The following is a 144179-nucleotide window of genomic DNA, read 5'->3' on the forward strand; positions in this document are numbered from 1 at the left end:
AAAAAGTGCAGCTATCACCAGAAAGAGCTCCACAGTGAGAGCTACCAGTTGAGAACGTGGACTTGAAGGATTTTTCTTGTGTCAGAAAGTAGCCAGTGTGCCTTTTCAAGCAGTGTCTGTTTGTTCATCAGGTTTGTAATTATACGGACCTTTCACGTAAAGCTTCTCCCATTTTATTTTTTCATTCCCTGAATTTGCAGGTAGGAATTCTACGCACTATGAGAAGGCTAAAGTCTAATCATCTCAGCTTTGAACTCCCCAGGGCCAAACTACTTTTGAGTATTCCAAAAGTTTGTACAAGGCATTTTTTATGGTATCTCTGTTTTAATTTACTTTAGCTCTACTTTTGCATATATCTATTTACTGATACATAGCGAGATACAGAGGTCATGAAAAGTGTGGCTTAAGTAATTATTTTTTTTTGACAGAAATGTAGTATAAACTGTGCTCATGTCGAATTTCTTTATGGAAGTTCTCGGCAATATGAATAATCTGGAATGCATTCAGTAGCACTGGTCTTGTCTACTATCATTCAGACCTTCCTGCTGGGCCCTTTCTGCCGCTCTCCAGTCTGTGATGTTCTCAAGTTGTAATTCCTGAGTGAAGCTATTCTGGCTATAGAAGAAGTATCAGATAAATGCTCTCTGGACTTTCCTTTGACTGTCAAACCCGAGTAATTTCAAAATAGGCCAGCAGAAAGAAGCTTGTAAAAGCTTCTACTATCTAAGCTGCATTCTGGTGTAATCAGTGAAAAACAAGCAGAATTTGGTAGCTAGCCTGTTGATGTATGTACTGCAAATGGTCTTTTCTCACACTGATTCCATAACTGGCCAGAGCTTGACTCCATGGGTTGACCTCAGAAGTCATGTGAAATGGTGATCTTCCGAATTGTAATCTTGTATTGGCAATTGATTCATGTAGCATATGCTATAAATAAACACGAAGAGAGAACATAATGATAATGTCACATACTCAAAGGTTAGAAATTCCCTAAGTATTCTTAGGTTCTTCAGAAAAGCATCAAAGCTTTGGTGATCTCTTAAGGAGAAGCTAGGTTGGTGAGTTTTGTGATTTGCAAGTTTTACTTTTTGAGAGGTTTCTAGCCTCCCATAGGACCCTAGGAAATTGCTTTTTAGTGACTGGTTTTAGAGCTAACAAATTCCATCTTGCTCATCTTGAAAGCCCCTTCTAAAAAGGAACTAAAAATGCTTTTTAGAGTTGAAGGGACTTTTTCCACTGTGGACCTTTAACTATTGACAACTGTCTTACGCTATCAGCAGGTTTCAGGGCAATCCAAAGGTTAGTGTGATTGTTTAGGCCAGGTCATAGCTGAATGGAATTCTTTGATCCTACTAAAGGTTCAAAACAGTTTTGTTTCTATCTTAAAATTCTGGTTCCAGTTTCAACTGAAGCCTTTTATGTTATAGTTATGATGCAAATGAGGCCAGAGACCCTCCTCACAACTAAATTAGGAGGACCGCACATGGGAACTGGAGAGACATTAACAGACTAGAAAGCAAAAATATTCCTATTAAAATGAAATACTGTTTCCTTGGAATTTTTCTTTTGGATAAGTGATGCGGGTCTCATCCTGTTTTATTATTTACCAAATATTTCTTAATCTGACTTTTAATCAAAATAAGGGGTTTCATTCTCTTATATGTTTCCCAAAGTGTACTTTTCTTTATATGTGATTCTCTACTTATTTGACTATAAGAAGACAAATTTGTTTTAAAACTGTAACATTTTCTTGTTTTTCACGTATGTGTGGACTGTTTGTTTCAGAGTTACTTTATTAATTTGCACATCAAATCTGAGTGACTTGAGTGAGATTTTGCAGGAAAAGAAGGAATTATGCTAACACATTATGGAATAAACTTTGAAAATCCTTTTTTGCACGTTCATCTAAAAAAAAAATAATTTTATCATTAAAACCAAAAAAAGCCCACCTGAAGCTTTGACCAGGCCAAGTCCCTAGATTAGGAATATATTTGCATGGACTGGTAAATTCAAACCATTCAGCGTCCAGTATGACTAAAAATAAATCAGGTCCTCTATAAATACCTTGTAGAGTGGAACAAGTTTGAAACTATGTCTGTCCATCCACATAGGTGCATTCTACATGGACCTGTTGGACCAAATCCAGAGGAGGGCCACGAAGGTGATCAGAGGGCTGGGGCACCTCTCCTACGAGGACAGGCTGAGAGAGTTGGGGTTGTTCAGCCTGGAGAAGAGAAGGCTCCAGGGAGACCTTATAGCAGCCTCCCAGTACCTGAAGGGGGCCTACAGGAAAGACAGGGAGGGACTCTTTATCAGGGAGTGTAGGGATAGGATGAGGGGTAACAGTTTTAAACTGAAAGAGGGGTGATTTAGATTGGATATTGGAAAGAAATTCTTTACTGAGTGGGTGGTGAGACACTAGAACAGGTTACCCAGGGAAGCTGTAGATGCCCCATCCCTGTATGTGTTGGATGGGGCTTTGAGCAACCTGGTGTAGTGGGAGGTATCGCTGCCCATGTCAGGGGGGTTCGAACTAGATGATCTTTATTAAGGTCCCTTACAACCCAAACTACTATAAGATTCTAAGAAAAGCAAAATGAAGAAGTGTGTCATTTTTTAAAAATCTGATCAGGTTTGTTTCTATTGGAAATGTACAGACTGAGATTGTTTAAATTGTGGTGTCGTTTTACTACATCTGTTTTGGACTGTCTTATTTGTGACCCTTGAAGAGATGTATGGGTAGCACTGATAGATACTCATTCTTACCACATGGGCCCCCAAAATATGTTTTTTCAGAGGCTTGGTGTCACACAAATGACAGAGTGACCATTTCCATTTAATCAACTTCTGAGCTGGGTTGCTCCTCACTTTATCTGAGCTAGGAGTTGTAACTGTATGGTAGTAACTGTATGGTAGAACCCCACCCCCAGCGTTTAAAGTGCCCCTTTACTTTGTGCGTGCTTCTAGTCCATTTCAGGACAGTTAATCCGTTTTATTATTGACCTAGTTAATAGTCAGTAGACTCAGCTGACTATTTACTTTACCCTCAAAAGTATAGACATTCTTAGAGCCTGGAACAAGAGACAGGATCTCTAAGAAGCTGCCAGGAGCACTTCTGTTTGTGTCAGAGATAGTTAACATGTTAACTGGTTGACTATGAAAAACTTCCAATCTGTTTGAGGACGATGATGCACATATGAATATAAACCTTCAATGAAAGTGATTTAACTTGCCTGTTTGTCTTTGCCCGGAAATAATTGCAATTAGTTACAGCTACTAACTCTGTAAGTTACTGTTCTTCAGCTGTTACTTCTGTCTGTTGCTGTTTAATTCATTATCTATGAAATTATTGTCCCGTGTGTCCAGGACTAGGATTCTGTTTGTCTCTACATCCGCAGGTTACACAGTCTCAGTCTTAAAACCAGAGTCCCCATCCCTGTCTTCAGCCATCGTACCCTTAAGGATGCTTAACTTTAGTTTTAACGCATACTGGCATAATTTGCAAATAGATGGTGTGTTCTAGCTGAAGGCAGAACAGCGTTTGTAGTACAGCTGCAGATACTGTGATGAACGCAGCCTGGCTCTATTTATTTAAAAACAAATAAACAAAAAACAACAGTAAACTACAACGTATCTCTCTTAAATAGGCAGTGAATATTGCATCCTCACAAGCCGTATAAAAGCCTGCAAGGTACGAGGGCTAGAATATCCTACAGCCCGCCTCTCGTTCTTTAAAAGCGCGTTTCATTCCAGCCGGGGCTGTTTAGAAAACAGCTGCTCTAAGCTGGAGGCAGATCTGAAAACTCTAAACAGGAAGCGTCCCTGCCGCTGCTGCCCATCCCTGACTTCTACCCAGGGTGAACCCCCGCGCTCTGCAAAAAGCGAGGAACAACGAGCAGCTGATTAATCCGCAGGCAGGAGCCTGCTGCGGGAGGATCAGGTTGCAGCCCTGCCTTTGTAGCTTTACTCCACACCCCTCCACCGGGAATCAGCCGGGGAGGTGCCCATTCAGCACTGATTCAGGAATTCTTTCTTCAGGAGCTGTTGCTAGGGGTTTGGTGAGTACTTTGCAACAGATTTTCAGTTTTACATGAGAGATCTTTTTTTTTTCTTTAGCTGGCAGAAAGGAGTATCCGCTGTGACTTTTTCTTTGGAATGTGGTATATGCGGTAGTCAGATGTTTAGATTCGAAGTTCAGCGGTGAGTGCTGTGAAAAGGGAGGCTTTTTTTCCTCTGTAAATTTGAAACAATGAATATACTTTTATGATTACTAATACAATTAATCTTTGGTTGTCAGAACGTCAGACTAACGCATTTTGAGCTCCAAGACAGTTCTTTGAAAGAAAGCCATCCCAAAGGTGAATGTGTTAATTTTGATCAATAGCTGGAGTTTGGAAAGAAGCTCTTGTTTTTTAAAACAATTTCTGTGCTACAGCAGCTCCGAGGGAGGCTTGATTAAGGCCGAGTGGTCTGCCAGGCTACTTCAGATCCTTCTAAGGCATGTAACATTTGAAGCAATTAATATTTTGGGAAGTCTGAGAACAATTTAGGAGAAGCAAATGAAGTTGATGCTACTGTAAGCCAATTTTACTATCAAGAAACTAAAAACACTTGAACAATGAGGAGGGTAGTGAATGAGGCTTACAATGGTGCTAATGTAACAAACACCACCCCCACCACCCCGAAAATATTGGGTTCCAATATTATTCCAAGTATTTTACTTGGAAGTATTGATGTAAATTTCATTTTCAGTAACTAATGAAAAACAGTGATACTAGCCTGTATTTAAAAAAAAAAAAAGCAGCTAAAATTTAAATAACTATGTTTTAGAAAAATCTAAATACAATTTAAATGAAGAAAAGGCACATAACAATGGGAAACGTGGAGATGGGAGAACAGGAACGATTCGGATGGGGGGAGTATGTGAAAGGTCAGTGTGACTCAGTGCTCTAGAAATTAATCATCAAAGTACTTCATGGAAAACATGTAAAGATATAAACCTTCCTTCCTGAATGTCTTATGGACGGAGGCAAAGACAGGAAATGCAGCTGTCCGTGTAGATATGACCAGCACAGGCATGCTTTAGGGATTGCTAGGCACCTACTCGGGTAAAATTGCCATCCCTTTGTAACCTTCTGCTTGTTCTTTAATTGTTTAATTCTCCTAGGAGAGAGTTTGTGATTCTGTGAAGGCAGCAAATATCCATATCCACAGTATATTCGTCTGGATTATGGCTTAAGCTGAATTTGAGAACTGTAATCAAGTTCAATTTGTATGTAATGCACGCAAGGTAAAGGAGGTAAAGATGATTAAAACACATTCTGCTCTGGCCTTTTTTCCTGTCAAATATGTCCCACATGAAAAGGTTTATTAAAAAGTAGTCATGTGGACAAATGCTTGATAAGTCCATTTCTTTGAAATTTTTATAACTTCTATGTAGGGAAAATCTCCAAGTGTGCTTTGAATTGACTTTCAGTAATCTTTATGTTTATCCTTACATTGCACAGTTTGCAATCCGGAGAGTTAATGCATTTCAGCTGTCCGGTGTAGTTATATGACCTTTAAAGTGCAGTCAGGCTTTTAGCGCAGTGCTCAGATTACTAATGAAAACTCAATTGTAACTCATCTAACGAATCTTCTAAATGTGGAATAACTGTAAGTTAAAGTTTATGATTTTCTTGACTCAGGACAGATAGAACAATTAATGACATTGAATTTATCCTTAATCTCATTGGAGAGTTAATTTTGAAAATCTAATGGTAAAAATTTACAAATTGGTGGGAACTATTTTAGGGTTTTGTGTCAGATCTAATGGGCAATGAGGGAGAGTGTACAAAAAGTTTCTGTCAGAGAGGAAATCTTAAGAATGCGGGGGGAAAGTAGTCACAGAATCACAGAATGGTAGGGTTTGGAAGGGACCTCTGGAGACCATCTAGTCCAACCCCCCTGCCAGAGCAGGTTCACCTAGATAGCCCAAGATGGTAGTGTCTCTAGGAAAAAAAAGCAAAGGTGTAAAAGAAAAAGCTTCCTAACAGGCTTTCAGAGAACATACGCAGAGCCTTTAGTGAGTTTGAAATCTCACCTCTAGCTAGACCAGACCCACAGTTAGAGAAGGAGAGTTACTGGATTCCAGATCTATCTTCAAGAACTGTTTATATGGTTCTCTAATTAACCTTCCAAGTTAAGTGCATAAACAGGGGCAGAGACTAGCACTTAGCTTGTCTGTTCTCCACTACAGGGCTACTGAAATCCTTTATGCTGTTCTTCCAACTCTGTGGATCTTGAGTTACTTTTAGGGCAGAGAACACAGATTGGTCTCGCGGATATATCGATGAGATTAGGATTGTTCCTGGAAACAAATATTAAGCCTCATCTGGAAAAAAGAGACCTTGACACAGTCTTTCACATTGTGGAAAGCTGCCTTAGCACCTATGTTTACTTTAAAAAGGTGATTCTGACAATAACTCTCTTCTACATTTTAAAATAAAGTTGTAGCTGTTTGAAGTGCTTCATAACTACCATGATTTTGTTGGTGTGCATTCAGTATGTTCTGAGATTGTCTGGCAGACAGAGTCAGAGCATGTGTACAGGAACAAGAAAAGAAATTTTAAAATTAAAAAAAAAAAAGAACATCAGCAGAGCTTAGGAGCCTCAAGAATTTAGTGACTCTCATATCTCACAATTTTGGATCAAAATGTTTAAAATCTAATTCCAGTACTTATTATTGCTCTTGGTTTAGGCTATGTTCTGAACAATCTTTTTTTTTTCTTTAAGAACTAGGAGAAGCTGGCAGTTTCTAAAGAAACCAAAGCTGGGAAGATGCTTTGGTAAAGGTTGAAGATGGGGTCTTCATATCTAAAGCTTTTTCTTCACATTGAAACCAGGGAGAACTGTCTTAAAAAACAGGAACAAATTACCTACTGCTGTGTGTTTCTTTTATGAAACTGGCTTTACTTTGCAATAGGAAAGGAGTGCCCCTGGGGACAGAATGAAGCAAAACCATATGGAGAATTGTATAATTCCTTTCCTCTCATAGTTATTTCACAGCAAAATAGACTTATTTTTAGTCCTTTTAATTTTCTCTCATAACCCCTTTCTTTGGTTTGCTTAATTATTTCCTGTTAATACAGCTGTTCGTTTTCCGTCTTTAGTATTGTTGCCATCTTCCCCGATGTGTGCCGTTCATAACCAAGTATACCTCCGAAGTTAACTGGTTAATTTCATTTACTGTTTAATGAAAAAATAAAACTACGCATTTGAACACGTTGGCCCAGGACGTTATCTGTACGCAAGAAAGTTCAACCTTCTTGTAGAAAACAGAGCATTCTAAAAGAACTGATTTTAAAGCAATTATATTGACAGTAGCAATTGCAGCAAGTAAATTAGAAATAGAAGTATTATATGAAGGAAATACTTAGCTGGTACAGTTTTTATGGACTTCACAGAAAGGCCTGCAGAAGTGCGTATTAGCATTTTCTGTAAACATCTACTTTGGATGAGAAGCAATCCTTTTCCTCTATGTTATTACAATCACTACCATAATGAGGTTCTAGACAAGGATTTATGCTTTCATCACTCAGAGAAAAGGTAGTGTAGAAAGATGAGGCTGAAGTTTTCTGTGCTCTGAGACTCATCTGATGAATGCTGTAGGTCCACAGAAGCTGGCACTGCCACCAGAATAAGCAGCACTACCTGTACCATGGTGAGAGATGAAGGAAATATGACCCTTTCTTTTCTGTGCCAGTGTTATTTTATGTTGTTTTTAAGTATTTGCAGGGTGATAATCTGAGGCAGTCATTCCCACCAATGGCAATTACAGCATTTCTAACCTGTGTGATGATCCAAAGCTCGTACACTGCAGTAAAAATTTATGTGGTGTCTCCAGCTGTCAGGGTAGATAGGATGAGCTAATCTTGCTTGACAAACCAAGGAAACTTGTATTTTGATCTTTGGTATGCGTGCAAAATGTGATGTATGTGATGGTGAGGTTACAAAAGGTTAATAGTCAGATATGGTCAAAATCAGTCATGAGAGGCATCAGTGTGGCAGGTAGTTTCCTCCTGCGCCTGCCTGTTATACTTTCAGTAACTTTCACTTCAGTGAAATCGAGTAGTTGTGTTTCCGTAGCGTGTACAAGGTGATATTATGCACAAGTGGATTGATAACAAATACACATCACTGAAATTACTCAGTCCATTAGAAAAGAAGGTTGTGGTTAAGTTAACTGACCTCTAACTATACATGAATATTTATCAATAAGTATATCTGAGATTTGAAAACATACACTATACCTTTCCTGTCTCAACTGCTAGGAAAAAAAGCACCAGGCTTTTTAATGCTAATGTTGGGGCTGCCGTGCTGTGTTCCTAAACCCGTTAACTAATATTGCTGCTTGTCTGTTTCGCTAGTCGCTTTTGTGCTGCAAGAGTAGTTATTATTAGGATGCTGAAGGCATTTTCTATTTGGAAATAGAATTATAAGACCTATATTTTTGCTACAAACAGGTAGTTTCTGTCCAAGTAGCACAGGTTTGAGTGTGGTGGGTTTCGTGTTTTGGTTTTTAAGAGGTATGAAATTATGTAAACTAGTAATTTGGTTTAGTCCACATTTAAAAATTATTTTGGAAGGAGCAAAAGACTATTTCCTTTCCTTGTTGAAAGCTATGTCACAACAAAAATAAGCTGTATATGTGAAGTAGACATTTACCTCAGAGTGGGATTTGGCATGTTGGATAGATGCAGTTGCCACATCTAAATAAATAACTGGCTTATTTCTTTATTTCTGTTTGATTCAGTCTCCTATGAGGTGAAAACCGAAGTTAAAATAATGTTCTCAGTATGTCCTTTATGATAAGCTCATAATGTTGGATCCTGTGCCACGTGTTTTATTTTGGGGTTTTTTTTCCCTATGGCTAATAGAAGTAGCTACAGAATCATTAGTTGTTCTCCATCAGGTATCCCTAGTAGTTATATGATTTGATGTAGGCAAGTCCAGTGTTCCTGTGAAAAGCGCAGCTATTATAAAAAATCACTCTTAATTTCAGAATTTATAATTCACCTGGCCTGTCGTACCAGGTGCTCTGCACAGCATGATCAGAAAGTTAGGAAAATGACTTGCAGGCTACTGTAGCCAAGGCATATTCTCACCATCTCTCTGCCTCCAAGAATATACCCAGTTCTCAGCTCTTGGGTGATGAGTATCATGGATGTGAGGCCCCACTGAGCCAGGTAAGGAGGAGATCCCAGTGGAGGAGGAAATTAGGGCCTGGAGCTGTGTCACAAGAGAAGCTGAGTGGAGATAGGATAGCAAAAACACCCAGTGCCAAGTGTGAGCTGACTAGGAGAAGGGAATAAATAGGTCCTGGGGCTAAGTTGGGAAAATTGTAAAACAGTTTTAAAGCACAAGTGAAAGGAGTTGACAAAGGAAAGACAAAAGGCAAGAGAGGTCAATAGTTATGTAGAAAGATAAGGGTGTTCTTGTGGTAGGTGTACTACTTTTGGTGTGGTTTTTTCAATTTCAAAACTTAACAAGGTTTTCTTGTCAACTTTTTATCAGTTGTGTTTGCAAATCAGCATTTACAACCTTAATAAAAACAGAACCAAAGCAGGAGTTTAAATCTGGAGCAGTGACATCAGGTCATAAAACTTTTCAGCATAAAAGCTAATGAAGACCTTTGCTTTTCTAAATGTCACTACTTTCCAATTTTCACTTCACTTCCCTTCCCAGTTTTCACTTAGGAATTTAAAAGGCTGGAATATTGCAGCAGCCAGTCATAACAAGGTGGAATTTTGAAGTTCTTGGAGGAATCCAACGGAGTCTCTGGTCTCGGGACTGAAACAGGCTGTTAGGGCTGCCACTGTACAGCACAGGAGGGAGAGACGTCGTGGGGGGGGAGGTTTAGATAGCTCGTGCTTTCAATCAGTAATGTTTGTGTGCTGACGATCCACAGTAAACTGCTGCTGATGATCCACAGTAAACAGAGATGATAGAATTCACTCTTGCTTCATTCTTCATACTTAATCCAGAGTAAATGGGAAAACACGATGCTTCAAACAGCTGCAAAATAGCACATATAATAAAATACTTTTTAAGGGAACTCACCCCCTCTGCCAGCTGGGAGACAATGCTACAGGTATGTCTAATTGCATCTCCGTCATACGATTCCTAGTAGGTAGTACAAGATATCGTAGGGCAAATATAATGCCTCTGAAGTACAGTAAACTGAAAAAGGTCTGCTTTTATATCAGAGGTGCTATAATCCTATCTAATTAGACCTTTTTATCTTTAATTTTAGGCTGTGCTAAATTCAACCCCTGACTATGCATGTCCTATCTCCAGCTATTCATTCCTCTATTTACTTATATCCGTTGCCTTTTTTTGTGTGTGTGTGCTTCCATTTCCTGGGCTGTCAGTGTGAATGAGTCACTTTTACAGTCATTACAATGTCACTTTATGCCATTTTCTAAAGCTGTCTGGTTTTGGCTACTACTGGAAATGCCAGCTTTTATTTTGGTTTTTCCAGTTAGCTAGCTAGAGATAAATAGCATGCTGAAGAAATGTTTGCTCTTAAACATTCTGGTAACTATAGAAATTGGTGTTGAAGAGACTGTTAAGTAAAAAAAAAAAAAAAAAAAAAAAATATATATAACACACACACACACAAAAGATCTGACTTCAGAGGCTGCAAGTTGCATGGAGAAGACACAGAGTTTTATATTTGTCTGTCTTTAGCCAAAAAAATCTTGCGACTTTTCTCATATTTCTGTCTTTAGGTGGTAGGAGAAAAAAGGCACAGGACCAGGTAATAGGGATCTGTTACTGGGAATGTCCTTGATTGCTTGCGGTCTGCTTTGTTTACCTATATTCCAGCTTGAGGGAAGCTGATGGCATTATTCACAACTTAAAGCATTTCATTAAACCGGTAAATAAATCAGTGCCAGTTATTACCCATAGACCTTTAATTTCCTTTCTCAAGTAACTTAGGTGTTGCCTATTACACATATGAAAATATCTCATTTAAAAGGTAGGTAGTTTGGGAACAGCAGAGTGCCAGTTTCTAACGAAATGTCTTAGGAATTTATGAGATTTGCATTAATGACACTTTGATGTAGAGAAAAGCCAGTGTTAATGCTGTACTGATTCTTGGCTGTCCTAAATTAGAACTCTTCTGGAGTAAGGGGCTATACTTACTCCCAGAGATTTTCAGAATTTGGCCTAAATAATCAGATCATTTAACATGAATTATTTAACATTTCAAAAAATTTCCTATCTTTCCCATGGCAGATAGTCCTTCACAAATGCACGCATTTGCATATTTTACTGAGCCAGATGTCACGGATTAAGTATTTTGAATTATGCTTTCCATATAAATAAAAAAAATAAAATAGAATGCATTAAAAAAGGAGATAAAATCAATGTTATAAGAGGCTTACAGCTTTAAAGTTGTTACCGGACAGCTGAACTTTAAATGAGAAAACTTGGACCCTTTTTTCCAGAGGGTTTGGGGTTTTTAATTGAAAAAGCAGTGCCAAGTTCACTTTGATCTTGGATTTCACTCTTCCTGTCAGAATTATAAGAAATAATTAAGCTACAGAAGGATTTAAGCATTTCAGTGCTAAAACCTTCACCCGCTTCGTTCCACCTCCATCCATACCTCACCCAGTGTTCTGAGAATGCATGGCCTTGGGGGAAGGTTAGCAAGAAGATAAAGGAGGTTGTGTTTGGTCGGCAGACTTTGCAGTAAGGCAGATATGCAGTTATACAGTGTAAATTTTTCCTCTTGGGAAATTGCCCAAGCATCAGTAAGCCCTACTTCTGACAAATACTCTTTTCAGGGAAACGTAGGAGTTGAGTGGAAGAATAGAAATACTGTACCCTGGTAAGAGTTTTGCTCTCTGTGCAAATGCACTGATTTATCCTCATAATCACACAGTGACGATTATATATGGTAGCTCATGAGATACAGAATTCTATTTTCAAATGAAAAAGAGAAACTTACTGAGGGTTTCCGTTTCTGGCTGATTGTTTCTTACATTTTTCTTCTACTTGGGAACAGGCTTTTGGGAATATTGGATGACTGAGTAAAAAGGGATTACTAAATTTTGTAATCTAAATGTAGACTCTACAGGTTCCTGGAAGAAGGAACCAAAGCCTCGACTTGAGTGTCCCAAAAGCAAATTCAAATACAATTTTCCTGAACTAAGTGAGAGTTTTGCTGTCATGTTTGGAAAAACCCAAATATAGAAAACAAAAGCCAAGGAGCAAACTTAGAATTAATCCATGGGCAAGGGAGGTTGTGGATAATTTGCACGTTCCTTTATGAAGGGTCACAACTGTGCCAATGATCACAAATTAGAACTTCTCAGGAAAACAATGTGCTCAGAAAATTACCCTTTCCCACGTCATTTCAAAGACTAAAATTGCAAGTGTATTTTGTAATTTTTCATTCCTATGAACTCGCAGAATCCAAGCAAAGTGTGAAAATTATTGCTATCTAACTATCAAGTTTGTATATTTGATGATATTTCTGTTTTTATTCAGCCTAGATGATGTCAAACTATCACCACATTTATTTACATTATAATGCTAAGTACTTATTCTGGGGCAGTTGTTTGAAATTTTTTACTATTTCTACCCATACATTTTTTTTTTTGGTTGTAGATTTATTTTAATTTTAGTTAATGTCAAACTAACATCATAACTCAAATGTCTTTCAAATCATAAAGACAATACCAGACAATTTCAGATTACCTTGTACGGAGTTATTTTGTTCCTCTTTTAAAGCATGACTGGAGGGGTGAATGAAAAGATTTGCTCTAACTATTTTTCTAACCTTTGGATAAAAAAGTAGAATTCTTCCAAGGCCACCATATACATGGAAGAAACTCTGGTATTAGGCCAAACGCATTGTTAGAGGTAGTCTGTTTCTGGAAATCATAGAATGGACTATGAAAGCTGAAAAGAAGCATTGTTGTCTCTATTCACTCTGTGCAGAAAGATAGCCAATAGAACTCCTTTCTAAGATGTTGTGTTGGTTTATTTTGGAGTTGTGTTATACTCTTATGTGGTATTATTTTGATACGTTTAAAGCTTTGCTTATTACATATGCGATTTATTTCTAGTGTCTGAAGTCTAAGACGCTATTTTTGCCAGGTAGTGTATAAAGAGATCTATTTCTGTGGATCTTTTGGTGTTCAACTTCATACACGTTCGTAGAAGCTGATCAAATTCAGGGCAAACTTCCTGAAGCTGTGACAGTAATGTCAAGGTTGCCCTTGGCCTGGAACAGTTACTTTGCTTTCAGTTTAAGTTATAGTATGTACTGTACTCAGGAAAAAAAAAAAAAAGGAGAGTGAATATCTGTTCTTTAATTGATTGGAAAACTGAAAATTACCTGAATAATGACAAGAAATGCTGAGAATATCCCAGAGAGAAAGCATGCTAATGCTTACGTCGAGTGCTATAACTCAAAAATAGTCAGAGGATGGCAATGAGCATTTCAGTAAAGACTCTTCCTTTCCTTTAATGGTGAAATAATTTAAAAAGTCAGTGATGAGATAACATTGGGAGGAGGATGATATTAGAAAATGGAAATAATTAACTAGCACATAATTATCATATATAAACAAGAGACTTTCAAACCGACAGACAAAAAAGTAAGGCAAATAAGAGCAGATGGGGTACACAAGTAAATGTAGACAGTAGCTTTAATGAGTGTAATTAAGTCTAAACGTCTGGCATGTTAGAATGAACTGATAATCCATAACACAGTGCCATGTTTTTTTCCCCCTGTGTTTTAGCAATATTGTAGGGATATCCTGTGATCAGTCAAGCGGCCTGTGAGTAGTTCCTCCAGAAAAGAGGTTGGGAAAAAATATTTTCCGTGTGGATTCAATATGGATTATTCACTCTGAATGGAGCAAACAAATCACTAGAAATTTGTTGCTGGGGAAAGGGGAAAAATAATACCTTATTAGGTTAAGTTTTAATATGTAAAATAGTATAGGAATGTAAAACTGGAGTTCTAGTTAGAAACATGAATAAGGACACTAATTCTGTTTTTTCAAAAAATACCTGAAAATGAGTGACGGTAGCTGTTACGTGTTTTCTCATTTTTCACAATGTTTCAGAATTTTTAAAAAGTTGGTTTCTATTCCAAGAGTAGTTATTACATCTTTAGCAGAAAGTAACAATTTCAGAATTTGTTCAGAAGTAAAAAATAACATTTGAGGAAATTTTGTTTAAAAACCATGATTAATAGCACAAAATGGGATCTGAATTATTTTGCCAAACTTTATCTGGATCAAGAATTTTACTACTCATGCCGCAAGTTAGGAAAACTGAGTATGCAGGAAAGAAAAATTCGTAAGTTGCCGAGAGAGAAATGAAAATTCTGGCTCTGATTTTGTGTTGAAGACATAACTGCACCTTCTGGCTCCGGCACAGTTCAGAGTAGCTGCGGCAAATTGGTGAATCTCTCTTTGTGCAGATTTTGCCTTTCCGAGATATCATTGCTTGCTACTGTTTTCCTAGATACTATAGCTATGATTTACTTCTAACTTTGTAGACAATGATATATCACTCGGAGAAAAATCTATCTGTTAAAAATTACTCCTATTTAGTTTAAGCAGTTTTCCAGAGGTACTCTCATATGTGCATGCATAATCTCATCTTTGGCAACTTGAACATGCCAGCTGCCATGGAATAAAAGTATTTTCTTTGTGTGAATTAGTGTAGTTGCATTGATTCTATGTGAAAAATAATAGCTCTGCACTTAAGCAAGGTATTCAATATTAAAGAGATCTACTAGATACAAAATACTTCTTAAAACATTGAAGCCCGTGGTGCACAGAGTTCACAGACTCCCGTGAAATGCAGCTTATACAAAACTCCAGGAACTTTGTACCTATACATTGACCAAATATTTGTTAAAAATAAAATCCCATGTTTGTGGCAATGAAACCAGGGTAAAGTAAAAAGAGTAAAACGAAGTAAAACTTATTCAGAAAGATTTGCCATGCCAGCTAACTATACATAATGTAAAACTGATCAGGACATTGAAAGTACAGTGTGTTAAATTTTATATCGTTATGTATTCTGGGAGGTGAATTTAGTTGGGGCTTGAAATAAAAATAATAGGAATGCCTCTAATCTGTGCTGGAGATAGGATAGGAGACTTGCAGCAAGCTGAGCACAACCATAAATCTTGTCTTGTTTTTCATTGTGCTTACAATATAATCATACTAACGTAAGTCCCATTATTTCCAAAGCTCCCAGTTTGTATATATACCCACATGGCTATGTACTACCCTGCTAAATGACTTTTGCAGAGCACTCAAGGAATTTAATTGAAGTGTATGTTGTCGTTTATATGTTATACAGGAAAAATGAAAGGAAGAAAGAAGGGATGTTCCTTACCTTTAACCTTTATCTTGCTGTTTGCCAGCATCACTGGGCATGCAACTACTGACTTAGATGACGGCGAAGACGAGGATGTTCTGGGTAAGAGGTTACAAAAACGATATCTCAAATAACAAATACCTCAAATAAAAAACCAAATGTCTCAAATAACAAAACCCACAAGTTAAAATACACCATAGATGTAATTCTTTACTTGAGAATTTTTCTGGGAAACTTTTGAAAGTAGAACTAAGATAAAAATGCACTGGTTTCTAACAACTGGGAGATGCTCAGAATTTTCCATTAAGCTCTAGCAAAATTGCCTTCTATAAAGGCTTCTGTTTCCCATGCTTTTTGGAACTGTGTTAGATATCAAGATTATTCCCTTAAAGCTCTGCTTTAGGACCCATGGAAAAGTTCAGTATTCACAGAAAAGAACATAAAGCTGGTAAGCTCAAGTTTTACCTCCCCATGTGAATGGAACAGAAACATGATGAATAACATTATAGACTGATGTTACTCCGTCCTGTGCTCAGCTCTCCTGAGTCACAGTTAATGTGCAAAGTTTGGTGTAACGTTGATGCGATTACTGCCCTAGTTGCTTTTCTGGGCCTTGAAGAAGCTCTTTGTATAGCCCAAGTGATTCGATATTGCTGGATAACTAAAAACTCACCAGTTAGAAAGAGATTTTTTGTTTTAAAAAAATAAAGTCAAAAGTGCAACTGTTGGAACTGGGGAGGTTCTCAACTTCTTACTGTTGTAAGATCATTTACTTTCAGTTCATTGAAATTAAGTAAGGTGGATCAAACTTCAATACTGGATATCATTGTGAAAGATATTTTAATTTCCTCCCAAACGATTTTGAGAAAGCATATGAGGGTAAAATACACTTTTTGGACTGTACTAAAATATTCTTCTTTCCTTTAAGAAAATGATTTACAATTGCGATCTCTTTCTTAAGCTGCAGAGAACTTTAGAGTGGAGACTTCTCCCATTTGACCAGTCTGATTTTGAAGCCTAACTGGGAATGCAGCTAAGGGGAACCTTTTTTTGTATGTTGGCACTCTACTTAAGCTGCCCATGTCTTGTCTGATTTCCTGCCAGATTATTTCTATCAGTCTTTTGCAGCAGTGTTCCTCGAGACAAAAATATTATTTGTGCGTAATCATGGATATACTACAAATGAAGCTAGTGCTTTAGGACCGTGTCTCAATTAGTCACTACAATTTTAAGATATGCACTGTACCGCATGAAGCATATGCTTAGCATGGTTGTGTAGTCAAGCCTGTTTCATACAGAATAAATTTGTTTCTCTTTAACCCTGAAGTACATAAATGCCCTTTGTGGTTGAGAGCAAAGTCACATTTATCTTCGCTCTTCCCTGCAACTCTTAGTTTTATAAATATCCTTAGCCTAAACTTGCAGTTTATGAAGGTCAAATTGTCTTGCTTGTTAAAATAACACACTTCAATAGAAGAAGAAATCTGCTGGATTATTTTTTTTCCTCTATTTACTTACTTTGTTTATGAAAGACAATAAGAAAATAATCCCAAGGAAATGAAATAGTCTTTTTATTGGGCTGATTATCACTGATTATTTTACAAGCAGTCATTTAAAATTATACAACCAGTAACTTATTGACTATGAGGAACAGTTCTGAACTTTTGGGTTTGTATTCCAAAGTAAAAAATAATCAAATGTGACGCCGAGAAATTAAACTAGACCCTGTTTTTGTGACTACTGAAGACTCAGTTGCAGTTTTAACAAAAAAATATTTTTGCAGTACTCTGTTTCTATAAAATGATTAGACTGTTGCTAATTAAAATTACATTTGTGGTTTCTTAAGAGTGAACTTCTGGTCTCAGGGAATTTAACTGTAGAAATTTTGTAGGCTGCAATTTCACTGATAGCATTCATTTTTTTTATTAGATAGTTATAAAACATTGATATATTTTACCCTAGAATTCAATAAATTTCAGGTATTAAAGGATAAAATGAGTTGTGTGCATCTATTATTCATAATGTCACACTTTTGGATCACATTGAGTACAGTGCTTTGTGAGTCTTGGGAGGGGGGTTGTCTATTAGTATTTAAATTACAGTAATAATTAACGTTGCAAGTTAAGTCCAATGGGATAAAAAGGATTCTCAGTTTGTTCTCATCTGGCAAAAGCTGTCATTTTTCCACCAATAAATAAGGATTATAACAAAAATAAAAGGTATGAAAATAACCAATTTATGTATATTGTTCAGTGATAATCCCTTATGTGGTTGGGAGCACTGTAGTTGATATTCCAAAGCCTGAAGAAAATGACTCACAAGTTGAACGTGCTTTTTATTCATAGGGGTAAGTTTATCAAGAATAAATGTGACTGCTTAAAGAAAGGGTAGGAAACACATGGGTAGGAAGAGCGCTGAAGAGTGTGTGGGTGGGAAGCTGTCAAACTGACAAAGATGGAGAGAGAAGAAACAGCTATTCATTAGTGACAAGGTGCTTAGTATTGATATCACTTATCAAAGAGAGACATTTACAAGAAAGCCTGGAAAGATGACAGTGTGTCTTTATAATCTAATAACCACAGAAAGTCATATAAGGTTAAGAACCCATAACCTAAGCAAATAAAACCAGAAAGTATTTATGTAAAAAGTCAGAAATATTCCTGACCAAGTTTTATTTTCCTAATTAGATTTATATAGTTCTGTTCTGAAAAGCAACTATGCAATAATACTGTTGTCTTTCATGTTTACTGTGTCATAGGTATAACACAGAAATCAGTTCACTTTCTAATTAAAAGAATGTATTTTTAACAACCAGCCCTGCAGATTATCCTTAGGAGTCTGAAAGTCATGTTGGAGTTTTGTATTATGCGACAGCCAGGGGAAAAAGTATTGTTTTCACTTGTATTCATGTAATAGGATTAGAGACATTATCCACCCCTTCAGGTTTTGTAATATTATATTGCTTACTAGTAAAGTGATGACACTGCTTTGCATTGATCATGTAAGGTCCACGCACTCAGGGCTGCAGCGTGACTAACTGCAGCCTAGTAGAGCTCTTGCAATGGAATTACTGCATGATAGTTCATAGCGGCTGTTCATGGGATAAACAGCCACGTCTTGAGTTGCAAAAGTTGCCATGTGAATGACAATAAAAGAGAATTGGCTGTGCTGTGTAAGAACAGTCCTGGCTGGTATCCTGTTTCTGACAGTTGCGGAAAGTAGGGAGACTGAAGGAGGAGAAGAAGGTAGAAACATAAAAGATCTGCACTAAATTTGTGCTCACTGTGAGCCATTTCATCACCATTGCTTTGCATTTACCAGAAATTACGGAGTGGAAAGATTGTTAAGACAGAGCAGTGGACGCTTGGTGCCTTCTGGTATGAGAACCTATGTAGCCGATGTAATGAAGTTATTAAATTAAGAATTCAAGGGGCAGGGGAGAAGGAGAGGGGAGAGGAAGTTTTGCTTTGCTTATTTTGTTTTCAGTATGTCAAGTAATCACTTTTGTGTGACAGTGAGCGCAGATGTAACCATTACTTAGTGTATTTCTAGCAAAACAAACTCAATTTTCTTGCTCTGGGGTAGTACAGTCCAATAATTCCATAGGTTTTCTAAATTTATTTGGATCAGATCCCTAAATTGGACGAGTAACAAATATCCAACAGGGCCTGATCCAATGTGAAAGATTAAACTAATTTTCTTTTTAAAATGACAAATGCAACATGCTATATGTACAAAGGAGAATCAATGCATTCATAAATATAAGGTGGAAAACTGTTGAAGCAGCTGTATAACAAGGTTGTATTTGCTGGAGAGCTGCAGAGCATTACAAAAATAATGCAAAGTTTTAGTAAAAAAAGGCAAGTAATTCTGTGATGTCTTAAAGAAAAAACCAGAGAATAATTATTCCACTCTATTTGGCACCAGTAATGGATCAGGTAGGTATTATGTTCAGCTCTGGGCAGCACACTGTAACAGTAATCCAGACCAATAGGAAAAGGTCCAAAGGAGAGTTGTGAGATGGTTAGAAAGCAAGGCCAATAAAAAGATTGGAAGAAGGGAGTTTATTTAGTGTAGAGATAATTAAGAGGAGACAAAAGCCTCTGAAAGAAAGACTGAATGATTTTAAATTATTCTGTCTGTGCACTGCAGGAGGTACAAAATGGTTTAATACGTAATAAATAATATTTAGGCTGTATATTACAAAAAAGGCCTGTCTTGTGAGAAGGCTAGTGAAGTCCTGGAACTCAGCTGCATCCGGTTGCTGGGAATCCTACTTTGCTGGAGTTTTTTAAGAACAATTTGGACATCTGTCAGAAAAGGTCTCAAGGTATTTATCCCATAGAAATATTCCAAAACTTGAATGAGAAACTCCATTAAAATTCCTTCCAGTTTTAACTTCCAATGTCTCTATTGAAGAATATTCACTGACGTTCCTGACAGACATCTTCCCTAAATGTCATATCCTGTCCTCTTCACACAGGACCTAAAATGTAGTAGGAGCAATTTGTTCCAATGTTCAAGAGCAGAGGAGGAGGCCTTATACTAAGAATTAGTTTTCTCAAGGTATATTCCACATGTAAAATGAGTACAGGCAGATTTGTATCCATGCAGATCTATGGGCCAAACATTGAAGCTTGCCTTCTCATCTGCTGCTCTCATCTGAGAAGGAAAGCTAATTTTATATCAGCTGTGTGAGTTAAGTGTTCCCAGGTGTAAAATAATGGTGAAGAATTCTTTCGCTGTTCCCAGACACAAATATGACTCAGTTCCCATGAATCCCTTGAGGCCTCTTTCTTCAGAATCACTTGGTTATTGTTCAAAGTTGGAGGCTTTGGCCCTTGGGCGTTTCACAGGGTACAGACTTTAGTCAAAGTATGATAACTCGCTAGAATTCCTAGGAAAATAAATGCCTGATTCCCAAAAATGTGACACAGATAGCCATTATGTGTTTGCAGCAGATGTCAGTACATCTGCCAGTGGTAACAGTGTCACTGTGACTGCAGAGGGAAGGCCTTAGGAGGTAAACAAAACAAAGATTTAGTTCTGTGGGTTTGATGGGAAGTAGGCTAGGAGTTGAGACCAGAAAGTTCCTAAGATAAACTCAACAAACCCATCATCTTTGTGTAGTTTTGCAACTGTGCTTGCACACTAGTTCTGTTTTGATAGCTTACAACATTGGCTTTGCATAATGTAGCAAGCCAAATGACTGACATAACCCCATGTCTGAAATTCCAGTAGTTAGGAAACCTAGTAAGTTTTCACAACCTCTTTTAAACTGAACTGGGTCACTGATGCAGGTCATGTAGGAGATCTCATTTCTTGTGTGCCAAGAAAATAACATGTTTTTAAACCAGCTGCCAGCCCTCACCCCAGCCACAGTTGAGTTGGATTGGTTTCTGTGGAGCTCTGAATGTTTCATTTTACCATTTCAGGAGTTATTCCAAAAGTTACTGAAAACTTTTATGTTTTGAAGGCATTTTTCCCTATTACTGAATAGGGGAATTCCCATCTTTCATTTTGCAAATGCAAGAGCCTCTGAACTTTTCAGAGTGGGCCTTTTTAAGTCCCTTCCAAAGGATTCCCAAGCCTGTTGGAGAACTTCAGACCTTTGAGGTCCAACTTGAAATCTCTTGTGACTTCTAAATCCTAATTCTTCATGGACTCAGTTTCCTTACCTGGGTCTTCCTGTCAAAAACAAAATTCAGAAATCTCTTTGGCAAGCTGAGCTCCATAGGAAGTTTACTGAATCTAACGCCTCTTAAAAATGTTTCTTTTAATTAATCTACATTTCCTGTTAGACAGTCTTCAATAATGTTTTCAAATCTATTTTCCTAACTTCAGAATCTGTAAATATAATTCCACTAATGAGGAGAGAGTCACAAACTATTTTAGAGACTGAATATTTAATGAAAATTTTAAAATTAGTTGTCTTAATCTGCATTTTAATACCAAATTGTCAATTTTTGGAAGATTTAATTGTGTGCTACAATTTCTGTGTTGATGGTAATAGCATAAAAAAGTGGTTAATTTTTCAAGGATTTAAATGCTATGAGTTAGAAGATTTTAGTGCTGAAAATTGTTTCTTTCCTGTAGGTTTAATAGTTATAAATGGCTCAAATGGAATAAAATTTGTAAAATTCCATTGACCTCAGTATTTATGAGGTTTTATCTCAGCTGTGCATTTTGTTTAACGATTACATAATAAGGCTAATTTTATATGTTAAAATTAGATATCCACAGAACTAGTAGGTAGAAGTTATAGCAATTTCCTTTTTACTATGTCATAAAATCTGATTTTTGTGGGTTCTTTTAATTAAAACCGGAAACTTAATCTAGTTAGTAGTAGGAAGCTGTGCAATTATCATGTAAACTCTTGTCCTCATCCTTTTTCCTCCTGTTTCCTGTGCCACTGCAAAGAGCACTGATAGATACTTTTGCATAAACTTGTTAAGAGACATCAATGTTCTGACTAGCTCTGGCGAATGAATGAAACATTTCAGGTCTGTTCTTCTGGCTGCTGTTTCAAGCACACAAGCTCTGTAAAGCTTTCAAAATCCTCTAGGGTAAAATAGTTCCTTGGGAGGGCAAAACAGGAAAAGATATTAAACCATGTATTGATAAGAAAACAGTATCACAAACTGAATTGTCAGTCAAAGTTTCCTTATAGAAACTGACAGTGTAAAACTTGGATAGTGTTCTTCACTTGATGAGAATTTTTACAAAACATTCCCTCGCCCAATAATGTATATTGAAAGACATAGAAATTTGAACAGATACAGTTTCTTCTCACCTTAACTTTCTAGTTATGTACTTCTTAGCTCTTGAAAGCTCTAATGCAAGAACAGTGAGACCAAGGAAAATAAGACATTATGATGACCTTTCAATTGTACTGGATGGGTTGAATCTGATAGGGAAACGGTGCCCTCTGCAGGGCTCGCTTGCTTAGTTCATCCCACCGTGTTTGCTATGTGATGCCTTTACGAGCTACGTCCAGGATTAGAAGTGTGTGGAAGAGCAGAGAAGGAATCCTCTTTCTGCCTTTTCTGTGCAGGGGTCGTCACTGTGGCTTTGTGACCTGATAGCGTTTTCTCGATGTATTTGTTGTTCAGAATTGTTCACTAGCTCCTGTGAAATAACTATGCCGCTACGCATAGCTACTTCAAGATTTACAACGAGGAGTTAAAGTTTAAAATATGAGCTGGTTTGGTTGAAAATTGAAACTACACATTTGGTTTGATTGAATGGAATTCACATTCCAATACAGATGATGATTTTCTTTTTACATCCATGTAAAAGGTGTGTTCAGAAGTTTACAGCCAGATGCTAGGCAGTGCGTCTCTAGTGGAAGACGCAAACAATCTCATTTTGAAGCTATGCTGTGCAGCGAAGCAAACTAACTTAACAGTTACTCTACTTCTTTATTACAGGGGCTGCTTTGCCACCACTGAAACTCGGACATTCAGTCTGTGCCATGAAAGCAGATGAAGGTCCATGCAAAGCAATCCACATGCGCTATTACTTCAATATTCAAAGCCGTGAGTGTGAAATATTTGAATATGGTGGGTGCCATGGCAATGAGAACAACTTTCTAACACTGGAAGAATGTCAGAAGAAGTGTTTGGTAACAGGTCAGTACCCATTCTCTTAACATCCTACCAGTTCTTCATTCGCATCTGTTAATTCTCATCCACAAACTGTACAAATTTTGGAAGCAGAGGTCCTCCTATTAATACACTAATGCAATGCCTCTAATTATGTTCCCAAGTTTTATGCTATGTTGTAGTCATCTGAATTATTTTACATTGCGCAAGCAAACATTCAGGATTTGGAAAGATAAGTGTGACTTTTTTTAGCGGACCTGTGGAATAGAGAGACCAATGCAAGAAAGCTTATTTTCTAGCTCAAGCCCTGTTTTGAATTAGTTCTTGAAGTGAAGTTGATTTTGAGGCTTGGCTAAGCTGGTGCGCAGCAAAGATGTTCGTTATTGCTTTCAGAGTCTCTAACCCAATTTTTGATCCCAGGTTTCTCCTTCACTGAGAAGCTGATACAAGCTGTCCGAACTCTTGGACGCCTGCTATGATTCAACATAATTAGAACTACAGTAATAAACAGTTCTCATTAAAAGTTGCAGTTAGAGCTGTTTGTCATAAGAGATGTGTTTTGTTGAAATCTCATCAATTAATCATTAAAAAGAGGAAAATGAGATCCAAAATATGATCTGCAGCAGAATACGCAGAAAGTGCCTCATGAATGCTGGTTTTGCTATTAAAAATGATCCTCATAATTAACTAAGGCTTTCAGCCTTGTGAAAGTAACCAATTCCTGTTCCTCATAGGAGTGTATGAAAGTTAGAAGATTCTTAAAATTGAAAGCTAATGCTAGTGGAGTTAGAAATTTGATAAGTTCCTAATTTTAGAGACTGAAGGAATTCAAGTCTTATTGACAGTTTCCTTTGTATACCTAATATGGATCTTGCTTTCATGGGAATTGGATGGAATTTGTCTGGCTGTGTAAACGGGAAGTGATAATGAGGGAGATGGTGGGGGGCGGGGGGGCAGGGATGGGCAGACACAATAGAAATTGAAAGAAAATTCCAGAATAAAGAGGTCCTCAAAGGTGCGTGATAACCTTCAGGCAGTATACCAACTATGTGGGCTTTTTTCCCAAGTGAATTCACATAGCGAATGTTCATTTATTTAGACTTTGAAGTAAGATAGAAGGATTCATTCTTAATAGAAGGTACTTTTCAGTCACTTATGCCCTGCCCAACAGCAAAATGTGTTGTTGTTACTGAGCTCAAGACAGTGATGCTGGGTAATCCTGCAGTCAAGAACAGTCTACAGGTTATTCTGAGTATGGGCAACACAATTGGATGAAAATTGTTAATCTCCTGCCTATTGGAGATGTGCCCTGGTAGCATCCTACCGTTACGCAGATCTTGGTAGGTGTCACTTTGTTTGTCCTATTTTCATAAAATACTACTTTTCAGCTATCCGTATTGGTAGCTGATGTTTCCTCGCCAGATGTGTTTGTGTAATAGAACAGTTTGTTTGACTACAAAGCAATGGACCAGCAACACGTGTTGTTATCCAGCATAGGCTTTGCTAATTTCTCAAGTCTGTAATTCAGTTCTTTGACTCAGACTTTTGTCCCTCTGTAACCAGTCCAGACACAGCAAGGGAAAGAATAAGTGAGTATATGTTTCTTAGGCGTTTCTAGTATGACAATTTTCAATGATATTTATGATTTACAGAGTAAAGCGGGGATCCTTTCTTAGCGACACAAAGTGAGTGAGAATGTTGTGGCTGAGTGGAACAAGGCCTCAATGGGACTGTAGGTATAAATAATAGCAAAATTTCATCTAATGTGTTGAACGTGAGCACAAAGTTTTGCTGTGGGAAAGTAACAGAAGAATAGCTAACAGAGAAAATCTCGTCCTTCCTAACAGGTATCCCTGGTCTTGATCCCTTTGATCTTTACAGTGAGGAGACTGCATTGCATTTTATTTACTCACTAGATACTAAGTCAAGGCATTATTTACCATTCATACCTATTTTCTAATCTGCTGGTGACACCATGTGTTTCTGTTATTGTACCTGGCACTACAGACAATCCACTCAAAAGAAAAGAAAAATAAACACAAATACAAACCTTAAATTTTAGTATGAAAGGACATTTCAGTTATTTTTCTCATCAGTTATGTTTTGCTTTCAAACAATTGCATGCTTATAAAACTATCAGGATGGAAAAAACACTAGGAAACTTCACTAACAACTTGTCAGAATGAAAACGATCAGATCACTCCATCCTTGAAGTGAACAACAGGGTTTTTCCTATGCATTTTACTCTAAGGATTAATTTGCAACTTATCTTTTGATGGCTTCTGGCAAGATCCACTAATGAGCCTCAAAGGCTGGATGTGGTCTAGGGAAGAAGTGTCAAGAATCAGTCACGGTCTTGCTCTGTTTTCAGGAGTCACATATGGGTAAATGTAGTGCTAATGATATTAAAATAAGATATATCTTGAAATTACATTCTTTGGAGGAAAAATTATATGGAAACCATAATTCCTTAGTTACTAAAAAATATAATCTAGTATTTTAAGTCAAAAAAGAAGTGACACAGAGAAAAGCATCTTCCTGAATATACACATCTTGCCCTAAATGCAAGCACACATGAAGTTGATGAAACTCTGCCCTATTTGGATCTGAATTGGGTCTTAAACCAACTCTTACTGAACTGGCTGAGAAGGGAAAGAACCCTTACATCAACAATTCTGTTTCTTTTCATGTTGAAGGAAGCCTGCATGGATGAATAAGGAACTCCTGGACAAGCTCAAAAGTAAAAAGGAGGCCTACAGAGGGTGGAAGCAAGGATGAGCTGACTGGGTGGAATACAGAGAAACTGTCCAAGTGGCCAGGAACCATATTAGGCAAGCTAAAGCCCAGACAGAATTAAATCTGGCTAGGGACATCAAGGATAACAAGAAAAACTTCTATAAGTCCATCAGGGATAAAGGCAGGACTAGGGAAGATGTGGGCCCTCTCTGGAAGGAAACAGGAGACCTGGTCACCCAGGATATGGAGAAGGCTGAGGTACTGAATGACTTTTTTTGCTTTGGTCTTCACCGGCAAGGGCTCTAACCACACCACCCAAGTTGCAGAAGGCAAAGGCAGGGTCTATGAGAATGAAGAACCACCCACTATAGCAGAAGATCAGGCTTGAGACCATCTGAGGAAACCTGAAGGTGCATAAGTCCATGGGACCTGATGAAATCCATCCGCAGGTCCTGAGGGAAATGGCAGATGAAGTTGCTAAGCCGCATTCCATTATATTTGAAAAGTCGTGGCAGTCTGGTGAAGTTCCCGCTGACTGGAAAAGGGGGAACATAGCTCCCGTTTTCAAAAAGGGAAAAAAGGAAGACCCGGGGAATTACAGACCAGTCAGTCTCACCTCTGAGCCAGGCAAGACTATGGAGCAGATCCTCCTGGAATCCCTGCTAAGGCACGTGGAAAATAAGGAAATCACAGCCAACATGGCTTCACCAAAGGCAAATCGTGCCTGACAAATTTGGTGGCCTTCTATGATGTTGCCACAGCATTGATAGATAAGGGGAGAGCAACCAATGTCATCTACCCGGACTTATGCAAAACGTTTGACACTGTCCTGCATGACATCCTGGTCTCTAAATTGGAAAGACATGGATTTGATGGATGGACCACTCGCTGGATAAGGAACTGGCTAGATGGCCGCACTCAAAGGGTTGCAGTCAATGTCTCAATGTCCACGTGGAAACCAGTGATGAGTGGCGTTCCTCAGGGGCCAATACTGGGACCAGTGCTGTTCAACATCTTTGGCAGCAACAAGGACAGTGGGATTGAGTGCATTCTCAGCAAGTTTGCTGATGACACCAAGCTGTGTGGTGTGGTCGACATGCTGGAGGGAAGGGATGTCATCCAGAGGGACCTGGACAGGCTTGAGAGGTGGGCCTGTGTGAACCTCATGAAGTTCAACCAGGCCAAGTGCAAGGTCCTGCACTTGGGTCGTGGCAACCCCAGGCACAAATACAGGCTGGCAGAGAATGGCTTGAGAGCAGACCTCAGGAGAAGGACTCGGGGGTGCTGGTGGACGAGAATCTCAACATGAGCAGGCAATGTGCACTTGCAGCCCAGAAAGCCAACCTCATCCTGGGCTGCATCAAAAGAAGTATGGCCAGCAGGTTGAGGGAGGTGATTCTGCCCCTCTACTCTGCTCTCATGAGACCCCACATGGAGTACTGTGTCCAGCTCTGGAGTCCTCAGCACAAGAAGGACATGGACCTGTTGGAACAGGTCCAGCGAAGGGCCATGAAGATGATCAGAGGGCTGGGGCACCTCTGCTATGAGGACAGGCTGAGAGGGTTGGGGTTGTTCAGCCTGGAGAAGAGAAGGCTTCGGGGAGACCTTATTGCAGCCTTCCAGTACCTAAAGGGGGCCTACAGGAAAGATGGGGAGGGACTCTCTATTAGGGAGTGTAATGATAGGACAAGGGGTAATGGTTTTAAACTGAAAGAGGGGAGATTTAGCTTAGATAGGAAGAAGAAATTCTTTACTCTATGGGTGGTGAGGCACTGGAACAGGTTGCCCAGGGAAGCTGCGGATGCCCCATCCCTGGAAGTGTTCCAGGCCAGGCTGGATGGGGCTTTGAGCAACCTGGTCAAGTGGGAGGTGTCCCTGCCCATGGCAGGGGGTTTGGAACTAGGTGCTCTTTAATGTGGCTTCTAACCTGAACCATTCTATGATTCTATGAAGTCTCAGATACTACTAGAAGAGCAGATTACTGTTTTGGTGCTCATGTACCTGTATTTGTTTCTTTAGAAATCAGTTAGGATAAAAGCTGTTTACAATATTGTTCTTTCTCCAGACTATACTATTTGTTTCACGGCTTCTTCATACCTGAGTTGAATTCTATCTTACTTTTTTATCTATTTTTTTTAAGTAACATGTTTAGATCTTCATAAGAAACTACAGGATAGGAGCAGATGGCAGCTTTTGGCAGAAAATCAAACAAGGCAGAAAACCATTACAGAGGAGTGGAAGGTCAGGGCTGTACTTAACCAGTGTACAAAACTAATATGAAAATTACATCTTGCTCCTTTTCTACCTCCCATATTTTGTTCTTGCATTGTCTACAAATTGTCCTATCAAAAGTCCTAGCTGTTCATCCGGCTCGGGAGCTGAACCCTACAATATTTAAAGGGAGCAAACGGCTTTGAGCTGGTTATAGCACAGCTTATAATTAGTAACACATTTCAGATTTCTTGTATCAAGGCCTCTATGTCTGGATCATTTTCTCCAACCAGAATATGCCAATTTTAGTGCTTGTTAGGAGAGAAGGTAGGGATGTAGTGCTTGAGGCTAAAAAGGCAGGAGATGGTCTTGCTTCCAACTTGGGCTGAAGGTTGCCACTCACCAAACTGGGTGTAAAAGACTTACATTTAGCATTTGCTAATCATCACCCTTGTAAAGGTTTATGGCTAAAGAAGCTGATGTCCTTCCTGTACTTAACCCAGCCTGGGCACTGTATTAATTAATATTAATTAATTAATTACTTTAATTAAGTGAGTAATATTAATTAAATATTACTTATTCTGTATGGTTATCTAGATGATGTATCCCTATCAGAATTGAATGATGATATTTTCATGAGCATTCAAGACAAATTTTAAGGGGTTAAAAAATATTCAAGTTGTGGCATTAATATTTTGCATAGTAATTGTATCTGACGAATGCCCATTCTAGACTTAAAATTCCTCCTTTGTCATATGGCTTTCATGAGTCATGAGTTTGTATCATGGATTTAACCAAATTTTTTTTTTTCCTGTGGACAATCAGCTTAAAAGTTTCTTTCCGTATTTATTAAATTTTCAGCACAGAAATTAACGAAACTTGCAGCTGAACTCCAGACTTAATACATGCATAGAAGTTTAAAAAATGAATGCTGGCAATGTCATTCTAAGAGAACAACCTTCCTTAAAAGGCATTTTCTTCACTTCTACAGTGTTTTGTTTAGAAAATTGTGATTAATCTGTTTCTAGTTACTGCTCCACAGAGTTCAACGAATACAATCTTTCAATATAAAAAATGGGAAGTTATTTTTCTTGATTAGCGTTCAGCGTCAGAAAGACCTGGGATCTAGGATGTGCAGATAGCTCTTCTTTTTCTGTCACAAGACTGGCTTTTGGTACTTCACATCTGGTATCTGGTTTTGGGTTTCAGCTGGACCCACATCATTTTTGCCATGCTTAGAGGAGGGTTGTTTGCAGGACTACAACTACCACCATCTCATCCAAAACATGAGTGATCCAAGAACCTGTGAGTGTTGAATCTGCTATGAGGAACCACAGCAATATACACTCATTATTTCTGTGTTCTCTGAATGAATAACAGCAGATAAAATGGTTTGGTGGCACACACAGTGTGCTGTCGACCATCAGTCATAAAACAAAGTGAACTAATAAATTAACCCAGTTTTGCCAACATAATTCATTAAAAAAAAAAAAAATCAGTATGTTCTGTTTGTTAAATCTGTCTCTGTGCAGTCTTGCAGTACATGGTTATATTCATCTTACTTAATGTTTCCAGTATTTATTACTGCAGGAAGATCACTATTCAGTACCTGTAGAAATCAGACTGAAAAGACAGCATGATTGACAGAAAAATTCTTAAAAATAAAGAAAAATCTAAGAGATGCTCAGGCAATTATCCCTGTGAAGAACATGGAGGTCACGACTGTTAAAAATAAGCTAAAAGGAAGTTATGTGATATATATACAAATTCAAAAGAAATAATGTAAATAGTCAAAGCATTTGATTTTCCAATATTAAGCAGAAACACAAGAATAAATGAGCCAACATGAGTGAATTGCCAGGCTCCTTAAATCAGAGCAACTTTTTAAAATTTTTGAATGAATAAGCCATCGAAGACAGAAATGAGTAATTCCCAGAACTGACTAAAGTCAGTATAAGAAAGTTCAGAGAGCCCAACTGTAGGTTGGCCACTCCAAGACTCTCTAAGACAGTGTTCAGATTCAAGATGCTTAGTTCTGACTGAAGTCCCCTAGAAATCAGCTGGGGTTATTTTTGTTGGTTGCTTGTGGCCAATACTCACCACTTCAGGGAACAAAAAAATACATTTAAGAGGAGTTTGCCTATATGCCTCATTGTTTACTGGATATGAATAGAATCACAAATGTCATCACTAGCACAAAGGTCCTAATTTTCAAGGCAGTGAATATATGTCTAAGGCTACTTAAGCTTCTGACGTGTGAAAATACCTACTGATAAAAGGTTCTGGACATGACAGCAATTCTGATGTCTGTTATTTACACAGCAGATCTACTTAGAAATACAGTTTGTTTACAAAGAAGACATTAACTCAGCTGTGGATTTGCCTTTTTGACTGAAACCAGAAGCAAAAAGACACTGTTGACATGGTAGTAAGATTAAAATATTCTAGGCCTGTATAAATTTACAAGAAATTCTTCCTGTTCTGTGCCAGAAGAGTAGAGATCATATGCTAAAGTATGTGTGCTGATTTTGGCCTGAAGGGGACAGCTGAGTGAAATTAGTGAAATGGCCTGATGTGAGTCTCCGTGGTTGAGGTCATGGATTTGAATGCTCAAGGCACAGCCTCCTACTAGTAGGAAGCACTGGAAAGACGTTCAAACAAATGGTATGTCACTCTAAAGTGCGTGTCATGTCTTTTAAACAATATTTTTTTAAGGATGCCAGCTGCATTGTCCCAGAGGTGGAAGGAAAATGTATCATGACGGGATTTCTACCTGGTAGATTTACTTCAAAGATATAACACATGTTTCCAGAAGAAAAACTGTAGTAAGATTATGGCACACAAGGGCAGTACAGCTAATGCTAAAAGCTTATTAGTCATCAGCAGCACTTCTTAAAATAGGAGCCACAAAAGGTGTATCACTAGATGAAGGATGATGAGAAACACTGGCTCTGGAATATGAGTGGAGAATAAACTGCTAATTTTCCTTTCCACTTTGGACTGTGAAGAGATTTTTATAAATAGTAGTGGTGGGGGACCTTATTAAGAATTACAATTTACAGAAAAGGTGAGGATACAGATGGCTCAAGTATCTTCTGTTACTGCTTCCATAACAAGGAAGGGCACAGCAGGAACTCTGCTTTCCAGCAGGAATGGTTTTCAGTGTGAGGTTTTGCTGGTAGGTACCTCCAAGCTGAGAGAGGGCATAGCATCCCTGTAGCCCCCACCCTCGCCAGCTGGGCAGAGCAGCTGTATCTCAGACACAAAATCAGAGAGAGGCCGTAGTGACATCCTTTACATGTATGACTCAGAGGCCTTCTGGGAAACAGGGCATGAGAGACGAATGCATGTGATTTAAATTCAGATTGAAATCTAGACTTCCCTTTGAATTCCCTTTCATTTCATCTTTTAAAGAAGGCTAGACCATGGGTTGCACCGAGGCTTTATGAGCAGGACTCTGGAAGACAACTATCCACTGAAGCAGGAAGAGCCATTAGCAGTAGAAGGTAGTTGTGATGTGCGTCTGCTACTGAACTGCTACTCTTGGCACGTACTGTAGGGAATTCTGCTTAAGGGGGGGCGGTGGTAGCTAGGTAAGATGGAAGGGTCAGGAAAATGTGTTGCTTTATTATAGTATATTCAACTGCCTGACAGAGCAAAAATGTAAAATAAAATTTGCTTTCCAGTAGACAACTTCAAGTAAGGCGTTAGCCGTACCACTTTATCCCTTCTCTCGGATGCAAGAGGTCGGTAGGCAAAGGAGAGTTTTAGAGAAACTGGCATTTTATAATGCTATTAAGAAAAGCACAAATACAAAACAAGAATTATGAAGCAATGCAAATTAAGATGAATTAGGTAAAGTCCAGAAGGTACTATTTCATGTGCCTTGCAAATATCTCTGTAACAGAAAATATATAAGCTATCTTTTGCCACTTGTCTCTCTCTCAGCTGCCAAAAAATTTTCAGCCTTTATTATTCGTTGGCTGAGCCGGTCTCCCCTTGGACTCCTTTGTAGTTTTATGATTAGGCAGTCTCCTAGAAGGGGAAGAAGGTTTGTTTTCAATCACTGAAAAGGAATGTGGGGTTGAATTCAGATATCCGGCTTCTTGAGCAAGTACACCAAAACCCAAGCTTCTACATTAAAAATGACAGTAGCAACTTCTTCACTGCTGATCAGGCACTAAAAGAACAGTGCAAACAAGTTTGTCTTCTATACTACCCTGAAGATGGCTGGAGCTACTTGTCTGAATGGGCTTTAATATCATAAACAGCGTAACGAACACTTTACTCAGACACTACATAGCGGAGCAAAGGGAATTAGATAGCATGAGAGAGGTCTTTATTGCTAACTAGATCGGCTCCGAAGCTATTATCAGAATCAGTAACTACAGCAGTTGGGTTAAGTAAGTTTGCTAATTACTCCTCTTTTGGAGGAATGAGGTTACATAATACAGGATTCTGGTTCCAGTAACATGAAGAGGAATTTCTCTATTCCATTCAATATTGGCATGATTTAGTTCCAGTACTTTCCGTATCCTCAAGTTTCCAACATAGCAGGTCTTCTCATACAAAGGAAATGATACTTCAGTCCTTCAGAGCAAGCTTTTGTGATACTTCTTTAATAAAGAAAAGAAAGAAGAGGAAGACATGATATATTCTTCCTCCTCAGTGCTCATAGTTACTGCTAAGCACCCTGGTATCGCAGGTGAGACTTAACAAGTCTGCTTTTGCTAAATATTCTTCTTTTTATCTATGTTGCAGAATTGCCTTGGAAGATGATGTTCGCAAAAATTAAGAAAGGTAATTATGTTTACATAATAACCTAAGATTCTTATACAATGATAAGGGATTTAGCTTCCTTTGATAAATTCTTTATGTATGGTTCCAAGCTATCTCCTAATAAAAACAAGACTATCAGTCTGGAGTTCTTATTCCTAATCTTCTTCTTCTGTATTCCTCAAAGACTTTGAGGGCAGTTATGGTCACTGAAGATAGTAGCTGCAATCTCTTCTCCCCAGAATAAACACATCATGACACTTTTTTTCTCTTTCTTCAATAAAGAGAAAAGATTCAAGCAGGGATTGAAGCATTATATAATTAGCCAGGATGTGAAACTCTTATTGCGTGTTTTGAGACCAATCTAAATGCTTCCTCCACTGTTAGCAAAAACAGGGAAGAAATCACTCTGAAACAGAGTTTATCAAGCACCGCGTGTGTAGGAACACACAGAGGTTAGGGCAGATCCCCTTATTACTCATTAAGCAAGGGGGCAAATTTCCCACTCCTGAAGGGGCAGACTGTTTGCAGAAATTTAAATGCCTGATACCCAAACTTCCTAAACAGCCACCGCTTAAGCACTTGTCTGAAACACTGTTGGTCTATTGAGGTAACCTCTATTCCTAACAAGGATATTTAAATTTGACACTTGCAATGGTACTTGTGAAGATCTATTCCACCCCACCCTTTCTTTCCACGTTAGAGACTTATCTGGATTGGGCCCAGAGCTGGTAGCCAGAGTTCCCCAAATGCAGACTTGAGTAAATTTCATCACAAGTCAGTTCCTCCTTCTCTGCTTACCCTCCTTCCCTTGCTTCCTCTTGAATTGGTGTGCCTTTAACTCCTCACAGAAATACCAATATTTGCACATGCATTTTGAAACAGATTAATTAAAATCATTTATCTTTGCAGAATAGTATTCTGGAATATTTTCATACTGAGATGATAGTTTTCTTTTCCTGTTGTCTACTGTCTTTTCCATTATTAATGCATTAAAAAGAAAAAAAATTCGTGGTTCTATGCTATGGAAGTTATTGAAGTTGATTTTCCGCAGATGCTGCAGACATTTGGCACTAATTCCTTTAAGGTCTGACCCTAATTCCCTGCTTTTAATGACAAAACAGAACATATCCTGTTAAATTCATCTTGTGGCTATCTTCAGCATCGTTACATGTTTACTGTTGTTTCCAGTAATGTAGTCTTGAATATTGAGTCTCTGGAGAAAGGCATGGCATTTAGAAGTGTAATACTAGTTTGTATAGTTGGGATTATATTGCCTTCATGACCTCTCTCTTCAAACGTGACTATAAAAGTTAGCTGTAAACTCAATTTATTTGGACATAATTTCCTTTTTCTGCAAGAACCATTTTAATATAAGGATTTTCTAAACGAAGAGCAGCTGTTTTTAAGAATCAGTCATAATCCAGTTGTCTACATACCCTTATTATTATCTGCCTTATTTTCTCAGTTAATATCTATCCAGTAATCTTTTTCTGTTATTTCACAATATTATCCAATGCTTGATGAAAGAATTGTTTCTGTAGCTTGTATTGTCTGTGAGCTCCTAATAGATGGAATAGGTACTACTCTGGCAGATTGTCGCCTGCTACCTGCCTACATAACTGTCTCATTTCCATTCTCAGCTGACAGCACATCATATGCCTTGCCCGTGCCTTTCATATCTGTTGGTCTATGTGAACTTAATTTTCTAAATCTGTGAACATCAATAGGTGCTGCATTTGAAGGGCAAGAAACATGAAATATCTGAACTTTATTGCTTTCTGGCAGAGAATGCAATTCGTAGTGAAAAATCAAAATTAAGCCATGCAGGAGTGCTTAAAATAGTTGATCCTGTTTCTTTTTGCAAGAACATTTTCATGGTTTTAATCTTCCATTTTGCTGTTCATGAAGCTTTATAACAATTGAAGTACAAGATATTGACAACTATTTCTTGAAAAAACACTAAGTAAGAGCTATTATAATGTTTTATATAAATATATGCTGTGCATCAATTGAGTTTAATATTCTTGTTCTAGCATTGACTTTTAATAGATACTTAGCTCAAATAGATGTAATATGATTAACTTCCTTACAACTCCATAATCTACTCCAAAAATGTTAGGGACTTCAACTTAATTGCTCTATAGTAATTTTTATTAAAATGGCAGCCCTCTGCGCACTGTTTTAGTTTCAATATTCTATTAAGTTTCATAGGAAAGGAAGGCCATTTTATGTCACATCTGATATGATTGGCTCACACGATGGCTAAATACACTTTTCTCTGCAAGTCAGCTCAGTCAAGAATCACATCAAAGTATCTAGCGAGAATTTGAGAATACCTCCACATATATTTCATTATAGTTTCCGTGATTTTCTTTTAAGAATACAATTTTGAGAAAAAAATGAATATGGTGAGAAATTGACATTTGGGGATTATCGTATGGCTTATGCGTTTTTCTTCTCTGCCAGAAGCCATGATATCATGCCTTGATACTCAGTCAAATTACACAGTATTAATTTGTTAATTTTTCTTGGTTGATATTGTAGTTACTGATTGCAAACTAGGAACTGTGACTGAAAAATGATAGTTCAGAGTTACAGGTTTATTTTATAAACTTCCTCCAGCTCTATTATTGTCTTGGAATGTGTATTGATTTTTTTTTTCTCCCCCCACCCTGTTCATCATTCACCATTATTTGCAGAAAAGCCCAACTTCTGCTTTCATGAGAAAGACCCTGGAATCTGCCGAGGCTATTTTTCCAGGTATTTCTATAACAAAGAGAAGAAGATATGTGAAGTATTCAAGTACGGTGGGTGCCTAGGAAACCAGAACAACTTCAAGAATTTGGAAGAATGCCAGACTACCTGCCAAGGCAACTGTGAGTTGTTGTCCTCGTTATTCTTAATGTTATTCTTGTATAAATAATGTTGCGTTTTAAAGTACCTTGCATGGGAAAAAAAGACAACTTAGGTTATCCTGAGGTGGCAATAATTTAGATCTGAAATTAACGTTAATTATATATATTTTTAAATAAAAATACAAAAATGAAAAATACAAACTAAAAAAAAAATGGTAGGTACTATTAATTTTAATGACTATTACAGGACTCATCCTTTTTTACTTTTCTCATGAGAGTTAGTTGCCTATGTATATGTTAATTCTACAACTCCCTGCAAAATATATATTAAACCTGTCTGTGTAAGAAAGAACACTATATTAATTTTCCAAAATCTGCATACTATTTAATACATCTAAGTTGAAACAAATAGTGTGTGATCTGGAATTTGAAATAGAATTTTAGAGGCAATACAGACAGATGAACTAATTAAAATGATATCCATTTCAACTGAAGAGGGGATTTGGTCCACAATGAGTACCGTTTCCTGGCTGTACCTGGACATTAGAGCATCACATTTCTCCATTAAACTTGCCATTAGGGGGCAGATTTTATAAACACAATTTCTAGGGTAGAAAGCTGGGGAAATTTGGTTTGAAGTATATTGTAAAAATATTGGTACCTACATTGAAGAAGGCAGAGAGTTTACAGTAATAGAGATAATGACAGGGAATGAAGAAATGGACCTATTCTGGTTACAGCTATGTAAGTCTTTTTCTGTAATCTGAAATCTGACAGCTGCTTGGCTTTATAATATCATAAAATGTTAACACATATTTTTAACCTGTACATCTGAATATAGTCTTTTCAAACCAAGCCTTGTAATGAAAAGAGGTGCCAATGTAAGAATTTCTGGTTTTACCGTTTCCTTATTGTGCGTTGCTAGTTTCCCACCAAAAAATCATGGAAGCCTGTCCCTCATTTCTGAATGATTTGGCTGTGCAGCTTAGGCTACCAAAACAGCCTGGCCACAGATCATTCATCCACTTCCTCGCCTCACTAGTTCCTGTGAACTGTTCTATATCAGAATATAGTAACCTTCATAACTCCTCTCCCCTTCACAAAATGTTTACTTTTATTCATAGGACTAATACATTTTCCCAGACAGAGCCTCCAGACCCTTTTGTCTTGCTTGTCTCTAGTGGGCCTTTTTCCAGGACTGTTTCATAATCGGTCATTTTGGCAAGGGGAACTTGAGCTTATTCACATTTAGAAAAGGAAAGACCCACTATGGTTCCCTTTTTAAAGAATTTTTTTAAAAAAGATATACATATAGAGCTATGTGCTTTTCCCCTACCTTTGCTGAAACATTTCTTCCTGGGCTCTGATTCCACTTTTACCTTCTGGACTAAAAGTTGCAGAAGGCTTGCTTTTTTTCCTGACTTTATCCTGAAATAACACCTTTGTGTAAATTTCTATGAATACCCAAGAAGAAAGAGGATTAGGGGCCATTGCCATGGTTTAAATAGATCAGAGTTTTTACCTGAGTGATATTGAATCATTGATACCAATTGTTTTGTGTTGTTTTTCCTAGTTGTTTTCATTTTGTTTTTCTTTTAGCAAATTTGTTGCCAGTTGTTCCAGCTGAAGAGCATGCTAACACTGTGAACAGTAGCTCCCCAGAGAAAGAACCCAACCAGTTTCCTGGGATTTTTGGTAAGAATTTGGTTTTGCAGAAAAAGTTTTGCGTTTTTAATGCAGACACTCCTTGGCTTGTCCACTCATTTTCATGTTTATTTGAAAGTATGTTAATTGAAATACAGAAGCACAGGGAATTCGGTAACATTACAACTATTTTCATAGCCATTTTGTTGTCAGTAACACGTATTTTGAAAAAAGCTTAGAATTGCAAAGGTCAGAACGTCTGCTAGTAATATAAAAATAACCGTACCAAACCATGTTTGATTTAAATCTTACGTTGGTAAAATTGAAGAAGAAAAAGGAATCCATCCCAAAGTTACCTCAGTACATTAGTTTCCTATGCCTTTGGGACTTAAAGAAATGCTGCCTTTTAGTGGTATTAATACTGGCATGCAGCAAGGCAAATGGGTACCAGTCATAGCTTATTTTCAGGGCTTTGCTCTGTGTAGATAACCCCTTATTTACTGTTTCACTTCTTTTTCCTTTTAGTCAATTTGTTGCCAACTGCTCAAAATGAGAAGTCCAGCAATCTGAACAGTAGTTCCCCAAAGGAGGAGCGCAACCAGTTTCCCATTTTTTTTGGTAAGATTTTGCAGTTCTTAGCTCTCGGTCTTTTATTGCTTTTCGATTTCCACCCATTTTCCAACATATCTGAGACTAAAGAGTGGGCTTCTATCTATGTCAAATGTTGTGGTAAGCAGAGAAAGTCAAAACAAAGAAATATATTGGTACTTACAGATCTTCAATAAATATTAGAAAGTGGAAGACCGACAACATCTTGTACTCTTCTGAAAGCGTGTGCTTCCCGAAGGTCTGATAAATACAAAAAATTAAAGATTAAAAGCAGTGATGCAGAGTTCTTTTAGTCAAAATTAATATTTTTGTGGTGATCTAATTGGCAGCTGATTTAAAGCTCCTTTTACCTGTTAAAAATGGACCATATTTGGATTTTGGAATATGGCACAATATATTTATCGTAATACTTTTTTTTTTTCCCCCACTAAGGCTATATTAAACTCAGTTCTTGGTTTGAGTATAATCAAAGTGAGTGTGAATTAATTTTGTGTCTGCTTCCAAGGTATTTTTGCATTATGTATTATAATGGCGATGAGTATCTGGACCTTTGCTGTAGAGGGCTGGGTTTTAACAGTTTCTACAGCTGGAGGCTGTCCACTATAGATTGCTGGTACTTGCTCACACTGCAAAGGGAGATTGAATTTGAGGCATGTCATTTTTATGATCCACAGTTATGCAAGAGGAAACGAGAAACAGTTGGAAAAAGCCTGAACGTTCTTACCAAGCATTTCTGTTGGTTTTTTGCACTTACACTTACTTGTACTTTTGGGCACTGAGTGATGACTTATGAATTCATCAAGGTTTTTGTGTGTAATATGGTCTGTAAGATTATGGGCACATAGGGTAATATTCCTGTACTCTTTGCTTAGAATGATATGTCTAATAAAGCTTGAATGTTGTTGTATTCTTTTTTTTTTTTTTTTTGCCTGCACTATGATCCACATGCACTGTTGAGCTGAGGTAAGTTTCTGTGATAGTTGGATTGTTTGTCTACCACACAAAAAACATCAATGCACTCCGTTATTAAAATGATTGACAATAAAACAGTAAAGCTTTTGGCAACTTATTTCACTGAAAAATATTTGAATGATTTAAGGCCTGGTAGTAAGTCTAGGGACATAAGAGCATATAGGTTTCCTGAAGGGTTTTACTCATAATAAGAATCTCCAAATCACCAAAACAACTCATCTATCCAAGCAATGGGGCATGATTCACGATGTTTTCTCAAGAGACAACTGAAGGGTTGTCTCAGCAATAGTGAATTTTCTGGTGGAGCAGATTTTGGGAAGGAGAGGTGAGGGTAAGAGACAGAGAAGACTTGGAAGTGGGTGGAAGAAAGGGTCAGGGAACAAGTGTGGGTGGGAGTCAGTGTAGCTGATGGGTCAGGTAAGAAACAGGACCTTGGAAGGACCAGTGTGTTTCAGTGGAAAGTCTAAAGACCCCACAGGTTGTTCCCTGTTCCTATATTACCTATCTTGCACTACTCTGCCCCATAAAGCCACCTGCTGCCATTCTGTTTGCCAGCCTGTGTCTTTCAGACTGCTGGGATGGGCTAAAATCTGGTACTTTGTGCAATCCCACTATGGGGGGAGGAAAAAAACCTGACAGATGATTTCTCCACCGAGATGTGGAGAGCATAGCTTCCATTCTTGCTGTTAATAGAGGTAGAGGGGTAAACTGAAGTTGCAAGGTAGAGCCACCTCACACAGACATGCACTGTGACTCCCCATGGCCCTCAGTGAGGGACAAGAGTCTGGCTGTCCACATATGATGGACTGTTCAGGATGGAGTGGCTGATGCCTGTCTTCTCTAGTGCAGGCAAGTTAGCTGTTCTGCCACTGTAACATCTATTTTGCGCGTATATTGTTGTGGCTATGTATCTTCATTTTTTTAAATACATGACCACTATTAAAAAACAATCTTGCAAGGAGCTGTCTCTTATAGAATACCTTAGCTCACAACTGAAATGCTATTTCATCTTGATTTCAAGAAAAAATAGATATTAATGGTTGTATGTATAACAATGTAATGATATCAGATTAATAGATTTCCAACAAAGTTCTTGATCTTCAGAAAATTAAACTCTTCTATAGCCAAACAAAACAAACTTTTTTTTTTTTTCCTGCATATAAACATGAGACTTCTAGCACTGTCTCTCAACAATGAACTTTCTGCAGAGCATGAAGATCATTCTGGTCTTACTCTGCTGCAAGATCTAAAATAACTTTTATTCTGGGAAAGTTAAGAGAAAGTGAAGCCAAGAATCAAACCTTTAATTTTTAGATTATACAAAGTGATCTATGTAAGGGAATTATGAGTGCTATACTCTACATTTGCTAAGTGGCGTGCAGGATCAAAAGTCAGTTTTCAGCCCAGCACACAGAGAGAGTTCCTGTTATTACTTCTCAAAGTCAGGGCCGTATCTTTTCTGATATAAATTGACACAGTTCTATTCACTATATTGGATCTGCACCAGTTTATACCTATAGAGTACTGTCAAGTGAAGATGACTCATTATTTTTGTAATAGCTTGTCTACGTGAAGATTCTTTTATTTTCTCTTTGCTGCCACCAGGAAGGAGATACTGAAGCCTGCATGTATCAAAAATCTGGCAGTAAATCTGGAGTTTCATAAATGTCACACACCTGCGTCTAGCAAAAGAGAATGCAGGAAGCATTGTTTCTCATCCAGCTCACCAAGATAACGTCAAACTTCTTCTGTACTGTGATCAATTAACAATTCATTGTCACACAACCCCAGCTAAGCCTGAGGGATAAGGATTATTGTTGCAATGCAGGGTTGGGAATATTTTTTATAAATATGAGTCTACCTCTGAATATGCGCGTTTCAGAGATTCTGAAGTATGATCATGTCATCTGTTCACACCACAGAGCGGGTGTCTGGGTTTCAAGAAAAGGCTGTATTAAAACAATTTTATCTTAAACCATACACATTTAAAGATTGTTTAGGTAGCAGTGAAGGGTAGGATACAATGGTCTTTTTATAGGTAAGAACGATAGCCTTTTTTATCTACTGCTTATTCCACATAATTAGCTTACATATTTTTTTAGACACAAAATATCAAATATTGCAGTTTTTGGTCTTACTCTCTCACCAAAACAAAATCAGTCCAAACATCTGCGTCATCAAGAAAAAGTACAGAAAAACAGAAAGATAAGATAACAGGAAGACCTATGCTGTATTTTGCTGTTGTAAAGCCTGAAACCTATTTGAGGTGCTAGAGGCCAGAGTTCCAGTTCCCAGGCTCCACTGGAGATGGGTTCCGAGGTCTAATTTCCTTCAAAGGTTTTTGATGGAATTGCCACGTTTCTGAGGAGCAGAACTTTATATTTCATTGTATCAGCATTTTCCAGAAGAAAATTTTACACCTAGAAATGTTTGGCTAACTCAGGTTGGAAACTTTCATTTGTCCTTTGGCTGTATGAATTGTAAATTCTTTTTTCCCATACTTGTTTGTGACCTGACTTATGTTGCATATATTTGGCAAATAATATACATAGCAAATCCAAGTTTATCAGCTTGCTATTGGATATTTAAAACCTGTTTAAATCAGATATTTTGGAGAAACAGAATAACGGGAACACAAGGGTGAAGATGGAGTCTTAAGGTCTGTTGCTGTCAATTAAATAACCGGTTGATTTGTGTATCAATTACATCAAAGGCCATAGGATGGGCCATGTAGTTGCATGTATAAAAAAAGTTAGAAAGCATTTAATGACATTTATTAATTTTTAGGTTGATATGATCCACTTGATGTTAACATGTATTGACTTATGTATTGAGTAATGTAATGAGTAATCTTATTTGCACCATGAAAAACAAAATTGCTAAAATGTAATCTAAATTGAGGAAAAAAGTAGAGTTAAAAACAGCATTTCTGTCTCAAGTAGTCTCTCAATAAAGTTGATATCTGTAATTCATAGACCTTTAATGACCAGATTAGGGGAAAATAATTCTGATAGCGGGACACGTGTTACTATTTATTTTTACCGTCTTCAGTGTGTACCCCTTCCCCTCTGTATAGTTTTGTGGGTTGTAGGATTTTGTGGGATTTGCTTCTTTCTTTTTCTTTTTCTTTTTTCCTTCATAGAAAAAGCAGGAGATAAAACATTTCATCAACTTAGAAAAGTGAGGCTGTAAAACCCAAACATTTGAGAGAGAAACTCAAGAACAGGCATAATATTTAAACTTACTGTAACATCATATACATAAGTATGGCATTAGAAGCAGGGGCTGAACAGAGAAAACTTAGCTGGATCTAATGCTCCTGGTGACTGTGTTAACATACTCACAGGCTTATAGATGGTTCTGCCAATACAGATGTTGGGCTGGGCATGACCACCACGTAGTTTATGTTTACAGTATCTTAAAATTAAGAGGTCTTTTAGTGACCAGTGTATTAAAATCAATTCATAATTTTTATGATCCTCAGCAGATGAGAAATTATCATGTCATTTCATTTTTATTGTAATATACTGGGGGTTTTGGGGGAAAAAAAAAGGCTGTTACATGGCAAAATTACGAGGTTTTCTTCATGGGCTGGTTGCTTCTGTGAGTGTAAAGAACATGCAGATATTTTGAAGACGAACGGGAATAGTGTTTGGTATCTGGGGCATTTATCTAGCAATGATCTAGACAAAGAACAACATAATTTTTAGAAAGAGTACAAGTGGAATTCTTAACAGCATTTGGATGCCGCTCTGCCAGCTGCATTATACGTACATAGGTAGTCCTTATTCACCAGTTACCACATCAGTGGCCCCATGATTCCCCTAAAGCTTACAGTCATTGTGAGAACTCCTTCATGAGAGGACCCTGGAGCCTCTCTGGAAAATTCTACATACCAGATAAGTAATGTACATTACAAAGTATATCTTTAAATTGTGTTATATAATTAAAAAACCTATGCTGTTTGGCCCTTTCATCACTGGCAAGCCTTTCCGCTTTTTCTGAAATTATCAGGTTAAAATAGGTAAGCATTTTTTTTTTAATGTTGCTGAACATATGCTTTGAAAGCTAACACCCTCTCCAGATAAAGTGAGCTGAAATTACTTCTAGGCACAAGAGTTCTCAGTTAGACTGGTACCAAAAGCATTGCATTAGTTAATTTAACTACCATCTTCATTATAAATAAAACAGTAGATTTAATGTAAATTTTATCACACTGTGAGCTCTTACTCTGGATCCAGAGTGAACCTTACTCTTACAATAATGTTACAGTTATAAAAACAAATTAAGTAGTGCTCATTTTATAACCTGAAGCTAACTTAATCTATCTTGAAAAAACAACTCACGACTCAGTTTTTGCATTTCAGAATTCTTTTTGAATAGTACGATGTTGCTAATGCAGCTTCAAATATATTATTAATTTCATTTTGCTGTCTTAGCTTTCCATAAATCACCATTCTTTTTTTTTCCCAGCAATTTTTTATACTTTTTCACCTTGCCAGCTTTGCAGGTGTGTAATATATGTGTAAGATAAGTAAGATGTATCGTGGTTCATTTTGGATATTTTCTTGTCAGCCTCTTGAATTGCCCAATTTAATTCATAACTTCTTGCTTTCAGCAACTCATCCGCTTCCTGCTTTTGTGACAACAGGATGTCTTCAGCTCTGTTGTAACCCAAATTATCCCCTAAGATTTTTACTTGATTTCTTCTCTGAACCACTTCTACCTGGCTTCGTAACTTCAAGAAGCCATCTGACTAGCTTCACATTTCCATTTGTGCATTCATATCTGAGCTATCTCAATTCTGCTACTTTTTGAAGGAAAAGGGTGCTCCTTTGGGTCACTCGTAACTGATGATAAAATGGCTCCCGTTCAGTTTCTTCCATCCTCTGCACCAATTGTGTCAGTTCTCATTTTGTATGAGTCACTCCAGGGTGACAGATGATGGAGTTTCTCCAGGTTTGGGAATTCTGGCACGGATTTGCTTCCTCAACTTGCTCCAGAGCCCAGGTACTTCAGATACCTCAGGTTCATCTTCCAGTGTTTCAGTTGTCATACTCTCACTTGCAGCGACACTGAAGAAACAAACCACCAACCTACTCCTTGGAATGGTAAAAACCTAAGAGCAGCACTAAAGCACCAGCATCTCGGTCACTTTGTGCACTTTTTCTTCACATCTGATCCTTTGTTATTCTGCAATTTGCAACCTATTTCTTGATAATTGCTCAGTGTTTTTCAATAGACCAACTTCTATTGCTTAGGTGAAGCTTTATGTATTCATAACGCAAACCCAATATTAAGGTATTGACTCTTACATTAGAAATGCTGAGTACTTTTACCTTCTGTTTGATTTCAGAATGTCTAGCTGTACTTAGGAAAATTCACTTAATTAATTGTCATAAATATTGACAATATTTTAAAAGCTGTCCAAGTTTAATTTATTTCATTTCACTTGCTACAAATACTTCACTTGAAACTTCTCTAATTGAGTTTGAATACTATCTCCTATCACAGGAATGGCAATTTTATCAATAAATATATAGGAAACAAACCTTGCTTTTAGGTAAGCTTTTGCTGGCTTAAATCATAAAAGGAAGATGGTTATGTAAACTATCCTGGATTTTCAGGAGGGCAGAATTAAATTTGCCATTAAATTTCATATAAATTTCAAAATTCTGTGAGCTGTAAATTTCATATATAACATCAATATAACAGAAAACTGGTAAACTGCAGTGTTGTCTCTAACCTTGTTTTTCTTGGTCTTTCTAGAACCACCCCCTATCCCTTCTTTCTGCATGACCCCTATGGACAGAGGACTTTGTAGAGCCAAAGAGTTAAGATTTTTCTACAACTACTCAACTGGAAGATGTCAGCCATTTAGATACAGTGGTTGCGGTGGGAATGAAAATAATTTCACTTCCAGGAAGTCATGTTTGAGGATCTGCAAGAAAGGTATGGGAAGTGATACTGCCGCAGATTATCACAAGAGGTAAATATTACGCAGGCTGAAGCATTCTTGCAACTTCTGGTAGTCAGTATTGGCCTGATAAAATGCAATAGTTGAAAGTCTTAGAAAAGTGAAAATGGAAATCAGAAGAGAGACAGAGCTAGAGAGAGAAAGATGGACAATAAAATACAGTGTACAAGAACAGAAATAAGACAACTTGGCATTGGTCAGTCATATGAAGACTTTAGGTAAGACCATGTTCTTTTCTCTTTTTTTTAAAGAATATTTCTTGAAAACAAGTCTTGTCTCATTTCTGATAATATTGGATGTGTTAGTCATGCAGCATCTAATCTTACTTTCTTCGTTTTGCTTTAGGATTCGATAAAAAAAAAGGTGAAAGAAGATTAATAAAAATCAAGAAGAAAAGAAAGAAACAGCCAGTAAAGACTCTGGGCGAGGAAATCATCCCTGAAAAAATATGACTTTGATTTTTATGAAAACATGAAGTAAACTACTATTCACCTGTGAATGAAAGCCTTTCATGTACACCCTTTAAATATATTTACTGTACTGACTATTTCGATTACATATTATTAAGCTGCTTATATTTTTATTATGTATTCCTCATTCATGTTAATAAACGTTACCTTTCACTTTGATAAAGGGTGTTAAATTATAGTTTGATTGTATATAATTGTCAGAGCTGAAACAGGACAGAACAGACTGTGTGGGTGTATAACTCATAATGATTAAAAAGTAGACGAGATTCAAATTTACTTTGCTCCCTTATTCTTTTTTGAAATCTATTTTTGTGCTAAAGAAAGCATAATGCTTGTCAAACACTAGTCACTTGTCAAGCATGATTGTTTCCATCATAGATTAGAAGATAGGTCTATTGGGTTTGTCTTATTTTGAGTTATTTTAGGTTATGCAAGCCTAGATTTAGGTCCATCAAAGTGCATATAATGACACTGTTGTAAAATGAATGTGAGATCAGAATTAACCCACCAGAAACCGTAAAAGGAGTGTTCAAGTTGTAAATGTGTGAAGCAATTTGACAGATATTTGTGAAGATTTAAAAATATATTTAATTTTTATCCTTGCTACTGAACTAGACTCATGGCTAGCAAGTTAATTGTTTCCAGAAATATGTATTAAATTTTTACAAAAAACCAGAACAAATTCCTTTCATAGAAATAAGTACGGTTGCTTTAGGGATAACACTATGCTTACTCTTCCTGTTGACTTTGAGGGGTTTTTTGGTTGGGTTTTTGCGTTTGTTTTTTTTAAAGACTGACACGAAACAGTGCTATAGTTCCTGCCCTTCTCCAAGGCACCTCTCTGTTCTTGGGTAAATCTTTTATAATGAGAACGTTTCTAAAGGAAAGGAAAAAAAAAAAAGTAGTTGATTTCCTGTTATGTTTTTTAGAAGTACCTTGCTGCCTATGAAACAAAAGGTAGCAGGATATTTTTGAAACTCTTCCCTGTCTTCTTTGATGATGTAAATCTTTTTTGTTATGTATCACATGTTTTCTGTTTATGGTTAGAACTACTGAGGACAGTTACACTGCTGTTTGTGAGAGGTGGTGTGGAAATAAGTAGCTGAAATACATATGAGGCGCTCAGCCACTACAGCAAGCACAAGGACAGCAATGACAGAATAAGAAGTGATCTGTTGGACTAAGCTGCCTTTGCCTGTGCACTATGAATGGCATGTGTGATTTCAGAAAACTTAAGTCTTATACGCCTGATGAGCTTTGGACTAACTCCACGAAGAGGCTAAGCTTTACTGCTGAAAATGAAAGCATTTATACATTCTAAGTATCTGAGTGAGGGGGCAAATGAAAGTCACAGATTTTTATACAGAAACTCCATCCAAACTTCTTTTCTGATGCCTAAGTCCTTTCATGACTTTTAATCTGGGATCTGTCAAGTCTGATTTGAAAAATGCTCATGAAACTGAAATGCCCAACAGAAAATATTTATGTAGAGTCTTGCCATCTGAAATGTATAAACATCACAGACTTACAATGCAATAACTATATAAATCAGACAAGTGCATTTCTGACAGGAAATCTGTAAACTCCATAGGCTGCTGAAAACGAGTAATGTCAATTTTCTACACAGAATTAATTTGGTGTGTAGTTACCTGGCAGTTTCAGTTCCAGTTTGGTATCTTCCCATTCTAGTTCATTGACCTTACTCAAGTTTTATTGACCTTATTCTCCAGGTATTGTCTGTACTCCGCACACCAGGAGTCAAGTTTGTAGAATCGAGCTGCGCTGCGCAGGAGCAGAGCAGTAGGTTGAATACTTGGATCAGCTGGAATTTGTCATTGCAGACAAGCGGAGAGCCCATGGTTTAAACTGTTCCCAGGCTTTTCCACTTGTAGCATAGCAACTGCCTTAGCACAGTAGCGTACGTGGCCTCCGAAAGCAGGAGTTGCTTTAGACACACCAGGTACGGGAGAGGCGGGACTTGCCAGTGGGCTGAACACCCCACTAAGGCCACAGGTACCTGGCTTCTACACTCACACTAGCTTGCGTCTGCTTGGCTGGGAATGCAGGTGAGTGCACGGGTGTCTGTACCTTTTCCTGTATAAGTTTTATCATGAAGGCAGTAAAAACAGCTCATCTTCTATTCTTAGCCATAATAATTTCCCATGGATTGACAGTATTAAAACTTAGGTCGTTGCTAGATTGTGTGATGTACCTCGGAATGGAAACAGAACCGAGGTACGTGCAACATTAAACAAAAACATCTTCTAGAGCTTTCACGTAAAAGAGAATGAAGTTCGTTCTTTAGCAGCAGGAATGCAACATTTAGGTAACTCCAGTGTTATTGCTGGCAATGCTTCTGTAAGGAGGGTTTTTCCTCAGCATCAAGCCCAAATAAAGGTGATGGAGACGGAGCTGTTCCAGAGGCTGTGTCCTCTGCCCAGCTGTGACTGTAGCTCTACACCCGGTGGTGGTTTCAGTTGTGATGGGACTCCGATCCCTGGTGGTGGTTTCAGTTGTGATGGGACTCCGATCGGAGACTTGCAGGGATTGGGAGGAAGGGGAAGGTTCCATGGTGTTTCTTAAAGCAGTCCCACTAAGAACACTAACAAGGATTTGTAAACTCTGTAAGTTTTATTAGATCATAAATAAGAACGATGAACTTTCTGAAACAGAATATTGAGAACGAGACAACAGATATAAAAGATAGATAGGAAAGAATAAATGCATTTGTTTGTACACAGATTGCCTTGTGATCTCCCTGTGTCATTTCATGGCAATATTTCTCCTTCAGGCTCCGTCTTGGTCCAGTGATTTGTCCCTGGCTGCCTGTATTTAACACCTACAAAATCCACCCTGGAAGTCTAGGAAAAACCATCCTGTCTGTCCCTGCAGAAACCTGGCTGTGTGGCTGCTCCCCGTTCTTCTGAGTCTCTTGCTTGCTGAGCTCTCCTGCAAACTAACAGGGTCTCCTCACGGCGTGAGCTCAGTCGCTCCCCAGGACTGTGCAGTCTTCTCTTCTTCCAGAACTGCTGTAGCTAGGACAGGACTAACAGGTACTGTCCCATACTCTCCCACCCCCTACTTACATTATACTAAAGAAACTTCTCTTGCATTCATTTTGTAGTAACAGTGACTAAACAAGTGATCCATTGATGGATCTCTTACGCCATTGTTGAGACAGAAAAAGACTTTATAGTTAGAGCATCTCAACAGTACCTCTATTTCAACTCAGAAAACATTACAAAGTGATTCATCTTTTAGGCTCGTGACAAAGTGCAATGAGAATGAAGACTGGAATGTTGTAGACTGTATAAAACCTGGTGTGATTATAATCAGAGATTTGTTCTGAGAGTGCACGCTCTTCTTGGTGTGTGTACTAGGTTTGGCCACCATACCAGTTATCCAGCTGTCTTCCTGTCTTCTTTTTATATAGCTCTACAGTGCATTTATTTAATTTTTCTGATAAAAAAGTCCAAACTGCAGTGTGATCTGATCTGATCTTCATCAACTCCATGAGAAGTTTCTTTTGCGCCCTTCTCATTTGTTCACTTCTTTTCATTCCTGTATCTTGAATATCTGCAGAACAGCCAGATGCAAGACTAAGAAAAAAAGATCTATGCACTTCTCAAAGATAATTAAATTGTGAATGTAGAAGCAGGAATAATTAAGTCACAATGCAGGGAAAAGGGAACGCAGGGAATCATATGGCAGAATGGTGAAGAGGTGAAAAAATGAAGCTATGCTAAGGTGTTACAGCAGCTGTAGATTTCCAATTAACTAGAGCCCGTTCACCCAGTCATTTCATTCCAGAATCTTCCCTGGTTGCTTTGGAGGAAATATGCAGGGTGCTGTGAAATTTCTCGCGCTTTGTATGATGGGACCAACAAGCTGAAGCAATTTTACAGAGGTTGGATGACTTTCCAGGTATCGTCTGACCTACAGTAACTTGGTATGTGCCCTTAGTCTATAGAGATGATGAAGCAAAATGTCTTTGAGAAACAAAGTCTTCTCATTCATTCTCTTTTCCTCACATTTTTGCTGTTATGCCCTCCTTTTCTCCTTTTTATTTACTATCTCTTTTCTTTCAGTTCATTTAGAATCATAGAAAGGTTAGAGTTGGAAAGGCACTTAAAGATCACCTAGTTCCATCCCCCTTGCCATGGGCAGGGACACCTTCCACTAGACCAGGTTGGTCAAAGCCCCATCCTGCCTGGCCTTGAACACTTCCAGGGATGGGGCAATACTTTGAGGGATGGGGATTTGAGCCAGGATTTCTCCCAGCATCTCCAATCCGTCTACTGTTTCAAAGCCGATCGATTTATTTACATTTTGAGAAAGTCTCCGCTTTTCCGGCTTCTGCTTTTCAAACACCTTGGCGCGGACGTAAGGGTTACGTTCCGTAACTGGTCGCTTCCACCGGTATCGTATCTTGAGAAAGGACCGGCTGCCAGGAAAGTGGAATACGAATATCCGCGTCCCGCCCCCCGCTGCGCGCCAGGGGGCAGCACCGCGCCGCGCAACGCTCCGCGGGGCGCTGCTTCCCCACGGGCCGCCGCGCGGGGGCGCCGCTGGGGGCAACCGGTCGCCGCGGCAGCCAGTTTTGGGGTGGTTTAAACGCCTTTCAGCCGGGGGGGAAAAGGGTAGCTGAAGTAAGCGGGAGGAGGCGGGGGGCGGGTGTCCTTCCGCGTCTTTGAAGCGCAAGTTACGATAGCTGAGGTGTCTCAGTATCCCTGGAGAGCAGGAGCGAGAAAGCTCCAATGATAGATAAATAGGTAGAATATAAGAATCTTGAACTAAAATAAAAACCCAAACACCACGCCCCCCAACTCCACGGAATTTGACGTGCCAAATCAAACACGTCCCATGTAATAAATTTCTGCAGCTAATTCAGATGCCTGTCTTGAACGTCCGTGCTTGGCTGGAATGGATGGATTATTTTCTAGGTTACAGAGTGTAGCATACCATTTTGTAGTCTATGGCCTAGACCTAATCAGTCTAAACTAATGCAGCCAGGCTCACTTCGGATAAAATTCCACTACCTGAGGTGACATTGTTTATTTCAGAGAAGTTAATTTCCCTCACTGTTCAGGATCAGAGCTAATCCCCAGTTTCTATGCGTTTACATTGCCTAGAAGTTTAGAGTGCCAGTTCTTAGTTCTTCGCTGATTATAAAACTCAAACATTCTCCTGTTGATGTAAGATCCTAGAAGCACCAACACTCGCATGTGCCAAATGAGTATTAAAGTCATATGTCTGCTCTTTTAGTGACCCTAGAGTGTGATTTCTCAATTCATATTATCCAGTGGTCGTATGGATTTAAAGTATTCCTGCCCCTCTCTTCCCTCTTCTGATGTTTCTTGACCCTGGCATAGGGTTGTATGTTTTGGTTTTGGGTTTTTTTTGCTTAGTTTTGTGTTTCTTGCTGTTTTCATTTTTGAGGAGAAGATTTTCAATGGCCAGATGAATTCCCTCATCCAGTTCAGAACACGTTCCATGAATGTTTCTGCTGGTAAAGACTGCGTGAGCAACAGGTAGTGAGAAGCAAGCAGAATACTTCATTTTATTTCATAAGCAAATTAAATGGTTATGATTTTGATGAGCACTTAGAAAACCGTGATGTTTGGGAGGTCCTTATGGCCTCACATAAGGAGTACTGGTGTTAACAGTGTTAATAGTATTTGAGTTTAACGCTCCATGAACTCCACGTTTGTCCAGCATAGTACTGTCATGTGCACACAGCAACTGTCTGTTTCTTTGGAGAGCACTAATTCTGTCTATAGCGCAGGTATCAGTTGTACAAAGAACGAGTGATAAATCTATATCTATATATAAATATAGATATAGATATATATACAAAGAAATATTCTTATGTCCTGATACAAAATTTTTTGAAGACAGTCAAAGGACTGCCGTTAATTTTGGTTTGTCTTCAATTATGGCAGTTTTCAAACCGGGCAGCTCATACTTGTGCTTTCAAATCACTGGCGTTTAAAAAAATGCAGCCTAGAGTTCTGTGCAGCAATGGTAACATTCCTGCTGCCTTTTTATTCTACCCCTTGATATTCAAAGACTTATTTGCTTAAATACAGGTTGTTTGTTTTTTTTTCTTGTGTATAAAACAAAGTAGCACTGTAAATTATGTACTTGTAACTTATGTCCTTGTAAATTATGAATATGAAAATTTCATTCTGACCTTCGATGCAGTTCTACATTTGAGGAATAAAAGCATTTCTCTGTAGAGCTTTTCAGCACTTACAGTATGGGACATAGGGCAGACCCCGTGCAGAGGTGGGTCAGGGCAGCCCCGTTAAGGAGGAATGCAGCCATGGTGTATTATTTGTCTCGGAATAAAGGTCCCAACTGATTTCTTTCTCTGGGTCTAGTTCGAGAACGAATCTCACTGCGTCCACACGTAGGACCCGCGGTCTCCTCCTTTCCAAGAGAGCGGGTGAGTGTTTTCCGACCCGTCCGGGAGCTCCGGCTTTTACTCGGGGCGGACGAGCCGCAGCCGGCCCCGGGGCAAGGTGCGGGGACAGGAGCCGCGCTGTCGGGGAGCCGACGGCCACCGCCGGGGACGGGGGCAAGCTCCCGCCGGGAAACATCGGGGGAGCCCGGCTTCCCCGGGACACGCCGTCGGAGAAAGAAAAGTAAAGTTGGGGCCGGCGGCGGGCGGGGTCGGAGTGATGTCACAGGAAGCTCTGATGTTTCGCTGCCGCCGCCGCTCCGCGCTCTCACACGCCCGCGCCGTCTGACAGCCGCTGCCCGCAGCCGCGCTGCACGGGGCGGCGGGGGCTCCTCTGCGCTGCCTCTGCGGCCGCCAGGCTCGGGGAACTGGATTATACCCAGCGGGAGGATCAGCCTCTCCTAGCTCTCTTGTTTGGCCGGGGAGGGCGGGAGGGGAGGAAACGTCGCCTTTCTCCCTCGCTTTCTGAAGAGGGAAATCACACTGATTTATCTCCCGCAAAAAAAAAAAAAAAAATCCCAACTCGGTGTGGTGAGTACTGATCAGAACAGTCTCATTGTCTTACCTAAGAGCAATATTTCTTGCGCCATCTGAACGCATTTATAGTTAACGCGTGTGTGCATGCTCTTGCATTAAACTCAGCGTGTGATGTGTAATCTGCAGGGAGAAAGGGGTACGAGGGAAAGCGTCGTTTATTTTTAGTGAGCCGAACTGATTTTATAACTGGTGTTGTTATACTACATTCTTGAGGAAGCAATCAACGATAGATAGGTAGAGAGGGAGATAAAAATAACCCTAATCAGCACTTAAAGGATTCTGACTAAAACCTCTAATATTAGCTAACCGAATTTCTGTCTCTGCATCTGGAGAGAATTAGAGGCTCATTGGTTTGAAAAGGGTCCTTAAGACTAATTCAGTACAACTGGAGCTCTTTCAAGAGAGGCTGAATTAGATGATAAAGTGGTGTAGATTTTCTTATTGGCTATTCCTTTAATCTTATTGACGTTATTGTACCAGAAAGAGGCCATGCTTGAGTTATTTCATAAATAGGTTTTGTGTTGTAATTACACAACTAGAAAGATGAAGCTTATGTTTTGTTTGGACTTTCTGTTTGCTTGAGAAAAAGTTAGCTCGAGTTTGAAGCTTGTACGTGTGCCGGGGTGTTACTGTTTGAGATTTTTCCCACAGACACCGATCTGATTTATTGGAAGGTGATTGTCCACAATTTCATTTCCTTGCGAAGCTACTGAAGAGCGGGAAGGGTGTCATTCTATACCTTCCAGTATCAGTTGAGAGACAGTTAAGGCTCTTGCCACTTCTTCAGCTTGCCAAAACAGATGCCATATCCTCTGTTCTACAAATACAGTTGCATTACTTAGGTGGCTACGTCTCGTCATTTTCTTGTGTGTGTAAGCAATGGATGTGTAGAATACGGAAAAGAAATCTTGTTTCTGAAGGATAGTTAAAAAATAGCATAGGCTATAAATCACACTTGGATTTGATCTACAATGATTCATTTAGTTGTCCATACATTTTATAGGGGCTGAGGTTGAAATAATAATAACAACAATAGCTGAGGTTTGGTTTTTTTGCTCTTTACCTTAATAAACTTACGCTAGATACCTTGGGGATGGATTTTGCTGCTCTTAGAATTGTGCCAAGGCAGAATCTTTCCAGTTGTATTATGCATACTGGGGATCTTGTCATTCGTTTGCAGTAATAATGCATATAACAGTTTAAAGCCATTCAGGTCAGTGATGTGCTAAAAGCCTGACTGTTGTGCTCTGAATCTGAAGTGCTTTCGGTGGATTGAAAGGAGACAAATTAGGTCTGGATAAATATGAATAAGACCAGATCTGAATGCACGTGTTTTCTTTCAAAGTATACCTGCTGCCATACTGTCTGAAATTCTCAATTCACAATACGATCTGTATTTTCACGGTGTTTACTTTTGTAGTCTGCTTAAACTCTCATTGACTTCACTGCATATAGGAGCAATCCCAAAGTCTTTATCCAACTGAAAGTCTTCAGCACAAAAGGCACTTGGTGATACTAAATCAAACAAGGTGGCACTTCAGATAAAAAGTGTTCATGTTGTTGTGATGATCAGTGCAGTAGGAACAACCGTCTTCAGAAGCATTTCAGCTAAATGGTTTAGATTCTTATTTTATGCTCTTCTCGAGTAACTGGTCTAGGTCGTGGTGGGACTGCCCACATAGGAAGTGTCAGGCATATATGTGTTCGCAGGTTTGATGCCAGAATCTACATTATTTGCAGATTAAGCAAAGATAGTGGCAGGATAGCAATGTAGAACAGCGTGACTGCACTTTTTAGTTGACAACACCAAGTACCTGAATATATAACATGCATTGCAAGTCCAAGAATTGCATTATGTGTGTCCTGTCACCTTCAAATGTTACCGTACTCTGAATTCCTGATCAGCTGAGTCTTGCTCTGAATTAAGAAATGTAGTGTTTGTCCCTTTGAATAGGCTTTTCCTGGTACCACACAACTGTTGAAATCCTGGCCCACTGAGAGCCAGTGGGAATTTTTCCACTGACTGTCAAAGGGCAGGATATTCCTAAATGCAAGTATTTTTCATTGAAGGAATTATGCTTACATCACCCATTCTGTCACCTACGTTCTGTAGTCTGTTGGCAGCTGTTTTTTGATAACTTCTATAATTTTTTGAATGCTCAAGTTGAAAAACACAAATCTGCATGTCTCATTGGTGACTAACATCTTACCTGGCCTGTTCTGGGAATGCAGTGTTATTCTGTGGGCTGTCTGGGTATTACAATCCAGATGTAGACTAGGATACAGTTAAGAACAAAACTGGGGGAAGAAAGCACACTAATACATTTCCTTTGCCACCAGTATAATTACTAACTTAATTCTATATTCTGTGCATTCAAGTTAATCAGTTGCTTCCACTGGCATTCCTAGCATGTGCAAGAGATGGGTAGGATTGGGCCCACAAGAGTCCACGAGATCATACAAATGAAAGACTCGACCCAGTCCATGTTAATTTGGACGAAACTATTGCTATCAATATGTTTTTAATAATAACGGGTACACAGTGCTATTTACAAAGCCTATATCTAGTCGCTTCTATGGTAAATACGGAACGTAATGTAAGCTATTTATGAAAGCAATTGAAGTCTTTTCTCCAGCGAGAAGTCCAAGTCTACAGTTAGGAAAACAAAACAGAATTTCTCTTTTAAGAAGTTTTTCCCATCTGTTCCCAATGTGTTTACAGTGTTCTTGATCTGCTAGCAAAATTCTTTCTGTGCTTCTGATGAGCTGTCATTCCTATGGAGTGTATACACGATATTGGCATTACCTCAATGTTACGGTCACCTCGGTTCTAAAAGCATGTGTAGCTGTGTCATTGCGTTTCACATGTAGTAGTTTCCTCGGTTAAGCTTTACACTTATTGTAAACAGTCTCTTAGTTTCTCATGTAATTGTTCTGTTACTGGGAAGTACTGTCTTTGGTGTAGCAAATTGTCAGAGCTCTGGAATTAACTATATCCCTGATACCACTGTGTCAAGGAAGGAATGAATGCTTATATTACCAAAACAGATGTGAGTTGATAAAACGAGTAACTTTTAAGCAGTAAAATAAATCTGGAAGGGGGTTCGTGTATCTGTTTATGTGTATTAGACATACAATAATATATGATTTCTATGTCTATACGCACAACCCATGCGAGTCTATATCATGCTTTTATTCTTCCAAATGTATCAACTAAAGAGAGAACGCGTACGTTTTTAAAGAGACTTTCAAAGTAAATTAGTCTTTAACCTCATCCTTTGTTTAGAAAACTGTGTCATGAGTGTTAATATTTTAAATTGAATACATTTGAACGCTGTTTCCTTTTAATATTTAAAAGAAGATGGAGGAAGGTCTCCATGGGTGTTCATAACCCATTTTTTTTTCTTGTTTCTACTCACATTGGCAATTCTGATGCTTTCAGTGTAATATGCTTGCACAAAGAGCAGCAGAAATTAGCCTTTTATTTACCTATTATCTTAATGGAGAATTCCACAGCCAGTGCAGTACAATGTAAGATCTTCTTATTAATTTTTTTTTTCCATTAGAGCATTTGTTTTCTGCAATACTTTTTCTTTTTGTCCTATTTTAGAAGCTAGGCAAAGCTGTAAGGCTAAACTTTCGCATTTTCAAAGTTTTGTTTTCACAGTTATCTCTCATGCATATCTGTCTTAGTCTCCCATGCTTGTTTATACTGTTTACATTTTCCCAGCAAAGTCGTTCTTTTTCTGCCCTAGTTCTGTGCAAACACTTTCAATCATTGCTGCAGTATATGCTGTCCAAAAGGTCAGAAGTGATTTATTTAGAGTTGCTTTTCCTTGGAAAGACGCATTCGAAATGCCCTTCACTGCATTAAAAAAAGACTTTCCATGGGAGAGGCAATATACTCTCTTCAGCAGGTTCTCAACTGGGGTAAATTTGAATGTGTCTCTGAAGCTGTTACCTTTCAATATAGCATAGATGTCACCCGAGACTTTTCTGGCAGTTTGGGCCACTATTAAGATGTAGCTAACCATTGAGATACTAATTGAATTTTAGAAAATAAAAGAATATTGTATTTCTGGGTTTATGCCTGGATCATGCAGGCCTTATTTAAAAAATATCCCAAACAAAATTAATGACAGAGTTTTGTTTTGATGAAGCCTGTACCAGTTTGACTTCCCATATAAAACCAAGGACAAGCAACAAAATACAGTGATTAGTGATTTTTTGAAATTATTATTATGTTCAAAGCTGCTATCTCATATACTGTGGTAATACTGTCAGCTGTTTTAGGCTGAATGTCTTCGTAGTTCCTAAAAACTGTATCATCTTTTCATATTTTTGTTAATTTTGAGATTGAGACCTGCACAAACTTGACTCTTTTATGGGCATAAAGTGTCACACTGTGTATTACCATTTAGATTTTACCCTCACTTTTTTCCTCTCCCATTACAGGGGTAAAATCTTGGAAGTTAATTTTAATAAAATTTGTAGTATTTTAATACTGGCAATGTAGATAGAATTTCATTAAAGTAAAGCAAAAGATGTATTGAGAACATATTTGTTATACCGAAACTCATTTGTTTTAGGTTTTAAAAATATTTTTCGTATTAATATTATCAGAATGAATATAGTTTGCCTCCTGATGTTGTACTCTATGCTTCCTAGATAGAAATCTAAAAATATATATTTCAGAAATGAATAAGAGCCTTAGACATCAGACTTCTTTCCTCCATGGTTGCATCTATATAGTTATTTACTGCACTAAATGGAGAAAAACCCTTTTATTACCTTTTATTAAACCTTTTATTACTAGAAGGACGCATTTTTTGCAATCGTTGTCCTGAAATGTTCTGTGTAATGGGGTTATCTGCCCTTTTGTTTCTGTTAGTGAAATCCAGCAGGTGTCACTCTGGGGATTAAATAAGGAGTGTTTCACAGAAGGGGGTAAATTTGCTTGGAAGATGAGATACAGAATTTAGAAGTGTTTATTCTAATATAGTTTTCCTGGTTTTTTTAACCATGCATACCATTTTAATTTTTAAGTTTCTTTTTTTAATGACGTGATTTAATGGGTGTATTAAATCTTTCTCTGCATCCCTTTGAAGATGAAAAATGACACGGTAGTTAGTACTGGACTATACAATTAGAAGTTTTACTCACGGATGTCAATTCTGAAACATAAAGAGCTGGGAATCAGTTGAATATTGCCTTTATGATATTAAAAAATGCTTTTGTCATCTTCCCTGGGAACCAAAACTATTTTTTTTTGTCAATGGAAATTCTAGTTGCAGAAGTAATGTGTTTTCAGTTATGATGAATTCAAGGAGGTGTTCTGCAGTAGGCTGCTGCACGTGAACGTAACTATCGCAGCAGTCTGGGTGTTGTTTTCTGTTTGAATTAGCTAGAATTGACATGTTAGGTGGCTAAGTGTCCAAAGTTTCACAGTAAAAATATTTGAAGAAGAGAAACTTTTCCGCATTGCACTGAGTTGCTAGTACAAGAAAGTCAATGCTGTGTATTTTGGGGGGAAAAAAAGAAAAAGTCCTGTTTATTGTGCAGTGTTTCTTTAGGGAATGGTGTAACAATGTGTTTGTTGCATTCTGGTTGATTTTTACATAAGTGGCAAAAGTGAGAAAGTGATTTTTTTCATATTCTGTGGATTCCATATTGTGTTGAATCAGAGCATAATTGTTAAAAACTCGTGGGTTTTTAGAGAGGATTCTTGTTTTTCCCATACGGTCGTGATGCCACCTTCTGCTGAAACAAATACCTCAGCAAGGCAGCTTTGGAAGACAATCCACAAATACAAGTATCTTTTCAAACAGGAAGAAGTTGGTTTTTATAAATACATGCATGTATGCATAAATGTGTATATGTATGTATTTTAAATATATAATTGAAAAAAATAATCTCGTTATAGAACTTGTAACCTCAGGCCACTTTAAACAATCCAATTTCCTTTCTCTCGCTTCTTTCTCCTGTTTAAGCCCCCATCCTGTTCCGTTTTTTATTCTATTCAACTTCCTTTCCTGTGATGACTCTGAATGAGTCACTTTGCCAGGCATTAAGAATGTGGCTTGACAATATTTCCAAAAGCTTATCCTACACTGGCTCATGCAGATGAAATTAACCTCTGCCTTATCCTTCCTCTCCAAGAGAAATGTCTGTCTTCACACGTCTAGTTTCTTGGAAGGGGGGGGAGGTGTGACAATCCTTTCCATAAATGACTATATATTGAAATTCATAGTCATCTTCCTTGAAGAGGAACAACAGATGTGTGTACCGTAACACAGAGTATCAAGATCGGTAACCTTTTTTTAAATTGATTTAGTATTTAGTCACGAAAAAGTTAGTTTAAACAAGTTCAGAAAAGTCAAAATTAAGGCTCTTTCCTGAGTGCTATTCAAGTACCCTCTGCACGGCCACCATTCTGCATTCATTTTTTATTAAATGTGGTGTTTATTGTATCATAATACATTGAAGACCACCAGGATTGTGCTTTTTTTCTGTTTAGCTAGCAGCAATTGGAAAAAGCATATGCTTAACACGAAGTGGGCACTTAAACACGGAACTAAATCGTAGCTTTTCTTGTGGTTATGTGCGTGCCAGTGTAGTGTGGGTTTGGGGTATTTTTTGTTGTTTTTTTCCTTTTTTTTTTTCCTCCTCTGAGGAGGAAGGAGTTTCGGAAGGAGTAGGTAAAGGTGGATTTTTAAAAAATGTTTCTAATCTGTCAATTGTGTGTATGCATCAGGAAATAAAAGCCTTTCTGCTGCAAATAAACAGGGAAAATTACAGCCCTAGAGAAGAGTAACTTTGGAAACTGATACGGAAATGAGAATGAGAACTCCCATCAAGCTAAACTCTGCTATTGCGTTGTTCTCCTTACCCCACGGAGCTGGGGAACCTCATACTCCATCAGTTTCCACTGAGATCCGAAAGTTTATATCCTTTCTATCGTTTTCTGCCTGCTATGTCATAAGTGTAGTTAATATTGACACAAGTTACACACCAGTGAGCAAAGTAGAAATAGAAAATTTGTTCATTTCTATTTGCTATCACAATATAGGTTTTATATAAAACAGGAGTAATGGTTGTAATTGGAAGATCAAACAATTCTGTCTGGAGTACAATCGTTGAGTATTCATTTATATTAATTTAAATTTATATTTAGTTTCTCATACTGGAAATGCTTAATTTCTGACTAAAGGAGGTGGTTTTAGCAGTCTTCAAATCTTGACGATGTCATTCTTAGATTGATCCTAGAAGTCACAGTGTGGTCCTACAAGAGCCTTATGTCCCTCCACTCAGCATGCTGGATGCGCTGTCTCAGCATTTTCAGAGTTTCTAGGAAACTAGGTAGAAAAACATCATTCAGATCGTTTTAACCTTTTAGCATGAAGCTGCTGGGCCTAGGTCTTTTTTCTTTTCTTTTTCTTTTTTGTTTTTTCCCTCCCCCAGTTATTTCAGAAGAGATTATACAAGTCGTGTTTCTTCTCCAGAGAAGGTCCCTCTTCTAAAAACTATGCGTGCAATCCAAGGGTAGAATTCAGCCAATGTAGTTTAACTGGACACATTTTATTTAGGGCTACAGAAAGAAAATAGTCTGCTGACATGCTAAGCCTTTCCTAGAGTCACATTACAGTCCAGTGAAGGACATGGCAGTATTTCAGGGTTTGCTGGAAGGATGGCAAAATACTTGCACCATCTCTGCGGGGGCACTGGGGCACCAGAGCATGCCAGTGTATACTGCCACCCGTGAGATCATGTGTGTACAGTTAGGGTGAAGTCAGCACCAAAAGAGCCCGGATTCAAAGCAGATTTGAGGGACCAATTGCAGTAAGATTTCCAAGTCAGGTTAGACAAGGGGAGAAAAGATGATGTTGAAATACGTGTTGTCCAATGAAGACAGACTGGCACAATAGGCAGTTATCTGTGATAACTCAGCTTCCTCAGCGAATGCACATTTGCCAAACCGAAGTGTTCAAAAATAGCATTTACCGTGCAGGAATGTGGAACTTCTTAAGCCAGAGGTTTGGGGTTTTTTTTTATTTTATTTTAAAAATTTCTTTAGCCCTTCTGTTTCCTAGATTGCCAAGTTTTTGTATTTTTAAACATTTACAGTTTTTAAACAGGACAGTTGTCCAATTCCTCCTTCCTCGAGCACTAATTAAAAGTAAAACGATGAAGTCTGGTAGCAAGGAAGCAAGGAAGATAAAGTGATGGAAGGAATGACAGATGCACAAAGAAAAAAGAAATCTGAACCTCAACTCAAAATGTAGTTCCCATAGGAAAGTAAACTGTGAACAAATCAGTAAATGGAATGATGTCGCCTTTAGCATGACCTTCTAAATTGCAGGGACAAAGCTTAGTCAGGTATCCTGTGGTCAGTCAAAAGCCATTTCTTTACCTATATAACCACTTGGATAAACTGAAAGATTCCTTAAGATGGTGAGAAATCTGTATTTGGAGTTACGTTTATGACATAAGTTCACTGTAGGGTTGCTAAATTAATTGTCTATTCAGTATTTTAATTTGGCGACAAAAGCAGATGCTGGGTTTCAGTACATGACGTAGTTAAGATGCTACTTTAAGTAACTGCAGTGGTAAGTTAGCTCATTGTTTCTCACACAGAGTGAAGGCGAAACATCCAGTTGTCACATGTGGAAGATGCTTATTATCACATCTCCTCTTCATCTGTATAAGGGGAGGATTCCTTCTATTTCTGATACCATGCTAACTTTACATGTACTGTCTATAAGACTCTATGATCTCTCAGAATTTGAAACCATGATTTTCCTTTTTCATTCCCATTCTTGTCATTTGTTGCCCTTCATAGGTAAGATGATTCTCCTGTCTTCTCAGTGTTTACAAATCCTTCAGGCATTTATAGGTAAATATTTTTATTTGTCTTCGTCCAGTTATGGACAGATGTAGGGTTGTTTTGTAAGACTCCCCATCCAGTTAATAGCACATTCAAAACTTCTCTCAGTGTGCCAGGGTCTTTTTCTCACCTCTGTTATGTGCCGTGATTTGTGCACGTGCAGTCCCACATCACATTGGTTCCTTTGCTGCCATGCATCCGCTATTAAAAAAAATTGCTGAATGAGGGTAATAGAGAGGAACAATGGGCTATAACAGGATGTTCAAGACAGGGTCATTACAGTATATTTTCTTGTTCAGTCTTGTTATGAACAAGCTTCACGTTTACCAGCTTGCTTCATTTGTCAGCACCCTACTATTAGTGTTGTAAGGCTACGAACTGCCCATTTTCTAACAAAGTTCAATTTGATGAAATACAAATTTTATCTAATTGCTCAGTGGAGAGTTGATGTTCAATATTTATAATAAATGTATATATCTTGCAAGTATTCAGTATTTATTTTTCATCATTGGTAATGAGAAAAAGAGCCAGGACATTTTTCACTACCAAACTGCAAATTAGCTCTAGCGTACTTAGCAAAATAAAATCACAGAAGCTTATGATGGACTGTTGAATTTGAAAGTCTAGCTAGATAATTTAAAAAAAAAAGTTTACTTTTGAAGGTTGAAAAGAAAACAGCTTATTTGTATTGCTGCTTTTTGACGTACGGGGTATTTTTTCCGTAATTGCCAACACTTGGAATCGAAAGGGTCAGTTTGATGTAAAAGGTGAAGATAAGAAACAGGACCTAGTGGGCCTTGGAAGTAACTGTGGACTGTTTCTGTGATGTGTGATTAAAATAACAATTCTCTAGGTGAAAGGCACCCACTGTAGTTGCAGTTGCAAACACTCAAGAAGGTTTCCAGCTAATGTGAAATATGGAGTTCAAGCAAGAGGATTCAGTCAAATTTGGGAAGACGTGAATTTGGGATTGGGACCAAGGGAGTAGTGGAATAGACTAGAAAACAATCCACAGGGATTTGGGATGCCGATGAAAACTGCATATGTTTTCAGCATTGTATGAAAACATCTCAATCTTTTATAAAGACACATAATTTTCATAGGTGTGAAAATGGTCTCGTTTGTGTTTTTGGAATAAACACAGCCTCATTTGGAATACTGGGCTATACTTGTGTAATAGAGTCTAAGGAATGGAAAACTAAGGGTACTGTAGGTCAGTATTGAGGTTAGCAGAACTGTGAGGGGGAAGTCTGTCAGCAGAATATCCTACAGCATTTCTCAGTGTTGCCTTCTTTTGTATGCCAGGACAAAGCGGGGTGGGGGAATCGGCCACTACCGGAGTATACGTGAGAGTCTGGTTCTTGCAGAATATGAAACACATTAATGACATGAAGTGTCAGTGGATGAGGTGTGAATTAACGCTACTCATCAAAAGCTTTACCAAACTGTACAGCTTTTGTCCAGTTTGACGAATGACTCACTGGAACTGTTAGAGACCAACTGTTTTTCTTCAACTCTCCGACTCCATTTGTCTTTGGAGTCTTCAATCATACAAAATCCTTGAAGTCACAAGTAGTATACTTACCCAGTTCCACATACTTAGTGAAACTATATGGATAATATCCAGAGCACAAAACAAGGCCAAGGGTTTGCAAAACCAGCAACAATTTAAAGGGAGTTATAAACGAGGAAACATAAGCTAGTGACCAGCAAGAAAATATTGACAAAAAAGCACTTGTTGGAGAAAATGTCTTTTGTCCACTGGGTCCACCCTACTATCCTTTGGAAAAGTGAGAGATAGAAGGGGCTCAGTAATTACTTACCATGCCTAACGTTATTTGTGTCCATTTAACAAAGAATACTAATATATCGCTTGATATAGGAAGGAGAGTGTACACTGCTTAATGTAAAAATAAAGCAACTAATTAACGCCAATCAACAGTCTTTCTTCCACAGTAACTACAGCACAATAATTGTGTTCCTCCTAAAATACTACATGATCTTACGTGCACGTATGCAAGCAGGTTTTTTTAAACTGAAAAGGCTCCAAGAAATACATGTGGATTTCCAGAATCCATTTGTAACTTTTTAAAGCAAGTACTTAAATGCTTAGAGCACTGAACATGTCAAAAGGATTACATGTGATGATTTTTTTAGATCAACTGGGTTTTCCTAGAGGATGATCATTTGAAAGAGCACTGTGCTTCTTGGGTGTATGTCATGCCAGGAAAGGGACCACAAATGTAGTTAAAAATTATTTCTGTTGGGATTCCTATGGGGTAAGCTGCAACCAATGGCTGAAAATCTTTCTCTTGACTCTCTCAAGAGAGAGATTGTAAGCATACTCTAGTAAAAAACAAATTAGTTCCAGTCCCATAGAGGGGGATGAACTTGTCACAGACAGACAGTTGTTTCCTGACATTGGGCACTTGGTTAACAGCTTCCAGTGTTTGAAGATGTCACGGGTCGTATGGATTCTGTGTGTTTGTGGCCCTTTGGGCTTAACAGGAAGGTCACCAAGTTATCAAGCAACTGCTGTCTGTTTGAAGAGATTCAGCTGCCTTTCCTGCCCCGCTGTTAAAGAACCTCAACTTTCAAAGAGAAAACACTGCTGCTCCTGTGAATTTCCCAGTATATAGACCTTGTTTTCCAGCTAAAAACAGCAAAAAAAAAAAAAAATTAAGTGTAATTCTTTTCATTCTCATTTCCTTTGTGTTCCGTCTGATCCTATTGACCCTCTTTTCATCTAGCATAATCTCTGTGGAGCAGTCAAATATATCGTCATTTCTTGTGCTGTGCTCTGAGAGTCTTGGATTGCTGCCTTTCCAAAGCTGCCTGTATCCCCCCATCTTTAGAAGTATTCTCACTTCCCTGCAACCCTCTGGAAGAACTTACTGTGTTTTCCACATATAACCCGAAAATATATGTTGAAATAAAGCATAGGCTAATCCTTGCTCTCCAAACCTCCATGGATAATACAAAGGGTGTTCGAGCCAGAAACCTTCTTCCCCCAGTAGACCTTTTGACTTACTTTATCCCCATTGCTTGAGAGCACAGCGATCAGAAGACCTGTTTCTAACTTGCATCTCTTTCAAAGAAGTGCAAGATATATATGTGAAATCTGTAGTTATGTGATCATTTGCACAAATGTAATTACCTCTGTTTTTGTAGCCAGCGTTAAGGGATACTTCACACAAAATCAGAGTTGTTGGGGTGGGTTTTTTTTCCTTCCCAAATGTAGCAAGCATGTTATCATTGTTACTGATGGAAGATCCTTTTTCAGTCTTTAAATGAATTAACTATTTCCCTTGTTTTGTGTAAGGAAGGTAACCTTTGTAACATCCTGTTTTATTTACCAGCCATATCTGTAAGCTGCAGGAATCCTGTGTGTGAAGTGACCTTTATTAGAAAACCATTTAGTAACAAATTGAATAAAGCTGTGACTCCTTTCAGGTATTTGTTTTAAATAGCACCAATGAATACTTTTTTCAACTGGAAAATGGTGAAGTCATTCAAATGAAATCAGAGTCCTCTTGTGTCTTCCCCAAAATATAGGCTGTGCCACATTGTGCTTTGGTGAGGAATTTTATTCTGATCACTCTCTCTTTAAAGTTCACATGCCTCTGCAGTTCCTACTCTCTTGCTGGAGTTGGAATCAAAGGACCAAAATACTATGGAAAAAGGCTGCTCTTGCATTATTTCTGGCAGGCTTATAACCCGGGAGTGTCTAAAATATCATCAGAAAGCCTGTTCTCATGAGATTCCTGTCCAAATTTCGAGACCAAAAAATCTGGAACATTATCCAAAGTAGTTTAGAAACTTGTACTATCACAAAATTACAGCGGAGCTTGTGGCTGAGTTTTTTGGTTTTGTTTGGTTTGCTTTTGTTGTTTTTTTTTTTTTGGGGGGGTGGGTGGGTGGTGTTTTGGGGTTGGGTTTTTTTTTTGGTTGCAGTTCTTACCATGTCACTTCTTATATAAAGATTTTTGCGTAATTTTAGCTCTTTTCTATTCTTTCGCTCTTGTCTTCTCAGCTGTCTAAGAACTTCCTTTGTCCCCTTCCATTGTTAATGTTTTTTAATTCACATTGATCATTCTCTTAGAAGTAAGTCTCATTTTTTATGAACGAGTCTGTTGAAGGTGGAGGGTGATGAGAATTTTGCAGAATGAACTATAGAACCTGTTCATACTCGTTTTCTAATTATGACTGTATTGCTACTGAAGATTCACCCAAGTTAGTGGGTGGATATTATTTAAGAAAATGTATTTTCTGTGCTTAGATTCAGGTAGATTTAATGGTGAGTTTGCATGCTATTGCTATATCAAATTCGCCTTACTAACAAATCTTTGTTAGATGTAAATTTTTCATAGCTTTAGACATGGATGACTACTTTGTTCAAATACTACTCTAGAAGTACAGTACGTGCAAAAATAATTCTGGAAAAGCTCTGTATTAAAGCAGTTGTCACAATGAGCAAACACGCTTGTTTGCGAGACGCTGTAGGTGATGCAGTTGTCAGTGCTGTTGCTCTGTTAGTACTCATCAGTAATTAATTCCATTGCTTGAACAAGAGCACTCGGAGACCATGTTATCATTCTAGCAGAGTCTTGCCAAGCAGCTGGTGCTGTTTCTTGTTTTTGTTTTTGTTCTTTTTTTTCTCAGGGAAGTAGGATTGAGCTCACTAGAAATGTTTCTCATCTTTCACTGATATAAATCAGTAAACATAATTATTGAAAGAAAAACACATTTGACATACGTTACCTATATGGACAAATATATATTATGCAGTGGTGACTCCTGCGTATGGTTCCTTGATTCTGTAATAGGTAAACTAGTCAGATATGTGTGGTTTAAATTGTATTTATGACATCAGCATCCATATTCTCCTAAAATACAGTTTGATCACATAAGCTTAAATTAATTTGTCCTTTAGGAGGAAAAAGTCTTTATGTGATAAATGTGAGGGGAAAAAACATTGGTCAGCACAACATGTGACTACAGAATGTATTAGGGTGCTCTTTTAGAATTTATCATTATTTAGTTACGTGTATTTTCCTTTGGAAAATGTGCTTCTCTAGCATCTATGTACTGTTGCAGCTATTCTGAGGAAATATTTGCAAATAGGAATAATGTTCATAAGATTCCTGCATTAGGTGAGAGACTTATGAAAATACATTCAGTGTGAATAAGGAGAGGAAAATCCATCTCTTGGTAGACTTTGTGTTTTTCGCACTGAGCAGACCTGTGCTAGCGTCTTTGTATCACCCTCAATTCAGCAAACATTAATGAGTTTAGTTTCAAAATTGTACGTATTAGATAAATTATTGTGCCTGTGTGCACTCTGTTAATAATATGGAGGAACTTGCTTGTGCTTGGAAGAACATGAAGTATACAGAAGGCTACATGGCTTGTCCAGCTGTGCTGCTACTTATTCGATGAACTGAATTTGTTCATCAGTTCCCAATCCTGGGGCCTCAGCCTCAGCACCCTCCCACCCTGCCTAGTATAAATTCATACAGAACTTTTCTGTCCATTTAATGTGCAGATCTGCTGCAGTAAAAACAGCATAATGGAAACCACGTGCCTCCGAAGTAAGTCAGACTTGCTACTAATAGTCTGTTCTCAAGTCTGAGGTGGTTTAGGTATGTGCTTATATTTGCTGATAAACTTGATTTTGTTTTCCTTTGCTGAATTCCTTTGTGAATTGGGTCCCAGCTATTGCACCTAACTGAGTAAGTAGCTTCGTTTTTACAAATTTTAAGTGGTCATTGGATAACTTTTATAACACAAGGACTAGAAATTTTGTGACTTAAGCAGTTTCGAGGTGCAGATGGTCTCTGTATAATAATACCATATATTCATACCATATTCTACAAAATTTGTATCTTGCAGCTGTAGCTTGAGAGATGTTGTAAAGCTGACAAACATGCCAAGCCTCCAGTAAACTACAGAAAATGTGCAAGTTTGTTTACTCATACTGGGACTGAGCTCTCTTTTTCCCGCTGTCACCTTTCCTCCAATCCTGATGATTTTTTTTCTTAAGTTTTTAAAAGTTTGGCTCCGCAACAAATTGTTCATAAGACCAATTAATGTTGTTGTGGAAACAGATGTTTTTGATTTGTTAGCAGTGACATGTTGTTTGCAGGGATTGGAATATCACAGGGATATTACATTTTTGTAATGCAATGCATGCTTTTTATTTATTTTAGAATACTTAATGCTGTTTCTCAGGTATAATTGATCTGGAACCTTTACACTCAAAATGGAGGATTTCCCATCTTGAATCAGATGTAGGCCAGTGAGCCTTAGTATCCTCCTTTTGACTTCTGCCGGTACCTTGTGCATGGTGCTTCCTGAAATGAAAAAAAAAAAAAAGTAGGCATCACCTTAAGAAACTGAATTTATTTTTGCAATGCTTTGCGTAAAGAAAATATAATTTCTCCTTGGTGGTCTTGGGAGCTTGCTTATTACTCTGAACTCTACGTATTTTTATCGAACTACAAATTTAGCTAACAAAAATATATAATATTAGCCAGATTTTTTTAAAAGCCACAGACTTAAAGCAGTTGAAGGAAAGATCTTTAGTGTTTATGCAAGCTATATGCTGGGCTATATAAAGTAACACAGTATTTTTATAATTATCAGCCATTAATTGTGTTGACTTCCTTCTCCTCCTAGAATTAGCACAGAAAGGAAGGCATGCTTGTGTTTTGTTTAAAGCCTTGATCAACAACAGCTCCCTAAGTTTCTTTTCTGCATTTCTAGAGTTTACTTACTGATAAATGGTATTTGTCATCATGACAAAATTCTTGTTTGGCAGCTAGGCAGAATTGTTGAGAGTCAACTTCAGTTCTCCGAGAATGGTAATGAAACGTGTGTACAAAGACCATTTGAGCATCCAGCATCACTGAGGACAGGATTAGTTCTCACTAACTACTTTAATCTTGCTCCTTCCTCCATCAACGTGAGAAGAGGTTTAGTAACGTAAGCATGAAACATTCTGCATTTTAATAATTTTGGATGCCCTCAACGTGGTAGTTACATTGCAATGACCATTTTCTCTCATGATGGCACAAGGGCCAATGGAGCATGGGGAAGGGTGAAAGTGATGTAATCACAGTCCCTGTAATGAAGATGTCTTTCAGGGAAGAGTCACGATAATGCTCAGGCTTCTCCTGGGCCAAGAGAGCTGACAAGCCACAGAAACACTTAAGGGGAGTAACACTGAAGAAATGACATTGAGCAGTGGATTCCCAATGTCTAATCAAGCCGCAAGGAGAGAGGTAGCACAGGGAGAGTGATAAATGTGTGAAGACTTGCATTTGTAGTTGCCTCAACAAGTCTGTCTCTGCAGTTAAATCAAAAGACCCCAATCACAATTAACTGTCAGATGTGACAAAAAATGATGGGACTTACAAACAGATTTTCACTGTTCTAAACAGCTCTTAGCTCTAACAGTTGCATGGGAGATGAATTGTGTTAAGAGCGTTAAGTCTTGCCTTTAGAAACAGTAGATTTTTACAATTTAAGCAGTTCTGCTTTCTTATTTCCATGGTTTTTAGTACAAACAAGAAATAATGTGCAAATAAGACTGAAAGTTATTGAAGCATCACATCCCTTGGACATAAATGCAGCTAATGCCACAAAAGCACATCTCTGAAGAAAAAAATTCTGAAATCCATAGCTCAGATATTAGCTTTCTACAGTAATTCCTTAGTTATCCCTATGGGATACGGTAGATACAGCTAGGATGAGGAATGCCAACAAACCTTAGGATGTAGCAGCAAGTACGTCATAACAACTTTTGCCAAGAAGCTAATCCAGTCCCACAGTGATCAGCTCCACCTATGTCACAGTCCTGCAGGAGAGAAGAGATGTTGCTTAGAGAAATACACTTGAGCTGTTTTATGCTAGAAAAGAGTGGAGATAAATAGGTTTTCAATGAGAACTTAATATAAACCAGGTGGATTGGGTTGGTTTTTTGGTTTTTTGGGTTTTTTTGCCTTGAAGCCTAAAACAGGTTATCATAAAAAAATATCCATGTTATGCTGGTCAGATGTGAAATACAAATGATAGGAAAGTGAAGCATGGAGTAGACTTTTCACAACCTAATTTTTTGTTCCCAAGAAATACGTTAGAATTACACAGTGGAGCTTTCAAAGTGACTACCTGAATATATTGAGGAAGGTAAAGTAACTCAAAGTCATAGTTTGATTTTTAGAGAGTAGGAACCTATTACTTAGACTGTAGCATCTTTTATAAAGAAAACACTTTTAATAGTTAAAATACAATTATATGAAGGCTTCATAAGCGCACAGTGCGGTAATGAGTGATGTTCATAACACAATTCACACAGTTTTGGCTGTTGGAAGCTGTATTGTTAGGCTGCTGGCTGGGACTCAGGATATCCCTTACTGCTTTCAAAAAAATCTCTTGGGCCCTTAATTTCCAGCTGAACAGTCACCAAAGGTCCATGGAAGAGACCTTGAGCAAAACTTAGACCTAATACAGCAATGCGGATGCTTTTTTTTTTCTTTTTTTTTTTTCTTTTTAAATGCTAGATATGTTTGGACATTTCAGCTTTTATGTCCACTTATGTGGTGCAAATACTTTATTTGAGAGAACTTGCAAATTGTACAAGGGACTATCTAGATTTACAGCCTGATCTCATTTCAGCAAAGTACGGTACTTCTCCTGGGTATATATATTTCTTCATCAAATATTGTCTCTACAAAGATGTATTTCTTTTGAGCTCTTTTGGGAAGTAGAGAAGGGCACCGATGTAGTGCTTTTACAAGATTATACCTTCAGAGATGCCATTTTTCAGACTGTTTGGCAAAGCCCAGCAGTATCAATTACAATCACAGAAGCAAGCTCGACAGATAATGATACTTAAGTAAAAATAATCTTTGTTGTGAAGGGATACCACCCTTCCCTCCACCCCCTCTCTGTACTTCAAGATCATTTGAATCTTTTGGTCACTCAAACTCTGCGAGGAGCTGTTTCCTGCAAAAATGGCTCCATATTTCTGCATTTGTCCATGTTTCTGCTATGCATTGTTTAAAAAAAAAAAAAAAAAAAGCCTACGTAAACAGGACAAATGAAACACAGCCTACAGTACTCATCTGCCCCACTGACTGTAATAGATTACAGTTGCTGGAAAACTGCACAAGTTGCATTTGCAGCTTTCCTCCAGCTGTCCTCTGGATTCTGACAATGATGCCGTGATGTTGTTTCAGCTCTTGGTTGGACTGTCACCCAAAATTTTGATAGTCCTCTTCTCTTCTGGCCCTTATTGGGGTTTACCTGAAAATTTTACTTAGCAATTTGTCCTTCCTTTGCAGTCTTTGGAAGTGGTCCAGCCTTTAAATGTGACCCTCTTTTCACATGACATTTGAGTGGTTTGATTCTGCTCTGGGCATGTCATGACGTAGTGACTTTAGTCAAACTGCTAGGAAACACAAAATATAAACATGCTGTGTATTTTTTTTATTCTTCATCAAATTTTCATTTTGGTTTCGGTATGTTTTCTTTTGTTCTTCCTGCTCCTTCAGCTGAACTGTTTCCAGGGAAGCCGTTAATAAGGGAGAGGTTTGTGGTGCTACATGTGATGACCCAGTACACGGGCATCTGCTACTGCCTGGGAAGCCCACCAGCCCTGCGGCTGCCTCCACGTAGGATGCCCCAGAGGCACTGGGGCCAGGTTTGACAAATGTCTCTGATACCCTCAGGGCATCTCAAAGGCCGCTAGGAGCCTATGTGTGGGCAAGTGAACTTAGCCTTTGGTCCTGATCTCTCTCATTACCTGCACATGTGAGGAAGAGGGTTGGCAAGATGCAGGATGAATGTAGTTACCTCTGTGTGTTTGTGAATTACCAACCGTGATATAAATGGAATTAATACTTGGGAGTGATTATGCTGCTAGCAGATTGTAGAAGAAACAAAACGAGAGGCTCTGGTTTTATTTCTACTGCTTTAGAACTTTCTGCAGTATTCACGTGTGTTGGTCACCTTTTGCTGTTGTAAAAGATCAATTAAAAATGAAAGCATTATCATGATTAGCTAGGCAGGTCCATTTCCACTGCACCAGCACGTGTTGTGAATGTCCCCAGGGTATTTTTTGGACAGTAAAATTGTTAATGGTGCTGGTACTTGAAAAGCTATAATTAGCTTCTGAAGTTAACACCCTTTCAGTTCTATTGTTTTGTTTTAAGTGCAGAGATTTGAGAAATCCTTGGTGTATTGTGACCACTATGAATAAATTTTCCCAACTAAAAGGACTGCAGAATTGTTCAAAAGCACTGTTAGTCTGAGAGAGTGCTTCAGAATCTAAATGAAGACTCAAATCTTATGTCTGCAGCTTTTTAAAATTGATATTTAGCAATGATAACTATCAGATACTAGTTTTTGAATCCCCTGTATCGTAACATGGGTATCTAGCTTTTACAGATATGTAAGTTGTATTCTATTTCACGTTGTAATATTTTTCACATTTTTAATCTATGTTCTCTTTCAAGTAATAATAATTTTCTTATGGTTCCTGTCCTTTCCTAACATTCTTATCCTCTGGAACAGGTCAGACAACTTATTCACTGTAGTTCATTCTGGCACCATAACTGTATAATGTATAATATTAATAATGAGACCATGAGTTTGGCTGCTGTCACCAAGTGATCCCTTTAAAAATCAAGAAGTATTTAAAACCTAATGTATTTCAGGTGGGCTTATTTTACCTGGGATGCTGTAGAGGTGCATTCAGGATTCTCAGAGGTCACGATGGCTTGATTGACAGCCGTGATTCTTTTCTGATCATATGTCTAGGAATCGATTTCTAATTCCTCTTAGAGCTTTATGGGAGAAATGAAGGAATCATGGAAGTCAATGCGACTGATTGCCAGATTTTTAAAATGAGGTATTTAAGTCACCTTTATTAATGCCTGTATATTGCAAGTGCCTGTTATTTCGTGGAAAGATGCACTAGTGTTTCATTATGCTTTCCTATAACGTAGGTAGTCTTGAGTATCAGTTTGAAAATTACAATCAGTACACAATGTGAAGGAATATTTGTTTGGTTATTGGGGCAAATTGTCTGAGTCATGATGAAGATGGCTGAAAAAACTGTCATCCACAATGCTATTCTGTGCAATTCAGTCTGTAGGGTGAGTGCTTAGAATGGGTAGCAAGAGATTAGAAAGGGATGGAGATGGTCTCAGGACGTCAGTCTATTAGGTAATGATTTTACCTTCATTGCACTGTAGGAATGAAGGAGTAGAGGTGCCCACTTCGTGTTTCTTAGGCGCAAACAAAATACTAAGGTAAGAGTTACTCAAGTAACTCTTAACCCTGGGAATTTCTTGTGGGAGATGTTCCTTTAAACTCAGCATCTGAAGCATCCCTAACGATACCACAGACAATAATGTCCAAACCGTAGCCTGAGCACAATTTTTGGTCTGAGACCATCTTACAGACAGGTAGAGTACAAATACAGATGAAAGACTGGTCTAGGAAATAAATGATAATTTATTAGCAGAAATATTAGGTTATGTTTTCCTGACTTTTCATTTGCCTGGGTTTTCTCTTTCTTAGCCCACGGACTTTTGCTCTCCTTTTGCAGTCCCTTTGATGACAGTCTCTGCAGAAATGGATGGTAAATCCATTGCAAATTGCTGAGTATTTAAACCTCAGAAGTGATACAGCATGCAGTGTGGTGATGGGCAAGTCACTTAAATTCTGTCTGGCTTTTTTTCTGGGACACATCAGGGGTTTTAGTCTTTTTATCCTTCAAAATTTATCTGCAGGTTTTTGTAGGCCTCTCAAAAACCGCAAATCAAAGTAGACTGATTCTAAATACTGCACTTCTCACTGGTAGTCTCTCCTACAGAGAATGAAAATTATATCTGTATTAGCAGTTAAAAGACACGTAGATTCTCCAGACTGTCTGTCAGACATTTAGCTAGTTAAAATACCTCTCACATTAGTTACGTCCTTAAGAGCCAGATATTGCTTAAGAATTCCTTCACAAACCCCCTAGTGAAGAAAGCAGCCGACTCTCAACTCTAGATTCAGGGTCAGTACTTTTAATTATCTTACTCTTATCTTCCCTCTATGTTCTTTCTTTGTGCTTCTCTGTGACCTTAAAGAAAAAAATACATTGAAGGGATTTTTTATTTGTTTTTGGTTTTAGAACTGAACCCATTTTCTTCAAGTGTAATCATTCTACGTTTGGTAGCACTATATAGTTTCAGTAGCTGTTTTGGCTCCCACATTTGGATTAGTCTGAATTTCCCATCAGTTTGGTAGTCTGATTTTCTACAGATGTTTTAGGGTCATCCTCCCTGTATTGTCTGACCCTCAGAGATGACCAGCCAAGTGGGGTTCAGAGTTCAGATCTTTGGGTGATGACCACTTCAGATTTAAAGTTCTCTGTTCCTTAATAACACTCGTCAAAGGTTTATTTCTCTTCTTCATAGCGTTGTACAGTGGTGCAATGAGACAGCCTGAGGATTATAATGACTTTGAAGTTAAAAGTTGTGCGATAGCAACAACTTGGGAATGAATTTACTTATTCTGGTGGTTGCAACTGATTCTTACTGATATCTCAATATCTTATGGAATTCATATCTGGGAGACGATGTCTTTTAGAATAGGACAAACCAAATATAGCTAAAGCTGTCAGTGTGACTATTGACCAGGGTCGGCATCTAATCCATTTTATGCTTTGCTTAGACAAAGGAAAAAGTACTTCGCTGCCTAGTCTATAAAATGTTTATACAATATCGAGAACAATTAATCCCATCACTAAAATGCCACTAGTTTTTGAATGAGGTGCAACAACTGTTAGCAGTGCACAGTCAGTAAAGACTTGGGATGTTGCAAAAGAAAATGAAGAAATAAAGATGATTTTGTGATTTTCGTGCACTGTCCTAATCATTTAGCAGTTACAAAATATGCTAGCGCAGTAGTTGTTTTCTAATACTCTACTGAGTAAGTGAAATGTATTTACTGGGTGAGTGGAGGAACCAACCAGGTTTTACTCCTGTGAATTTTTATTTCTTTTGAGAAACCTGGAGACGTTACAGCAACGAGAAGTTAACTCATGAAATGTCACCTATTCTTTGTGTGGTGTAGACCTGTAGAAATAGCCAAGCATTTTTATTTCTATAAAAATTACTTCCACAGTCAGTAGGACACGTACCTGTTATGGAATTAATTTACCAGCAAGACTTGCATCCAGTTAAGAATTAGTACAGGAATTTTATGTCTGCTCTTGGCCCAGTTACGTATCCACCGATAAAGCACTTGATAGTTGTTTTGGGGGGAAAAAAACCCACAAAAGATAGCTGCTCTTACAGCTTCAGAAGCGAACAGAGTTCTCTCTCCACCGTATATGCTGATTAATTCAGAATACCGCATTCATTCCCTCCTGTGTTTCATCAAATACCCTGCTCTATCAACAGCAAGAGGAAGCCAATGCAGGAGAAATCTGGATTTCACTGAAGGAAGCTTGGCGTAAGCTGCCATGATAGAAATAAATGCATGAGGCTTTTTGTTTGTTTGTTTCTGAGTGGTTCCCTTGCAGGGAATCATTTGGGTGATGTTGTTTCCGTTGGCTCCTGCAACGTCAAGGCCATTGATGATGAAAGTTTTGTACTGTTTTTCCCCATCGCTTGGAAAATTGTCTCTCCCCTCCTCCCCCTTCCGCCCCCCCACTCCCCCCCCGCCCCCCACGACTAAATCCCTGCCAAGCAAGCAGCTGTGAACAAAAAACATTTCTCAGCAAGATGAATCTGAAGTTTTGCATGCTCTTTGAAACAGGATACACAAATACAGCTTTGAGAGGGTAACAGTTGAGGGCTGCAAGTCCAGACTCTCTGGATAAAATGTGGGTGCATGAAAAGGATAAGCCTTTTAATGTGTCTTATTAAGTTAAATGATTCAGGAAAGAATTGAAAAATGCGTGCAAAGGTTATTTTTTCATAGTGACTTTCGGTACCTCAGTCTGAGGTAAGTGGTGCTGCAAGTTTGATGCCCGAGCTTTGCTGCTAAAGTCAGCTAGCCAAAATAGTGAATACAAGTCCTGCAGTTCCATTTGAGACACTGGCAGACCGATGGCGGGAACTGGTCTGTAGAATGACAAATTCAATTGAATATGTTTTAACTTAATTTTGGTAGGCGTTGTTCTTATCAAAGCTTCCCGTCAAATTCCATGCATTTTGTTTCCGCCAGGGATATTTCTAATGGAGGAGTGTGAAATCAGTATGAGAATTCTGTGGGGTTTTTTTCTCCCTGAAAATAAATGCAGGATGTGAGTATGCAGAAAATATGGACACCTATAGTAAAGCCACCTAATATTTTCCATGCTTGCAGTGGAAATTTTCAGTTGCTTGCAATTTTGACAAGCTTTAACTGAGATTTTTCCATTACATGTTTCTACATTTATATTATTATTATTATTACATTTGGAGGGAAGATAATGTGCTTATGACATATAAATAACATTTATATGTAATTTATGACCAGAATAGCTGTGCTTGATCCCCATTCCTCTGCTGTAGCTATAGTGCTTATAATATTTTATTACATTTGGTCTGTAATATTTCATCTTCATGAAGTACCTTGTCCAAGTGAGACTCGAGTTTATCAAGGCAGTGATTTTTTGTGTCCAATTTATGTAACTTTTTTTAAATGTTCGTAGTTAATATTTTATTTTGTTTGCAGTCAGGTAAGTCAGGGTGGAATACTGCAAAAGGATATGGAAAAGTCTGTTTGTAATTAAAGGAACAGTAATTGGACTTTAGGGACTCTGTGTAAGATACACTAGTCTTTCCCACGGCCACACCCTGAGCATATGATCTTTAACTGAATTCATGGAAACATTCACACTGCTTCCTACAGATCACAGCTGGCACTGTCTATAAAATCTCTGCTTCACAAAGACCAGAGGATTTCATGTGATAATGTGCAATGATAGATTTCATTCTGCTGCAGCGTTACCATACAGTTATGTGAAACAGATGGAATGCATTGTAAAAAGACTGTAAAACGCAACGCAATTATGCAATAATATCAAAATCCTAGTCATGGTCATCCTTGCAGTTCTCATTCAGAGGAGGTGAAATAGTGCAGTGCTTGACCATCAAATACGTGTGTGGCTTACAGACTGCGTGCCAGCCAAATTGTTAGATGACCCACCAACTGTTTTTGCTATTTCAAACGTTTAACATCTTTCCCAGCAGCATAATCCCTGCAATTAGAATTTTTCAATGGCACAGAATCACTTTCCTATTAACAGCATGAAAATGTAAGAGGATGGCAACTGAAATATAAGGCCAGTTAGACCTGGGCCTGTCCAGTTCACCACTCAGTTTTCAGCAGCTGCTGATCTCTGGTATTTCAAAGAAAGAACTACGACTTGGCAAGAGACAATGGACAGACAGACATCAGTGCCTACTGGGGGGATTGAATGTGACGCAAGAAAAGTTCGAGACTCTCGCCTTTGTACTAGTGCCAGTTGTTTTCTGTTCCCCGTGTGCACTTTCAAATCAGAATGAGGAATGTATAGGGCAAAACCATAGGAGAGGTTAGCGTAGTCATTTGGTAGCAGTTTGGTTCCTGTTCAAAGGAACTCACTTTTTGGTGAGCTGGTTAGGTAATTGCTATGAGCCTGTAATTAATTTTTGAACTTACAGCAACTCTAGCAAAAGAAGTGTTTCTTCACTCCTGGATGCTTCAGTCTGTCTCAGAGTTGTGCTTATGTCAATATTACTGTGGGTGTGGTAGGATGTGGACAAAGATGAAGGGAATTCCCATTTAGAAGACTTTGAAACACTGATGGATGATATTTTCCTCATTTTGTCAACACTAATGTTAACTCAGATTGATGCAAAATTATGTTAATGTAAAATACCTTTGGCTGTAGCAATTATCTTGGTACATGTCTTCACCTGAAAGAGTTGTAGGTAGTGGATAGAAAAACCTTTTATCACTCCGCCTACTTAATGGCTACCTCAAGATGGTTTCTCAGCCAGCTGAGGAAAAGGAGACTTACGTATAAAAAGAAAAGCTCTGGTTATAAATGTAAAGACAAAAGCTTTGAAATTGTTGTGTTAATCTGTCCTTTGAGTATGTGCATCTATTCTTTTCTGTCATTAGAAGTCATTCACAAGCCTTTGCTCTTCTTCACTGTGCTGAGTATAGGCCCTTGGAAGTCAAGACCTGTGTCTGTGTGAGTCTCAAGAAAAGGTACGTCTACTGGTATGCAGCTAGGAATCGTTATTCAACACTATAGGTTTAAAAAAATATAGAGAAGGTTATTTATTTCCATACTGTTGAGATTAACTACTTCTGGTTTTTAACTTTCTTCACAAACTCCTTTATGGCTAGGACACTCTGTGTGAGCCCAGTTTAAAACATTTGGTGCTAAAATGCCATTTTAGGAATATAACAGATGAAAAAAATATAGGAAACATGGGAAATATCTGTTCCTAATTAAAAAGCGAAGGAGATAAGCTTCAGACCACTAGAATTTAAAAGGCTGAGTTTGGCTGCTGCTTGTTCTTGGCTTTTGCTACAGGATGGATTAGTAGTTCTGATAATTTAGCACAGTATAACTTGTAATGTCTAATATTCAAAGGGTGAAGTATTCCAGATCTTGGACTTTTGACTTCTGGCATGTGAAATTTTAAATTCAAGAGGAAATGTTCTGAACTATGGTGACTTAGGTTGACCTGGTAAAGGCTTTGAAGTAGCTGGTGGTTTATTTTGTTTTGAATAAGTGTACTAAGATGAATTTTTCTAAAGCTGCCTTAAATTTACCAGAACTTTTTTAGAATAGTAAATGTATCAGAAATATCCCATGAGAGAAAACGTTGATATTTGGCATGAACTTCCATCCGAAAATTCATTCTCAGAGAGAACAAAATTATCGCTGGTGAAAAGAAAACGGCTTTGGGGATATTTTAGTTATTTGTGTGATGTTTAAAAAAGAAAAAAAAAAAAAGTAAAAGAAAGAAATACAACCCAAAATCAGAAGACCGTAGTGCCTCTGACATTTCCATGGAGAGTTTGTCTATATTTGGTTCATCAGTTCTGTTCAAGTCATTGACCAGTGGTGAACCCAAAGTTAGGACACCGGTTCTGGTGCATTGGCTGCAGCAGCCCTGTGTTTATGCTGGCATAAGCAGTTCCCTTTCCTGGCCACCTGCTGCCTCCCCATCCTGCTCTGAGCTGCTGGTGTGGCATGGGCCACCTAAAAATGTAGTTATATATATGTATATAAAAATTATAATTATATAATTATAATTAATAATTTCCTAAAAAAAAATTTTAAAACTTTATAAAAAATTAATTATAACCGAATGAGAGCATGTTTGTGTATATTTCTGTGTGAACATTCATATTTCTAAATGTGAATCTAGAAGAAACTGATGTAAAATGCGCTTAACAGCTGAACTGGATTGGGGCCAGCGAGAAAAAGCTTGAGGTAAGCTCTGAAAAAAATAAAAGCCCTGACACATTTTGGTTAACCCATTCTCCCATTGCCACTGCCTTGTTCTGACCTTGAGAAAAGTCTTTGAACTGTGGAAATATTGTTCTTGTAAAATTAGCATGTGTCAATGAAGAAATAACAAAAAACTTTTAAAACTCGGCCAGCTGAGAAAGTGACTTCATGCTGTAAACATTTTCACAAAGAAACCTTTGGATCTCTTTTGGGTCATTACTTGGTAAACACCATCAAACAGAATCATTTGAATAAGAACACTGACTGAAAGGGGTACACAGAGCAGCAGTTCACTCTCTGCTGCCCTGAAGAAGCAGTGTCTGGGAAAAGAAAACTTCAGCCATATGAGCAAGGGTTTTTATACAGGTCTTAAGTTCTATTTGATGAATTCATTAATTCATACTGCCATTGTTTTAATTCAGAACAGTAATAATTTTTTTTTGGAGGTGGAGAGATCTTCTTTGGAGGAATATACCATGTTTTTCGGATATATCATAGAATAGCTCAAATTGGAAGTGACCAATAAGGATCATCATGTCGAATTCTCTGCTCCTTACAGGGCTACCTAAAACTAAATCATATGACTAACAGCATTGTCCATATTGTACCAAGATAACTGTACTCCCTTTTGTTTTGCAGGTTGCACTCTTGTTATTAGTAGAAGCAGGTGCATGTTGAGGAAAGCAAGGTGGAAAACATTTTTGTTTTCTCTGAATTCGACATGTGGTTAGGGTCCTCTGTTCCCTCCCTTGGGGTCGTAGCAAAAAAGTCACTTTCTGCTCTCAGTTAAGGGCTGCTCCTATACCCTTCAGTGTTTCCTGAAGGCCTCTCCTAAAATCTTTGATACATTAGCTGTTTTTAATATGCATCTGGACTGCAGCAATAGAATTTGGGCTCAGGCAGGACGACTCAATAGCTCCAGCGGCATACTTGTGATACTTTGCTATACTGTGCAGTTGAGTTTGAGGTCCCATTAGTAACACATCCCTATGAATTTTGGGGTTTGGCCCGAGAAGTTTTGCTGCATGTGTCTGTGGATGTCTTGCTCTAGTTTCAATTACGGGGGTTTTTATGTTGAACACATGAGGAATACAGATTGGCAAAGGGTAATGAGGCGTTAAAAGATATCTAATAAGAATGTGGGAGCTCTGCGACTTTTTCATAGTGTTAATCCATGGAAAAGAGAGAATGTCATGAGCAATGTATTTAAAATAACATCTTGATTGGAACATCCTTGCCACAGCATAGAAGTTGCTTTGGGGGAAGAGAAAAGGTATAGTTTGGGTTAGGCCTATGGGGTGAAAAGGGTTAAGCTTGTAAAGTAAGCATAACTGCTTACAGAATGATAGTCAAATAGCAGTCACTGAAAAATCTGGAGGCATTAGTAACTATAAAGTGTTGGAAATCACAGTTACATCTCTGAGAATAAGCTGTGTCAGTCTGTTGGTAAAGATTTGCTTTGCCAGAATCTCAGTTGTCTTCATTAAACAACTAGTTTCTCAAGAGGGAAGCATTTTGGGTGTCAGTATCACTGTATAAGACAGTGTAAAAGATACTATAATTTTACAGATGTAAGTAATGGGGGAAATATTATTTGTATTTTGATAAAATACGTAAAGAAGGGTGTTACTGGGGACCTGATTTCTGCAGTAAAGGCTGTTTTACGTTAGCTGCCCGTTCTTGCGTTCTCATTTCAAGTCAGAAATAAGAAAGTTATAGTGTTGCGCTAGCAGGCTCTGGTAGAGGTTTCTGTTTAGATTAAAAAAATCAGCACTTTAGACAAAAAATGCTATAACCAAGAAAACACTGTGAAATTATTTTGGAAGCGTGGAGTATTGTATCTCTTCTTCTAAATCATTTTACTTTGCTTTGATATTTTTAACATTCATATGATGCATTTATTTGGCACAGTTAGATATCCTGCCAAATTGTAACTATAATGTTAATTGAGTCCTTACCTGTCTTACACATGCAATTGCAGCATTTGCTACTGCTGCCTTCGTATGTTCTTAAGTCGACAGAAAGTTCATCGTATTTGAGAAGAAGGGATAGAGCATTCATAATTTATAGGAAAGGCATTAAAAGCACAGGGGCCAAGAGAAGACCTGTCTGTGTAAAAGCAAGGCGGAAATACTCTGCCTTTTTTTATCAGTGGAAATCCTGTTTTAAAGAGCCAAAATTGGTGTGATGGACAAAGATGCAAAAACATCTTAGCTCTGCAGTCTGCCATGTGGAGAGGAGTAATGTTGCCCAAGAGCAGAAATTGCAGAATATTCCAGGGGTAGGACCTCGCAGAGGTTTCCTCCTCCAAACCCCCGTTCAGAGGATTTTGTTGTGGTGTTTTTTTCGGGTTTTTTTTTTTGGTTGGTTGGTTGGTTTCATTTTTAACTGGACCTCCATAGCTCATGGTTCTTCTCAGGATAATTCACAATATCATCCAAACACATGAACTAAAGAGAAGAAAATTGTTACGAAAAAGTGAGGGTTCCCTCCTCCCTGGGCAAAACTAGCACCACCACTCTATGACAGGTTCTTATGATTTTAGATATTATTAAAACCAGCCAAGAGTGTCATCAATTACTGCAAGTAATTTCTGTTGGATGCAGGAGACAAAACTTAGTTGAATGGTAGCCAAAAGCCATTAATGGGAAAAAGTACACAGAAGTAATGCAATCTGTGTAATCTTATCTACAGATGGTTCTGCAATCTCTACAAGGCCTCTGGCAAGCAACAAGTAATGCAAAAACAATAACAAAAAAATCTGCATGCTAATAGAATAAAAGATGTGAAGCATCTTTGTACTAATTTCCTACTTGCAATAAGCCTGGGACCTTGAGATATGCAGAGTGTGTGGCCCAAGGAATAAACAGTGAGTACTTTCTCATACTGAGACGAACTACCACCTAACGCATGATGAAGTTGTTACAAAATAATAGAACAGTAAAATAGAGGTATGCCGCTCTGTTTCTCCTTTATTTATTTTAATCCTCAAGAAGTGAGTAAATGCGATTGTGCCACAGCTGCTCTCTAGGAAAAACTTCTGGAAAGACAGGTAGAAGGAAGAAGGAATGTTTCAATGTGGCATTTTTTTAAATAATGTCTCCACACATGTGAGCAATGTTGTGGGTTGAGAGAATGAGATGTCTAAAGAAACTCAGCTTGTTTGTAAACTTTGGGTTTATTTCCTATAGTACTTTTCACGGTGGTTATATGAATATTGCAAATCTTTTCATAATTACTGATTCACTTGTGGAGGTCTTTGTGCGCCCTCTAAGTCTTTGTTCTGGTTGCAAGACGGGGTCTCAGTTTATCCCTTTGTAAGCCACTGTATTTCTCAGAAGAGTTCTTTGCAGTGTTCTGTCTCTATGACGCTGCTAGCTAGCAGTTGGTGGTACACACAACGATCTGCCATAGTACTCCTAAGGAGTTCAAAATAGTATTAGGAGCCTTTTTTTTTTTTTTTATAGTTTTGTTGTTCTGTTTTTCCTGACGTGCCCCATCTGATTTGAGGAGAGGAGGTAACATTGGGGGTTTGAGAGAATAGCTGCAGAGAGAGGATAGGAATGCCTCCGTATAGCAGTTCCATTAGCATCACAATTGAGCTGTAGCAGTGTTTTAAACAAAGCATAGTAAGTTAAATTTTGTTTGTTAGAAAATCCCGCAACATAGGGACCTGACATATTTGGGTAATGTACTAGTTCATTCAAGTGTTTATAAATGAAGGGGAATACCTTCGTCAAAAACCACAAGCCCTGTCACTAACTGAATGCAGAGAATGGTGCAATGAAGTCTGTTGGAAGCTGTGAAGAGTTTATGCTTTTGTACGGTAAAAATTGTCTCATGGCGAATCACACTCTTTTGATCTTCTGCCTCGTATGTTTTAGGAGCCTGCAGCTGCTGATGCTGGGGCGGTGAGTAGGGGGTTCTAGCATTGTGAAACTACGCTACCCACAGTTCATTAGATCTGTTCCATCACTATTATTTTTGAGCCTTCTTAATCCCATATTATTAGGAGGATGAAGTAGTTACCACACATACAGCCGTGGGCTGTTGTGTGATACCGTCAGAGGAGATCAGTCCCAATCCCAGCAGAAGTGGTTGCCTCAGAAATGAGGGCATTGCACCCGATTAGGAAGATTTCCCAATTGCCCTGCGTTGCTCTCTAAGAGAAGTGCAGAGATTTTGTAGTCTGCTTTCAGGACTAGATGAAGGTGGTCCGTATGAATGTTTGGCTGGTACTCCCCACTTGCAAAACCCTTTTACTTAGAGAAGAATCTGCCCCTCAATGGGCAGAGTATTTCCCACAAAGCTTATGTGAGGGGATATGTAAGTGGATCTGTAGTTCCATGGGTTTTTTCCTGGTTTTTTTGGTTTTTTGTTTTTTTTTTTTCTAACAGTGTACTACAGCAGATGCTTGAAAAAGGTTGGGTGCTTTCCAGCTTGTATGTTGCCTGTATCTTAGGCTGAAACAACCAAACATTGCCTGGGGTTTGAAATGCTTTGAGTCGTATGCCTCTCTCTAAAATAGAGTGCATAGATATTTTTGAGAGGTGTCACAACAAAACAAAATCAGGGAGTGCTAGAACAAAAGCAAGAGGGTTTGGGGTTTTTTTTGGTCAAGAATATAGCTATTCTGACTCCCAGATTCGGTCAGAGAGGAAGGATATACATCTATATTTGCACATGTTCAACTTCAGTGTTGCAAGATTATAGCACATTGCAAGATAAGTGATTTACAGTGAAAATGTTTGGGGGTTTTGTGTTGGTTTTTTGTGTTTTTTTTTTTTCTTTTCTTGGGCAAATCAAAGATTACCAATTAGTGAAAAATGTTTGTGCATGTGTATGAATGTATACACCATGACATAAGTAGACTCTTCCTCTTATCACACTCCTACAGAGTTACATTCTGACTTAAAGTCAAACTTAAGGGCAACTACTTAAGGTAGAAGCTGCCTGTGTTTTTTCTTTTGTACTAAACGTGGTCAGATGATTGCAGTTCAAAAAATAATTTTTCTTGCAGACTACTTTTTTTAACCCTTTTGCTAATCATTGAAATGGGAAGTGTCTGGAGCTCAGCAAGGATGACATTTATTCTTGGGAGGATGGGAAAAGACTAAAAGTAGAAACAGCTGATTAGGCAGGATGGCTCTGTAGAGAAAGCAGGAGGAAGAGAAATGTGAACATCTGTTAAAGCTATACCAGTGATTATTTTGGCTAAGTTCAGCTTGCATTTCCTTTTGAATTCCTCCTTCTTCAGTAGATGTCACTGCTATCAGTGACAAACATGATATAGGCCTTTGGAGTATCATTAATTTGGGTAACGAAGAACATAATAAAGAGGAAAAACAGGCAGTTAATTTTTTTTCCCCCAGTTATCCCAGTGCTCACTCTAACATGCACTAAAAATAAAAATGAGATTTTGAAGATCTGATTTGCTATTGCAGCTCCCCATTCTCTTCCCACTGATGTTCCCTTTTACTGGGAAAATACTGAAGACAGAACTGCTAGTTGTAGTGTTGTGTCCACTGACTTACTGTTTCATTCAGTACCTATCATGTAGATCAATGTCCTGATGGCACTGTCACAAAGCAGATTCGGTCGTTCTGTCTAAGCTTCCACCATCTTTTCCCTCAAGCTAACATGTAAGACACTTAAATCAATCTCAGTCCAATACCGTTGTCCTCACTTCCCCACAGTAGAATTGTCAAAGATGTTTAATAGCAGAAGAACAACTTGAGAAGCATTATTATTTAAAGAAACTTAAGAATGGGTCTCTTTTATTATTGTAGAATCATAGAAGGTGTTGGGTTGGAAGGGACCTTCAAAGGTCATCTAGTCCAACCCCCCTGCAGTAAGCAGGGACATCTTCAACTACACCAGGTTGCTCAGAGCCTCATCAAGCCTGGCCTTGAATGTCTCCAGGGATGGGGCTCCCACCACCTCTCTGGGCACCCTGTGCCAGTGTCTCACCACCCTCATTGTAAAGAACTTCTTCCTAATGTTTAATCTAAACCCACCCTGCTCTAGTTTAAAACCATTGCCCCTCGTCCTATCGCTACATGCCCTTGCAAACAGCCCCTCCCCAGCTTTCCTGTAGGCCCCCTTCAGGTACTGGAAGGCCGCTATAAGGTCTCCCCGGAGCCTTCTCTTCTCCAGGCTGCACAGCCCCAACTCTCTCAGCCTGTCTTCATAGGAGAGGTGCTCCAGCCCTCTGATCATCTTCGTGGCCCGCCTCTGGACCTGCTCCACAGGTCCGTGTCCTTCTTGTGCTGAGGGTTCCATTTATTAATTTCCATTTATAAATTTATTAATTAAATCAATGTATAATTTTATTAATTTATTTATTATTTATTAATTTCTTTTCTTTGTGTATCTAATACCTTCCAGCTCTGAGAAGGAGAGAATTTTCTGAGAATTATATTTGTTTTGCATCTCATCAGAACAGATGATTAATAAAAGCAGCCTGGCTTTCTCAGCAGTGCTGGCTTGCTCCCTCGATCAATAGACTATGTTGCTATCCATTCTTAAGAAAGTTTTTAAGATTCTTGTGAAAGTTCTTTTCCAAACTAACTGGAATTAATGTTGAGTGAATGAATTAATGTAGTAATGAAAGAAATGCTTTGCTGAAGTCCAAATAGGCACCTGAATTACCTTCATCCTGCATTTTGCAATTGAGTCCAAAAGTAGTGATGTTTAGAAAAAAAGATTTTTTTTTCTCTACATATAAATTTTTTATAGTTAGCAGCTGTGAGAAATGAGTGGAAAGCATAAAGCGAATTATAGACTTGACTTAGTCTTTTATCTCCTGGGAAGAATTAATAATTTAGCACTGGATACTGGAAGAGTTGATAGGAAATATCTACAAAACCACTATATATGAGAACATTTGGACCATTAAAGGAACTGAGCTAGGGTATGACTTTTGATATTGTGAAACAGAAATAATCATGGATTGTGAAACAAAGCAGATAAATTCTGCCTTTGTTTATATGATATTGTGTCTTTCAGATAAAGAAAAACAAGCAAGGCTAAGTGAGAGCAATATTTGAATACACATTTTAAATTTACCATCCAACATTTGTTTTAGCAAAAAAGATTTTTGGAACCATTATTGAGAAAATTATTTTGAAGTCTTGTATACATATATAGAAAAACATACACTAAATTATGGTTGCTGTGTTCTACTTTGCTTGTCCTGTGCACTTCATTTATGGCTTTTAATCCTATGCAGATCTACTTTGGCATACTTGGAGAGAGAAGACTACTCAATTACTTTATAAGTGAGTAGTTAATTAGAAGGCCAGTAGTTTTTTTCCCTTCGTAGATAAACAGGCACAACTATAAATGACTGAAGACTTGTAGTAGGTTTGAATTAATCTCCCTTGCCCCCAGTTATCATGCAGAATTGAAATCATATTGCCTCTTCGCTAATTTAGATATCTCCATTTATATTTGGTTTTCAGTCAACCTTTAGTTACTATACGTAGATATTTAGATTTTTCTTCTCTTTAGTTAACGGGTAGTGATTTTCACAATTATCTATGCACTGTAGTTTTCATCACACATGGATTTACCAGAGAAGTATTAGCTCAAAAAGATAATATATTCCATGTATGCTAATTGGTCTTCCTGTTAGTGTGTTAAGAGCCTTCAGAACAGCATATTTGAATTCCAGTGTCTCACTGAATTACCTGTGCAATTTCCAGTAATCAGTGTTAGAGGATTGCATGCCAGTGGTAAAAATAGAGGGAAGATTACTGATACAATTTTAGTCTAGGTTAAACAGGCACAACAGTAACTGATTTTAAAACACATTTCTTGTATTTGCATCAAGCTATACAATAAGTAGCAGTGATAATATATTTTGTAGTCAGTATATCCTACAAAATGCAGTTCGTTGTATTACAGTTTTGTTAAGAGGACCCAGGCAGTGCAAAAGCAGAAAAGAATTGGATATATAATGCTTGCTTTTTGTGAACGACAGGGTTCTTTTTTAAAGATGGGATTTTTGTAAAATTACCTCTGCTGGCTAATACATTGTCAGTGGTTTGTCATCCAACATTGTCTTGTAGGACGTGACTGCTGGATAAGAAAAACTTCCAAGAAAAAACTTGTCCAAAGACAAGAGCAAGTGTCATCCAAGGGAGAACGTGGCTTGGGTCGGGAGGCAGGTTTGTGTGTAGGTGCTCAGCTTCCAACGCCCCTCTTGAGTCATTAGTGGTGGGATCTTTGAGCTAGGTATGCGAGGGAGCTTTGGGGTAGGTCAGTTTTATATCTTAAGTAGCAGTGTATTATTTCTAGTGAATTAATCTCTACAAGGGAGCTTAACTCACTCGGATGTTGTCGCCTTCGTTTTGGCTGATAATAGCTTCATTAACGCTAGATACTTACATCTTGAAAGGTAGCTTTGTTGTAATAACTTAATCTAAATGTGGAGAGGCCTTTTACTACCGTGCAAGTAGAAGAGAAGCTCAGTACCAGGCTTAGCTTTGTGGCCCTCTGAGGATACTTCAGGACAGAGTGAATACTGCATGAGAAATTTACACCTTTCCCTTCCTTTTGAGGGAGCTGTGATAGCAGCGTTACGCTTAATAGGTCGTCTAGGTGCTTGATAAATAATTTTGTATATTGTATATTTTAGGTGCATTTTACACTTCAAGAATCAATTCCGAGAATAGTCTGCACTGTAAGACGATGATAGTGGTTTTGGGTAGTTCTGCTTTCTTCAAACTACAGATACAGAAACTAGTTTACAGCTATTTCAGATACAGAAACTGGTTTACAGCTCACAATCAATTCTTGCATTGCCATTGTCGTCCTTGCAAAGTTGTAACTTCAGGATAAAGTGGCTACTTGCTAGATCAGTCCTTCCAGAAACAACAAGATCAAAAATCAGCTGGTATGAAGAGAAGAGGAACTAACTCTGTGTGTTTGTGGAAGTCTAAGTCTGCTTTAGAGTAAACTGAACTGCAGTTTGCTGTGGTTGCCCAAAGGCAGAGATGTAAAGGAGTCAACTCATACGTCAGGCTAATTGCTCTGTGTCTGTTAGAGTTGATACCAGCTACCTGACTGAAACAAACCCTACGGAAAATTGGTGTTAGTTGAGGCAAGGAGGCAGCAGTGCAGGAAAAGCCCTGTTGCTGGAATTAACTGCTGGTGAACTGAATGCATTTTTTTCACATCATGTTATACATCTCCATGGATGTCACATTGCGTCACTATGCGTGAATAAAAACTGAGAGGACCTCCATTAATTTGTTTTAATTAAGAAAGAAAATATTAAGTCCTTTATCAGTTTTGGCTTTCATGAATTAATAAATTTCTTCCTACTTTTTTTCCGTTGCAGGTTGAGTTCATTGAACTACCATATAAAATTCACTACGCCAGATACAAAAATGACAAAAATCTGGATCGCATTTTTGCTGTTCTTCTTATCGATTACTATGGTGAGTCTTATGAATTGTTTAAATCACTTCCTGTTTTAACAAGTATGTACACAATGCCATAAAAATTATTAATATGGAAATGCAGAAACAGCTAATCTTGTGTTCAAAAGTAGTTTCTGCACAGCAGGATCTTTATCTACCTTCTGTTCTCCTTGTAATTCCTGTGGTAAAGGAACAGAAATAGTATTTACCTCTGCTGAACCCAGCATATCCCTTGCTAGCAGAGAACTTTACAGTAACAGTTGACAAGTGACATATAAGCGGTACTATGCATACCCCATGAGGAGTGGAGGATACATCTAACTCGGATTCAGAGGGCGTCCTTAGAACTTTTAATTTCGCCCCTTGTACGACAGTGGTACAGTATTTCAATCTGCAGCTTTGTTTTTCCATGAAGTTTAGTAGCTTCCCCTAAAAACATTTATCTGTTTTTAAAAATGCACTTTAAGGGTTCAGGTTTTGATCAAGATCCACTTTCTTAGGGCTTTTTGAAAATTATTTTTAATATCTATAAAAGTGGATATCACGTCTTTTGAATACCTTTTTGTATTCTGCGGGTTGGCTTTATGGTTCGTCAGACTGTAGAGAAATGAAATAGTTCTAAAGAAGCCAAAAGCTTCAACGCATAACAGTATCTGGGAAGTCTGTTTTCAAAAAGGACCATTTTGGGCCTGATTCAAATGCCTTTTAGACTAATGTAACTTTGATACGTTTTACCGGATTTTGCAAAAGCTGTTTATGTGTTTCTGATTGTCTCGGTGCTTTCTATGCATTTTTCCATTATTATTTACAAATCTTGCAGATTGCCACTCCCGTGTACTCATTCAGGAGATATTTATCAAGATTCAGTAGTAAGAAGAATTGCTAAATTAACCAGAAAAACACAAAATCATATTGTCAGTAATAAGATTTGAAGAACATTCTCCTTCAGTAAAATAATATTTCAAATATAATATTTAAAAAGATTGAAGTTTAAGAAGTTTGTATTGGAGTCTGTACATGATTTGCTAAAAAAAGTCGTTTTCCTCTTAGTTTTTTGCCACTGCTATACCATCTGAAGGGCATCAGAATATGACGGAGGACTTCACTCAACTGAGTGTGACACGGAATAAAATTATGACAGCACAGTATGAATGCTACCAGAAAATTATGCAAGATCCTATTCATAGTAAAGAAGGTAAAGATTATTTTCTTATCAGGTTTTACAAAAGCAAATGGTCAACAGATATAATTACTGTTGTTCAGGATCCTTCAGTTATATTCATTTCTTGTCTTGGCAGCAGTCATTTTTCAGGCTGTAATTGCACAGTCTTTCAGAAACATCACTTTGGGATTCAGGAAGATAAAGTAATATGTGATGCTACCTGCCCGTAGCACCACTTCTTATATAACACAAAGCTTTTAGTTCTGATAAGAAAAGGCTAATTTAAATAGATATCCAGATTAAAAAATGGTGACTGATTAATTGTACCACTTTATTTCGTTTCATGCTTTTATAATACCTCTGTCTCCCTGATCACATCTGCCTTGAAAAATTGAAAGTATCTTGATACACATAATTTCCCTGCTCTGAGAGTCGTATTAGTGCCATTAACGCCTTTTCTGATAACTTAGAGCTAACCTCAGTAACTCTACCTGTTGCTGTGTTCACTGTTTCTGACATCATAACTTCTGGAAACGTTAAATGACTTGTGAGGCAAGAAGAGGTAATTGCATTCTTTTACAATGATCTTTTTTTTTTTTTTCTTTTCTGAAATGATACTTTGGAGGAATTGAATGTCTGGAGGTCAGAAATGGATACAAATATGTCAGGTTAAGCTTTACGTCCAGCCTGGGGCATCACAGCTTCAGAAGGAAAATCTTCAGAGGAGAAGAGGAGCAATTACATGCTGTTTGAAAAATGCAGATTTGAGATGGCGGGGGCAGGGGGCATTACTAAGTCTTAAAAAGAAAGCGGATGGAAGATACTAAAAACACTTTCAAAACTGTAGAGAGGGTCAGTCATCCTGTCTGCCTTTTGGGAAAGGATTTATTTCTAAAAAAACCAGCTCATTCCTAAGGGAGGATTACTCCAGATGTTAAAATTTGTGCGAGTGCAATGAGGCTTTGAAACAGGCTCCTGAGGGCCACTGTGGGTGCTCTGCCCCTGGAGCACTTAGAGAAGTGTCTGTCCACGATAACCGCCACAGGCTTAGCTCTGCCCGAGGCAGAGGAGCTGTGGCTGCCTCCCAGCCGGGCTTTCCGATGGGATGCCACTGTGTTTTCAATGAATTAGTAAATATAGGTACGCTTGGTACGCATCCAAAATGTAAATACATTCAGTAAAATGGTCTTTGCAAGGAAAAGGTTCCTTGTTAATGCGTATTATTTGGTCTGAATTGATTTAGTTTGTTTTGTCTGCCGTCCTCTAGATCTGAGGTTTGTAAATTGTACATGCAGATCGTTTCAAGGTGAATGGTGATGGATTTTAAAATGTCTTTGTAGAAATGTACATATAGGGAACTATTTCTATTAAGTGGACTTTTTATTAACTATTGGTAAATCTTATGTTTCTATTTTCTTTTCTCCTTGCTGCAAGCGAGAAACTTACCTTACGCAGTCTTACATCTTACTTTTGAAAGACTATTATGAAAGAAAGGTTGTTATTTTATTACCAAGTCTCTACTTGTTTACAGGTCCTTACTGTAACAGGACATGGGATGGCTGGTTGTGCTGGAGTGATGTTGCTGCTGGAACTGTGTCAGTACAGCGTTGTCCTGACTACTTTCAGGATTTCAACCCATCAGGTAAGTGTGCACAGGCTTCTACATCAATATATTTCATAATAAAATGAAGTTTTGGGTGCTTGATGTCTCCTGTTTGCCCCACTCAAGCCCCTAATGCTCCAGAATGTCAGTAACTCCAAACCCATTATTTGTATTTTCACGGAATCATGGAATCTTCAGAGTTGGAAGGGACCTCTAGAGATCATCTAGTCCAACTCCCCTGCTAGAGCGGGATTGCCTAAAGCACATCCCTCAGGGCTGCATCCAGGCGGGTCTTGAAAATCTCCAGAGAAGGGGACTCCACAACCTCCCTGGGCAGCCTGTTCCAGTGCTCTGTCACCCTCACCGTAAAGAAGTTTTTCCGTGTATTTGAACGGAACTTCCTATGTTCTAGCTTGTGCCCATTGCCCCTTGTCCTGTCGCTGGGAACCATTGAAAAGAGCCTGGCTCCGTCCTCCTTAAACCCACCCTTTAGACACTTGTAAACATTAATCAGGTCCCCCCTCAACCTTCTCTTCTCCAGGCTAAAGAGTCCCAGCTCTTTTCCCTTTGTCACATAGAAAATGGCCAAGTTACTTATTGGCTTTTCTGAAATATGTCCTCGAGGCATTCTGCTGATTAGGAAATAGAAATTGAAGTTAGATCACAGGTTTTTTTCCTCTTAGAGATGAGCTTTTCTGTGTGACAGACAAGCTGAAATATGACTTATTCTCTTACCTCAATTTAGTTGACAGGAGTTTCTCCCACAAGTGAATCTTTTCCTGTTTCTGTCGGCTAAATTTTGCATCTGTAAGCATGTGGAAAATGTCACCGACTTCCACTCTTATGTCTTTCTGCTGCATCTGGTATTTCACAGGGTCCTTTCATGCCTCTTTCTATTTGACAGTAGGAATGATTAAATGGTCCCAGAAATTTTCCGGTCTGTTTTTTGAGCAGTTTCTCTGTTGATGTTTTCCTGCCTGTCCAATCCTAATCGACAGCGGTAGGATATCAAACTTCAGTTTAGATCTTGGATGATAAACAAGCCATTTAAATATTATTGTCACTTCATCTGGTCTTTCTCTGCCAGTTAGTTTGGTATATTTTGATACTTAGTGGATTGGAGGAGGGAAATCCATTTGTTTTCTTAAGAAAAACATGTTACCAGTTGCCCTTGCCAAGAAAAAGCAATGGCCTCTGGTTTCTCAGAATTCATGGTAACAAGCAATGTCTCTCTAGTCATATTAATAATGCTGTCATTTATTTCCCAATCCTTCTTCATTAAATACTACACATCAGGAAATCGGGAGGTGCTGACTGTTGTGTTTTGTTTTTATTTTGTTTTTCTTTTTTGTTTTTCATTCTATCTACTTTGACTGTAGAAAAAGTTACGAAGATCTGTGATACAAGTGGGAATTGGTTTAGACACCCAGAAAGCAACAGGACGTGGACAAACTACACCCAGTGTAATATCTATACGCATGAAAAAGTGAAGGTAGGAAAGGAATGAATGCAAGTTACCAATGTCAAGAAACTGATCTGAAAAATTTCACAAGTTTCAAAAGTTGAACAGCAGCAGAGCTGATGCAGCGTCAACATGCAGGAAGAATGCGTGTTGAATAAAAAGGAGGAATTGTGCAAAACAGACTCAAAAAACTCCAACCCACCTGCTTTGTCTTTTACAGATGGTTTCAACTGCTTGAATAATATGATCATATTTTAGTCTATGGGTGTTTTAAATGTGTACGTACTGGTGCTTGTCTACATCATCCACGGTCATCTACTGCTAAGCAAAGCGCATGCCTTATAAGAGCAGACCTTTAAGTTTTGCTGTGTAATTTTGAAGTAGGATCCAAGTTCAGCAGAACTGCAGATTTGCACATCTCTGGAAGATGTGCCTAGTGCTTGGGTTTATCCAATTACCTCATAGTGACAGATTTTCAGCAGGTACACAACCAAGTTTTACTTGGGATGAATACAGCTTCAAGGCAACTTTACGTAGAGGATGTTTTGGGTTTAGTGGTTTTTTCCCCAGTGTGAAAAGCAGAGCTAATCTTTTCTTTTTTTACAAAAGTGTAGGCAAACTCTAGTTGAGTGGATTCACCACAGGGTCTTTGGAGGTCAAAGGGAAGTAAATGATGAGAAGTGTTAGGGTTTGATTTCTGCTGTGATCCTTTTCCTGTGTACGTTTTGTGTTTGGGCTGCCAAGTGCCATTTTTTTTTCGGTTTCTGAGAGATTAAGCTGCTCACATGAATATACCTACACTTTGAGTTTATTTAAGTGAAATTTTGTAAGCATCCAAAATTATCTCAGGCCAGGCAGAAAACTGCTTTGAGAGAGTTGTTTTCTATAAATCAAAGGTTTGCACACACATACCTATGTGGGTATATGTATACATGGTATTTTTATAGACTTGAGTTTATCTTGAAGGTGCCCATCCATTGACAGATTTAGAAAACTAAAATTAAAATTAAAAAAAAAAATCTGGTAAACCTCCAGATGCTCTCTGAGATATGCTATGCTATGTGAGGATATGATGGGCAAAACTGCCTATTTTGCCTCCCCTCCTCCCCGCCCCCAACTGTATGTCCACTAACATCCTTTATGTTTATGAAACATTCAGTGATGGGAAGAAGCAGTAAATTGAAACTGTAAATACCCAAGAACTAGGAATATAAAATGCAGGTCAGGATAGACTGTAGATTAATTTGGACCTCATGGAAAAGAGATCGATAATAGCAGATTGTGTCAAGAATACTGTCATCTAGTAGAGACCCTTACTGCCTGCATCACTGCTCTCAAGAGTGCTTTGGGGTATCTACTTAGAAGCCATATTGAGAAAAGGTGGTAATAAATGATAATAGGGCACTTTTGTATTGCTTTTTCTCAAATTGTGAGACATTGGATACCCTAATAGCAGTTTAATTCTACTAGCAGAGACGCTACAATTCATTGATTCTTGCTAACATTTGGCTGGAAACCGAGAGATTATTCAGACAGGAGCAGATCCATGCAGGTCCTTCTTTAGGAATAATGAGCTAGTTTCTCGCAGGCTATTTTGCCAGCATATTTCAACTCTGTCATGCAGCAGAAGCTATTGCTTAGATGGGATTATAGCTCCAAAGAAAGCCCTACTGCTTGCTACAGTTCTATGTGTTGTTATATTAAAAAACATTATCTTTTCACTTTGCTCAGAAGGCGAGTTAGATAATGCACAATAGAAGTGACTGTTGTCCATTGTTCAGTTCTTATTGTTATTGCCCTCATCAGCAGCCCCTGCTGTACCACTGTTTCGCACCAGTTCTAAATTGTGTGGAAATCTTCTAAATCCTTACCATGGACCTTTGCTTAAATTGGTCACTGACTGAGGTGGTGATAATGGAAAAAGGGCTGTCACAGAAAGGCTGTCATTATCTATACGTAGCCAAGCTTTAGCGTATCAGGGGTAACCCTGAATTTTTATGAAAGCTTATACAAATTTTTATGAAAGTTTCACTTAAACCTATTGCATTTTCTCTTTTTTTTTTTTTAAAAGGTACCTATTTTTAAAAATTAATGATAATTTGAAAAATTCTAGCATGTACAAAGAGGCACCCTTGTCTCATCTTACAACCTTCTTAGGCCTTTACCTGGAATCTTTTTATATTATTTCAAAAGTCAATATATGTGGCAAGAGGCAGTTAGTCTATCTTAAATTGGAATAATAAGTTTAGAGGATACATACAGTTTGGAGTACGTGAGCATTTGTATGTATGCTTTAATTCTTCTTGTAGAATCCGGATAGTTATGCTTTCTTGTGATGGTATAAGGCTCAACCTGAATATCTTAGTTTCTTTATGTGCAAAATGATAATCTTACTTTTAATGCAACAAGAGAATTTTTGTGAGGCAGATACCATGACTGAAAGCAGGGGTTTGTTACTAGTGGAATTTAATGTGTTTATTAATTCAAAGAATTAATGATAACATGTACATATTCCAACCATTAATTTACTAATTCCTCATTTTTACCTTTTGTATTTACCCAGCTTTTCATAATTCTATAATTTGGCTGTAGGCTTATTTAACAAGCCTGTTTATTTTTTGCTATTTTTGAGTCATTGTTAATTTTTTTTCATGCCCTTCCTTAAATGCGGAACGAAAATTAAATTTCCAGTATCGTAATCACAGCTTGCTTTGAAAAAATACATAAATTCATATAGGGAGCACAGGTTTTACTGAAGAGTTGTTTTAATAGATGAATCAAGCCTCAGATGGGAATGCACCTAGTACAGTAGCATAAATAGCCAAATGTACGTAAATACTTAGAAAAAAACATAGCAGTATATATTAGAACCTAACATTTCAACTGATGAGGTAAGTCCTAGTGATGATTTCAACAAATCTCTTGTGAGTCCTACGGAAAGTGATTTTAGTAAGATGTTGATTTGCAGGATTCTAGACTTGACTCATCGTTATCTGTAATGTTTTTATTTTCTTAATACTATTATAGTAATTTTATATGCGGAAGAGATAAGTTTGTGCTTTATCAGCAATAGTTCTGTATGCATCACAGGTGCTTGGTTTTGTTCTTGTATTGCAGACTGCTCTGAATTTGTATTACTTGGCAATCATTGGACATGGTCTTTCAATTGCATCACTTCTGATTTCTCTTGGCATATTCTTTTATTTTAAGTAAGTATATTTAAAATCCTTTACCAAATATCCTAGTTTCCATACTTTGAAACACCAGCCATCCCAATGAAATTAGATGGAGCAAGAAGGTAAAGAAAGTCAGTATATAGGTTTGGCCTTGAACATTTTATTGTAATGAAATTTTAGGTTTCTTTTCTCAGAAACCTAAAATCCCAAATCTGCAAACCAAAAACTGTGGAATATATTGAAAATAGGAAATGGGAAAAATCTTGTTTGTTTGTTTGTTTTGGCTTTGTGGTGTTTTTTGGGTTTGGTTTGGTTTGGGTTTTGGGGTTTTTTTTTGTGTTTTGTTTTTTATAATAAGTTACAGTGTGGATACGCCAAGCACCAACCAAACTAAAGTGCAAATGGAAACCAAAACAGTGATGGCATATGATAGGTACAGTGACGTTCCAAAGTAGGTAGCCACAAAATATGATAAAATTTAAGTAAAGTAAGGCTATGAGCTAGAGTAGGATTGGTAATAATAAAAATAATCCCCTTTTTTTATTCACCATATTATGGTGACTATGTCTATGACAGTTATGTCATATCCACTAACACTTACGAGGTTACCTGCTTGTAAGAAAGTTTGAGCAGTGCATTGCCACTGTCACAACAACTTGTCATATAATGCACAGGTCTTTTAAAATTAGTCTACTTATCCACTTTTGTGAACTTACTTTTCTTTCCCATGAAAGACACTTTTTTTTTTCTTTAAGAAGTTGATGGGGCTTAGTAGAAAGGTGAACCCGGGAGCGTTGCCACATGAGCAGAGCTGAGAGAGACGACGTGTTATCTCTGCCAAATGCTGCACTGCGGAGTGTAGGCTTTCCTTGTTAGCTGGTGCTCGTTTAGTCATTTCTGCATCATTTTTCATTGGATAATATAGACCTGCTCTACTCTCTTACCTGTTTCTTACCGCTATACCCTACTGTCTCACTCAGTCTTATTTTTCTTAACATTTTCGTATGAGTAGCACATACACCAGCAACTGTGGGGCTACCTCAGGTTTTGCTTCCCTCATGCTCTGGACTTCGATTAGGTTGGAGTAGCAGATACCTGATAAAAAGTTATCCTTTTTAGTCACATCTGGCTGAATATAGTGTTTCCAATTTAGACATGCATTATTTCCCCAGGTTCAGGGACAACATTTCCACAAATCCCCATCAAACCCCTGTGTTTCAACTTTGTAGCCTCTCTTTGTGAAATCCAATATTCGAGATGGCTTTTAAGCTTTTTCTGACTTCTTTTTATGAGGACAAACCAAAACATTTGTGGGTTTTTTAGTCAATTTATTTGCGTATGACCTGTAAAAATAACGCTTACCATTTCCAAATTCACTTTCCCTCCACAAAATCAACATGAGATCATGTTCATCATGACCATCAACAAAATCAACTCTGAGTCCTTATAAGAAGCTTGATTTTGCATAAAATAAGGCTATACTGTTCCTATAAATGTCACAAGAAGTTTAACAGAGTAAATACCTAATGTGACAGGAAAAATGCTTTGACATAGACTTCTCAGGAGGAAACAAAAATATTTGAAATACACTATGATTTTAAAAGTTCAGAAACAGTAAAGCATGATTTTTCTGCACTGTAAGATGAAAACTAAGCCAATTTCCTCTTGGGTTGTGGCACTTACTGCAAAAGCAGGTGATCTGCTTTGCTACCATTATAACCACGTCACGTTTGTCTAACCATCCAGGGATTTTTTCTCTCCCTCTAGTAGAAGGATCATCTCTCCTCAGAGAACCACATGGAATTAATCCAGACCCGCAAACCACAATTTCTAGAGTGTGGTTATGTTGGGATATAAAAGGAAATTACAAAACTTAAAGGAAGCTAAAGAAAGTCCTCTACAAGCTGGTTCTCCTGGAATGTACAGTTCCTCTAAAGTATTTTTAGTACCAGAGGGGTATTCAAGGATCTAGATTAATACCAGGATGTATTATGTATCGGCTGAAGCTTTTATAATTATTCATAGCTTTAACAGGTGGACTTTTTTTTTTTGCTATTGTGTGGGGGTGCCTTTGAATTTGTCATGTTTCTAAAGAATTTATTCTGTTAGTGGATTGATAGTTTCTAGGTGACATTTACTGGATTGCTGACCATTAGAATATCTTTAAGTTTTACGGGAAAGGTGGTACTTTTCTCCATAGGAAAAATGACAGGGTTTTTTTTCAAATATCTTCGACTTTTCAGGATTAAATTTTTTTTCCATTTGAAATTCTGTTTTTTCTTCAGAAAATTGGAAATACTTGTCCAGTTTGTGACTTGTGTTCCCCAAGTGGATTGGAGTTCTTGGTTTAATAGCAAAAAATGGGCTATAAACTTGGAACTCTGATCTTCCTCTCTGAAAATTCATCTATGACATGTAACAGTAACTTCTGCAGTGGCTCTGCTTCCTCGCTCTGTTACATACTCTAAATCATACATGTGTTTATTATAAATCTTCTGCTAAAATAGTTGTATGGTTTTCATAAAGAAAAACAAGGCAAGAAAAATCTGAAAGAACAATGAATTCAGAGGAAGGGGATCTTTAATTTGGAAGATGTTACCCCACCCCCAAACAAAAAAAAAAAAAAAAACCCAAAAAAACCAAAACAAACCCAAACCACCTGAAATAAAGAAGTTGTTGAACAAGCACCATGTCAAATCACGTGACAGCACCCACAGAGGACAGCAATGCTAGACTTCAAGAGGGAACAAGTAGCCAGATGATAGATTGATAGAGAGATACGAGGTTCCTAAATCACTTTAAGTTAATTTCAGATGAAAGGATAATTCGCCTTAGGTGCGTATGTGGACCTCACTGGTTGAATTTTGCAGTATTTGAATACCTTAAAAAATCAGATCCCAAACACATCTGGGTGCTTTTGAAAATGTTACCTTTTTTCTTTTGGAGAAAAACTGCAGAAATGAATTTTTCCCTAATGCCCAAGACATACAGGAGTCACAAAAGGAAGGGAAATAGGTAATTTAGCAGGAGGTCTGTTTTTATTTTACTGCACAGGGTTTAATCCAGTGATAGGTCATTCAAATGTTCTTAGATCATAATTATGAGAGTTAAGTGATTAAAGGATATTATGTCATTAAGAAAAACAGTCAGAAAAAGGAATATAGGAAGGGTAACAGAAGAGGGAGGGTGGGGAGGCTTAGGAAAAAAACATTTTATTACCAAAAACAGTCTTAGTTTTTAAATGTCATCAGTCTTGCTTTCTTGTTTCTTGTCTGGTGATCCTCTCAATGCTTTTATGCATGGGTGGAGGTGGGTGGGGATGGGTGTGTTTGAATATTCAACAGGAACAGCTGCTGGATGACCCTGAGAGATGGCCCCGTTCGCTGTACGTGCTTTTCCTTGCCTGTGCATTGAATCTTAACAATAAGCAGACAGAATTCCAGAGTTCTTCAGGACTTGTTTACACAAAGCACTTAGCTGGAATCTAGCATTGCCTCTCTTTTCATATATAAACTATATAGGAAAAAAATATTCAAAGACCATAAAACCAGCATATTGTAATAAACCTTTATGTGTTTTGGGCACTAAAATGAAAGCCAAAATAAAAAAAAAAAAAAAACAAAAAAAAACACAAAACAAAAAACCTACAAACCCTAATGGAATATACTTTATCATTTAATTAATATCCAAAGTTGTGTTCTGTATTTTGGACACTTTCTTTTTCTATTTTCTTCAGGCAAATAACGCCTGGGAAGCAGAGCTCATGCAGTTCCTTGTGCTGCATGGCAGCACTGATTTCTAGAGTGGGTCTCCTTCCCCCATATTTGGTGACATGAGGCTTAGAATGTCTCAGGGCTCCAAAGCTTAACTTGCAGAAACTCTGTCTGCCTGATTCACGGTGTTGCACTGTGCATATCCGAACCTGTTAACTTACTCGTGTATCTGCGTGCTGCTTCATACACTCTTCTTGTGATAGCTGCAAAGAATGCAACCAAGAAGTGCAGTCTCCTCCACAGTCAGTCTTGACTGTCTCTCTTGTTCAGTGCGGTCACTTTGTTTCTTGTTTCACCTATCACGTTCTCAACAGATTTCAGTATACTCCACCACTTGGTGACTATTCCATATCTGCATTTCTCTGTAAAAATATAAAGGTCTTCTTCTTCCTGCCCTCCCAAATTAAAAATGAATCACCGATGTCCATGCTTTTACCTTTTCTTTCTAGGCATGCTATTTGAAAAAGCTAGAAAACTTGATTTTTATTTTTTTCCCTTGTGTGACAATTAAGACCTGTCCCCTGCTGACCTTGTCAATGTATTTCCGATTTCTCTGACAGTGAACGGTAGTTGCATTAAGTGATAGATTTTCCTCCTCCAGTTAGTCATTTCATTTCGTCAACCAACTGCACTCCATATTGCTGCCTATTAAATGGAGGCAGATGCTTCAGTAGATGCTTTCTCCAAAGTAACCAAAGGGTGTTTCCTGAGAGTGACGGCAATACCGCAGTCTTTACCACTTCTCTTTGCGTGTGGGAGATGTTTCTCTGAGCTACGCTCACCCTGCAAAACCAGGCTCTGTTGCTGACTGCCAGCGCTGATGTGCTGCCTGACTCTGATCAAGTCCGTTTGCACGTATGTGCTATGCACCCCCTATCTTAAATCTAAAAGGATCATTTTTTTCCCAGCTTTGTCAACTGATTATCTACTTTCACAACAAAATGGATGTTACTTGCTTTTGGAGCATTAAGCCTTAATATCCCAGTGATCTGAATATCTATCTGTACAGGCTTTCTATCTTCTTTTGTGTTTGTCTGTAAAGCTGAATTTCTTTGGAAAAACTTGAATGAGAAGCACTCCTACCTCTTGGAATGATACTAAGTTAGACCTGGCGTTCTCCAGAATGGCAGATAAATGGAAATTTGCTGCAACTGTGTTCAACTTTGAGTATTATTTAATATTATTGAACATCAGTTAAAAAAAAAAAAGGCAAGCCATTCAAAACATATTTTTCTCTTTAATTTTAATGCCATATTAAAAGCAAACCTTGAAAATTAACACAATTAAATGGAATTATATATTGCATTTTATAATTGTATTCTATATACTTAGTTATATACAAAAGTCAAGATTTGTGTTATTTTACTTATTTAGGTATTTCTCTAGCTGTAGGATTAAGGAAGAAAAATGCCAAGGATGTAAGTAAAAGAGAATTAACCTCAAGAAATCTTAACAGGTGTTGGGTAAATAGAAACGTAGGGTAAGAGATTCTTCAAGCTCAGGTATGATAATTAACTGGGAAATTCTTCACGTACAAACAAACAAAAAGGTATAAATCTTCTGAAAAATATTACATTACTGCTATTCAAATCACTTTTACATAGCCAGTGCAAAGCAGGTCCTTCATTGTAAACATACGGGAACTGAATGTACTTGCTTTGCCTCCCGTTGTACAAAAAACTGAGATTAGGGGAAGGTGTTACCTTTCACACCATTCTGTTAAATTTGGACTGGAGCTGAAGAAAGCACTGATGCAAGACTTCTCAATAAAATAAAGAACTCTAGTATTTCAAAATTTCGGAGTTGTCCCCAAGTACACACAGTTGTCCCCCTGGTGTATTCATTTGTTCTTGTTTCTCTTTTCTAGGAGCTTGAGTTGCCAGAGGATTACCCTGCATAAAAATCTATTTTTCTCTTTTGTTTGCAACTCTGTTGTAACAATAATTTCACTGACTGCAGTTGCCAACAATCAGGAGTTAGTTGCAACTAATCCAGTAAGTAAAAGTATATTTGGCAGCCTTGGTGATTTGTACATGAAAAACTTTAGCAACACAGAAGAGAGAAATGAGACGTGAATGCTTGATGAAATGTTGTATATAGTGAGGTTAAAAAGTTCAGTAATGATGTATCCACGTTACGTAGTACAACAGATGTCTAACAATGATTTGGGCATTTCACATTTGAGGTTTCGAAATACTGAAAACACTTTAAGAGTCCGAGCGTACTGAACTGATCTGAATTTGTGCAAATCGCTTTTGCAGTGAAACAACTGCAAGAAAGTAGCTTATTCTAGATGATGTCAGTGAGCGTATGACAGTTGAATTCACCGAGGAAAGGCAGAAAAAAACCCTTTGGAGTATATTTTGGATGCTAGCTGTTTTCCTATGGCTTTAATTTTACCATCTTCAGTTGAAATGAGAAGAATTAATTTTTTTTGTGAAGGGGATTAAAGCTGACCCTTATGTTCCAGAAGTAAAAAGCAAAGTAAAAAAGCTGCCTGTTTGGGTTTGATTTCTCTCTCTCCCATTTCCTGATAATGCTGGGGTAAGTTTGAATGGGTAGCCTCTCCCAAAAAGGCTAGGAGTTATAGCAGCAGAAGAGCCTGAAAATTAAATACATAAACAAACAAATCCCAAACTATGGCCTTATTTTTATTTAGACCTGGAAGATGAATTTAAATTCTGTGAAAGTTAGGGCAAAACTCCAGAAGCTGAATCAAGTAAAAAGAGAAATTCTCTTTCCCCTGTAAAAGCTCATCAAAATGCTGGAAAATAGGCTTGAGATAGCTGCTAATAATCATCATCATCATCAAGTGACTTATGTAGCAGAATGTGGTAACACAATATCGATTTTTGGTTTAAGCTAAGTGACAGAAATAGTTCAAACACATGGCAATTTTGGAAGCGGGGGGGGGGGGGGGGGGAAATCTGCAAGTTAACTGTTGCTCCTTTTTCACAACCTCACATTTTAGTCCTCACAATAAGTTACAGTATAACACTTCAGGTGAAGAACGTCTTTTGAATGAAGCGAAACACAAACACATACCAACAAGCGAGCTTCCTTCCAGAACCTACTATGCACGTTCTCAACCGGCCCTAAGTGCAGTTATGACTAGGTTAGAACTGGAAATATTGTAAGCATTTTAAAAACATAAATCATTCTCTGGAGTAGTTGTTTGTTGGGATTGGTAAAATTGAGAGGGGATTACCCTCATGAAAGTAAATTTTCTTGTGTGCTTACCATCAGATAATTTAAAGATTCCCTACTGATTGGAATGGTCAAATGTGGCAATGTTTGAGACAAGGGAAAATACCGTTACCGCTTTCTGCCATCATGCTTGAGGATCTTGAGGCCCTCATGATTGAATAACAAAAATACAGACTTGGTTACCAACTTCTTTGTCACCATAAAGCGTGGAATTGTAATTCTGTGAAAATTCTATTACAAAAAAAATATATTTAATTGTAATGAAAAGCAGAATAAACATTAACATTTGACTCAAGCAGTATTTTTTCCATTTTGCAACTAAGGCTTTGAGATTTTTGAAAATTAAAAATTTATATTGTACTCTGCTTTTTTCCACAGGTTAGCTGCAAAGTATCACAGTTCATCTACCTGTACCTAATGGGTTGCAATTACTTTTGGATGCTGTGTGAAGGCATTTACCTGCATACTCTCATCGTGGTGGCTGTTTTTGCCGAGAAACAACACTTGATGTGGTATTACCTTCTTGGCTGGGGTATGCGATTTCATATTGTGTATTTTTAGGCTAATGCAATCTCTCGCTCCTTTTCACGAGAATTTGAACATCTGTCCCTTTGCTTCGCTGAGCTGGTGGCTTTGAACAACGCTGACACACCCCTCTTCTTTGTCTGTAGTGTTTTAACAGGCTTAGAAATGTTAATGTAGGAAGTTGTATGTACCTCTATCTTTGCTGAAAGAGAGATCGTGCATTTCTGGAGTCAGGAAGGGACTCCTCCTTTGTAGAGAGAAAATAGTCTGCTATTATAAAAAAGGACATTAAGAAGTAATTATTCATTGTTCCTCACCTCGAAGATGTTTATTCAGGAATGAATGTTTGTTTTCAGAGAAGTCTCGCCATGTCTAGGGTGGAGGGTCAGAACTAAGTTAGAGATGGCCAAGGATTTATTTTTCCAGCAGTTCCATTTGACCTGTATTGTTCGCTAAGCAAATACAGAATAGCTGTAGCTGAAGATCTCAAGTAATATCAGTATCAAAACTAACAAGCCAAACCTGGTCACTTCAGATAATTCACAACAGCTTATTCACACAGTGCAAGCGAGAGCTTTCTCCTCAGCTTCAGCGCGTTGGCACATTCAGCTATAACATGGCTTGGTACCTGGGTCGCTAGCTGTCCCACTACAGACACAGCTGAGGTGTGGTTAAAAGATCATAGATGCTCAGCAGTTTCTGAAAATTAGGTACCACCACGGTGTCAAGGACCCCAGATAACTAATTTGTGTACTCTTTTTAAATTTTGAATTCAACCTGATTTCCAGAGTCCGTTTTCATATTTTTTTTGCAGCTGACCTTGTTTTCTGAATACCTAGACAAGTATCAGTGAAGACATAATCAGCACTGATAATCATACTATTAAAGCTATGGTCATACATACAGTCACCTTTTTAATACTACTTACCTATTTAGCATTATTGCAGATTGCAGTCTGAAAAACACCTGTGTTAATGAAGATTGATCATTGCATTCTAAAAAGTTAGAATTTGATTTGCCTTTTCTTTTTATGTGTTGGTATGAATTTCCTGGTAAGACAGTAGGAATAAGGTTTCATACACCCCCCAGAAAAAAAATCTGAGAAAATAGAAATGCAATTGGTCCCTGTTACTTTATTTGCTCTGCAGGTTTATAGTTTGGATAATGTGAAAATACAAAAGATTCTTGCAAGTTTACTTTGTTATTTGCCAGGCTTATATATGAAGAAAACATTGTTTTTCCTTCACAGGTTTTCCACTTATCCCTGCCTGCATACATGCTGTTGCTAGAACTTTATATTATAACGACAAGTAAGTAGCATCTCAACTTGCTGTGCAAAACTGTTATATTTTCTTCAAGGGAAAAAAAGGAATACAACAGATAATAAGATGCCAAATGTTTTTTTCTTTCCCTGTTTGTTTTCTCTAGTTGTTGGATCAGCTCTGATACTCATCTGCTGTACATCATCCATGGCCCTATTTGTGCTGCTCTGTTGGTAGGCATTTTTCAGATAATAATTTGTTTTTCTTACTTGTTTTCTATCTGTTCTTCATGGGCTTACAAAGCTGGTAAGAGCCTAAAGCTAACATTTAGAGGTCACTGTCATTTGCAGGACTCTCACTTAACCCAGTAGGTGCCTTAGACACACAAGATACACAAGTCGTGGCCTTATTAAGGAGCTATACCCCTGGTCCTTTAAGAAACTCAAGTTCTGCAACGTTGATTATCATCCCACTTAAATGCTAGTGACAACGGAGGACTAAATATTACTGGGAGTACTGGAGGGCCACGTTCAAATCCTTCCTTTAGCTGCCCTGGCCGTTTGCCAGGTTGACTCTGCTACTAGCATCATTGTGTCACTATGCTCATGTGGCCAAACAGCGACCAGACTGGACCTCACTGAGGTCCAGAAAGAGGACTCTCAAATGTCAGGACTGACTGTGGGTGGGAATACAGGATGGAGAGACGCTAGAGCAGGCCCTTGGGAAAGAACCGGTGGGAAATAGTTCTGCAAGTATCTGTGACCACCCCTGTTCTGATACCAATCTAGCAATGCGTTCTTTGGCCACCGGGGTATTGCAACTCTGCTTCATTAGTCCTCACGAACTCTTAGAGCACAGTGTTCTGTCTGACACTCCAAGTTAATGCCAGCTCTATTACATGAATGTTTGCTACTGAAGACACTAAATTCTAGGTAACTCACTCAAGACTCCACTGTATAAAAATTAGCGTTGTACTTCAGTTATTCTAGGACTGAATTTAACCTATGAAATTCAGTCAATAGATTGTTGCTAAATAGAAACAGGTGCATAATAAGAGAAAATACTAATATGTATCTACACAACTATACACATAATTAATATCTATGCATGCATAATGCAGAGAATGCTGCAGTGTAGAGGCATTCTATATGTGACCTGAATTAGCTGCTCGCTGTATATATTAGTCATCTCTTTGATTGTAACACAAACTTCAAGCTGATCTAGCAGAGGTACTGTATACATGTCTACTGACTTTTCTTACGGCTTTTCAGTTCATGCAAGGAAACTCGTTAACAATGAAAACATTAAGTAACTTTTTGGAAACAATTTCAGTTTCTGATTTACATGAACTACTTCTTCTGTTAAATTGTTAATGAATATTTCCAGGGGGAATTCTGTGCGTACAGAAATCTCTCTGAAGACCATTGCATAGTGGTCTCTGTGACTCCCATTTTCATTCACAGCGAAACTAGCTGGTGAACTTTTTGAAGATTGTGTTGATACCGTGACACACCTGAGGTCCTCTGCATGGGAAGCCAGAGAAAATCCCTGGGAAATTATTGAGATCCATGGCCCTTGGGGTGTGAATTATTACTGACAATCCCTTGTCACGTTAGTCGGGTCTGCCATGTATGTTCATGTAAAGCACTTTAACTAGTGCTCTAATCTGTAAACTCAAAACCTTTCTAAATCCTTTCAATTTTTCTGCTTTCTAATTTACACAGAAGGTGAAATCCTGTTTTCACAGAAAGGGATAGGATTTTTTTGTTTGTTTATTTCAGTGGTGCTGTATTTCACCCGGGAGCTGTATGCTATTCTGTGTTGCCTTGTTGTTACTTCCTTTGTTGAGGTCTCTCTTCACAGATATATCACTTAGGTAAAGCTCTTTGAAGCTGAGATATAATTTATATTAAGTCAGAGCTTGCTTAAATAACAACAGAAAAATTTATGTAAAAATTATGAGGCTGTACCATCTTCCATTAAGTGACCTCATTTTAGGATGGAAGATCATTTTCTCCCTCCCAGCAGTGGCCTCCACGAAGTCACGCTGAAAACAATGGCAAGACTCCTACTGGTTTCAGTTGTGCTGGATCAGTCCCAAACTGTCCAGTCGTCTTCCCGCTCAAGGCGACACAAAGAATGTCCTCTGATTTTATTGGAGGCATAATAATCGCCTCTATGGGATTGATTTGGGCAGAATCTGCGTCCATTCTCTTTGCAATTTACAAATATGTATACCTTTGCTATTCCTATATTTTTCATGAGCTGACTGAAGGGGTTTCTCTTGCATCTTTCTTGCCTCAGTACAATCAATAAATTTATTTGAAAACCATGTAGGAATAACAAAGATTAAACGCAACTACACATCTTGCCTGTGATGTGAAAATACCTTAAAGGAGTTGCTTTCCTTCCTGGGAACAAAAAACATGTAATATGTCAATTTACGCCAGGGATAAAGACATTAGATGAAATGCATGTGTTTAGGCTCTGTGAACAGAACCCTCATTTGCTTAAGCAGCTTGCTTGCCAGATACAATTTTCACACTTTACTAAGCATGACCTGCTTTAGTAGACATTTAAGCAACAATATTAAACTGCAAATTAGATAACAAGGGAGAAGACACTGTTTCTACTTGCAGGAGAAAGATCTCAAAGAACTTGAAGAGGACTGTCAAGTGGGTGCCAGGGAGAATTGGCAGAAGCCAATGGGAATTTAACTCTTGTACATCGCTGAAAATCCTACAATTACATAAAGTTAACAAGAATGCTGCTTTTATGGCCCCTGTTATTACATAACTGTGGTCAGATCCCTGCCAAAGAAACAGGAAATGGGAGCAGACATAGGTTGCTTTTTGATTGGAATTGTCTTCAGTTGACCATTTAATTACAACTGTTTGCCTAAGCAACAACAATTAAAGAAATTGTGTGGGAACGAAACAGAGCGGGATGTTAGTTTTTATACTAGACAAATATTGATCAAAACGGAGGAGGGAAAAAAAAGCAATGGGTTCGAACTTTAGGGAAAGCAGTAGTGATTTCAGTGTAGATTTCAGATGTGCCAGTGATTCGGTTTGCATCGGTGCCACTAAAAGAGCAGATTTTGATTTAGGCATGCCATTATTTATATAAATAATACAGGGGTTTTTATTGTGCCCTATAATAACGTTATGTATTAGTGTCTTAGACTGACAGCCTGTTATAGATGCAAATTCTTTTAGCAGAAGAAGTGTACTCGGTGAAGGAAGTTCAGGAGCTCCTAGCTTTGTCACTGACGTATTCAGTGACTTTAAGCTAGACTTAGTACAAGACTTAGGAAGTTTTGAAGTTGAATGCTTAGCATTCATATACCCAGCCTTGGGAATGTCCACAGGCCAGGTATAAAACTTGTCTTCATGAGCATGAGTAGGTGTTCTACCCAAGCAAGCCAGGCTCAAGCAGGCTAAGATCCGAAGCTGCATAACTAGATTAAAAGCCGTGCAATGGCTACCAGGTAGTATCTAAGAACATCTGAGTTTCTTGAGCTGAGAATGGTCTGTTTTTATCATCATCAGGAGGAATTTAAACTGAATTTAAATCTACATGATAATAAGGATTACCATACTGCTTAGCAAAATCTTAACGTGGAAAGAAGCAGAAATATCAGGGACTGGAGGAGAGTTTAATTCAACAACTGCAGCACCTATTGACTTAGAAGCTCAGCTAAGTTCACAGCCACTCTTAAGGCATAACCTAAATTCTCTTAAGTTTACAGTATAGGTGCCAACATTTCTTTTTATCTAGGATTGCCTTCTCTGCCTTTGTTTGCAGTTTTGGTCATTTGCCTGGTTTACTTTCAGGTCCCTGTGGAGCTGCCGGTATTTTACTATGTGTTCATACTGCAGCTAGCACAGTGTCACTCCTTTGAGGCTTTAAAAACCATCACAGTCAATTTAATGATAATATATGTGCAAGTAGTTCCACTGGCCTACTTTTGCTTAAATGTAAAAATCTACTCACTACCCTGCTACGGTCAAGACCTGTCTTCATCACTTGTAAGAATTCAGTTCATCCGGATCTCACTGTGTTTGTGACAGAAGAGATACGCATCAAAAATTGGCACTGCATACTTTTACTGACCCTCATACTGTTCTCCCTTCTCTGCTTTGCCTCATTCATCTTTTACGGTTGACCTAATACCTATTTGCAAACTCTTTGTATGCTTATTTTTGTGCTGCTTTGGTTTTGGTGGGTAAGTGGAACAATTAGAAAAATTCTGTGCATTTCAGCCTGTTTGCCAGGTGGCATTTTACTCCTGGCTGCTGCAACTTCTATCTTCAATTAACATTCAAAGGCAGTATTATAGGAACTGGCCATGCTACCAAAACACAAGAGGGCTGAAAATTCTGTGTTTGAGACATGTTGAACTAGTAGATTTGAGAAGGATTAAATTTAGAAATGGAGGAAGGAGTTATTGTCTGCGTGTACTATAGGAAGTTGGATGAGGATTGTGGGCTGCATAAAATCTAAATAAATCCCTTGAGAAAGAATCCGAAGACCTTGGTTGCTTAAACAAAGCTTAAAGGTAGCTGGAGACTTCCAGGAGAAATTCATGCAGTAGTTTCCTATGTAAAACTATTTCCTGTTAAAATGATTTAAATAGCATGTAAGTAGAATATAAATAACACACATATCTGTCAAGGGCCTCGTTGCTATAACAATATGCAGCTGTTTATTGTGAAAACCTTAACTGACATGAAAGAATTCTGCCAGGGTTGTGAAGGACATGGTGACACACATGGTCTGAAATGGCTTCCCTGTTTGTGCTTGTCCTACAGTAAGACAGAGGCCTCTCCCTAGACCAGGAGCTCCTAGTCTTTTTAGAACTTCGTTGTTGTCATGGTTTGGGACAGGTTGGCCAAGGACAAGACAACAATGCTCTCCCCCACCTCTCGCTCCAAGGGGAGGAAGAAGAGAGATAAAGAGAGTTATGAGTTTAGAAGAAAACTGAACTACTTTAATGAAATATTAATAATAAAAGGAAACAATGAAATACATACAATATATACAAATATACACAAAACCATACCAAGCTCCCAGGGAGGTGTCACTGTCAGGCACTGGGGAAGGTCCAGACTGGACTCAGTGACAAATGGGAACTGGAACACACTGACCAGGATCAACAGGCAGATGAGCTGATGGGGTCCCTCCTCAGACATGAGTCACTGAAGAAACAGATCCATTGGGAAGCAGCCAAAGAAGAGCCAACCCAACCCCTTCCGTCCCTCGGCTTTTACACTGAGCATGGCCGATGGGATGGAATACCCGATTGGTCAGTTCGGGTCACCTGACCTGTCCCCGCCTCCCCACAGGTGCGACCCCTCCACAGGGTAAATCACCCAGTCAGCTGACCCCAGTTGCCATGGCAACAAGTGTAAGCACGAGCCTCTCACGGAACAGAGTTGTTTCTGCTCCAGCCCAAAGCAGGACAGTTGTCCGTCTCTCTGTCTGCTGGCTTTTACCCCGGCTCCCCCCTTTTGTCTCTAGATAGTTGTTGACAAGGACGGACGATCATCTGGAGGAAGAGACAGGACTAGAGTCTACGTCTCTCCCTTCCGTAGTGGATCTCCTAAGCAGCATTGTACCGCCTCTGTGCCATGGGACTGCCTGAACTCTCCAGGTCTCTTCTAGCTGTAGCTTCCAGAAGGGGCTGCCATTATCGCATAGATGAAAATACGGTGTAATCATCCTTAAAGTTGCTGTTGCTTTGGTTACTCACATCCTTTGGCTGTTGGGTATACACATGTGTGTGTGTGCGTGTGTATTAGTTTTGTGGTTGCTTACGATGAGTGCTCACGTGTTGAAAGATGTGAGCATAGCTCCCATTTCAGTTTGGGATTTTTTTTTTTTTTATGAAACCGAATGAAGAGCCATCCACCTCTATTTTTTTCTTCTCTATACATTTTTAAAGCAATATTTGAAAAATAAAGTAGCTTTTTGAAGATCTGTATTTAAATACAAAGATTGAAGAGTGTCATCGTCTTTCTTGACAAACCTAAAAAGACATCATCATTTTAAAAAGAAGTAATCATTCATCTGCGTACTGTTATTGTGATAGCAGAGAGAAAGGTGCATGGATTGTTAACGCCAGAAGACCAACAGTTGTCTGGATGGAGACTTGCTTAACAAGTTGGGGGAATGGATGTGGAGAGCAGATGTTAGAGCCCACTCTTGTTTACTTAAAGGTGTTTTCAAAGAGTTTTAAATCATGTTCATTGTACAATCACAACGCTATCCATCTAGTATGAGTTTTCTTGAGTTTCTGGTTTTTAGTATCACAAAACAGCATGTGGGATTATTTTTCAGACTATATCTTCAGCGTAATTTTCTGTTCTGACAGGTGAATCTTTTCTTCCTGCTGAATATTGTTCGTGTTCTCATAACGAAGCTGAAAGACACCCACAAGGCAGAATCCAACCTGTACATGAAAGCAGTCAGAGCTACCCTCATTCTTGTTCCACTACTTGGCATTGAATTTGTTCTGTTTCCATGGCGACCAGAAGGCCGGATCGCTGAGGAAGTGTATGACTATGTGATGCACATCCTTATGCACTACCAGGTAGGAAGCATGAAACACTTTTTGCTCACTCGAGCTAGATAGCAGCTGGCATGTGAAGCAAATAAAAGAGAAATGATTGTGTTATTTCCATTTTTCGAGACCTTCATGCAATATTCTTATAAATGACTTTAACTTTCTCATTATGCTGAATTTTCATTTATTAAAGAAACATCACAGTAGATAGCTGGCCCAATAATTTTTAGTAATCTATTTAAAAAAAAATTAAAATTAAAAATTAAAAAAAAAAAACAAAACACAAGACAAGTTTAGAGTTGTACTACATTTTTTTTTGCTATCTATACCTGAATTTTATCAGGAACCTCTAATTATGTCAAACCTGGAAAAATCCATATGCATGTGAAATAAAGCAGAATCATTTTATTTTACAGGGTCTACTGGTGGCTACAATTTTCTGCTTCTTTAATGGAGAGGTAGAGTAACAGTTTTTTAATATATTTATAATACTTTTCCTATTTTATATATTTTTGTTTTGTTTCAGCATTTAAAGAGATGGTAATTTTAAAGTAATTTTTAAAAGTTTTCTAAATCTAAATTTATCAAGTAAAAAGCAATTAAAAAAATAAATCTGGCCACGAAGCGCAGAGCTTGGGAGAGACTATGCCATCATTTGTGGCATCAGTAAGTTCTTTAGGACTGACTCATTTGTACTGAGCAATATACGTCTCTTGGTTCTATAAGGAATTGTCAGTTGTCACTTTGATATAAATTCTCAATAAGTATTATATAAAAGTAAAATGCAATTCAACATCCAGAAGGTATATTTGTCTACATTAGAAGCAGTATAGCGTCTGTTATCCTGGAGAATCACTGTATTTGGTTTTTCTGCAGCAGGAATAGAGCATATTAGATTCATGTTGCTGTGCTGGGGTACTCTTGTGTTATGATAGCTTTTTGGGAAAATTTTAGGCTGAAGTTTGGAAAACTGGGAAACTGTTTTAGCAAAGCTGAAAAATATCATTCCAAAAATCAGAACTTAATAGCTTACCGTGCTTGGGTCAGAAATTTGTGTTAAATAACAATTGCACTTTTAAGAAACCATCATCAATCAATTCCAAGAATAAACTTTATACTTAAGTTAGAAGATTTCAGTATTTCAGTAGTATGTAGTACCCATTCTGTTGAAGCTAACGAGCTTTGCTGTTATCTTGAATAGATCAAGGTCCAGTAACTCTGGAGTGCACACAGTGACTTCCATCTCGCAACTCTGGCGCACGAGCTGTGCTGGAGAGTACACTTACAGGGCCTTACAGTGTCAGAGATCAAAGTGGTAGAAAGGCTAAAAATTATATAGAAAAAATTGTTAATGGAGCTCTTGCTTGGAAACACCCCCCCCTCCCCACCACTCCCCCGAAAACCCAACAAATGAACAAAAACACCCCACCAAAACACTAACTGGTACTTTTCCAACACTTTTGGCAGAGGAAAAATTACATCCTACACTTATTCCTACACATCTGGGTTTTTGTTTGTTCTACATATAGCGCAGTTGCAGTATATGACTGGAAGCAGATGTGTGGGAGTAACCACATGTTTTCTTGTGACTGAACTCTTTCTTTTATCAGATGTTATAAAATTGTATCAGTCTGCTTTATATAATGTTATCGGACGGTAATATTTACTTACAGGTAAATATTTGGCTAATACTAAATTATTACTATTTATATATATATATAATATATGTGTGTGTATATACATACATATATTAAGTATTATATATATACATATAGGGGTGTATGTGTATATATATATATATATAAAAAATACTAAATTAATACTAAATACAGGTAAATATTTGGCTAATACTTGCCATGAAGGCAGAAAATATGAAAAGAAGCTTTCTCTCAGTTTAGTGGGCACTGGGCAGTGGTTTTGATCTGGTTTTAATGTAAAGTAGATGCAGGTTCAAGTCCTCGCTTATATATTTGATTCAAAGCAGAATACCTCATTACGCATTCTGGATCTGATTTGATCTCTTGCCTACTTTCAGCATTGATCTTTCACGCACTCTTTCCCTTCTAAATTTTATAGTTCCAAAGGCCTTCTAAAAACAGATATTTGGAAAAAATCAAATGGAGAATTTCTTCTGCCCCAGTGCAAAATGGAGGGGAAAAACCCCTTGAAACCTCTGCAGTTTCTATGAAACGACATTGTCCACTGCTCAGTTCTGCCTTTTTCTTCCTCGTGGATCTTCTAAGGCTACTTTATTACTTAAACAACTTGAAACCCTAATTTTAAAATATTATATAAGCAGTAAGAATTGTACCTGTAACTATTCCATTGTTACAGACTCATATTTTTACACACTCTCTTTCGCTATGTAAGAAAAGCAAACTTGAGTCATCCTTCTAATTCAGTATTCTAAATTCAGCACGGGCTAATCAGTGGTAAAAGATGAGCTCTCCCACAACTCCTACAAATGGTAACAGATGAATTGCTTCTTCAACATCTGTCAACAGGATAATGTTAAAAGGGAGATTTAGCCATTTCAACATTTCTTAATGTAGGCATTTAATTTTTAGACCCTATGCCTTAACTTTGGCAGTTAAACATACTTGTCTGTATTTGCTCTCTGTAGAGTGGAAATTTATGCTTTTTAAAACAGTTTTGCGTTTGCGAGCACTATTCACTTTTCTCTTTAATTTTACACCTTGTTCAAGAAGGGATTTATTGCTTTATAAACAACCGTATCAGTAAGGAAATCCATGGAGAGAATGTAAGTATAGTTAGAGAAAAAAAAGTTTCCTTTGTCTACTAAAAGATTCTGCTTCTGGCATGTGAGGCTGCAGGCACACGTGTATTCTGTTGCCGTTATATTCTCTTGCTGTCATAACAATGCCCGAACAAAGCCTGCAGCTGCGGCTTAGCTGTTGTGTACAAGATGCTTCTTTATCATCACCTGTCATAGCAACACCTCATTAGAGACTGTACAAAATGAAAGGCATCAGAGAGTGGTGTTAACGCTCACCTGCAGGAAGTCTATGGTTTAAAGGTGAATACTGATGTTGGAATCAACACTTGGAGTGACAAAGGGGGAAAGATTTTCCAGTGGGGTATTAGCAATTAAAAATGCTAAAAGCACTGATTTCTTTCTCTGGAAATCTAGAATTTCCCAACTGCTACTGTACCTTTTAATGTTTTTTATACCAAATATCAGGAGCCAAACCCTGTTCAAGTGATGGCTTGCAGGCCACCTCTGGCTAAAAAGTGAATAAAAGTGGTCTGCTTGCAGAGAGCTCTAGTGAAAAGAAACTAAAAAATGTAAGAAAAATAGCTGGTATGTCCCGCTTACTGTATCCAAAGAACATCTCCAAACTTCTTGAGCAGCGCAGCCAGGGATGGTCTGTCAAATCCAGTTCTAACATGCACTGCAGCTGTTTGTCACAAACCTCCTACAGACGAGGGCATACGTTCAAACCCTTCATCTTTATCTTCTCTGGCAAGGCTTCCCTACGGACGCTCACGCGCTTGTGTCCCAGCAGCCCACAGAGGAAGATGCTTCTTGACTACTTCATCATGTTTTCCAGTTTGAGTTGGACTAGAGCAGCCTTTCGGGCGACACAGGCTGCAATCAGAGGAGAAGCTTGTCCCAGATCTCTGATAAATCAGTATAAAGATTCCTATTGAGCTGTTAATAACAGATGATAATAATGAGCTACATTATCCATGTAAGGTTTGTGGGACTGGGGTTTTTTTCTTTCCTTCCACTTGTCTATAGAAAAGTTGCAGTAAAGATCATAGTCTCAGGTCTGCAGGATTATACAATCCCTTTATTAATAAGCGAGGTTGTGTTGTTTGGTTGGTTGGTTTTTTTCTCCTCATTGGCTAATTGAGCTGTTTAATTTGTGGTATACTAAACAGCAGGTGACTAGTTTGTTAAAGAGCTGATTGGAGGGAGCCCTTAGTGAGGACTCGTCAAAAAGAGCCATTACTAATTAGTAAGGTGAGAAAGCAAGAATATTCCAGCTGGAACTGGCATCTCTGTTAATGACTGATAAATACAGTTATATTTATTACATTACTTTCTTTCATTAAATGCATTGCTTAATATCCTTTCTTATAGCAAAGTAACAAAGTGCTACCCCTCCTGAACTGAATTTACAGCTCTGTGCAACTGCTCAAAGCTGAGGAAAGAGTTCTGTTTTCACTTCATGGATAGACATGCGTATTGTGAAACAGGGTATAATTAGTGGTGAAATTAGTTGTCTCATTGATTTTTTTTCGCCATCTTCTTCTATAAATGATTGATTGGATAGTTTAGAGACGACTGAAAGACAGTAATAATAAATGAGAGGATGTAAAACCCTACGAGAATAGACATGTAGTAGGACAGAGGTGAAGTACCGATTCAGCAGTAACAGAGAGGCTTTGGGAAGAATGCCAGAAATACGTGGCTGGCTTAGAAATGCCAAGAGAGCACGATGGGCAGTGGGGAGGGCACAGAGGAAATGGTGTTTGCCTGTACAGGAAACACTATTCATAGCCATCTGTCACTGGCCAGAGAGCAAGCTAAGCAGACTGTTTTCTCCCTAGAAGTAGCCCAAACGCACTTGTCTTGGAGCGATACTGATGGTTCTCTTGAGCTATGGGGACCGATATACTTTAGGACTGGTTTACAGAATTTATTAACAACTGAAAATAAGATGAACAAACAAGCGTTACTGAAGCAACCAGGAGGAAATGTGGGAGAGGACCATAACGTAAGGCTTCTTTGCAACTCGGCAGTTCTAGTTTATTTCCCAGCTCTGCAGATAGACTTCTTTGACCTTGGTTAAGCCATTTAGTTGTAGATGCTGATGTTTTCCCATCTCTTGCCTGTTGTCTGCCATGTCCAAAGTGAAAATTGGTCAATATGTAATTTTTTGAGCATGTGTCTACAATGAAACACTAATATTATTAAGGTAATTGACCATGGAAGGGAGAACAAATGGAACATAACTTAGTGATATGCACAGATTGATTTATATGATTTAGAAATAAATTCCAAGTTTCCTTCTCAGAAAAGATGGAATTTTGCATATGCCTCTTCTCTTGGCTTTGTGAGGGATTGCAGGAAATGGATTCAACCTGTGTGAAAATTTAAGGCTATATACTGCTATGCAATGCAAATTAATTAATCAAAAGCCCCTGTGATGAAACAAGAACTTTCCATTTAGACTCAGAAGAAATACAGACTTTTGATATGAAGAGCAATAAAAGCAGAAATATTAAGACACTTGATTTCTCTTCAGTGTTTGTAGATTTGTGTTTAGATGTTTTGAGTGGATTAGAATAGTTTTATGAACAGTAAAAGAGCATCTCCTTTGCTCTAAGATACTAATTTCTTATGCTACTCAGTTGATACTTCTTCCTTTACCCTTTTACATTTTCTTTGTAAGGATTTTGAGAAATATGAAGTCCTCCTTTAACAGAAGATTCTGATACTAGACTGCAGGAAGTCTAAAAATTGCATCTCTTTTCTTCTATTTATTTTTATTTTTCATAATTAAAGCCAGAGTAAAATTAGACAAAAGCAGCCATTGTGTTAGGGAAAAGCAAACATAAAAGAAACCCTGAAGACATATGGAAAATCCGAAAAATATTTACCCAAAATCTCAATATTTAACTGGGGGAATCATGTTCAGTGTTTAGTTCTTTTGTATGTAACAAAGTGAAATGAAGGTCATGCTTGTGAATGAGGGCTGTGATTTGGGGTGCAGAGCTGGATAAATGTGAGTGTCACGTCCCCACAGCATTTCTTGAAAGTCAGTGCCTTGCCAGTCATCGTGGGAATATTTTGTGTACAAAGTTCAGCTGAAAAGGAAATCAAATATTCATGATCCGTGGGCAGGTTTTTTAACATTAAAAAAAATTCTCTTAAAAAAGCAACAACAATAGCTATTACCATTCTTAGCATTCCTCACTTGGCATCTTCACTGAAAAACTAATTCCATGTGAATTTTATGAATGTGACACTTCATCAATCCAATATGCACAGGTGTTTAACCATATTGTAGGAGAGGAAGGCTAAGATAAACATAGCATCCTTTCGGTGGAGACATGTAAACAAGGTGGGGCCTTCGGCTATTTTATCAGCTTTATTTTTAACCCTGGTAGAAATACAGAGTTCGGGAAATTGTCCTTCTATTCATTTGATTAAGGTATGGTGAGAAATTAAGAAAGGCTTTCTTGTGGCAGAACTATAGCAAATGTTAATTATGGTTTGTTGAGAGTTTAAGAATTTACAGCTGCTGCAGATATGGCCTTTTGAATATAAGGATGACCTTTTTCAACTGTACATCTGACCTGTCCACACTGGACTTCAGTCCACAGGGGAGAAAGCAGAAAATTATGTTGCTGCTCCTCCTCCTGTAATACATGCCTTTCCTGAGCAGCTAGTACACTACAGTTGTAAAATGTAATTATTTCACACCAAATTTGTCAACAAATAATGCCTTCTTAAATTGTAAATCTTTCAGAACATCTCATTTGACAGGTCACATGTAGGTACCCCCATTTTCCAGGATTATTGAGCCTTACTACCTAATTTGCCTAGACACGTTTATTATGGCGCGCATTCATCAAAGAATGTAGTTCAGTGCTATCTTTCCCAATGTTTTATGTGCCTCTCTTTTTTTTTTTTTTCTGACATAGGTCCAAGCTGTTTTGAGAAGACACTGGAATCAGTACAAAATCCAATTTGAGCACAGCTTCAGCCACTCGGATGCTATGCGCACCGCTTCCTACACTGTCTCGTCAATCAGCGATGTTCAAGGCTACAGCTACAATCATGACTGCACCAGTGAACATTTAAATGGGAAGGGCTACCATGACATGGAGAGTGTTGTTTTAAAAACTGAAAAGCTATATGGTTGACTGCCAAAGGCTCAGCATATGCTGGCGTGCTTACCCTCCTAGCTCATGAACTCCAAGTTTGATTCAATGACTCCACGGCCAGAAGATTTTACCTAACTTGGGATATGTTTTTCTCTTGAATGATGCAAACTAAATCAACACGTTTTTCATACGTATGTATATATATGCATATATACATATGTTTGTGTTTCTGTGTATCTATATAGTATGGACATCTGTACATATATATATCTATATATGTATGTGCATTTATATAAGGATACAAACTTTGCCTCTTCAGTTTCTACTGTGTAGACAAAGTTGGCAATTTTTTGTACAAAGGGAATCAATGAAGGATTTCTTATTTTCTTGGAAGTTTGTATAAGACTGTGTTGTGTTGAAGCCACTTCATTTGCCTATAGAATCTCAGAGTGTAAATACCATATTGTATTGTCTTAATTCAACCTAAAATAGAACAAAGGAAAATGGTTAAAGTAGGTGCAATAATAACAATAGATTGTCCAGGTTAATTTTGTGTCCAGCATTTGACTGTCAAAAAAGCCTAACAGGTAGTCTGAGATAACAGACTCAAAGAGACTGATGGTTTGGTTTGGCCAGTTTGTTTTTTCCACTACTTTAAATCAACCATAGTGACACCAGTGCAAGTCTGAGACTCTACTTACTTCTGTACTGCAATGGTAGATTTTACAGCAAGTTTGAGCAATTTTATTTAAACTGTGTTTGCATATACAGAAGTGTCTCCTTCTCCTCAATTTTATGGGAGATTCTTATTGGTTTAACACAAACAAGATCAATGAGGCCTTATCGCCAGAAAGAAAAGTAGTAACCTCAATAACTGTAAATCCTTCCAGACACTAATACATAATTGAAGCTGATGGAACTTCACTGTGCGCTAACGGAATTTACTCAGCTAGGAAAAAGATCATGTACAGAATTTGTTGTAGTCATGTTGTTGTTTCGTTTTATTTTTAAGTACTTCCCTGGCCATTTGCTTGATAATTTATTCCTTCGTTCTTGGGGCAAAGTTTTGATTAATTTTGTGGCTTTTTTTGGTCTGAGAAAAGCATGCAAGACTAAATGCAGTGCCAGTGACATATTACCTTTCAAGCCAGTGTATGAGATTCAGACTAATCAAGCAAACTAAGGTTAGTAATTGTCATTATTTGAAAAATCCAGTATGAAGTTTGTCTTATAAAAGTTTAAAATATTATGGATTGAGAATTTTAATATTATTTTGGAGTGCTTGATGCTGAATCTCCATCTCAGTTAACTAGCTTAGAACACTACTTTATAAGTTGTTTCTTTGGTGAAATAAAGAATAAAATGAGGGGATTTTCAGGAAGGTCTTGAGAAAATGTGTCTTTATAGCAATTTATGTTCTTGTAAATCTTTGTGCTTTAAAGGAATAGTAGGGGTTTTAAGTGAAATGACAAAAATGCTCAAGAATGAGGGCATGATATGATATAAGGTGAATCTAGAAAAATCTTATTAAAAATCACAAAAGAAAAAGGTTTTATTGGTTTATTTTGAAGATAAGTCTACTTCAAGTGGGGAAAAACCAAAACAAAGTTAATTAATGTACATTTGGTGCGTGTAAGCCAGTCAAAAAAATGAAAGACAGTTCTTTCTGACACCACTTCAGTTTCAGTTTTAAATACTTAATTTTGTATATGAACAACTTGATTTTAACATTTATACATTTTTGTCAATAGCCTTTCCATAAGCTTCATTAGCATCTAGTTAGTTTGCTGTCACAGTGTTTATTGGTTTGTGACTTCATAAGGCTTTAAATGCTTTATATTTAGAAGGAAAACATTAGGACGACGTGGTAAGTTCACGCCATTTGCACCTTTCCATAGTTTTTTACAGTTCTTATGTCTGGAGTTTGAATTTAGAATGTGTTTTATTAATGGTTTAGTTTCATAATATAGAATCTCAGCTAGGATGCACAAATAAGTTTTTTGTCCTTTTGCGAGGCTGTCTGGTTGACTGATGCAAATGATTTGAGAATTGGTTGGATCCTGTCCTTTAGAATAGTGTGAAATCTGGCAATCAGACGTCACCATCTCTGAAATTGTAAGAATACAGTAACAGTATCTGCTACAACATGATTAGAGGTTACTTACAACTCTGCTTGCTAATCTATGTAGTGTTACTTAAAATCTGCGCAATGTTCTGAAAATACTAGTGATGCAGAAAATCCCTGCTCTGGTATAGCAGCTTTACATTTGGGGACCAGATCATCAACTGGTATAAATCTGTCTTGAGTTCTATTTTCAGAATCAAATGGTACCAGCTGAGAAGCAAAGCCCAGGCAGACATCTGTCCATTTAAAACTGCTTTGAAGTCCTTTATGGCATATTATCAGACAGTTATTTCAATGGTACCGGGTGGGTTGTTATAATTAAAACATATGTGATGGTTTAGAGTGTGATACAATATTAGATTTTGAGTTAAGCTTCCTTCTCAGCTAGGCAGTTCAAATTTAATAGTCTATAAATTTTTATCATTTAGTCTAAAGTACTAGTTGCTATTTGCTCCCTGTCCTCTGTTAGAGAAACCTGTAATTCAGGAGGGAAAATTGTTTTTCCACAGAAATCATCTTATTTCTAGGTGGACAATCACACCATGCTTCTAGGAGCACATTTGTCTTCACTTTGGAAAAGAAACGCACATCCAGCTGGATGTACAAGAAAACGTTTGTGACTGTGGAGGGTTACATGACATAGGAGAGCTACATTACCCCCTCCTCCTAAGGTTAACTAACCTATTTCCTGTTTAGCATCAGAAAATGTAAATTCCCTATTTTGTCTTCCTACCTCACCTTTTTCAGTTCCTACACAACCAAGAGAAGGCTCTGCTTCTTAAAATGTGGTGGGTTTTTTGGTCAAAATAAATTAAAAGCAAATCCTTATGCTGATTTCTCATGGCTTATTTTCTACTTTACAGAATGTTGCAGTCATCTGTATTCTTTGGGATGGAAGTAAACTCTGTTTCGGTGGGGCTGTGAGATTCCTTTGAACATGCAAACGGTCATCTGTTATTATTTTTTTGTTATTTAGTGAGGATATATTGTATTAATCTACAGGGGCTACAGAAATAGTTATATTTGGTATCTCTAATACCAGCATATTAGTATTCTATGAGAGGGAATGTCTATTTTTAATGCTACTGTCTTCAATTAATGAAACGTTCCATTGCAGGGTCCCCTCAGTTATTTTTTTGTTTGTTTAATGTTACCATTTATGCCATGTAATTTTTCATTGTGATGATCTACTAGAGTATTTGGCTGTAGAAATGCTGCAACACGTACTCCTTTTCATGTCATGAAACATTTGGTCTGGAAACCATGCAATGTTCAAGTATTGTACCATGTAAATAAGATTAATAGAAGCTATAGCATTGTATTTATTGCTTACACTAAGAATGAAATGGGAAAAATGTGAAGTTATTTTTTGGTTGTGCTTTATTTTCACTTTGTTCATGAGAATCATCATGCATTTCAATTGCTGAAAGAAGTATCATGTTTGTGATCAATAAAATATTCCTACATTTATTCAGATATCTTGTGCTATAATACAGAAATAACAAAGCTGATCTAAAGTAGGCTTTCAGAGATGTCTTAACTGTGTGTTAGTTAAATATTAACCCGGGGAGAAATTAATGACATAAAGTTACTAACAACTACTCAGTTTTTAAGTGTTTGTTTGTTTATTTAATACTTACATTTTTAATGCATAGTAGAGTGTTGCATTTCTGGAGGAAGCTTGTATAGATGACAATGTAAGATGGCTGCACTTAAAATTATTTACTAAAAAGCTTCATATTCCTAATTTCTTTGTCTCCTGAATCTGCCCTTTAGTAAAAAGTTACAAATACTTACTTATGGTTAGAAGCCAATTTTTCTGTTCCATCATGAGCTGGCAGCAGAGTAGAGAATAAAGTAAATCTGTCTATCTTCTCCATTCCATCAGTCTAGGTGGAGTTCCTCTCAACATGGTGTTCAGCCAAAGAGACTGATCTGTGAAAAACCTGTTTTATTCTGTAAGGCCAGCAAGAAACAAAGCAATAGAAAAAATGAGTGAGATTTCCCCTGCCCCAACCCGCCCCCTCTCCCCCACCCCCAACAGAATTGATGGTGTCTGCACAAAAGCTATGAATGACAGGTTTGTTTTAAATCTGTAGAATTGAGTCTCTTCTTTGAATACTCAAGCCTATCTGACTTTTGAGAGGTGCCTACCAGCATGGAATTGCTAAACTTTTCAATGGTATCAGACAGTGATCAAAACACTCTAATATAGATAGCGGAAATGCCAAAGTATGCGCCTACTTAATCTACAACTTGAGTTCTCTCTCACCCAACTTGCACCTCAGCACGGGCACAGCCACAGCAACGTATGGGTGTAGCAGCTTTAGGGGGGAAGCAGTATAATTGTAGTTACATTGGGCCAACTCGGGTCTCCCTACACTGTTGCAGGTCTTAAGTTGCACAAGCTGACAGGGTAAAGTGTGCTTCTACCTACAGTAATGACACATGAAATTTAGGCATCTATTGTTTTGGATATAGCCTGTGTCCAATTGATGGATTAAAGCTCTGCTCAGGACACAGAACTATGGAGGACCTCAGCTACTTGGCAGCTCTGGGGAAAAAAAGAAAAGAAAAAAAAAAAGCTACTTTTTTCCAATATTTACTTTTGGAGAAAATGAAAGTATGAGGCTGAATAAGTACTCAAACAGAAGAATAAATAAATGCGTTATTACCATTTTTTTAAAAAAAACAAAGACTACAGATCTTAAGGGATTTATGGGGTGGTGGTTTTAGAAAACAAAGAAAATAATAGAAAGGATAATATATTTTCATTGTACGTGGAGCTACAACCACTCTACAAGACAGCAGAGCAAAGGTCACTTAACAATTTTGAAGGGAAGATATGTAGAAATCAGAGAATGGTGACTGACTGTAAAAAATAAAAGCTCAAACAATATGGAAACTCGGTTAGGGAAGGTTGTGTCACACTCAGTTGTTTTGCCTAGCTCTGTTTATATCTTGGCAAGCCAAAGAACAGAATTTTTTAAAACCTTTTTTTAAAAAAAAAAAAAAAAGAATAAAAACTGTGCCACTGTTTGCTTCAAGTGAGATACAATCCTTTTGAGGTTGGATGTCAGGAAAGGATGTGTGGTAGTGGTTGAGGGTGGAGAAGGAAGAGGAAGGAATCATTGTCCTTGGGGGTTTAAAACAACTTCACTCGGAAATCTCATTCCAGCTAAAGTATATAAGCAATCCTGAGCTAAAGAAATGTACTCAAGAAAAAAAGAAAATAAGACTGCCTAATTAAGCCAAGCAATATTTGAATACACGGAGATCTTAAGAGTCAATACTACTGTGTGTATGACACCCATATTTAAAGTGTGGTAATGTACAATCAACAAACGCACAATCTCCCAACTCCCATTCCTCACTTTTGAGTAGGTGCCTGTAATTCCAGGTTAGTTTGTTGATCTCTAGTTCCTAGGACCAAGTGTCGGTCAGTGGAAATTGTTAGAGACTCTACTAAGTCTAATTTACGACTGTTAACACCAGCTAAGAATACAGCTTACTGTTTTCTACCAAAACCAACTAATAGAACTTACTGCTGCTCTGTGATACAGATGCTCTGTATCTGCATATACACAGTTCAAACTGTTACATTCAACAATCATTATATACTTTTACATAAGTAACTATAGAGAAAAACTCAAGCCAATCCCCCAAATCCGAATGTTACCACCTACAATATTTTGTCCTTATGCTCAGGAGTAGAAAAGTAACACAAATGATATGGCAGTAGCATTTGCAAATCGAGTCACATATGCCTAAAAGCATATGAACATGGGAATTTGCTCTTGAAAGAAAAGTGAAACATAACCTCTGGAGTAAGACTAAACAGCGATTCTTACATTTTATACATAATTTTATGTATATACTTGTGCTCTTACAGCACAAGTATCCCTGTAATATTTAGACACACCAACAAATACAGTAGAAATTAAAACAAACCAAAAAAAAAACCCCAAACGCAATCCAACCAATTTCATATCACCTATTTCCACAGAATAGTATTCAATTATGATAAACATTCCTCTCTCTGCAAGATATGAAAATTGCTTCACTTGAAAACTATTCCAAGTGCTCTACTAGAATATCTTGCATGGTCTTATGGCAGTCACCATTGAAGTAGAAGTTCTAATCCAAAGTTTTAGCTTTTATGGCTATCTGATTCTAGAAAAAATATGTGCAAAGAAAATACAAAATTCACTTTGAACTAGTGGACCAAATACATACCAGAGTGAGTGATTCCCATTGTTAATGCTAATTCTTCGTACTGATCGACTGCACATTGAAGGTAAATAAACAGAATTAAAGTAACAACAGAACTAGAATTAAAACCCTAGTGAACATGAGTAAGCTTCTTTGTAGGTAGCACTGGACTACAGCGTGGGCTCTCTATTCATTGGGAATTGCTATTAGTCTTTTGGGAAAGGACAAGCTGAAACTAAATGCAAAACTCTGCATCATATCACATTTTTGTTTGGGGCAGCAATTTGTGTTCAAACCCATACTTGAAACTCAGAGACAAGTGGAGGACGGGGGACAGCAGGTGGACGTGCCAACACACGCGTTCTGGAGTCTACAGGCACGTGAGTGCTGAAGGCTACTACGACGATTACGTAGAGCTACAATGCCAGCTATTATACCAGGCCAGGAGCAACGAGTGTCGAGTTCAGGAAACCTTTACGAATAGCAGGATAATTCTTACTTATATGGAAATATTAATAACACACAAAATGCATTTAACAGCATAAGCAAACACAGGTCTGGATGTTAAAAAAAACCCACCACTTAGGAAAAAATCAATTAACCTTTTTCAAATCACACAGAAAAGCCTGAGTGAGGTCTATTTTTACATACGTTAGGCCTGTAAATAATAATCAATGACCAAAGCAAAAGTTTTTTCCCTGTCACTTCATTCTTACAGACTGCGCTCATTGTCTTTTTCAGGAGTGTGTCCCTAAACTGTAACAAGAGCCTGATTGGCAGTTCAGAGCTGACAGAACCCTGGTTATAATTAGAATTATTCTCTGTCATCCCACAGTTGTATATTTTTAATAACTTTTACAACATACTGCCTAAATGAAGAATTTAGGTTCAGTCACATGGAGTTCATTTGAGACAAATGATATGTATGATTGCTTTTTAGATTAGTTTTATCACGTCTCAAAACAAAAATGCACACACTAAGTTGTAAAGATATTTGCAACTACTGTTCCTAATGACTATTTCAAAGTTTTCTTCCTCTCAATGAAACTCACCACTTTCTAAATGAAAACTGTTACAATGGGAAAATATCTTCTGATTAGCACTAACAAATAAAGCTTAATACATTGGTTTATGTGAATTTAACAGAATATAAATACAGAAAAATCAAAGCCTCTAAAGCATGTTTTCTGAAAAAAAGTGGTTACATATTACTGTTGATTTCTGATTTAAGATGATCAAGCTTTTCTGGAAATTCAGGTTGCTCAATCTGCAAGCCAAAAAAATGCCACAAAGGAAACAGAGGTGAACACGGATGCTGGGTTCCCTGGTGCTGCCTGGTTAAAGCAAGATTTCTCCTTTTTTTTTTTTTGTCAGTGGAAAATGGCAGTAGCTATTTTTCTTTATCATTTAAAGATAATCACCTCTCTTTTTTTTTTTTCTTTTTTTTTCTTTTTTTTCATCCTACAGGGACTTGTTTATAACAGTCAGAAGTGCTGTAATTAGCCTGCTCCAGCTGTAATTAAAAAGCTGATTAGAATGATCTGTAATTGAAATAGAAGAAATTCTTAATGAAGAAAGCTCAATCAGGAAGCTTTCACAGAAATAAGAAAAATATTGAAAGCAAAAATGGAAACTTGTTAGCACCAGAATTCTTGAGATGTGTTTTTGTTGCAGACAATAACAGCTACATACAGTTATGTTATTTCATTATAAAAAGGGAAAAAAAAATTTTTAAAGTCATGTAATGTGTTTTTTTAGAAGAGCTCTTAAAGTGGAAAAATAGACTTTCAATGTAAGTATGAGCGAAATATTTTGAGTGCTCTCTTTCCCACCACCTCAGACCTCAGTACTTCACTGGCATCAACGTGATTTTTTTTCTGTTTTTTTTTCCAAATAAAATCCTTTGTATTTCTTAGTATTTCTTTTAGTATTCACCAAAGTGAATTTCTTAGTATTCACCAAAGACCAGCACTCAGCAGGTATCCGCATCCCTGCAAGATACTGTCCCTTCCACCAGCTATCTCCCAAGGTCTTTGGAACTGGAGGTAATACTGCTCCAGCCCAGCATCTTTTTCCCAACACCGCCGGCTGTGCTGGGACCACATGAGAAGCGCAGTAGGCCAGTCACTAGCACTCACTGACTTTCCGTTTCAGTTGAGGTACACTTGGCACAGTAGCGAAGGAAGCGAAGCCTCGGAGAGTCTTTAACTCACGCCCATTTCCTCAGTAAAGTTGTTCTGGCACAGGGGAATAACTGGCATTGTGCCTTCCTGCAAGGAAGAATGCACTGAGCTGGTTTTCTGGCTGTACTCTCCTCGCTGTGCTGTGGAATCTCTGGCCTTCTCCTCAGTCGCTCCCTGTTTATGCCTTTTTAATGCTGTTGAAACAACTGAAGGGAGAAGGAATCCCCATCAGTTTCTACATGCAAGCTGAAAGCCAAATTTAATAATTCATCATATTTCTAATCTAGCCGGAGCATAAAATAAATAAAGCATAAAATTACTAAATGTGCATAGACAGTACAAGCACTCTGCAGGCCACCGGCCATACTGCAAATACACAGACAGTATTAGAATATTAGCACGAAAAGCATATAAAGCAGTGATTAAAAAAAAAAAAAAAAGGTACTTGTAGAGATATGGACTGTTGGTCCATAAGTGACTCAAAGAGCTCCAGAAAGAGTCTGCCGTCTATCGTTGCAAAAGAATTGTAGTTTAGAATAAAGAAAAATTGCATATCCCTCTATTTGCAGATGTTCTCCACTTCCTCTCCAGGCACGCACACGTGCTGATGAGGGGAAAAGTTGAAAGGGAGCCTGAGGCTTCTTCCATCAGCACCAGCGGTCACGGCCCATATGCTTAAGTAAAAGGATAGGGTAGCAACTTTACACATTCTTCTCCTTTTTCTTTTCCTTCCTTGAACTCCCCTGGCTTGTTCGTTTATTCACAACATAATATCATCTGGCTTTAGCTACAGTGAGTCTACATGATGAACTCTTTAGCCGTCCAGTCCATTTCCCTACAGTGGGTGCCAAGATAAAGAAATCATTCCTATTGTGTTAAAGCAGTATTTACAGTTGAAGGTATTTACTGTAGAGTTTAAATACTATCTCCTGTTTCTAGACTAGATAAGAAAGACTTAAACAAAGCAGTTTAAATAAGATGTCTAGACCAATCTAACTCTCTAGACGAGAGCACAATATTTTTAAAGGTTGAAAATACTTTATTTTTGTTATAATGGGTCCTTTGGTTGCAGCTGAAAACAACAATATATGAATGTAATGTGAATGACTAGTTTAGCAATGTTTCACTCTGAAGCGTAACTAACTAAATTGTACAGAACTAGCATGGGTTTGGATTAAATAAATGTGGATGTGCATCATTAAATAAATAAAAAAAAAAAAATCATATTTGCCCTGCTTGCTTCCACCTAACCCTTGAATTAGTACTGCCGTCACATTCACAAATCAGCAGCATCTATGTGGTCTACCCATGGAACACGTTGGGCATGTTCCATTCACGAACTTCTTAACAACCACTATGAGACCATAGATTTCAATTAATCCGCTTGATTGCATTTGACCAGCTGACCCTGCAGCCTCTGTGTTCATCACAACTTTCCTGTAAGTCCTGCACTATCTTCATTTCTAGTCCTATAGATTTCTTTCAAAGCATTTGTTTGACGTAGCCTCTGGAAGTTTATTATCATCACCTACATGCAAGAAAAGCATCAGATTTTAAAACTGACAATGGAGGTGTGTCCTCTAATCAAGGGCATGATAGTTGTCTGTGCATACTGATGGACAGGCTGTGTGGCACTTAAAGAATCATAGTTTTCTTCTAGTCGCAAATAATTGAGGTTTACTTAATTGTGAGTTACCACAAAAGGAGAGAATATGTTCTGAAGTACATTAAAATACACAATGAAAAAACAAATTAACAGTGCTTTCAGAAAACTCTAACACCCAAATTATTACGTTTTCCTGGCCTATTGTATTATGTTTCCAGGCCCACAATGAACTGAAAGATGTGATCTATTAACACCACTATATGTACATCTGGCTTCAGGGTGCAACTGTAAAGAACAGAGGGGTACTTGGCAAAAATGTGTTCCACTGTTGCTAAAATTAGAGCATTTTTATCACTGCTGCTTCATTGCAATCATCTTCAAGATACTGTAGTGAATCTCCTTTTCTGGACCCAGTGTGATTGAACAGTCCAGATAATGCACTGTTGTTTGATAATTACAGGTCCGAGACCACACTTCATTGCATAAGAGTGATGTTTAAATTTAAAGGACAATCCTGGCAGTATCATAATGTATATCATCAGCTTCATACTCTACTTTTCAAACAATGCAGCTCAAGGGCTATACTAAAGATGCATGAAATATGATCCAGTATGTTTTGAACGCGTAGAAAGGCCAAACAGACTTTTTCTGATGTATAGTATTGCTTTTCAGTGTAAATAGCTGTTTAAAAACTGAGAACTAGAGATCCCCTCAGTAACAAATGTGAGCAGCATGTTCTCATTTCAGTGATGACAGAAAGCACAATTCAGAGAAAAGGATCTTGCTTCTCCCCAATTGCTTTGACCTTCTCTTTTTATTTTTGCAAGCTTTTTTCACCATCTGTAAGTACTTAAGCATGGCCGTGTGATAGGGAATTACTATATTATACACCCTCCAACTATGCGTCATTAAAATTATTCCACTTTGCTTTGAGATTCAAAGTCAATTCATCTGCAGATTAGTTTAATTGCCTCTGAAGTCTGCAATCACAAGAAGATGTGAGGCTCAGACCTACTGCAGCCTGCAACAGAGGTGCACCTGTCCTACTAGAGCTCCAGAAAGCTGTAGGCAGGACCTGAACTCTCAGAGCTAAGCACTTATGACGAGATCCGCTTTTACCTGTCAGTTCAGTGAAGGTCTGTGACCACCCAGCCATCTTGACAGTAAACTGGTTCAGGTATCCTTTTTAGTGGATGCTGTGTGGTGCTGCATTATCCTCTTATTCTTTCCTCTAAGCCCCGTAGGAACATCTGCAAGAGAAGAGCTCCTTGGTACTTCCAACTCTCATGAGAAGTTGAACACGGCCAAACATATTCTAGTCCTCTTTTTTTTAAATATTTAACTTATTTAGTTTTGTTGCTTCCTTTGAGTCTATCTTGGCTCTGTTCTAAGAGCCGAGATGTTCTTTTCAACACCTAATATCTTTTTAAAAAAAGATTTTTTTTTAAAAAAACCACCACAGTACCCATAAGCAAGTCCTTCATACACCGGTAGTTTACCGCAATATATGTTCCAGGCTAGTTATTCCAGAACTCCCCTTGTGGACAGTGTTCATCCAGAATAAAAGAGGGTTGTGTGGTTTTATTCTCAATTTGCTTTATTCATGTTGGAACAAAACATTTTAACCATAAATATTTTTTCTGGAATATCTACTCTGGCAAATTTCCAAGCACAGTCATTCCAGCAGTAGCTAATGGGGAAGAAAAACATAAGGCTCTCCAAGACTCCAGGGCGCATTTTGGATCTGCAAATCAGCATCCCCTACATTAGGTCCGTGAAGAATCTTTGTTTAATCATTTCATGCTAAAAATTATTGTTCTTGTGCAGTTGCCACATGACTCGATATCTGCTATGGCCCACCACTCAACAAATAGTCATGACAGTTAAAATGTACTGTACTACTTTATCATTTTTTCTAGACAAAAAAAAGTGAAGGTATCTGGGTTTTATTGAAAGACCCAAAAAATTGTTGCAGAAAGTTTATATTTAAGTAAGTCTTCAAATACTGGATTACTAAAAATGTTGTGTGTGGGTGTATGTGCATTTTACAAATGCGCAGAAATTGCAACCAGTGTTTGCAACAGTATTAAAGCAGGCTACGTACTTGAGCCAATTCCCCAGTAACTTTGGCTTTATTCCTCTGTAACTCTTCTGAACTCAATATATTTCAGTGTATCTGACATCAGAATCTTCACCCAAGAGGCAACCTACTTGGAGACAAAGAAACAAACCCATTCTTTTCTCAATTTAGGTCATACTGATTCAATGTGATTTTCTGTACCAGCAACTCAATGTGTTAATCAACAAGCTTTCAATCCGTAAAAAGCTCTAAGCAATCAAATTTATTGAAATTTTCAAGAGTGCCTTACCTGTACAAGCTGCTGGTAATATGATGCTTTGTCGTTTGCCAGGCTACGTCCAAATGAGAGAAATTTGTCATATAAGAAGTCTGACAGAAATACGCTAGACCTGCACTCTTTGGTGGAAATCAGTGCTCTTCATATGGAACAAGTTGCAGAATTGCTGCTCTTCGTTTGTTTTGCTACTGGGGTCTCCATCAGAGGTGGTTTGTTAGTACGTGAAAGATCAGGTTCTAAATCGAATGGCAGTAAAACAAACGTTACAGATTAAACTCCATTTCCATCACTCCGGAAGAAACACAGTAACTAAACTCCCCTCTAAGAAAATGATCTGTTTAATTATTTTTTTTAAAGTTGTTTACTGTATGACAGTTTCCAAATATCGAGAACATACTGAAGGAAAGAATTGTTTACTTTTAAACAAATTGAAGTTATTCACCAAAAAATTATTTTGCCAGGAGAGAAGGTCATTATTTTTAAGAGGCTATGATAAAATACAGAATGCAAAATCAAAATACAGAACACTCATCAAAAAATACAGAGCACAAAAAGCAAAATTCTGAAATGCTACAATTTCCCATATTTCCTTCTCTCTGGTCTTTTGTCATTGCAGCCAACATAACTTGGGTTTGTTTTTTCCATGACATTTTCCTTTTGTCAACATCTAATGTCATCTCAGACTAAGTAGATTAAAGCTATTCTCATCACAGACACTTTAATTGCTGGTGCAGATCCCTGATTTTAAATCCCTGATTGCAGCGTGGGTCTATATTATAAATAACACAGTCCTATCTTGGTTCAGATCTGCTCTAAATGCAAACTGCTACTTTCCTACTAGTTGTTTTCTTCAGGTTCTAGAGCCATTTTTCAAAGGCTTTGGATAGGTTTGTTTTTCTTAACTCCTTCCAAACACAGTATTTAAGCTTTATGATGAGCCTGTAACAGCAGTGTTGAATCAACTCTAACGAATTATGCCTTATGTTACTACCCACAGCTCCAGCCCCAGCTCTCCTCACAAAGTTGACTGTCCCCCGCCAAACACTGGCCTCTCAGAGGCAAAACCATATTATCAGTGTTTCCATACTATTGCATTTACACACTGGATATAACAAGGCAGATCTACTGTGTCGGTTAATCCACTTCTAGTGGGTATCCTGTCCCATTTCAGCTGAAAACCGGCTAACGCCTACTTCATAGTTTTATCATGTGTTTTAGCGTTATGCAGCACACAGGCTTGCAATTAAGCAGGTTACTTAATTGTATCTAATTTCTGGTATTAAGGAAGCCACGTACCTCCTCAATGGCTTTAAACAAATACCTCCCCCAATTTATCTGATAAGTATGATAACAGTTAACATATATACTTACACCCTAATAGCAAACTGTCTTATCTATAATCACATTCTGGAGTTTCTCACCTTGAGCAATAGTTTGAGATTTTATCAAAATACTTTGAATATAGCATTCATATTTTAGGTAAAATATGACAACTGTGGGGTTTGTTTTCTGTTTTTTGATATCACTCAAAGCAAACAGATGCTTTGGGTTTTGTCCTTTTAGCCCGAACACTCAAAGCCTTAAATCATTTCATGTATATATATTAAATGTATATTTCATGTATATATATTAAATTTGCAAATCATGCTTTTGCATCTAAAATGCTCATCTGTCTACTCTTGGAAAGGAGAAGAAATTGCCAGGATAATTTTTGCAATAGAAATTTTTCCTTTCAGACGGTTTCAAAAAATGTGTCCCTTCCATCATTCCAGACTTTTTTTCCCAGCCCAACCCAATCAGATTACGAATATTTTTCTTTATCTGATCACAATAGCATTAAGCTTTGTTAATGTCTGTGATGCACAAGCTGCAAAACTCCAGTTTTGCTTATAGCAGGAGCGTGCCAGTATTCTTATTCTTCTTGGAAAGGTCTCCAAACAGCTGAAGTTTACACTTGTTGTCCCAGTAACATAACTACTGAGACTAGACACTAAGACCTCGGTCCAGCTCTCATCCGATTGCAAAGCAGCAGTGTCAGATTGCTGATTCATGCAGCTAGGTTAGGCAGAAACGTCTCCATGAAGGCACCCTTCCAAAGGAATCGATACTCTGTCAGCTGAGGCAGGCAGGACGCTTACTTTGACCTACTTATAAATCTTTGCGCATTCACCTCTTTCCCAAGATATTATATCCACCATCATAAATCACATTATCATTTAGCTGTAGGCTGACATTCCCATTTCTTTCCAATGTTGTTCTGAGCCTCTGTGATGATCTCCATTTCCTCTTTTAGGTTTCTAACTAAATCCCTATACGATTATATTTGCCTTGTGTTCAGCAACATATCTGAAGTGCTGAGAAGTAGTAAAATTGCAGCCTGCTGCAACAGAGACTCCAAAAGGACACAATTTTGTATGTTGCTGGTTTCTTTAAATCAGTGCAGAAAAGTTCCAACTATTGGAAAAATATCTGACATAGCTATCTCATATTTTTTTAAAAGAAGTTAAAATCTTCCCTTTCTTACATATTTCTTTAATTATTTTGAGTCTTTTCATACAACAAGGTCCTTTGGATGTTTTTACTTTCTCCTACAACAAAGTACCTGTTATTGTTTCTCTGTATTTCTCCCCAAAATGATACATACCCAGCTATGGACTCAGGAGTGCTGGGCTTTGCTTACACTTATCTTCATGTTACCCTCAGAACGGTTATCAGGGTACTTTGCAAATCTTGCTGACCACACATGAAAAACATATTGGAGAGGCTATGTATTTTAGTCACAAAATACCCGATATGGTCCCTATGTTTTAAAGTGACAATAAAAAAATCAGTTCTTTCCAAATCCATCAATATATGATGAGCTTACCTGTTGCACTATTCATAGAGGTTAAGTAGTTTTATGTTGAAACCATGCATGGTAATACAGAAAGTGGAGTGAAGATGACTGGTCTACCAAAATGAAAATACAGATTAATTTGACACTGTTTTTTTCCAACCCGTAGTACGGATAATTATTTTTTGTGAATTTATGTATGTGAAGTAAGGGAAGCAAAAACTGGAAAAAAAATTATCGATAGACATCAGAAGCTTTCTCCAAGCTAGATTTCGTCTTATGAAAGAAACTTCTGCTGCCTGTCGTGTGTTTCTCTGAATTTACTCTTATATGGCTGTTTTCCCTCTCACTGACAGCAAGAGAGTGTGAGCTTTGAACAGTGACTGTGAATTGCTCTGAACATTCTCCAATTTTTATCATTATTTCTGTTCCTTAAAATTTATTAACAGCAATCTTTAGAGGACACATTGCAATTTCGGCAATCCAAATTCAATATTTGATAAAAAGCTACAGCAGCCCTGGGGGCAATATGATCCCCAAGCTAAAGATTTTCTGATTGCTTGTCTCAAGACAATCAGGAACAAGGGGGAACAAGACCCAGGGGCTGGAGGAATTTCCTCCAAACAGATGACTGAGCTACTTTGCCCGGAAATAGTATCACTGCCTGTAATGGAATGATATATTTTAGGTGTTCTTGGAATTTTTCATTCTTTCCCCTCCCTCCCCCATGACAGATAAACCCTCTACGTTGAATCACGTTGCATGTAACACAATGAGTTATTGAAGACAAGAAGCTGCAATTGTTTTTCTTACACTGCGTTCATATGCATTTTGTTGGAAGAGTTAGAAAAAGGAGTTTTTGATAACCGAATTGCTGTGCTTCCTTACTGAAGTCACTTCCTGATAAGCAGCCAAACTAATTTTCTAAAATAAATGAGAGAGAGAGCTTGAATAACCCAGTCATCCTGTCTGCTCACAATCTGTGCAGTATTATTCTGGCTAAGAAAACCTATGTCATTACTTTACTCTTAAACAATATGTACAAGCCAACTAAAAACATTATGAATTTCTGGTAGGATACAGATTTCTGTATTCAAAGAGGTAGAACCATTTACAGCAAACCACTGTCAAAGATATTAACAGCACCTTCATCCTTAACCTTTGTTTTTATTTTCCTCCCTAAAGTGAAATCTTGCTCAGGTTTGACATGTAATAAATTATGTTTTCATAAAATATGTTTAAAATACATGTACATATAATTACCAGCCCCCAAATCCCACAACTTCCATCTGAAACCCACAATGAAATAAGCGTAAGACTATTCCTACAGAATTTAAAAAGTGGGTTAAATGATGATATGTGTAGAATATAAGGCTAATTAGTACTGAATATGTTTGTAGGACTTTTTAATATACCTGAAATTAAAGAGAATATACAAACTCCAAACAGTGCAAAAAGCTTTTCAGCCTGTTCAAGCCATTCCTGATGTTTTATTGGAAGTAGTTCCCACCCTCAATACTTTCATGACATTTTACAAGAACTTTCATGTTCTGCCCTCATGTCAATGAAGCTTTGTAGTCATGCTTTGGCTTCTACAAGAAACCAAGCTAGAGGAAGTAGCTCTCTTTTTTTCACTTTTATAGTAACTACCTTTTCAATGTTATGATGACCTTAATTCAGAACATTTGGTTGCATTTTAAAAATGCTCATTGAAGTCAGATCAATTACAAGCTTGAAAACCTTCTCAAAGGTTCTGCTGACCAGAAAGCATTCTGTTTCTGCATATTAGAGTGCCTAGCTACCCAAATAGATGGATGATCGATCTAATGCTTAAAAGCTATCAATCCTTTATGGGAACACTCTAAAAGTTGTTTAAAAACTTCTGTGTTACTGGAGATGATAGACTCGCAAGTGGAAGTGGTAAGATTTACAGATCTTCTTTATCAAATCTACCACCCTCTTGACCATCTCAGTCCTCTGTGGGAAGAAGTAGTTCCTACAGAAGAAAGGCATAACGGCCTTTCTCTGCATACCTCAGTCACTTTATTATAAAGTCTGGTCACTTGTTCAACAAAGCTAAGTTTAAAGTAGTTTAAGCTGTGTGACCAGGCTCAGCCTTTGTGCCATAGTGCTTAAAGAGAGTATCCACAGGAGCAGAATGCTCCACGGAGGGGCTGCAAGAACAGCAATAGGTTTCCAAGCAGGTGTGTAGGTGAAATAGCACATGATGATATTATCAGTCAGCATATTTCATTGTTGCATCCTGAAATGTTGGAAATCCTCACTGTGTAAATGCAGAGCTTTATCAGTGAAAATACAAACATTACAGCAGCCTGTCCACAGCATCAAGCACAGTGATCAGACTGCAGTGAAGACAATTAGAGGTCATTGGTCACCCACGCCTTCAAGAGATTACGGCACATGCAAAAGGTAAAATAACAGCTTTTATAAAAACTATTCCCTAGTAAACAAGTGTTTCACTGAACTAATAAAGTGATAATCCATGAAGGAGTTGGTTCACTAGCATCAAAATTTTAGGCAGAAGACTACTTTTAAATCTAAAATATTCATGCTATTTTGTATAGGGGACCCGATACCAAACTGTGCATGGAAACAAGCACATATACTGAGTTTAGTACTGGAAACTGAGCTGTGAAAGAAGTGGCAGTATCCAGATTCAAATTTGTTAAGCCTTATCCTAAAATAGCACTTCTTTTGATGATTACTTTAAACCATCAAAAGGCTGTGTTTCCAGCTTCCTCATGAACCAGACAAGTTCTCTACTGGATGCAGACGGCATTGGATATAGAAGCACCTCCACTGTTGGCACTAATTTCAGGTTATTCCCACCTGGTGATAGCCTGTGGACAATTTGTAATGGTCGGAGGAATAGTGTCAGTGGAGTTTGAGAGGCATAGGATGAGCATGTTAGGGTGCTGGAAAATAATAAAACGTATTTCAGAAAGCATAAGATAATGAACAAAACCACAGATAGATTTCATGTATGAATCTCCGTGGAAAATATTTCCTACCTAACCAGATTCAAAAGCAGTAACGATTTCGCTGTGTATGAAACAGTGTGGCATTGACAGTTATGAACCAAGATGGAAAAAGACTAACAGTGAATACCAACAACTGGCATTAATGGCATCCAAGATATATAGGGAATTCTAGAACATCAACAAAGAAAATATTCTGCAACTAAATTCACTCTTTAAAGTAGAGGAGGACTTAACATTACTGCACAGCAAACTGATTGTTCTTAAATATATTACTTTCTCATCTAAATTTTAGACCATACTAAGACAACTTCACAAACCCTATGAATTTAATTGGTTTAGACTTCAAAGCAGATTTAAAGAGATAAAAAGTGCAGACTCTTTATTTCAAATTTGAACTGATTTTTCAGTTCAGCTGAAAGTACAGGGTGTAAATTTCTGTTTATAGAAAGTAATTTGATCTATGACATCATTAATAGCCCAGCATACCACTCTGTCACTCTGTTTGCTGTGGCTAAGGAAAAGGAACCGACCCACCAGCTATACAAACACCCAATGGCAATTTTCAAAATGACACCTACCTGCTGTATCTGAATTACGCTGAGGCTATTCCTAGAGATTTATTATACAGAGGTGCCTGAATGAAACAATAATTGGAAGGTAATACTGTGCAATAAGTAATAATTACTGAGCATTTCTTCTATTTTCTCCTCCCTCCTTTCTTTTACCCTCTTGCTTCCTAGGGCAAAAGTTCACAAACACAGCACTGCCCCATCTGTTTGCAAGATGACTGTTACCACTTAGGCTCTCAGCAACTTCAGTTTACAAATATTTGGCTGCAGTAAGAGATGATGTGCTTTTTATTGTTAGGGGTTTTTTTTCACCCAGAATGAACTCTCACACAAAACTGTTATTAACTCCACCTTAATAGTGATAATCAGTGCTTAAATGAGTAGACTATTATTTATTATCACCATTTATTTGTATTCTGTAATATTCAAAACACCATAAAGGATCGGGACTACATGCTATACGAATCTGGAGAGACACCACCTTTACACTGGAGAGTTTACAGTTTTATTAGAAAAAAAACAAGCAAGCAAACAAACAAACAAAAAAGCACCAAACAAACAAACAAACCCACCCCCCAAAAAATATCAAAAAGCCACCCACCCCCACAACCAAAACCAAACTGAAAAAAAATCAGGAAAGTTAGAAAATTCAAGTTAGTAGCAATTAGTTGATAACTTGCCTTAGGGGAAAAACCTCTAGGTTTGTTAGACAAATATATTGAAAGAGAACAGAATGAAAGTGAGAAGAAGAATACTGTCTGACTGATGTAAAAGATATTTCTGGCAATATTCTGCATAAATTGAACTAGGGTGGCTAGGACAGGCAGTGCCTCGCAAAGCCTATGAAGCCACCAGAGCAGCACAAAGTAACAGCACTGTATGACGGAGGGTTACTTCTAGAGAGGCACAAAAGCCACATCTCAGCTAGAATGGTAAACACTCGACTGAATTTCATGATAGAACATGTTAACACGAGGGTATTTGAGAACATATATTGTTAATTTCTTCCATATTTAGTGGAAACATCATTTGGTGCAGAAATTATCACAATGTTTATAAACACCAGGATATGAATCACACCAAAATAGCTTCTTTGGTATACAACGTTAGTGCAAAAATAGGTTGCTTTGAAATAGTCAGGAAAGTGCCTTGGATAAAATTTACTGATCAGCTGATCTTAACAACTGACATGTTGCGAAAGGCCAGAGTTTGTGCCTTTGCATCAACCCTGTTATATTTGCATGTTGATCCCAAAGGATTTGATTCTAAACATATGTAGTGCTCAATATGTCATAAGAGATCCAAAATAAGCGTGGAATATTTCTGTCAAAGAATGACAAAGAATGTACACGTAATTCTGAGCATTAGTTTCAAAGCTGTGTCCCTTGTAACCTTGTTGTGGATTGAACTACTGAACATTCACAGGCTCTTAGTGACTTTTTGGGAAACTCACCAAGTTATCCAATGTAAAATTAGAGCTTTATGTGCCATGTAAAACTCTCAGCCCATTTTTTGACAAAAGGCAGTAGAGTTTGCTAAATGGACTTTTTAGCAACTGAATTCCAGATTTTTAAAGGCTGAGTACTTTTGGTGAATTTTTTCCAAGACATATGTATGATTGAACAAAAGTCAATGTGAATTTTTCATTTGCTATCCTACCTAAAAAGGAAAATATCATTTTATGTGATACCATTTATGTTTTTGAAAATTTAACCTGAAACATCTTGATATGGTTATGTTATTCTGCTCTATCAGCCAATACTTGTACTTCAGAAAGCACCAAACCCAAGCTTTTCTTCCATTTATTCAGGGCATCTGAGATTGGTCTTCCATCATCTGACAATTCCCAAGTCATTTTTCAGAATTCATTTAGAAATACACTTGATGTCAAATACTAAGCAAACTGGAACCCAGCTGAAGAGAAAAACAGAAGCCAGGAAGGCTGTGAAAAAAAAATGTGATTTCTAAACTACCATTTCACCATTTGCTTTAAAAGCATAATTGTTTTATTAATAGTATGTACTTCTCAAACTTTGCATTTTAACTTTGGGAATCATTTCTCTTTGTCAAAAGCATTTTTATTTTGTTCAGACTTTGCCTGTGTGCTGAAGACAAAATTTGTAACACCTCAAGATTTTTTTCCAGGAAGCAGATGACGTTTATGTTTCTGGAAATTCAAAATTGTCTGACGTACTACTCTCAGAAAAAAGAGATTCTTTCACTGATTCTCATGAGTATTCTCCTGCTTTTATTAAGCAATAAATTCCCTAGATGAAATAAATTTTTTACTGATAACAATGAAATGAGAATTTATAAGCTTCATTAATAAGTGATCTGATGAATAAAAAATAAGTCCAAGAAGAAGAACAGAGATACAAAAAAGAATTACAGGACCTCATGCACTATTACCAAGACATATCATGTATTAATATATGTGTTAATTTGCTGTTTAATTAGTTACCATAGATGTAGGGAGAATAGGACACAGATGAGTAATCTGGCTGTCAGGGTGGCTGGTGAAAATGCCTTCAAATGCTGGAAGGAAGAAAAGATGAGGTTTGTTTGGAACATAATGCTGGATGGTAAACAGATTGCAGTTAAAGCTGATCTCATGCTCTGATAGTGGGGAAAAAAGCTGTGCTCTGACATACACAATAAAAATGTACAATGGGTTATTTCTTGTATTTCTCTGTTTATGTTACCCATTGTCAGACATATTAATACACCAGAAAGAGAAAACTGCTAACTACATTATCTCAAAAAATCAGAGCATTGATCATTGATTATGGTTGTAAATGATAAGCACAACAATTTCCTTTGAATCATTCATCAAAAAGATTGGGAATTCTATGAGGAAGAAAACTTATACCAGTCCAACTTCTGTATTTTTTTCACCTTTTATTAAATGTCATTTACATTCATTTTTATTTTTCCATATTATGAGATCATTTCCAAAGCTTAAAATAACTTGGCAGTTCTACAAACATTTTTCTGTTTTCTTAACATTTCCTTGTTTACTTATTACATGCATTAGGTTTTTGAACAGTGGTTTCCCGGCAAATTAGTAAAAGCTTGCATGTTCTTTAAAGGGAAGAGAAGAGCTCCCTAGTCACACACCGTGCAAGCCAAGGGCTCAATTTTTTGAGCTTTTGAGTTCCTACAAAGGAACTTTTTATTGAGTACATCCTTAAAATGAGTAATCCTTTTGACTCCATCAACAATACTATTTGCTAAAGTCATTGCTTACTAGTGTGGAAAAGATTATAAAATTAGGTCCAAAATGCTGAAGATCAGAAAATGTGAACTACTACTAGGATAAATTAAGGCTCATCCATCCTATTACTTATATAGTTATTGAACTTGCATATTTATGAAATATTGCCAATACGCGCATGAAGATGTGCCATTGTTTTTTAAAAAATATAAATGTCCTTAGTTACTTCCATTCTTCTTTTTTTTTACTCTTTAATTTACAATTCATTTATGTTTTAAAATCTTTTCTCTACAATCCTGATGTTTACAGCAACTGTTACAGCAAGTTCATAATAGAACTTCTGTAAAGCAACTCAGATACATAAATGCTTCTCTCTAATGAAATCTCTGTCTATCTCTATCACAGATGACCCAGATTCTTTAACAACAAACCCCTGCTTCTTTCTGCCATAATCTATAATACCTTCATTACATTTCAAGGTCTTTCCCACTTGTAAGAAATCCACAGAGCTCAGAGAATATTATCCCTTGAGTAGTTGTAAATTTTGCCTGTTGAGCCTGTTTCACTTTGCAAAAATCATGAAAAGAGTTTCCATAAATCATAGAATAAATCATAAATCATAATAAATAAATAAATATAATAAATAAATACAACAATATAATAGAAATATAATAAATAGAATAGAATAGAATAGAATAGAATAGAATAGAATAGAATAGAATAGAATAAAAAAATCATACATCATAGAATGGGTTTAGGTTGGAAGGGACCTACCTAAATGTATGAATACTTCTATGTCATAATGGAAGAGAGAGTAGATCCTAGATCTAGATCCTAAATCCTAGATCTCCAATAAATGTGTTGTAAACTGCTCTATGTATATTCAGTCAGTACACTTCACCTCTCTGCTCAGTGCAAGATGTTTCGGGAGTGACAAGAGTTTATGATGCCATCTCTTGGAACAGCCAAAACTCACTGGCTGGCCTTTGATTTATAAAACTAAAATCAGGAGTGCTTGGAAGCCAGGCTGTAATTTATGGAAACTACCAAAAGCTTTGCAGCTGGTTTGGGTCAGTGGGTCATTGCAGCTGGTTTGGGTCATTGCAGTTATCTGATTTACATCAGATTAAGGACTTAATCATAAAAATTGTGGATAAAAACACCAACATGTTGCAATTCATAGAATCATAGAATGGTTCGGGTTAGAAGGGACATTAAAGAGCACCCAGTTCCAGCCCCCCTGCCATGGGAAGGGACACCTCCCGCTAGATCAGGTTGCTCAAAGCCCCATCCAGCCTGGCCTGGAACACTTCCAGGGATGGGGCATCCACAACTTGCCTGGCCAACCTGTTCCAGTGGTTCCAGTGTCTCACCACCCTCACAGTAAAGAATTTCTTATTACTATCTAATTTAAATCTCCCCTCTTTCAGTTTAAAACCATTACCCCTTGTCCTATCATTACACTCCCTAATAAAGAGTCCCTCCCCATCTTTCCTGTAGGTCCCCTTTAGGTACTGGAAGGCCACTTTAGGGTCTCCCTTGACTCTTCTTTTCTCCAGGCTGAACAACCCCAACTCTCTCAGCCTGTCCTCATAGCAGAGGTGCCCCAGCCCTCTGATCATCTTCGTGGCCCTCCACTGGACCCATTGCAACAGGTCCATGTCCTTCTTGTGCTGAGGACTCCAGAGCTGCACGCAGTACTCCAGGTGGGGTCTCACTAGAGCAGAGTAGAGGGGCAGAATCACCTCCCTCAACCTGCTGGCCATACTTCTTTTGATGTAGCCCAGGATGTGGTTGGCTTTCTGGGCTGCAAGTGCACATTGCCTGCTCATGTTGAGATTCTCGTCCACCAGCACCCCCGAGTCCTTCTCCTGAGGTCTGCTCTCAAGCCATTCTCTGCCAGCCTGTATTTGTGCCTGGGGTTGCCATGACCCAGGTGCAGGACCTTGCACTTGGCCTGATTGAACTTCATGAGGTTCACACAGGCCCACCTCTCAAGCCTGTCCAGGTCCCTCTGGATGGCATCCCTTCCCTCCAGCATGTCGACTACACCACACAGCTTGGTGTCATCAGCAAACTTGCTGAGAATGCACTCAATCCCACTGTCCTTGTTGCTGCCAAAGATGTTGAACAGCACTGGTTCCAGTATTGGCCCCTGAGGAACGCCACTCATCACTGGTTTCCACTTGGACATGGAGACATTGACCGCAACCCTTTGAGTGCGGCCATTTAGCCAGTTCCTTATTCACTGAGTGGTCCATCCATCAAATCCATGTCTTTCCAATTTAGAGATCAGGATGTCATGCAGGACAGTGTCAAATGCTTTGCATAAGTCCGGGTAGATGACATTGGTTGCTCCCCCCTTATCTACCAATGCTGTGGCAACATCATAGAAGGCCACCAAATTTGTCAGGCACGATTTGCCTTTGGTGTAGCCATGTTGGCTGTGATTTCCTTATTTTCCATGTGCCTTAGCAGAGATTCCAGGAGGATCTGCTCCATAGTCTTGCCAGGCACAGAGGTGAGACTGACTGGTCTGTAATTCCCCGGGTCTTCCTTTTTTCCCTTTTTGAAAATGGGGGCTATGTTCCCCTTTTCCAGTCAGTGGGAACTTCACCAGACTGCCACGACTTTTCAAATATAATGGAATGCGGCTTAGTGACTTCATCTGCCAGTTCCCTTAGGACTCATGGATGGATTTCATCCGCTCCCATGGACTTGTGTATCTTCAGGTTCCTCAGATGGTCTCAAACCTGATCTTCTCCTATAGTGGGCGGTCCTTCATTCTCATAGACCCTGCCTTTGCATTCTGCAACTTGGGTGGTGTGGTTAGAGCCCTTGCCGGTGAAGACTGAGGTGAAAAAGTCATTCAGCACCACAGCCTTCTCCATATCCTGGGTGACCAGGTCTCCTGTTTCCTTCCAGAGAGGGCCCACATCTTCCCTAGTCTTGCCTTTATCCCTGATGGACTTATAGAAGTTTTTCTTGTTATCCTTGGTGTCCCTAGCCAGATTTAATTCTATCTGGGCTTTAGCTTGCCTAATCTGGTTCCTGGCCACTCGGACAGTTTCTCTGTATTCTACCCAGTCAGCTCATCCTTGCTTACACCCTCTGTAGGCCTCCTTTTTACTTTTGAGCTTGTCCAGGAGTTCCTTATTCATCCATGCAGGCCTCCTGGCTTTTGTGTCTGACGACTTCTTTCTTGGGATGCACCGCTCCTGAGCTTGTAGGAGGTGATCCTTGAACACTAACCAGCTTTCTTGGGCCCCTCTTCCCCCCGGTACTTTTTCCCATGTTATCCTGCCAAGCAGGTCTCTCATGAGGCCAAAGCCTCCTCTCTTGAAGTCCAGGATAGTGAGCTTGCTGCATGCCCTCCTTGCTGCCCAAAGGATCTTGAATTCTACCATTTCATGATCACTGCAGCCAAAGCTACCGTTGAGCTTGACATTGACCAGCCCCTCCTTGTTGGTAAGGACAAAGTCCAGCATAGTTCCTCTCCTTGTTGGCTGCTCTACCATTTGAAGAAAGTTGTCATCAACACATACCAAGAACTTCCTGGATTTCTTGTGCCCCGCTGTGTTGTCCTTCCAACAGATATTGGGGTGGTTGAAGTCCCCCAGGAGGGACCAGGGTCTGTGAACGCGATGCTGCTCCTCATCCTCTCTGTCATCATGGTCAATTCAATCTTTGTCAATATAAGATAGCACTTACCTGGCTGTTTTGATGTCTTCAGTTCTTTAACTTTTATAGCAGTAGCTCAATGTCCCATTGCATGCATACCAGGAAACTTTGATACGGGTGGTTCTATCTACCCCTCCTATACTGAAAATTTATCTATGTTTCTATCCTGCAATGATACCACATATATACTATTTGTAACAAAATAATTTTATAGGACTTAACTAGAACCAAAAAAAGCTATAGCAGGCAGTCTATTTTTAATAAAATAAACAAATAAAGCAGCTAGACTGGAGCCATGGGTTGAGTGAAAAAGGAAAAAAATCAAAGGAGATATAAAAATTTGCACAGTAATTTTATCTATTCAAAAGACTAATATTCAAGGGATAATTGGAAAAAGAAAGGTCTACCTGTAAAGGTCTTCGCTAATTTTTACCATTTTCACGTCATGTAAATAAACACTGGGGTTTAGTGAATAATCCTAAATAATTAAAATAATTGTTATTGAACAACAGAAAAAGCCTCTTAGAGAAAGAGCTGGTGGGACAGGGGATAAATTGGACTTACATAGCAACTTCATCAAAATTCAGCTACTGCAAATAGGTTTCTAATATGGTCTAATTCCTACATAGTCTGCATGCATGAGGGAGGGTTCCTAACTAGTTGCTCTCTACCTAATGGCATTAGGAAGATCACAGAGAGCAGTTTGCCAAATACGCTTTACATTTGTTCT

General features: G+C 38.0%; 2 protein-coding genes across 6 annotated transcripts; both read left to right on the forward strand.

Annotated features, from left to right (window-relative positions):
• Window positions 1–3758: 3758 nt before the first annotated feature.
• On the forward strand, window positions 3759–45532 carry TFPI (tissue factor pathway inhibitor). Of its 3 annotated transcripts, none has more exons than XR_008467728.1 (9): window positions 3759–4058; window positions 15382–15501; window positions 22830–23030; window positions 32712–32750; window positions 35429–35605; window positions 37184–37279; window positions 37754–37846; window positions 38512–38800; window positions 40415–41732. XR_008467728.1 is itself a non-coding variant. In XM_054209067.1 (9 exons), the coding sequence occupies exons 2-9, from the start codon at window positions 15387–15389 to the stop codon at window positions 45236–45238; spliced, it is 1011 nt and encodes a 336-aa protein (XP_054065042.1). In that variant the 5' UTR covers window positions 3760–4058; window positions 15382–15386; the 3' UTR covers window positions 45239–45532. The 3 variants fall into 3 exon arrangements, 2 of the variants coding, with proteins under 2 accessions (XP_054065043.1, XP_054065042.1); XM_054209067.1 differs by lacking the exons at window positions 38512–38800; window positions 40415–41732 and adding exons at window positions 44579–44761; window positions 45132–45532 and having other exon boundaries at window positions 3760–4058; XM_054209068.1 differs by lacking the exon at window positions 40415–41732 and having other exon boundaries at window positions 38512–40408.
• Window positions 45533–52135: 6603 nt separating this feature from the next.
• Window positions 52136–121262, forward strand: CALCRL (calcitonin receptor like receptor). Of its 3 annotated transcripts, none has more exons than XM_054208793.1 (13): window positions 52136–52250; window positions 87987–88086; window positions 89119–89263; window positions 90762–90872; window positions 92213–92325; window positions 95413–95504; window positions 101112–101238; window positions 102830–102983; window positions 104226–104286; window positions 104405–104471; window positions 110615–110833; window positions 111223–111264; window positions 117485–121262. In XM_054208793.1, exons 2-13 carry the CDS (start codon window positions 88036–88038, stop codon window positions 117704–117706), a joined length of 1404 nt encoding a protein of 467 aa, XP_054064768.1. In that variant the 5' UTR covers window positions 52136–52250; window positions 87987–88035; the 3' UTR covers window positions 117707–121262. The 3 variants fall into 3 exon arrangements, with proteins under 3 accessions (XP_054064768.1, XP_054064771.1, XP_054064769.1); XM_054208796.1 differs by having other exon boundaries at window positions 52191–52247; XM_054208794.1 differs by lacking the exon at window positions 52136–52250 and adding an exon at window positions 85872–85920.
• Window positions 121263–144179: the final 22917 nt, after the last annotated feature.

The sequence above is a fragment of the Rissa tridactyla genome, chromosome 7 (assembly GCF_028500815.1).
Source record: "Rissa tridactyla isolate bRisTri1 chromosome 7, bRisTri1.patW.cur.20221130, whole genome shotgun sequence".
NCBI classification, from domain to species: domain Eukaryota; kingdom Metazoa; phylum Chordata; class Aves; order Charadriiformes; family Laridae; genus Rissa; species Rissa tridactyla.

Excerpts from the sequence above, each read along its gene's own strand:
- CALCRL (XM_054208793.1), top strand. The coding sequence starts at position 88,036 with ATGACAAAAATCTGGATCGCATTTTTGCTGTTCTTCTTATCGATTACT. Across the intron at positions 102,984-104,225 it reads GTATTACCTTCTTGGCTGGG|GTTTTCCACTTATCCCTGCC; the intron begins GTATGCGATTTC and ends TTTCCTTCACAG. Across the intron at positions 110,834-111,222 it reads ACATCCTTATGCACTACCAG|GGTCTACTGGTGGCTACAAT; the intron begins GTAGGAAGCATG and ends TTTATTTTACAG.
- TFPI (XM_054209067.1), top strand. The coding sequence starts at position 15,387 with ATGAAAGGAAGAAAGAAGGGATGTTCCTTACCTTTAACCTTTATCTTG. Across the intron at positions 23,031-32,711 it reads GAAGAAGTGTTTGGTAACAG|AATTGCCTTGGAAGATGATG; the intron begins GTCAGTACCCAT and ends TCTATGTTGCAG. Across the intron at positions 37,280-37,753 it reads CCAGTTTCCTGGGATTTTTG|TCAATTTGTTGCCAACTGCT; the intron begins GTAAGAATTTGG and ends TTTTCCTTTTAG.